This window comes from Hoplias malabaricus, chromosome 7 (assembly GCF_029633855.1).
Source record: "Hoplias malabaricus isolate fHopMal1 chromosome 7, fHopMal1.hap1, whole genome shotgun sequence".
Lineage (NCBI taxonomy): Eukaryota > Metazoa > Chordata > Actinopteri > Characiformes > Erythrinidae > Hoplias > Hoplias malabaricus.
In genome coordinates, this window is record NC_089806.1 from 3285401 (window position 1) to 3429579 (window position 144179).

The 144179-nt window shown below is 41.9% G+C and overlaps 4 protein-coding genes and 1 long non-coding RNA gene across 8 annotated transcripts; all 5 read left to right on the forward strand.

The window, feature by feature from the left end:
- The first annotated feature begins 4824 nt into the window (after window positions 1-4824).
- LOC136701640 (zinc finger protein 300-like) lies at window positions 4825-8003 on the forward strand. 4 transcript variants are annotated; one of them, XR_010803823.1, is made up of 4 exons: window positions 4838-4912; window positions 5316-5364; window positions 6387-6499; window positions 7759-8003. XR_010803823.1 is itself a non-coding variant. In XM_066676277.1 (4 exons), the coding sequence occupies exon 3, from the start codon at window positions 6475-6477 to the stop codon at window positions 7489-7491; it is 1017 nt and encodes a 338-aa protein (XP_066532374.1). In that variant the 5' UTR covers window positions 4838-4912; window positions 5316-5364; window positions 6387-6474; the 3' UTR covers window positions 7492-7552; window positions 7759-8003. The 4 variants fall into 4 exon arrangements, 2 of the variants coding, with proteins under 2 accessions (XP_066532375.1, XP_066532374.1); XM_066676277.1 differs by having other exon boundaries at window positions 6387-7552; XR_010803824.1 differs by lacking the exon at window positions 5316-5364 and having other exon boundaries at window positions 4825-4912.
- Window positions 8004-16250: 8247 nt separating this feature from the next.
- Window positions 16251-20544, forward strand: LOC136701643 (zinc finger protein ZFP2-like). Its single transcript, XM_066676283.1, has 2 exons — window positions 16251-16324; window positions 18626-20544. The coding sequence occupies exon 2, from the start codon at window positions 18729-18731 to the stop codon at window positions 19689-19691; it is 963 nt and encodes a 320-aa protein (XP_066532380.1). The 5' UTR covers window positions 16251-16324; window positions 18626-18728; the 3' UTR covers window positions 19692-20544.
- Window positions 20545-31046: 10502 nt separating this feature from the next.
- On the forward strand, window positions 31047-33502 carry LOC136702304 (zinc finger protein 135-like). Its single transcript, XM_066677309.1, has 2 exons — window positions 31047-31094; window positions 31487-33502. The coding sequence occupies exon 2, from the start codon at window positions 31563-31565 to the stop codon at window positions 32634-32636; it is 1074 nt and encodes a 357-aa protein (XP_066533406.1). The 5' UTR covers window positions 31047-31094; window positions 31487-31562; the 3' UTR covers window positions 32637-33502.
- An 8672-nt stretch (window positions 33503-42174) lies between these two features.
- On the forward strand, window positions 42175-46918 carry LOC136702303 (zinc finger protein 678-like). The gene is made up of 2 exons (XM_066677308.1): window positions 42175-42253; window positions 44618-46918. Exon 2 carries the CDS (start codon window positions 44718-44720, stop codon window positions 46023-46025), a length of 1308 nt encoding a protein of 435 aa, XP_066533405.1. The 5' UTR covers window positions 42175-42253; window positions 44618-44717; the 3' UTR covers window positions 46026-46918.
- Window positions 46919-58706: 11788 nt separating this feature from the next.
- Window positions 58707-112997, forward strand: LOC136701566 (uncharacterized). Its single transcript, XR_010803817.1, has 3 exons — window positions 58707-58771; window positions 59192-59247; window positions 112831-112997. It is a non-coding gene; the product is annotated as an uncharacterized lncRNA (long non-coding RNA).
- Window positions 112998-144179: the final 31182 nt, after the last annotated feature.

Consider the following 144179-nt stretch of genomic DNA (forward strand, 5'->3'; position numbering starts at 1 on the left):
ACAGAGAACTTCACACAATGACCCAATGAGGCTCAAACCCAGGTTCCCGTGACCCCAAAGCTGTTACATGTAGCTATGTAGTCATTAATTAATTACATCTGTAACAGTGAATATATGACTTGCTGTAGGGCATTTCAGCCGTGGATGTTGAGATAGGAGAAAGTGATCAAACTCATGACCCCTGAATGGCCAACTAGATGGCCTATTAGAGATAATGTTTAGGCAGTTTAGGCAGTTACATAATGATAACACAATGCAACAACAGTATTATGCAAAATAAAGTATCAGTGAAGAAACTCATTCCTTTCTAGTTACACGTTAAATGTGTAACATGTGTGTGTGTGTGTTTTCTGCCAAAGATGGGTTAAATGCAGAGGACAGACTTCATTGCCGTGTTTTGCAATGACAAAATAGACAAAAAATGTTGTAAAATGCTCACAAACTTTTGAACAGTCTCAGGGCTGACGCTGAGTGGGTTTTTGGTGTTGTTTTTGCAGATGAGTCCAGTTCCTTGTTATTATCTCATCCCCTGACATTATCAGACATGCTGTGGGTGATTTTACAGGAAAGAGACATGTTCATAAATCACCTGCCGCTGCTGGAAACCTGTTCGGATTATGTTTAGTGGCTATAAATCAACTCCTCTGTCCAGACGCTCTCTATTTAACGGTTCTGCTGCTAGTTTTCGACAGTGATGTATGACTGCAGTTTAGTGAGATATTAAATAACAAGAAAATATTATGCTTTCTCCCACAACACACGCCATCCTTACTTTGCAGCAGTGAACATTAATTACAGCTAGGCTTTTACAGAAGGAGACAAGACAAGACAAGGACACACACACACACACACACAGAGACATACATATATATATATATTATAATACTTAACTTTAGATGGCAGAACATTGCCATGAATATCTGATTGCATTCTGCCCCTGAATCATTAGTGTTGTGGTCAGATTCCTGATGTTAGATAGGGTATTAGATTCGTTAGTTTTGCTGCTCCACAGCCCAGTGCTGGGGGCTTTATGCTACTGCTCCTGAGCCTCAATTTCTCTTCTATGAAGAGTATATAGCAAGTGTTTAGTGTTTAAATGAATTTTTAAGCAAACCTCTGTACAAACCTCTGAAATCCATTCATGAAAATAAATTCACTTCCATATACAAAACTAACTAGTGGTCATTTGACATCTTCTCCTGATCTCAGTGACCTCCCACCACCCGCCAAAGCACAAAAAGCAATAAAGTGGATATGCATCTAACTGTTAAAGTCCAGTTATCTGTGGAAAACTGTCCACTCTAAATGTAAATGAGTAGGTAAAAGCTGATCTTTCAGCTCTGGTGCTGCACTGAAAGCTAAAAACCTGCTGAGGACACTTTGTCTGAGAGAGGGGAGACATCGCTGTCTGCATTTTAAAGGTGTAATCGGTCATTTTTAGCCCTCCTGCCAAAAGCACTGAAAACGATATTTTTAATGTACGTAAACAAAAGTTTAAATGAAGTATTCATTCATTTATTCACTTCTGTAAGTGCTTTATCTTGATCATGGTCACAGTGCAAGGCAGGAACACACACTGGACAGAGCACTACACACACATTCATTTTTTGGGCATATCATTTATTTCAAGAATGCAAATAACAGAATACACACCCCTAAACTTTTCTAATGAATGTATGGAACATACGATTGTTTTCATGTGCTAATTTTGGTCCCATTTTCGCAGTCACCTAAATTTGAGCCATTGGCATTGCTAAGGGTTTAATGGAGACTCTCAGACACAATCTCCCAGCTTTCTCCTGAGGGAAATCACCCACTGATAATCAATACTTTAACAAATTACAGCCTTTGGCTTTAATCATCCAGCCTCAGAATTAAGGAACCGCTTTTAATATGTTTGCTATATATATTGTTTTGGTGGTGCTGCTTTACAGGACCAGAAATCTACCCTCCAGGTAAAGTACTGATTGTCCTGAAAAAAAAAGTAAAAAATTATCAGCTGCATAAACTACTCAACTTCTGAAAAAACATGATGAGAGCAATGGAACGTTGTATAAGTTCACAGGAGTCACCAGCCTGATTCTTAGTTTCCTGTATAAAACATGTGATTATTTTTTTCCCCTGGTAAAAATGTGTTTCCAACTAAGACACCATCTACTAGTGCCCCCCTGAGAGAAATTGTCTTCTGTCACTGATAATCTATATGTCAAAAAATTACAGCCTCCACCTTTAAAGCTCCAACATCTGAAGCATCAGAAAAGTCACAGTCCACTCTCTGTAGATAGTAGTTTATGTGAAATTCCACTGAGAAAAAATAAAGCACTCCCTTCAATTCCTGTTCTTGTGTTCATATCAATAGCTAATTATAATTGCCTTTGTCTTTGTGTTTTGTGTTTAAATGTTTTACTGCCATCATTCAACATTTTATGTGACACTAAAAAAAATACACAGGACTTTTCCTCAGAGCCTGAAGATGTACAGCACAGAAATATGTAACAGTGGTGTTATTTGTGAAGTGAGTTTTACTTCTTTTTACTTTTTTACTTTTTACTGAGATGGCTTCTCAGACAGGGATTAAACCTAGTCCAGTCCTGTACTACACACCATTGTGTATTGTGATTTTCCATTCAAAGGAGGACATGGTCCAGGACTACTCTTAATCCCTGTCTGGGAAACTGAGCCATAATTTCTATTATGTGACACACACCATGGCAGAGCAAATGTTAACATAAACGAATACAAAAAATGCTCAGCTATAAAAGTAAATAAATGCAAATTCCATGCACTAAATATGAATTGGTTTAAAATCACCAAATCCCTGTGTCTTAAACTCTACATAGACAAGTAAACTGAGCCATCTGAGTTGGACCCAGGAGAAAAACTTCCTCAGAATATAGGTTAAATGCCCTGATCCCAGTGTGACTGCTCTGATGTGATAAACATCCCGTGACAACATGGAATTTATCTCTAACAAGTTTATATTTAGTGGATAATCTGCTAAATTCCTGAGGAATTAGGAAGGGTTTAGTGAGAAAGGATCCTTAAGAAATTATAAAAGATAATGATCTTCCCTGATGAGATACTGAGAAGAACGTCATCTCCCTGAGAGGCCTCCTCACAGACAGAAGCAGCACTTTGTTTGCTTGGAGCAGACGGATGACTGAGAGATATGAATGAATAATTAATAATCCTTCTCCGACACACATCTAAGGATGAGACTGAGTCTGAATGTCTCTCTCTATTTGTGATGATAACGAGGCTTGATTGAGCTTTGAAGTGTGAGCGTGTTCCTCTGGCTGATTTGTTCTGAGGAGCTTAATTTATGATGAATACCACAGGTATTTCACAATCAGGGAAAACTGGAGCCTGTTCCTAAAATGTGATGACATGTATAAAAGTTTTTGGCCACCCCTTAGAGTGCTCATTTGTATGATCAAATTTGTATGCAAACTAGTTAGCAATACTGAGTGCTGAGTGATCAGTTATTTTTCCGGTAAGTGACTGCTGATTTTTTATAATGTAACTCATAATAAAGCCTGATTGGTTAGCATTACTGATACAGAGAGCTGATAGATTAGCATGGATTTGTCACTACTAATGATTGCTGTTTGATTAGTAACTATATTCTATGGTAATTTCTATGCTTTCTCCACTTGCTTTTATTCAGCCAAGTACAAATATTTTGGACACTTTTTTTGGCGACAGTAAATAGGACAACTTGTGAGACCTTCATTTTGAGCAGCTTTGTAGAGCTGTTTCTTTCTGGAGCAGTCTGGAGCAGCCTTTGTTAGATTAGTCATCTGACTAACGTTTTCTTGTTCTTGGATTGTACATTTTTTAGAGAGGTAATGTATCAACTGAATAGGAAGTAGCATTTTTACCTTGAATTTTCAGTTTTAAAATATTTGTGAATCTTCACTGACATATAATAGAGAGAATAGAGCCTCTGACATTGTTGCTTCAGGCTCAGCACTGCAGAAACTGCACTATGTAACTTTGATAGGAATTTGTAATACCTCTGCCATTTATTAACTTGACAGTTTTTTTTTCTTCAGAAGAAGAAAATAGTCCTTTAACAAGACATCCATATGACTTACTCATCATTCATAAACAATAACTCCAAATAAAACCAATTTTTTTATCTGTATATTACATTGATATATTTTACTGACAAAATAATTGCTTCTCACTAAGATATTAACAATCACCCACTAAAAAGCCTAACCTTTGTGAACATGTATATATGTAAAGATCTATGTACAGTGCACTAGAGGCTACTGACCAAACACTAGCTTCTACTAATTCTAGTAAAATGCTCATTAAAAAGCCTTTTCCTTTACCACAATGGTGTGAAAAATAGATGGGCTTCTGTGTTTTTAAATGCTCTGAGACACTCTCCAGTGCAGGGAGAAGGGGCATGAATTAGATAAATGTATCAGTCTTTCACAACAGTTAACATTAGTGCTACACTACAAAACCAGACAGTCAGACCCCAAAAATGGTGACAATGACAATGGCAAAAAAGTCACATTCACTGTTTTTTTGATTTTGGGACTATTATTTTATTATACCATAAATTAATTTATTATCTAAAATAATACAAAGTTGTTTCTTGATTGTGAGACTCTTGATTTTTAGAAAGAGTTCTGTGGCTCACATTACTGTGCTGTATCACTTTTCTGAGACTGTTATTTTGACACAGTGACGTGGCTCATCTGGTCCTGTTTCTTTTTTGTGGGGACTTTTATTTTATTTTGTTGTGGTGCTGCAGGCCAATCAGAGCATTGCTGTGTGGAGATACATCCAATGAGAGCGCAGGGGGCAGTGAGTGCTGTGGGAAGGGATTGTGTGTGAGGGAGGAGCAGAAGAAGAGCTGTGAGCTGGAGATAAATCAGGAGGTGTTTTACTGAAGGTAAATATCTGTGGAAGGCTTTTCCACACTGTTTACACTGGGTTTGAACTCACTCTCACAGAAACGGGGGACACATGTTCTCTCTCTGAAAAGGAAGATGGAGAATGGGGGAAATGAGGGAGCTGCTCCACACTCAGCTCAGGAGGCTAATGCTAGTTCTGAGCTGGGACTCTGGGCTGGTTGGGTGTCCTCACACTTTTGACCTCGTTGTGTAAATCTCTGTTTCTGAAAATACACTGGGTTTATGAGGTAAAAAGGTGGTCCTCCACCAACACTGCTCAGACTCGTTGTAAAGAACACAGTTCCACTGCTCCACAGCCCAATGCTGAGGGGTTTACACCTCTCTAGCCCACACTTAGCATTGGGCATGGGGCCCTTATCCTCATGTGTGTCTCCTCCACAGCGTCCCATTGGAGCAGCTGTGCTATGGACACCTGCGGTTCCAGTGTGAGGTATTTAAGTGGGAAACAACAAAATCAGTTTCTGTTTCTCTTGCTCACTTGCTAAAATGGAAAGGGGCAAGGATACTTTATTTTCTACTTTGATACATTAAAATAAGAAAAATGCATTCACTTACTCATATGTTGCATTGATTAATTAAATATGATTATAATTTCCTAGCATTATACCAGTACCTGTAACAATATGAATAATTACCTATTAATTTACAAACACCATACTTTTAAATAGTGTAATAAAAGCTAAAATATGTAAGTTGGTAATTGTCTTGAACCCTTAATTGAAAGGTGACATTCATTATTTTAATCCAAACCTCACCATTTGGGCACCATTTGCTAGGCTTTCTCTCTTTCATTGTGAGGAATGTTTGATGATGATGAGAGTTGAAAAGCATGATGTGAGATGAGGATGTTGCTCTACAGGTGGGTAATATTGACTTATTTTTGCTGTAGATGGAACTGACTCTAAATTCAGGAGAGTGGTAACCACATGAAAGTACACACAACTAAAAAAAACTAAAGTTAAAAGTGAGTTTCTTTGTTTCGAGTTTCGTTATGAGCATAAAAGACTGATCTGGACCACTGAGACTTCCTTTCTTTCTGACATTGCTGTGTTCCTCCATGTCCTCCACTCTTACTTTCCTCTTTTCCTCTTCCCCTTCTTCTCCTGCTGACTATTTTCGGTTAAGTGTTTTATTGCCTTTTATCTTAGCCAACAGTAATCAAATAAACTGAGAACTTGCCTGTTCTGATCAATCTAAAGTGACATGTTAAAATATTCCCAATCTGTACCAGTCCAGCAACAGCAACCTGAGATTTCTGAATTGTTTCACTGATAAGAACTCTTTGTTTTAAGTAGAAGTGTATCTCTACCCCCGACCCCCCACTTTGCTGGGCACTTGAAACACAGTAGTGTCAAAGTCATTTGTAACCTGGTGTAATGTTTTTTCTACATTCCGTCTTTTGTTAAAATTGATATTTACATTTTGTAATTTTTCCTTTTTGTATTCTTCCAGAAATCCCCTTGCAAGTCTTCTGTCAAAGGCATTCCCACATAACCTCTAGTAACACACCAAGAAACCTCACCAAGAAGAATATATCACAATGATGGAATCAGGAGAAATGAAATGTGAGGATATGACGTGTGGAAGCTCTGATTTTACAGAAAAATCATCAAATACTCTCCACAGTCACACATCTGCTGGAAAACCACAGAAAACTACAGACAAACAGAAAAAATACACTTGCTCACTGTGTGGAAAGAGTTTTATCTGTGATAGAAATCTCTTAAGACACCAAGTCGTTCACACAGGAGAGAAACCATATCAGTGCTCCGAGTGTCAGAAATGTTTTACTCGCCTACATCATCTTCAAACACACCAGCGCATTCACACAGGCGAGAGACCGTATTCGTGTTCAGAGTGTGGGAAGAGCTTCAATGAACTGAAATCTGTCAAAATACACCAGCGCATTCACACAGGAGAGAGACCATATCAGTGCTCAGTGTGTGGAAAAGGTTTTACTCAAATGAGTAATCTGAAAATACACCAGCGCACTCACACAGGAGAGAAACCGTATCTGTGTTCAGAGTGTGGGAAGAGTTTTCTTACACAGAGCCATCTCCAAATACACCAGCGCATTCACACAGGAGAGAGGCCATATCAGTGCACAGAGTGTCAGAAAAGTTTTAATCACCTACAACATCTCCAAACCCACCGTCGCATTCACACAGGAGAGAAACCGTATTTTTGTTCAGAGTGTGGGAAGAGTTTTAATGAGCTGGGTTCTGTCAAAATACACCAGCGCATTCACACTGGAGAGAAACCATATCAATGTTCAGAGTGTGGGAAGAGATATACTCAACTGAATAATCTAAAAATACATCAGCGGGTTCACACAGGAGAGAAACCATATCAGTGCTCAGTATGTGGGAAGTGTTGTACTCAACTGAGTTCTCTAAAAAAACACCAGCGCATTCACACAGGAGAGAAACCGTATCAGTGCTCAGAGTGCTTTACTGAACAGAGGACGCTAACAGATACATCAGGGTCAGCAGAAGAAACAGAAGCACTAAACCGAATGTGGAATTACCTTCAGACATCTGGAGTAAAAGATGCATAAGAAATATGTAAAGACTTACTAATGATGTTGTGCGGCTGGCTGGGGAACTTAACTATTTCAGGTTTGACAAAGTGTTTTTAGTGATTAATCACATGTATGTTTCTCTGCTATTAATAAGTTGTAGCACACAAGTGATTTTTTTTTTAACTTAAAGAAACATTATTAATGTTTGGAGATTTGGACACTTCTCTGGTGAAAATGTTAAATTTTCATCAAGGTGTGAAGAATCATTTTGTGACATGGGTTCTTTACTCCTTTTTTTGGCAGATGGACCTGACACCTACTGATGATCGTGATAATTGCAGATGAATTGAAGATTGTGTATATATTTAATGATTGCTTATGAACATAATTACTGAAGATGAATCTGATGATTGCAGAAACATCTAATGAAAATATCTGCATTCCTGTGAACTAGCCCTGAATGTAGTACTATATACTTGTACAGTGATCGGACTGGTAAAGTCATGTTGAACTGTGTTTAAATAACAGTAATATTACAGTACACGAAATTACACAAGTAGAAATTAAAGTATTCAGATACAAGTTTATTTGAATAAAATTAATTTACTGTTTTTTATTTGCTGTTGTGTTTGGTCTTTCTACCACAACATACTTTATGCAGCCTGCAGTTGCTGGAAGGATTGTTTGTTTATATATTTTTTGTGTTATTTGTTTTCCCTGTCATTACTAGGTTTATTGGATATAAAAACAACAATAACAACTTTTTACTAAGTTTATTGCAATGACTTTTATGCTGCCTGACATTTTCTTCTAGAGACTTTTGTTTTAACATAGAAACATAGATCAACACAGAAAATGGTGATGATTATTTTTTTATTACGTTATTAAGTTTTTATGAAGTTATTAGACAATAGGCTTTTTCAGGGTTACCTCTGTCTCTATTTGGTGGTCAGAGTAGCTGGTTGCATTTGGGAGGCAGGGTAGTAAAGAGTTGTCAAAGTGGACTGTAGAATTCACAGTACATTCAGTGTCATTAAAGCCCTATTCAGACAGGATTAGTTTTACGTGTGGACCTGGGGTAAAGTAATTATTACCAAAGTATCTCAGTAGTATTAATCCTGTCCGAATGCACCCTTCAGTCTTTTTCCTGGAGTGAACTCTACAGTTTCAGGAAAGATTCCTGTGCCTTATACCTACTGTAAAAGGAGCAGCAAAAGTAACCCCATGTTATATTAATCCCATCAGAATTTACATGTAGAATATTCCAGGGAAAAGGAGATTTTTGATGGTTTTCTCAAGAGCAAAAGAGCTGGAAGAGATGTCTTAGTGATGGAATATATATTTTAAGTAAAAACTGAGTGGCTGAATGAAGCACCACAATAAAATCCACATAATGACCTTAAGAATCCTCCAGTAAAGAGACGTTTCTGGTGGCTGTAGATTGTTGAGGGCTGGAGAATTTAGGCTGTTCTCAAAACATTTGTAACACTCTAAAAACTCCAGTAGCTCTGATGTGTTCAATCCACACTGTGTAACAGTGATGTGTGAATCGAATAGCCACTCCCATCTGTTATTTACACAGAGATGAAAAAATTACAGTACCACATCTCCCCATATAAAACTTTTCACATCCAAATAGGGCTTAAGAGTTATGTTTATTTTTTGGAACGAAAAGAACTGTAAAAGGTGTCATGCGAGCTTCTAGGTTCTAGGATTAAGCTCTGTGGTCATTACGCCATCTCTGGGCTTGCATAGCTTGTGAAGAGCAACTGCAGCCACCTAGCACTTGTGAGATTATGACAGTGTATGACGTATGATCCGCCTCTGGTACTGATGCAATTCGGACAAAAAAGCTAACCTGCGCCACCCAGAGATGGGTGAACTGCTGGGTTAAGTTGAACAAGCCATTTTTTGATAAAGATGACTGCTGTGATATGTGATCTATTTCTACACACAGTAAATTAATCAGTTTACTGTATTGTGTTATGTACTTGTTATCTGAGTGATTTGGTCCCGTTTGGTGAACATGGCTTCCATTTTGACACACATTACAGGGCTCTTAGAGGTATTTAAAGCCTGAACAGTCTTGTAGGACTTAACCTGTCCCTATGCAGAGTCAGACCGGTCACTTCCTGGCGCTGTGCTGTGAGTCCAGTTTATTGAGTCCACACTAGTGTGTCAGCTTTATCAGTACATTACAATGACATTGTTATAATCTCATAGCGAGTCTGCTTCAGATTTTGGAGCCAGTCTCTTTGGTGCTCTGCATGAGCCAAGAGACAGCTTGATGACATTTATTGAGACTATTTTGACACAGTTTCTGGCCCAGGCTGGGTCTGAATCTGTAGTTGATATGTGCACTAGCTGGGCTTCTCCCATTTTGCTTCAGTCCATTCCACAGGGTCCCCCAGCAGTGTCCTTCTACTCCTTACACATTAATTAGGTGATATCAGCTATGGGAACATCAGCTGGTTAAATCCATAGACTGTATACAAAAGTGGACTGGACGGTTGTGGTTGACAGCTGAATCCAAGACCTGATTTTCCATCTTCTCTGTAGTAGGTGCAGTTTACTGCCGAACAGCTCATGTTATTGTTGGTGTAAAGGATGAGTGCTGCTTACAGCCTCTGGTTGTGTGTGCATAAATGTTGCACAGAAAGCTGTCTATAGTATGTTAATATTTTATGTACTATCTCATGATATTAAGATTAAGATTAAGATTTTTTTGACACATGTTTTGACTGAGATTATAGTGATATATTTTGTGAGACATTTACTTTGAAATAGGTTTGTGGCTCAGCTGGACCTCTTTCTTGTTTCTAGGGTCTTTTATTGTATGTTATTGTCTTGCTGCAGGCCAATCAGAGCATTGCTGTGAGGAGCTGCCGCCAATGTGAGCACAGGGGGTGGTGTTGTGGAAGGGGATTATGTGTGAGGGAGGAGCAGAAGGAGAGCTGTGAGCTGGAGATAAATCAGGAGGTGTTTTACTGAAGGTAAAGATCTGTGTAAGACTTTTCCCACACTGTTTACACTGGGTTTGAACTCACTCTCACAGAAATGGGGGACACGTTCTCACTCTGAAAAGGAAGATGGAGAACGGGGGAAATGTGGGAGCTGCTCCACACTCAGCTCAGGAGGCAGCAGCTAGCTCTGCTCTTAGCTGTGTCCTCTTATTTTTGACCTGGTGCTTATGAGGTAAAATGATGTTCCTGGACCTCCAACACTGCTCAGAATTATTATATATATATGTGTGTGTGTCAGTTGTCAGGAAAGACACTGTCAGTAATAGTATTGACTTAGTATTAATTAGTGGTTCCAGAATAACCCAAATACATGACAACAATTTAAGTACACTTTTCACAAGCGGTAGTAGTAGAACTATAAGGGAAATACGAAAACTAATGTTTTTGAGTATCTGCCCTCATGTAAATATTTACATGATATAATCTTATTACTGTAGGTTGTGGGTGTGTGGGGTGCACTGTTAGGTTCCTGAGCCTCATATTTGTGAGTACAAGGTTGAGTGAAGGATTTTGGCAATGTGCACTTGAGCTCAGCACAGCCTGTGATTTATCACACTACACCAGATGGTTTCCAGCAAACTGAGGCTCAAATCATACATATTTAGATATAAAGTCTCATAGTTACATAGCTGTGTGTATTTTTTTGTTCCTTTATTCTTTAATACCGGGCTTGTGTTTACTTTTCTCCATCCGAGCAGTAATTTGGCACACCATACACATTATAATTTTAAAATACTACCTAAATTTTGACATATCTGCATTTTTAAATACTGTGGTATGTGTTGTTACGGTAATACTGACCAACCCTAGTGTCAAAGTCCTACTTACAACCAGGTTGTGTAGGAGTGTGGGAAGAGGTTTGCTCAGTTGCATTCTCTAAATATACACCAGACCATTCACACAGGAGAGAAACCGCATCAGTGCTCAGAGTGTGGGAAGGGTTTTACTGAACACTGGAGGCTCAAAAAACATCAGCGCCTTCACCCAGAACAGAAGCAGGAGCACTGCACAGAATGTGGGATTACCTTCAGACATGACGAGTTAAAGATTCATAAATGCATTAAGAGAGAGGTGGAAACTTGCTAATGATATTGTGCTTGTGGCTGGGGACTTTATTGTGTTTAGGTTTTGACCAAGTGTTTTTAATGAGCCACAGTAGCTAAATTAATCAACTTATTAAAATGTTCTTGTCTTTTGATTGCAGGACACACCTGTTTTGACAATGACCTTATCAGCTGACTGCATTGTCATATATGATGTTTTGTTTGCTTTCACACATTAAATATATCACCTGTGTAAACTGATGTGTTGTCTGTGGTAAATCCTTTATTTTGACAGTGTGATTGAATGAGCTAGATCAAAGAGAAGAGGAGAAATAGTCACTGGTTTAAATACCAAAGGGAAAACTCTTAAAAAATTCCCTTTTCAACAAAAGAGCTAATCTGCTTGCAGGTTAAACTACAAGCAGAGGAAAGTCAATGACTTTGAGACACTAGAAGGGAAAGACCCTACTAGATGTGGAGATCGGCCCAAGCGCAGTTACAAGATCAAGCTCAAAAATAACATATTTTGCACATTTTTGGCTTTGCCAGATTCCATCAGTGCTTTAAAATTGTTGTAGAAATAAAAATGTGACCTTCAGGTTGTGTACTTTTTAGAGATTGGAGTCTTCTCTCGTGTGACTGGAAATTGCAGAAGACAGCTGTGTGGACAGACTTCCCTATTAGGATTTTGGCTCAATGAACTGTGATGTTTCTTAGGTTTATTTGCTGTGAAGCTATTCATTTTGGGTCAGATAAAATTACATTTAAATATTTGTACTCTTCAGTAAACAGAACTCCAATTTTAACACTGATTACCTTCTTGGTTGTGAGAATTTAAGCACTGAGGGAATAATAATATACAGGGATTAGACAATGAAACTGAAACACTTGTCATTTTAATGAGGGAGATTTCATGGCTAAATTGGAGCAGCCTGGTGGCCAATCTTCATTAATTGCACATTGCACCAGTAAGACCATGTGCATCTAATTGTTCAAACATTGTATCCTGAAGGCGGTGCCATATATCAGGACGACAATGCACCAATACACACAGCAAGACTGGTGACAGATTGGTTTGATGAAGATGAAAGTGAAGTTGAACATCTCCCATGGCCTGCACAGTCACCAGATCTAAATATTATTGAGCCACTTTGGGGTGTTTTGGAGGAGCGAGTCAGGAAACGTTTTCATCCACCAGCATCACATAGTGACCTGGCCATGGCTTAATGGCTTAAATGGCTTAAAATTCCTCTGACCACTGTGCAGGACTTGTATATGTCACTCAAGACCACACCAAGACGGATTGATGCTGTTTTAGCCTGCAAAAGGAGGCCCTACACCATACTAATAAATTATTGTGGTCTAAAACCAGGAGTTTCAGTTTCATTGTCCAACCCCTGTATCTACAAGTTCTTAGTTAACAATTTTATTTTGTAGTGCGATTTGATGAATGTGTATTAATTTCTAATAAGAAATTTGACTTATCTGATCTTTTGATCAAATCTGATATTTGATTTTTAATACCCAGATTATAGCTGATTTTCAGATACATCTGCAAGACACGCCAAGCCAAGATTGGAATTTGAGATAAGCTTTCCAGCAAGCACTGGCCCCAAATTGGTGCCTGAAGGTCTGTGTCAGAGGGTCATAAACTGACACTACTGGCTCTTTTCAGGACAGTTTACAACACAGGGTCAAGAGAAGAATTTTTAGAATGCAAAGAGACACACAGGCTCAACCTTGATGTCTTCTCGCACATTTTAAAAGACTGTTAAACAAAATAATTACACATTTCTTAATTCTTTTGTTTACCTGATGGAACAAGTTGCCTATGTGTACCACTGTGTGAAATGAATTCCCTTTTAGACAAATAAAAATGGGTGGAATTAATTTACATATGTTTTAAATAACCTTTTTATATGAACTTATGTAGGAACCAAGGTAGCCACATACTTTGTGTGATATTTGATTAAGAATTATGTAAAACATCGTTTGTCTAAATGATATTACTTGTGTTAACACAATCTCTTATTTTGCAAAAGTATAATTCAGAATTCTGAGATAGTCATTCAACTGGGACTGCATCTTCAAGTCTTGTCAAATGTCATAAATTGTATGTGATGTCACTACCAAGGTACAGGAAACAGCCAATCAGGAGCAAGAGATGCTCCAATTCTCAACCCCTGAGGACCAATCAGGTATTCAAGGCGGGCTTTCTAAACTCTGGTTAAAAATACCCAGTGGCGCAAAATGACATACCTTTTTTTATTTGGAGACCTCTGAGCCTCAAAGTGATGACAAAAACTTCTGGACCAGCGAAGGAGAAGACGGCCACACGCACCCTCAGAATGACCTTCTGAGAAAAAGAAGTGACATGCTCCCAGCTATCTCCCGACCATCTCCAGAGATACGTAAGGTCACATGGTTTCATTTCTTCATAGCTCAGGAGTGGTGCTGAATACTTGCTGGGATAAACAATAGCCTTTCTAGAATTTAGGGTAATTAACATAGAGTACTTCCCTCATATATTAATCCCCCTGTTCCCATATGTATCGCTGTAATCCATTTCATTATCCATCCATCCATTATCTGTAACCGCTTATCCAATTTAGGGTCGCGGGGGGTCCAGAGCCTACCTGGAATCATTGGGCGCAAGGTGGGAATACACCCTGGAGGGGACGCCAGTCCTTCACAGGGCAACACAGACACACACACATTCACTCACACACTCACACCTACGGACACTTTCGAGTTGCCAATCCACCTGCAACGTGTGTTTTTGGACTGTGGAAGGAAACCGGAGCACCCGGAGGAAACCCACGCGGACACGGGGAGAACACACCATCTCCTCACAGACAGTCACCCGGAGCGGGAATCGAACCCACAACCTCCAGGCCCCTGGAGCTGTGTGACTGCAACACTACCTGCTGCGCCACAGTGCCGCCCCCATTTCATTATATGAATATATAATCAATATTAATAATTTATATTTCAATTAATAAACCAGTTGTGTGATAAAATCAATCCTTGGTTATTTGTGTGTGCACTTTTCTTGTACAGAATTATTGCTTCTAGTTCAGATTAAATTTTGGAGCCAAGAACCTACAGTGGGTCAATGAGCATAATTCATTAATAATAGTTCATTCTAGCTAATTCTGCTGTATAATATGGGAAGATGGCCTACTTGCCCAAGCTAAAATTGGACAGGTAAAGACACTACATATAATTTAATGACTCCCAAACATGGAGCTTAACAAAATGAATTAAATAATTAGTTATTAATCAAACCAAAGTGTCATTTTAAGACAAAAATAAAGAAAAAACATTCATTGAAGGCCTGGTACAATCTATAATTAACCAAATTAACCACTGATGCACTAGTTAAATAGCATTATGCAGCAGAGGAAACCTGATTATTGATGAAGTTCATTCATTCATTCATTATCTGTAACCCTTATCCAGTTCAGGGTCAGTTCGGGGGGAATCTGGAGCCTACCTGGAATCATTGGGCGCAAGGCAGGGACATACCCTGGAGGGGTACCAGTCCTTCACAGGGCTAATCTGTACCTCATCAAAGAAATATGCTGCTATGAGGCAGATAACCCAGACCCCCTTGGTTAAAACTTAGCTGATCATTCTAGTGACGGCCCTGCTGCAGGCCATTTTACTTGAGGATGTAGTAGATCCATGACTGCTAGACCAGCATTTAACTAACCCATTCTGCTATAGAGTCCCAAAAAATCTGACCACTCAGGGTTTTGATGCTAACTGCCCTTTAGGAGAGCTTGTAACTGACAATTGAATAATGTGTTGGTTCTGGTTCTGAGTGACAGATGCTTAAAGGGCATTTCCCACAGTATAAATTAGGCTAAGATCATATATTGATTCTTAAAGCTGCTCATGGATTGGAGATTCCTTATGTGAGCTATGCTGCATTAACTTTTGAAATTTCTGATTAAGGTGTTTGGATTGTTGAATGTTGGAGTGTAGATTTTCAGAGTCAGATCCAGCTGTTACCACACCTGTAGCTGACCAGAAAGCCCAGAAAATGTTGCAATAAACACATGCTATATGCCAACATATCGCTTCCAAGACCAGTGGCTTTGTGGGTTATGTTTTGCTAGTTTGCCAGCTTCCATCTGAGTGAGGTTATGGTGTGGGGTCATTCTGGAGTATAACTTGAATTGTGAGAATATATTTTTGAAGTGAAGCTGCTATTGGGACAGACCACTGTGGGTGTGGCTAGGAATGTCACGCTGATAAGACAAAGACAAATTTCAATTTGTGCGTGTAATGTCCATTTTTTGTAGATTTTCCAGAAATTGGACATGCTGTACAGGCTTCCCAACCTGCAAAAACTAATTTCAGGCAAACCCCTTTCATAGTGTAGTATAGTGCAATATGTTAATATTTTGTGTACTAGCTGAACACATTCAATTATAATAGCACACGTTATAGTGTGTAGTACACAGCTGGGATGCAGTAAGTGGCTGGATCAGATGACAGCATTCTGTACCTTTTGTGTTGAGGTTTCTTTATTTTGCACACTGCATAGATCACTGCTGTGTGGTGTCTCTTTTGTAAGCCTTTTATTTTGATACTGTGTGCCTCAGCTGTTCCTGTTTCTGGTTTGTTTGGACTTTTATTGTATGTTGTGGTGCTGAGGGCCAACCAGAGCACTGCTGTGTGGAGCTGCAGCCAATAAGAGCAGAGGGGGTGGTGCTGTAGGAGGGGACTGTGTGTGAGTGAGGAGCAGAAGGAGAGCTGTGAGCTGTAGATAAATCAGGAGGTGTTTTACTGAAGGTAAAAATCTGTGGAAGATTTTCCACACTGTTTACACTGGTTTTGACTCACTCTCACAGAAACTCTGAAAAGGAAGATGGAGAACGGGGGAAATATGGGAGCTGCTCCACACTCAGCTCAGGAGGCTAATGCTAGCTCTTAGCTGGGACTGTGGGGTGGTCAGGTGTCTTCATACTTTTGACCACTTTGACATGTAAATCTGCCTTCCTGACAAATGTATACCTTCTTTTTCTCCCGCTTATGGTTTAATGTTTCTGGAATGTATGACATTCCATTTTTGTTTTGAACCTTTTCCCAACTTTCTTTGAGAGGCATTAATTCATAAATGATTTTAGATTTAGAACAGAATTAAAGGCAATGTCTATGATTCTGTGGAACTATGGTTCCCTCTGGTTTGCTTAAGTGGAATGGTGTGTTTGAATAAGAAACTGTTGTTTGTACATGGCTAAAGTTGAACCATAGAAGAGTCAGTTCCACCTGAAACAGAGATAAGCCAATATTACCCACCTATGGAGCAGGAATAAAGCAATATCCTCACATTGGTTTATGTCCTATGTGTCAAACTCAAGGCCTGCAGGCCAAATGTGGCCCGCCATGTCATTTGATGTGACCCGAAAGTGCTTAAAAGATCTGACTGCAATCTAGTGGCTTAATGCCATCGCTTCATGGGTGACATAATCGACATGTTGAAATTCAACTTGTTGAAAAAATCACATCGAAAAAGATACACTGTAATCTAGCGGTGGAATGCTGTCACATGGCAGGCAACATAATCGACATGCATTGTGGGAAATTGAGTTTATGGTCAATGCACGCTTTTAGATTTAATTATTAATTATTCCGCGACTAATTCTAAAGCGTGCATTGACCTTAAACTACATTTCCCATAATGTATGGCGATTGTTGCCCACCAAATGACGGCATTCCACCGCTAGATTACAGTGTATCTTCTTTGATGTGATTTTTTTTTCAACAAGTTTAATTAAGAAATAGCTACAAATATAGATCCCAAAATGTCCAGAAAAAGAAAAATTGATGCCGATGGAAGACAGTTTCAAGAGACATGGGAAGGCGAATACATGTTTGTGCTTCAAGGAGAAAAACTGGTATGTCTTTTGTGTTATGAGGTGCTGGCAGTTGTCAAGGAGTACAATTTATGTCGGCACTTTGATACCAAACACGGAGCTAAATTTGCCAAAGTTAGCCTTCAAGAAAAGGAACAAACTGTACAAGAATTAAAAGGAAAACTGCAATCGCAGCAGAATATGTTCACAAGAGCTACGGCCCAAAACGACACAGCTGTGAAAGCTAGCTTTATTGTAGCTAAAGAAATTGCTCGCGCGTCTAAGTTTTTTTCAGAGGGTGAATTTTTGAAGCAGTGTATCCTGATGGTCATAATTTGTGTTTGATGGTATTTTGTTTCATTCAATTGGATAGTTTGATCGTTGATTGATGGAGTAATGAGTTTCTTAATCTGACAAATTGACAGGATTTATGTTGTTAACATAGCAACAAGCAAACATATTTTTATATCTATGCAAATATTTATAAGTTGAATTAGTAATAAATTCAGAGTTATTTAACATTAAGGAGTACTTAGATTTATTCTACATTAGACTTGGTTACATTTAGTAGTTTAGGGAACATTCATTTCCACTCTTTTGCGTAATGCCTGTTTGAATCAGACTGACCAAATGTTGGAAACATCCCCAAACCCTGTTCCGGCAACAGAACCCTATAGTTTCTGGAATATAGTCACCAATGGCAATTTTCCACTGCATAGTATTTACTTTACTTGGTGTCTGCTCCAGAGTTTGTTCCTTCCTTGTTGCAGCGTTCAGCTCTCGCTGGATTCTTTCGTCGGCCACCGATCCAAAGAGCATTTGAACCTCTTCTAAAGACCACAGTGTAATTTTATGAGCTGCTGCTTTTGAGTTGGATAAAAACAAATGTGATCTCTGCTGCAGCTGGAGATTTTACAGATCTAGAGTTGGTGCTGGATGCCTGCGTTGCGTGGTGTAGATTGATAACTCTCTCTGGACTATAAGCGCTCTGCAAGTTCTCTGAGTTTAGTTGAGTAAGTACCATGCAGTATAAAAGTTCACTGTCCACCTGAGGCACAAATGGCTCATCTGCAATCAGGGAAGTGCAACAGACCCATATTAACACTACAAGTACTTTCTGTGCCTTTGCTGGGCACTTGAAACACAATTGTGTCAAAATCATTTTTACAAACAGGTGTAATACCTTGGCCAATTTAAATTGAAATTTAATTTTTATCTTAATTTTTCTTCTTTTCAGAACAGAACAAAACATTCATTTGCAAGACTTCTGTTCCTAATGCTGAAGAAATTTTTACTTTTGCAATCCCATCAGGAAACCTCAACAACAGCAATATATCACAATGATGAAATCAGAAGAGATTAAATGTGAGGATACGACATGTGGTACATCCTCAACAGCTCTCCACAGTAACAGTGGAAAAACACAGAAAACTGCAGACAAACGGACAACTTATGACTGTTCGGTGTGTGGAAAAAGCTTTATCTATAATAGTTATCTTCTAAGACACCAGGTGGTTCACGCAGGAGAGAAACCTTATTGGTGCTCAGAGTGTGGGAAAAGTTTTAAAACAGAGAGACTTCTCCAAATACACCAGCGCATTCACACAGGAGAGACACGGTATTCCTGTCCAGAGTGTGGAAAGAGGTTTTTCCATCACAGTGCTCTGAAAGAACACCAGCACATTCACACCGGAGAGAAGCCATATCTGTGCTCAGAGTGTGGGAGGGGTTTTCTTAAACCAAGCCAACTCCAAATACACCTTCGCATTCACACAGGTGAGAGACCGTATCAGTGCTCAGAGTGTGGGAGGAGTTTTAATCGTCTGCATCATCTTCAAACACATCTTCGCAGTCACACTGGAGAGAAACCGTATCAGTGCTCAGACTGTGGGAAATGTTTTAATCATCTGCATCATCTCCGAGCACACCGTCGCCTTCACACAGGAGAGAGACCGTATTTTTGTTCAGATTGTGGGAAGAGCTTCAATGAACTGACTTCTGTCAAACTACACCAGCACATTCACACAGGAAAGAAACCTTTTCAGTGCTCAGACTGTGGGAAAAAATTTACTCATCCAAGTTCCCTAAAAATACACCAGCGCATTCACACAGGAGAGAAACCATATCAGTGCTCAGACTGTGGAAAGAGTTTTACTCAACTGAATAATCTAAAAAATCACCAGCGAACGCACACTGGAGAGAAACCGTATCAGTGCTCAGAGTGTGGGAAGAGTTGTAATCAGCTGAGTTCTTTAAAAAGACATGAGCGCATTCACACAGGAGAGAAACTGTATCAGTGCTGAGGGTGTGGGGAGAGATTTACTGAAGGTGTTTTTTTTGTTGTTGTTGTTTTTGTGAGCACATTGACTCACAACAGCAACAGGACATTACATTCAGGGGTAGACCTGAGCAAGTAACTGACATATTCTTCCCTGTACTAATGAAATCGATATTTCTTTCAGTCCTGTTTGTCCTGTTTGTTGTTGTTAATTCTGTTAATATCCCCTAATTTGTTTTTATGTACTGTCCTGTTAAAACCACGCTACCATGCTGTAGTCATGTGATTGTTGCCCCATCAATCTGTCACATGGAAGCAACATGGCAGACAGCCTATCCAAGCATTAATGCTTGAGAATATTTACAATGCAAGTCTTGACGACTGAGGGCAACAAACAAAAACTAAATAATTGTTAATTAAACATGTTACTGATTTACAGTTGTATCACCCAGCAATAACACATGGAGTTATAAGACAGAAGTGGAGACTTCCTGATTGTGTCATACAGCTGGCTGGAGAACTTAACTGAATTTCAGATTGAGTTTTTGGAGATTAATATTCATTAATATGGCTGTGTTAGTTACAATATTATAATAACATAATTCTAATTATTTTTACATGAAGCTGCAAAATGTTTGGAAACTTGTAAATATGCTTGGCGGAAATGTTCAATGTTCTTCAACATGTGGAAGAACCTAATATGGAGTTGTTCTTTAGTCGTTTCTTTAAGCAGATAGATTTAATAACTTTGGACCGACCTGGTGATTGTGGATTAATTGAATACTGCATTTATATTCAATGATTGTGGATGAACATAAAAACTGAGGCTGAATCTTCTGATTGTGAAAGATTAAAAAAATTCCCCCTGGTATTTTTGCAATGACTATTAAAAGACTATTGCATTTACATTTATTGTGCTGTATCTGAACATTCCTTCTGGACACCATTACTTTAACATAGTAAAGGAATCATCCTATTACACTGTTTTGTAAAGATTATACTTTTATTTGACAGAGCTGACTGTGCTGTGATAAGATATTTTTTATTGTTTCCCACATTATATGAATCAACTGAGTAAAAAATATTTTTGTTATCCTCTTGTGACACTTTAAATTGGAAACAGTGTTATGTTCTTGTTTTATTATCTACTTTGATTTTGACACTTTTTCACCTGTCTCCAGCTTTTCATAAGTCCATATAAGAAAAAACCAAAAAACCAGCCATGAGGAGGAAATTGCATGTAGAGCTCAGAGATGGATTGTATGAAGGCTACCACAGTGCACAGTGGCATCCATAATTCTAAAATGGATAAAATTTGGAAAAACCAGGACTCTTCTTAGACCTGGCCATGCCACCAAAATAAGTAATCAGTGGAGAAGGGTCTTGGCTAGAGAGGTGACCAGGAATCCAATTGTCAGTCTGGATGAGATCCAAAGGTCCTGTGTGCAGGTGGGACTGGGTCATTATAAATAAAAATCACAAACTGTGGGTCACTTGAAAATAAATTTGAAAAAGATTATTCTATAGTACAGTATAGTATAGTGTGTAGTACACAGTCAGGATCAGATTATTTGCCTTTAGTAAGAATATAATTTTGACACAATGAATGACTCTGTGCTATGTCTTTTATTTTGTCGCCATGGGCATCTCAGCCCGTACTGTTTCTTGTTTCTGGGGGCTTTTAATATATGTTGTGGTGAAGCTACAGCCAATGAGATCTCAGGTAGCGGTGCTATGGGAGGGGACTGTGTGTGAGGGAGGAGCAGAAAGAGAGCTGTGAGCTGGAGATAAATCAGGAGGTGTTTTACTGAAGGTAAAGATCTGTGTAAGACTTTTCCACACTGTTTACACTGGGTTTGAACTCACTCTCGCAGAAATGGGGGACACGTTCAAACTCAGCTCAGGAGATCTTAGCTAGTTTAGGGTCCTCATGGTTTTGACCTTGTTGTGTAAATCTCTGTTCCTGAAAATACACTGGGTTTATGAGGTAAAAAACGTGGAACAAACATTGCTCAGACTCTTTATCCCTCTTGTACCACACTAGCCCCCATTTAGCATTGGACATGGTGCCCTTACCCTCATTGCATTGATTAACTAAATTTAATAATGGTCTTCTTGTAAAATGCCAGTACATTTTAAAATATAAATATACACATTTCCCATTCCCAAATAATATGGGAATCTTTGTAAATTTGCAATAAAAATCTAAATCATGTGATCTATTAATTCACATGAACTTTTCTTTAAAGGGGGGAAAACAGATTTTCAGTGTTTACTAAATATAATTCTGTTTGTTCGATATAAAGATATTTAAGAACTTATGTCTGCAACACACTTAAAACAAACTGGGACAGAGTAATGCTCAACAATCTGTGGTCACTGTTCTCTGATTCTCCTCTTTATGATACACTATGTATTTTAATTAAGAGAATGCCATACTCCTGCAGAATGAGGTCTGGCATTGTCCTGCTGAAACAGACATGAAGTTACTGGGAAAAAGACATATTGTTTGAACTGGTTGAAAATTCTCACACAAATTTGGCATAATGTGATGAACAGCTACCTTTTATTTACTTTCAAAAACTAAGCAATCTTTATTTTCATTATTTTTTTAATTGCTTCTAAACAGTATGATATTTTCTGTCAAGTTTTCACTCAGATTTTGCCCCTTTCCTAACAACTTTATTTTTGGCTCTCATTAATTCCTGCATTGCTATGTAGTAATGAAATATTTCAGTATCAGTTCTAAACATACAAACACCATTACCAAAAATGTAATGAACAGTCAAGCTTCCACAGAGCACCAACAGCTTTTGGGGACTGTGTAGACAAATCATTGCAGGTTTACAAGTTAAATATTTGTCCACTGTCATTCTAAACAATAGAATTCTCAACAGTCTGTGGTTTTTGTCTGATTCTTCTCTTCATTATGTGAAAATAGGAGACAGACCTAGAGCACAGATGTTTCCTTCTCTGCCATCTCCATGTCCACCACTCTTCTTTTCCTCTTCTCATTCTTCCTTTAACTATCTCCTGCTAACTATCCCCAGCTCAGAGTTCCTATCAGTGTTCAGTCCTAGTTTCCAGCTTTTTTTCAATTTGATGTTTACATTTTTACCTTTCTTTTTTTCTCTTCCAGAAAGAAAAATTGTCCTATTTGTGTTTCATTTCCTGCTGCTAGTGTCCAAGAAAGGAAAAGAAGAATTATCACCAAGAGGAATACATTACAATGATGAAATCAGAAGAAATTAAATGTGAGGATACGATGTGTGGAAGTTCCAGTTCTCCAGGAGCATCCTCTACTTCTCTCCACAGTAATGTATCTACTCGAAAAACACAGCAAACTACAGACAAACAGAAAGCATATGACTGTTCACACTGTGGAAAGAGTTTTAATTATCAGAGTAATCTTCACAAATACCGGTTAATTCTAACAGGAGAGAAGTCCTATTCCTGTCCAGAGTGTGACAAATGTTTTTGCCATCTTAGTTCTCTGAAAGATCACCAGATCATTCACACAGGAGAGAAACCATATCAGTGTTCAGAGTGTGGAAAGAGTTTTACTAGACCTTGCCATCAAAGGAGAGAAACCATATCAGTGTCCAGAGTGTGGCAAGAGTTTTTACTCTCATGGATTTCTGAAGCTGCACCAGCACAATCACACAGGAGAGAGGCCATATCAGAGCTCAGAATGTGGGTTTTATTAAACAGAACTATCTCCAAATACACCAGCACATACACTCGCTCTCCTGTGTGAATCAGTGGTCAGTGTGTGGAATTCATTTTAATCAATTACACCATCTCCAAACACAGTGTGTACTAGAACTTGCCATCTCCAAACACACCAGTGCATTCACACAGGAGATAAACCACATTTCTGCTCAGTGTGAGAAGATCTTCAATCATTTGAGTAACCTAAAAACTCACCAGAGCATTCACACAGGAGAGAAACCCTATCAGTGTAGGAGTGTGGGAAGCGTTTTACTGAAGTGAGTCCTCTAAAATAACACAAACACTTTCACACAGGAGAGAAACTGCATCACTGCTTTGAGTCTGGAAAAAGATTTAATAATTTATACAGTCTCCAAAAACACTACCAGGTTCACAGAGGAGAAACACTGTATCAGTTCTCAGAGTGTGGGAAGAGTTTTACTGAACAGAGTAAGATCAAAGGACATCAGTGCATTCTCCCAGAATAGAAGCAGGACCACTGCACAGAGTGTGAGAATACTTTCAGAAAAGTGATGGACTGTGCAGGTGCCATGATGAATGACATGAATCTCTTTTGTGCTGTTCAAACTTTACAGTCTGGAGGAGCTGCACAGAACAATTTCCTTAAAAATTAATATTGTTGAATGGACACAGAGAGAATCTACACTTTTACCCAGAATGGAGATGTATTAGCTTTGCTAAAGTTAGTGATGGTCTAACAAGCTGCACTCAGTTTATTACATATTCTGAATCTTATATAAACCCCACACTGAATGATCACTTGATCAGGAACAACCACTCTGTATCTACACTCCATTGTCCATTTTATGAGCTCCAGTGATTATGCACCATCCAATTCATACCAGCTCTGTGGGGGTCCTGACCATTGAAGAACAGCGTGAAATGGGATAAGAACATATGCAGAGGAAGAGGTGAAGTACAGTCTGTAATTGTAGAACTACTAAGTGCTCCTCATAAAATAAAATGGAAAATGATTGATGCCTCCTTAAAATTATAACCTGACCTTATCAAAAAACTCTGTTACAAACATGGTCAGTTTTACAACCGTTTGTAAGAACATCCAAAATTCAATTATGGCTCGGTTTGTTTCAGACTTTGTTCCTTTTTAAATTGATAACTGTTAACCCAAGTTTAAAGCTGTAAAATGTGACATTTAGAAGTGTGACACTCAGGTCTCAATTTAGACCTAATTATGCAGCCCGGTGTTCTAAATAAACTACCATTACATTCAGACTTATCTCCTCTCATCTTTTTAATGGCAGAAAAAAAATACAACAGGGTGTATGTCCCTATAGCTTTTTCTTGAACACAATGGACCCCTCAGTTTGCTCAATTCTGGACAGTTCATAGTGCCCCGTGTCAGAACCACACAGGGTGGGGCAGATTTCAGTTGCTATACTACTGCTCCTGGAACAACTACCAGGAAACCTCATATTTGCCCATTTACAGAGGGATTTACAAAGCAGGCTGAGTTTGGAGATCAGCTTGTAGGGGAACATAGCATTAAATCAACAAACAGCATTTTGACACCTGTGTTGTGAGTCAAGGCAAAATTGAGTGCTCAGAATTGGCATCCTGTTGTAGTGGTAAACAAGCTGATAATGGTCCATTGTAGTAATCACAGAGTGTGAGAGGTCTATCAAAGCACTTGACTTTGATTGGAGTGAGAGCAAAAGAAGGAAAATCATTCAAGGCCATAGCAGTGGAATACTTCCTCACTGGCATGAATGGGTTTGGTCGTAAAGGCACTCTGTGACCTAGGCATATGCCATATGCCTCTTTCACACATGAACTCTGGAGAATTTCTAGAGAAACTCCAGAGTATTGGGTCCGGAGACATTCCAGAACAGCCATTCACACATGCAGCGCACAGCAGGAGATTTTCTGCATCAGATGTTCGCTTGTAGTGAGAAATGAAGCACATGCTTTAGTCATGATGGTGGAGCCTGTGCAGTGCATATAGGAGAACTCTGGAACATTTCCCTTTCCATTCTCACATGTGCTGACTCTGACCTGGAGTGTGTATCAGGGAGATAGGAGGAAAGTCTGGGCAATGTCAGGAAAGAATGCTGCAGTTGGTTGCGTTCACACACATGCATATGTGAAAGGGGCTACAGATTTAATCTTGATCTTTTACAAGTTAAAACATAATTCAACCATTTACCAAACAGCAAAAATCCACATCCAAAAGTTGCTTCACATCTCTGGAACTCTTTTCCCCCACAAATCCAGCAAACTCTCTGTCCTTTTTCACATCTCAGCTTAAAACTCACCTCTTTTACTTTGCTTTCAGCTTCCTAGTACCCTGAATGTTCACTTTCATGCTGAATGTGTTATGTTCTCTGTCTGTTATGTTTTCATATTAACTTTAACATGGAAGTGTTTTTGGGTTATGAATATTGTTTTTAAATGCAAAATGTTATTATTACCATTACTGTTATTATTATTATTATTATTATTATTATTATTATTATTTTATTTTTTATTATTATTTTTTTTTAATACACATTCCTAGGAAGAAATGTACTGTGACATGTTACAGTGAAACTGTTACAAAAATTGCAAGTATTTGCATTTTGCACTGTTTAAGAATCTTAAGAATGTTCTAAGTAAAGCTTTACAATGAGAAAAGAAGAAAAGGGAGCAAATGACAATAAATTTGAGCAGGCAATTTATTGAAAACAATTATTTTTCTGGAATAGGCTGTTCATCGGCTGATCAAATGTTTCCTTTAAAAGCCAAAATCTGTGGAAAAATTTGGGTTCTGTGTCATTTCCTGTCAAGTATTCACACAGTCAAGACCTCGTGATGGCAAAAGCAAAAAAGCTGACTGACTTTGAACATGGTTGGATTGTTGAGCTGCATAAGCAAGGCCCCTCACACCGTGCCATTGTCAAAGTCTATTTGCATTTAATGAAAGATCCTGAGGTTTATAAAACTAGTAGTAGACCACTAGTAGAGCAGAAGATGACTGGCTGTCAAGACATGGGACAATCTTCGACCCAAATTAAGGCCATTACTGGTGCTGACTGCACCTCAGTAAATGATAATAAACAATAATGTCTTCAAAGTCCACATCTCCTTCAATGTCACAATATTGCCCATTTGGACTTTGCAAGGGAGCACCAAACATGGGACATTGAAAGGAGGAAGAAAGAAAAAATGTAACCTTGACAGTCCTGATGGCTTCCAACGTTACTGGCATGACAAGGAGATCCCACCTGAGATGTTTTCTATGTGGCACAGTGTGAGTGGGGATAGTGCCATCATGATTTAGGGTGTTTTTTCCTTCAATGGAACAATGGAGCTTCAGGTTGTGCATGGGCATTTAACAGCAGCTGGCTATGCAGAGATGTTGCAGTGGTCATCCCTCATGACTGACGGCCCTCACCTGTGTAGTAAGGACTTCTTTCAACAGGATAATGCTGCAGTTCACAATTCCCGCCGGACAAAGGACTTCTTCCAGGAGAATAACATCACACTTTTGTACCATCCTGCATATTTCCTTGATCTAAATCTGATTGAGAGCATTTAAAGATGGATGGCAAGAGAAGTTAACAAAAATGGACATCACTTCTAGACAGTTGATGCCCTTTGTGAGGCCATCTTCAACACTTGGAGTGACATTCCCACTAGCCTCCTGGAAACACTTGCATCAAGTATGCCTAAACAATTGTTTGAAGTGATCAGCAGGAATGGTGAAGCTACTCATTACCGGATCCTTTTTTCAACACTTTGTTTTCCGTTTGGCAGGGTTTTCGGGGTTTTTTAAGGTATGGTCTTAAGAACAAGGCTGTAAGGAACTGGCTAGGGGTTTCGCAGTGTTTAAGTAGCATGGCATGTTGTGTGGGAGGGGTACAGGATTTATCACTCACAAGATTATTTGAAGAATTCAAATGGGCAAAGGTGAGTCGTGAGATGCAGTCGAAAAATACAGTGGTAAAAGCAGCAGCGCCAGTCACTAAAGCAGGAAGGAAGTGGAATCCGAAAGTGGCCGTAGCCAGGAGCTCATTAGAGCTAAGGGATATGATTGGCCAAGTACAATGCAGAAGAGCAGGCCTTGGGTCTGGTGATTTTTGGAAAGTTTTGGAGAGGAAAAGTGTTTCTTTATCACCAGAAAGCAGGCAAATGATTCATTCATTGTCTGTAACCGCTTATCCAATTCAGGGTCGTGGTGAGTCTGGAGCTTACCCGGAATCATTGGGTGCAAGGCAGGAACACACACTGGAGGGGGCGCCAGTCCTTCCCAGGGTGACATACACTCACACATTCACTCACACATATGGACATATTTGAGTCACCAATCCACCTAGCAACATGCGTTTTTGGACTGTGGGAGGAAACCCGAGAACCTGGAGGAAACCCACGCGGACACGGAGAGAACACAGACAACCACCCGGAGCGAGACTTGAACCCACAACCTCCAGGTCCTTGGAGCTGTGTGACTGCAACATTACCTGCTGCACAACCGTGCTGCGCTAAGTCAAATGATGACTAGTTTTATTTATGAGCAGGAAGAGGAGACACAGTGCGCAACAGCATAATATTATTTAAGATAAATACAAAAAAAAAAGGATTTTTAGAAATGATGGCCAACTGAAAAGAATGAAGTTAAAGTATGAGCATGTACAGCACTCAATACTTAGTTGGGGCTCCTTTTGCCTGAATTATTGCAGTAATGCGTGACGTAGTCAATCAGTCTGTGGTACTGCTCAGGTGTTATATGAGAGCCCAGGTTGCTCTGATAGTGGCCTTCAGCTCTTCTGCATTGTTAGATTTTCTATGGGGTTAAGGTCAGGTGAATTCGCTGGCCAATTAAAAACAGGGAGACCATGGTCCTTAAACCAGGTACTGGTAGCTTTGGCACTGTGTGCAGGTGCCAAGTCTTGTTGGAAAATGAAATCTGCATCTCCATAAAGTTGGTCAGCAGCAGGAAGCATGAAGTGCACTAAAACCTCCTGGTAGACGGCTGCGTTGACCTTGGACCTCAGAAAACACAGTGGACCAATACCAGCAGATGACATGGCACCCCAAACCATCACTGACTGTGGAAACTTTACACTGGACCTCAAGCAAAGTGGATTCTGTGCCTGTCCTCTCTTCCTCCAGACTCTGGGACCTTTCCAAAGAAAAAGCAAAATTTACTTTTACTGGCAACAGTCCAGTGTTTTGTGTCTTGAAAGTGAATTTGAATGTGGAATCAAATTCCTTGGAGTTCACATCTCCGCAGACCTCTCTTGGACAGTCAACACCTCTGCACTGGTTAAGAAGGCCCAGGAGCGGCTTCATTTCCTGAGGGTGCTCAGGAAGGAGCAACTACACACACGCCTGCTGGTGACCTTCTACTGCTCCACCATAGAGAGCCTACTGACCTATGCTGTGTCAGTGTGGCACTCCAGCTGCACAGTGGCTGACAGAAAGAGGCTGCAGAGGGTGACCAATATTGCAGGAAGAATCATTGGCTGCTCTCTGCCTTCCATAAACTCCATCTACAATTCTCGCTGTCTCAGTAGGGTCAGGAACATTCTGAAGGATAACACCCATCCTGGCTTCCACCTCCTTAACCTGTTGCCTTCTGGTAGGCGCTACATGTCCATACCGGCCCAAACAAACAGACTCAGGGAGAGCTTCTTTCCCTAAGCCATCACGCTGCTAAATGTGAATCTGCACTAACTGACATTTACAGTGTGTCATCTGGTTTGTCTGTCCTACTTGTCTATAGGGTACTTATATGTTTCTATAGTTTTTATTACATAGTTCTAACTTTTCTATTTAAATATTGCATTGTGGGCACTTTTTTAAGGAGCAGGTTCCAATTTTGTTGTACTATGTATACTGTGTATAATGACAATAAAGGCTTTCTATTCTATTTCAATTTAGCCTAGGTGAGACACTTCTGACCCTGGGACTTGTTCAACAGTAGGTTGACACAAGGAATGCGATGCTGAAACCCATGTCTGTGTGATGGTGGTTCTTGAAGCACTGACTCCAGCTGCAGTCCAGTCTTTTTGAATCTCCCCCATGTTTTTGAATGGGTTTTAATTCACAATCCTCTCCAAGGTGTGGTTATCCCTGTTGCTTGTACACATTTTTCTACCACATCTTTTCCTTCCCTTCACCTCTCTGTTAATGTGCTTAGACACAGAGCTCTGTGAACAGCCAGCCTCTTTAGCAATGACCTTTTGTGTCTTGCCCTGCTTGCGTAAAGTGATAATAGTTGTTTGTGTAGACTGATTGTGTAGACTACATAACTAGACTGAGAGACCATTTAAAGGCCTTTGCAGGTGTTTTGAGTTAATTATCTGATTAGAGTGTGGCACCAGGTGTCTTCAGTATTGAACCTTTTCACAATATTTAAATTTTCTGAGACACTGAATTTGAGGTTTTCATTAGTTGTCAGTTATAATCATCAAATTAAAAGAAATAAACATTTGAAATATATCAGTCTGTGTGAAATGAATGAGTATAATGTACAAGTTTCACTATCTGAATGGAATTATTGAAATAAATCAACTTTTTCATGATATTCTAATTTTATGACCAGCGCTTGTACAGTATCAACATTGATTTACAAGGTTGTAAATGATTTCAGTTCGTGATCAATTTGTATGCTTATTTTGCATTAAATTTTGAGGTCATATTTTTACAGGTCATTTAGGGAATCCAAAGGCATTCATTCATTCATTGTCTGTAACAACTTATCCAGTTCAGGGTCACAGTTGGTTTGGAGCCTACCTGGTGCAGCCTATGATGGCGCAGCAGGTAGCATCACAATCACACAGCCCTAGAGGTTGTGGGTTCAAGTCCTGCTCCGGGTGACAGTCTGTGAGGAGTTTCGTGTGTCTGCTGTGTCCATGTGGGTTTCCTCTGCGTGCTACGGTTTACTCCCACAGTCCAAAAACACATGTTGGTATGTGGATTGGTGTGTGTGTGTTTCCCTGTGAAGGACTGGCACTCCCTCCAGTGTGTATTCCTGCCTTGAGCCCAATGATTCCAGGTAGGCTCTGGACCCACTGTGACCCTAAGCTGGATAAGTGGTTACAGATAATGAATGAGTGTTTAATGTCTTTTTTGTTTAACCTTCATTTTGACAGTGTGTGTGGCTCAGGGAACAATAACAAGTGAGGAAAGAAGTATTTGGGTTTGATGTAGACACCTTCTGTCATATGCTGGGCCTCCAACAACAACACTACAAACCAAGCACCAACAAACACAATCACAGATGCAAAATAAGAAAGAATATTTCAGGGGTTATTTATTGGTTTAAATAATATGAAAAAAATAAAATTATAATATTAATAAAAATGATATTTTTCAAACCAAAAAAATTATAAAAACATTAGTACATGTAATTGTGCTTAGTACAAAATTGTAATACAGAGAATTATCAGATTATTGCATTTTGTCCCTGTTGTTAGTTTTATTTTTGACGTAATGCATGGCTCACATTACTCAGATCACTCTTCATTGTGATACTTTTATTTTGACACAGTGAGTGGCTGAAAGGTCTTGTTTCTATTTGGAGGGGACTTTTATTGTATGTTGTTGTGGTGCTGTGGGCCAATCAGAGCGCTGCTGTGTGGAGCTGCAGCCAGTGTGAGCACAGGGGGCGGTGCTGTGGGCGAGGACTGTGTGTGAGGGAGGAGCAGAAGGAGAGCTGTGAGCTGGAGATAAATGAGGAGGCGTTTTACTGCAGGTAAGGGTCTGTGTAAGACTTTTCCACACTGTTTACACTGGGTTTGAACTCACTCTCACAGAAACGGGGGGCACATGTTCTCTCTCTGAAAAGGAAGATGGAGAATGGGGGAAATGTGGGAGCTGCTCCACACTCAGCTCAGGAGGCTAATGCTAGCTCTTAGCTGGGACTGTGGGGGTGGTTGGGTGTCCTCATACTTTTGACCTCGTTGTGTAAATCTTCAACTTGTGTCCTGACCAACTTATTTTGATACTTGTTCAGACAAATCAATTAAAACACATTGGTGTCAGTGATCATTGCATCCAGATGTAACACCTTTGACAGTTCCCAGCTTTTTGTTTATTTGGTGTATAATCCTTTTGTCTTTCTTTTCATTTACTCTTCTCTTCCAGAAAAGAAAATTCTCCCTGTGTTTTGTCTCCTGCTCCTAGTGTCAAAAAGAAGAAACATCACCAAGAGGTATATATCATGATGATGAAATCAGAAGAGATTAAATGTGAAGATATGAGCTCTGGTTCTTCAGGAACATCCTCTACTGTTCTCCACAGTGACACAGCTGCTGGAAAAACTACAGACAAAGAGAAAATACACAACTGCTCAGACTTTGGAAAGAGTTTTAATTATCAGAGTAATCTTCACAAACACCAGCGAATTCTAACAGGAGAGAAATCCTATTCCTGTCCAGAGTGTGACAAGAGTTTTTGCCATCTTAGTTCTCTGAAAGATCACCAGATCATTCACACAGGAGAGAAACCATATCAGTGCTCAGAGTGTGGAAAGAGTTTTACTAGACCATGCCATCTGCAAACACATCAACGCATTCACACAGGAGAGAAACCATATTCCTGTCCAGAGTGTGGTAAATGTTTTTCCTCTCAGTGGTCTCTGAAAGAACACCAGCGCATTCACACAGGAGAGAAACCATATCAGTGCTCAGAGTGTCGAAAGGGTTTTATTAAAAAAATCCATCTCCAAATACACCAGCGTACTCACACAGGAGAGAGACCGTATCAGTGCTCAGAGTGTGGGAAAAGTTTTAACCATCTACAACATCTCCATAGACATAGTCGAATTCATACAGGAGAAAAACCATATTTTTGTTCCGAATGTGGGAGGAGGTTTAATGAGTTGAGTTCTCTCAAAATACACAAGCGCACTCACACAGGAGAGAAACCCTATCAGTGCTCAGAGTGTGGAAAAAGTTTTGCTCAACTGAGTAATCTAAAAAATCACCAGCGAATTCACACAGGAGAGAAACCTTATTTTTGTTCAGCGTGTGGGAAGAGTTTTACTGAACAGAGTACTTTAAAGAAACACACTCGCACTCACACTGGAGAGAAACCGTATCAGTGTACAGAGTGTGAAAAAAGTTTTAATCATCGACACCATCTCCAAACACACCATCGTATTCACACAGGAGAGAGACCGTATCAGTGCTCAGACTGTGGGAAAAGTTTTACTTGTCTGCATCACGTCCAAAAACACAGTCGCATTCACACAGCAGAGAAATTGAGTGCTGAGAATGATGTACCTGTGGACTAGGCCTGAACGTCGTATTATTTTCTTGCGCAGTGACTGGTAGAGTGGAGTCAACCTCTGGTTGACAGTTGAAATTGTACAAGTAGAAGTAAAAGTAATCAATTACATGTTTATTTAAGTTAAAATAATAATTTATTGTGTTCTACTGTCTTTTGCTTGCTGTTGTGGTTGGTGTCTTTAGCAAAAGTGTTTTGCAGGTCAGATATGTTCGAAGGAAATTTTTTATTTTTTTATTTTTTATTTTTTTTTGTATGAGGACATTTATTCTGCCATCACATAATTTTTTGAGAAATTTTTCTTGCCACATTAGATGAAGCATTCATTTAGTAATTAACTCCTTCATTTGTTCTGCCTCATTGTGGGTCTGGAGCCTACCTGGAATAGCATCCATATATATTGTTTTATTTAGGTGGATTAAAATGTAAGGCAATTTGCAGGGCCACACACACAAGATAAAAATGACAACTTATATTAAACTGTCTCGCTCTCTCCAGAGAATTTCTAGACATTTCCTGCTCCATTCTCACATACACTGACTCTGACTTCACCCTGAGTCTTTACTAGGGCCTGAGGTGGGTAATATCTGGGATGAATGTTGTAGGTGGTTGTGTTCAGGCTCCGGGTAATCTCTGGAATATTTCTGCATTACAGTGCATGATTGAATGGGGCATTAGAGATAAATGGACAGGCCCCAGGAACTTAGAGGAAGTTTATGGCTAGTACAACACCTCAATTTGTTTTAGATTTTGTCCCCCTTCCCATAGATAATGGTGAACCCATGTGTAAATCTGTAAAATCGGATGTTTAGTGTGTGTGATTTTCAGTTCTCACTTCAGATTTAATGCAGGAACCCAAGCATTCAATAAACTACCAAGACCCAGACTGGTGTCCTCTCTTCATTTTGACACCAGAAGAAATAATTACAACAAACTTTACAATTCAATATACATGCAAAGTTAGCTATGTCCTTCACATTGTTACATTTGCACCCAAATGCAACCACTCCTTTTAGGAAATCATTAAGATCTGGTTTTTGACCAATTTTCAATACATCAAATAAGACATTCACTGCAGTGTGCCAGCGCTTCGCAATCTATGAATTCTGTTGTACATCCTGCAGGTATTTATAGCCCAATCCTATGCAGCACTATCTGAGGAAGCCTGAACTTAGCCCTTCTCCACTAAAAGATCTCAGGTTGTTGTACCTCTTTCTTTCAGGATTCTTGGAAACTTGTCTCAATCCAGTGAAGCAGCCAGCATTTCCAACAGTCTTGATGGTAACTTGGAAACAAATGTATTGTTTCAGAAACTACTTTATGATGAAATGTGCTGAATAGTTTTAAAATAAGGTTGTGAACGGAAACGAAACTGATCCCACGTTGGTGTAAACCAGGCATACAACAGTTTATAATATTTTCCGTGATAAGTGTCCATTTGTGTTTATTTAATGTTTATTGCATGGAGGCAGGGAAGCCTCCAGTGTTCATTTGTGTGGTTGGTGAAGTGGCTGGTATGTGGACCAGCACCTCCAAATCTGAGGCCATGATTATCTTCTGGAAACAGATGGTATGCTCCCTTTTGGTAGGGGCTGTGAAGCAACCCCAAATGAATGATTCAATTATTTCAGGATCTTGTTCACAAGAGATGGGATTGTCCGACTTGCTGCTGTATTTGTTGGACATGAGGCGAAGAGAGTTGCTGAGCTGTCAGTTGATTAAAACATAGAGGTGAGTTAGATCAGATGGCCAGGTAGGATGCCGGACAGACTTGACAGGCCCAAATATGTAGTGGGGGTTGCTGGGAAAGTTTGGCAGAGATTTGACTTGATGGAGCCTGAAGACATTAAATCTGATGCTCTGTGCCTTCATTGTTCAAATGACTGAATGGAACTGTGTCCACAAAGAAATCAGTGCCTGTTGTGGTATCAATCACCACTACACTGTGGTGGACACCCCAGGTAGAAAAGAGAGGCTATGAAGCTGAAGCTATCAAGCCTGGCAGGCTTGAGGAACTCTAGAAGCAGCTGACTGGTACCTAAGGACCAAGCAAGTGGCTTGCAGGTGAGGTATTGAAAAATTCAGTGAGTACATGGAAAATGCCTTTTGGTCAGTTGTAAAAAGATTCAGGCAAACTGACATGTGCCTCAGGAGTGGAAAGCAGTTTTCCACCAACACTGTATATAGGTTGGGGGAGGTTAGATGTTGACTTCAACTGGATGTCATTGAGTACTGGAAGCAATATTTAGAGAATTATCTCATTTTTATGGAAGTTTGCTAAACCAGTCTACATCTGCTTTGTGGATTTCGAAAAGTCATTCACCTCTGTCCTTCTGGGTATTCTGTGAGGGGTTCTCTGGAAGTATTAGGTGCTGGGCTCATTGCTGTGAGCTTTCCAGTCGCTGTTATAAACCGAACAGGAACTGGGTCCACATTGCTGGCAGTAAGTCAGACTGGTTTCCACTTGGGATTGGACTCTGTCAGTGCTGCACATTTTCAACAATTCTGCCAAGTGGGAAGTGGCAAGGATGAAAATCAGTATCTCCAAATCTGAGACCATAGTACTCATTCAGGAAATGGTGGATTGTTCTCTCCTAGTTGGATGTGAGCTCCTGCCTCAAGTGGAGGAGTTCAAGTAGCAAGAATAAAAGTCTTACCTGCTTACTTTGTATCATCTGCTACAATTGGTTCATCACTCTCTGTTAGTAGTTAAGCAGAGATGGCTTTTAGTTTATAAAAATTACATAGTGTGCACACTGTCATCTACAAAACAGTAATTAACCTCTGTAATCAACAAAGAATACACACTGTTTGTAAACTATTGTTGTAAAATTTTTGTTAGGTCTGTTCGGTTTTTGTTGCATATAAATATATCCTTATGTAAAACTGTCTAACTATTGATGACTACCAGTGTTGTCCTATCATCAGGTCCCTATGAACACCCCACTAAGTTCACTATTCACTAAATGTCTATCAAAAAAAAAAAAAAGAAAAACAAACAAACAAACAAAAAAAAAACACTATAGCTTGCTGATATGGATCTATATTACGGTCAAACGTTTTGTTCATTTAAAAAAAAAAAATCTGAAACTGAAAATTCAAGACTTGAGATTGAACTTAAAATACAATAATGTATTCAAAATTCAAATAAGTGTAGGATGATTTTTTTTCAGTCTAAATAGAATTTTGATTCAATTATTTTGTTTTTGAATAAATTATTTTAAAATTTCACTTTCCTATTTATTTTGATATTTGAATTCTTATATTTTTCAATTGCAGATTCAAATCTTATATTTTTTAATTTCATATCTATTTTTTGGTCACTTTCAAATCTTTTTGTTTCGTTTCGTATAGTTTTTTTTTTCAGTTACTGATGAACGAGGGGGAGTGCTAATGCCTGCTAACTTTAGCCGGATAAGTGCCTTTTTTAGCGTTGGACCTAGATGCTGGTAATAAGTGCTTTTTTTGTCTGTTCCTGTGGTTATAACAGTAAGAGTACCACTTAAGTTGTAATAACATGGTCCAGTGTGTATTATGAGCAATATATGGGTTTTATTATGTAGTCAACATCAATTTATTACACGCTTTTCCTGGGTGGGGTCCTCCACAGTGCTGGTTGCTTTGCGGATTCCGCAGGCCGAATAAATATGAAGGGGAGAGAGGCTCTGATGATCCTCTCAGCTGTCCTCGCTATACACTGAAGGGTCTTGTAGTCAGAGACTGTGCAGTTCCTAAACCAGGCTATGATGCAACTGCTCAGGATGCTCTCTAGAAGATGGTGTGGATGGGTGGAGGGAGATGGGCTTTTCTCAGCTTGCAGAGAAAGTAGAGAGTTTGTTGGGCTTTCTTGGCTGTAGAGCTGGTGTTCAGGGTCCAGGTGAGATTTTCCAATAAGTGGACACCAAGGAATTTGGTACTTTTAATGAAGAGCACAGAGGACCCATCTATGTTAAGTGGAGAGTGGCTGTTTCGTATTCTCCTGAAGTCAACAACTAATTCTTTGGTCTTGCTCACGTTCAGATGAAGGTTGTTGACTTTACACGAGTCTCCTTTCTATATGCTGACTCATCGTCTCTGCTGTGATGAGACCCAGCATGGTTGTATCATCTGCAAACTTTATAATGTGTTTTCAAATGTATTTTGCCACACAGTCATGAGTCAGTAGAGTGAACAACAGAGGGCTCAAAACACTGCCCTGGGGGGCCCCAGTTTTCAGCATAATGGTGCTAGAGATTGGTGTTCCCAATCCGGACTGACTGGGGCCTCCCAGTCAGCAAGTCCAAGATCCAGTTACAGATGGTACTGTTGAAGCCCAGCAGGCTTAGATTTCTGGTGAGGTTGTGTGGAATAATGGTGTGGAATGCTAAGCTACAGGGTAGTGGTTATGGCATCATCTGTGAAGCAGTTGGGATGATATGCAAATTGCAGGAGGTCCAGTGAAGGGGGCAGCTGAGTTTTGATGTTGACTCATGTCTAACCTCTCAAAGCACTTCATGATGATGGGAGTGAATGCAACGGGTCATTAGTCACTGAGGCAGGACAATGTGTACTTCTTTGGCACAGGAAAGATGGTGGTGGTCTTGAGGCACTTTGGGACAGTGGAGCTGCTCAGGAAGATGTTGTAGATATCCATGAGAACATTCGTCAACTGGTCTGCACATTCCTTGAGCACTCTGCAGGGGATATTGGATGCTGGGGTCAGCCACACAGACATGTGGTCTGAGAACACGAGGTTGGGGTGGGGCTCTGCCCAGTATGCACTGTGGATGTTTGTGTAAACAAGATTTAGCTCGCTTGCTCTTCTCTTTGCAAAGTCCACATGCTGATGGAAGTGATTGGGGCGGCATGGTGGCTTAGTGGTTAGCACATTCGCCTCCCAGCGCTGGGATCTTGGGTTCAAGTCCCATCTGGGTGGAGTTTCCATGTTCTCCCCGTGTCTGCGTGGGTTTCCTCCGGGGTCTCCGGTTTCCTCCCACAGTCCAAAAACATGGAGGGTAGGTGAATTGGCTTCTGTCTAATAACTGTCCTGCTGTGTGAGTGAATGAGTGTGAATGTGTGTGTGCCCAGATATGGATTGGCACTCTGTCCTGGGTGAAACCCTAGTGCCCGATGCAGTCCTCCAGGTGGACGGTCATTCATGGTCGAGAGTATGCTGTGCGCGTTTGGCTGCCGCTTCTCGCCAGTGTGTGTGGATTGAGTGTTCTGCGCGTTCTGAGCAGCGTGGATTGTAAAGCATCCTTGGGTATCTAGAAAGGCGCTATATAAGTGTAACGATAGATAGATAGATTTACACGGTTGAAATCTCCAGGTGTTTCATATAAAGCGTCCTCAGCATTAGTACTAGCGCTGGGTGGAATGTACACTGGGGAGTTCATGTGCTAAATAAAAAGATCTACATTTGAGTGGAGTGGAGAACAGTGCTTAGCAACAACCACAGCCTTGTTACACCATTCCATGTAGATGAAAACGCACCTTCACTGTCTGTCTTCCCGGAGAGAGAGAGAAAGGTGTGCATGTGTGTTTATGAGAGAGAGACAGGAGGGAGTGTGTTAGCAGAAGCCCAGAGAGCCGGTCACATGTTTATGTGTGTGATTGAGTAAGAGAGAAATGGGTATGAGGGTTGATTTCACGACAGCATTGTAAATGTGAACTACACTCAGCAGCAGGTAGGGGGAGCTATGGAGGCAAAAGATCCAAATCTTGCATTGTATTTCTCTAACAATGTGCAAAACAATTTGCTTTCAATAGAAAAAAAAACTTATTTCTCTTTCTTGTATGTGATGTCAGCAACACAGAACAAGCTGGGACAGAGTCATATTTACTGGGTCACATCAGCCTTTTAATTATACTTTTTAATTGGTGTGAATTGAATATAATTGTTGCAAGACCAAGATGAATAGATTAATAACAGGGACACAGCCTCCCTTGCCTGGAGTAAGGTTACTGGGCCCTCACCCTGGAGCCAGGCCTGGGGGAGGGGCTCCTTGGTGGACTTTCACTCATGGGGTCTGGCCGGGCTCAGCCCAAAGGAGTAACATGGGTGCACTCTCCCATGGGCCCACCACCTGTGGGAGAGGTAGTAATCCAGGTCTGGTGCATTGTGGATCGGGTGGCAGCCGGGGTCGGGGGCCCTGGCGTTCTGATCCTCAGTTACTTTAACTGGCTTTTGGAACATGGAACCTTACCTCTCTGGTGGGAAAAGAGCCTGAGCTGGTGTGCGAGGTTGAGAGGTACAGCTAGATATAGTTGGGCTCTCCTCGACACACAGTATGGGCTTATGGGCTCTGAAACCAATCTCCTTGAGAGGGGCTGGATGCTTTTTCACTCTGGAGTTGCCCAGGGTGAGAGGCGTAAGGAAGGAGTGGGCTTACTTATAGCCCCCCAGCTTAGCGCCTGTACATTGGGGTTTACCCCAGTGGACGAGAGGGTAATTTCCCTGCGCCTTCGGGTTTGCGAAAGCGCTCTGACTGTTGTTTGTGCTTATGCACCGACCAGCAGTTCAGAGTACCATGCCTTCTTGGGGACCCTAGAGGGGGTGCTGGAGAGCACTCATTCTGGAGACTCCATTGTTCTGCTGGGGGACTTCAACGCTCACATGGGTAATGACAGTGAGACCTGGAGGGGCGTGATTGGGAGGAACGGCCCCGCTGATCTGAACCTGAGTGGTGTTCAGTGTTTGGATTTCTGTGCCTGTCACAGTTTGTCCATTATGAACACCATGTTCAAGCATAAGGGTGTCCACAAGTACACCTAGCATCAGGATACCCTAGGCCGCATTATCATTGTATCATTGGACCTGCGACCATATGTTCTGGACACTCGGGTGAAGAGAGGTGCTCTTGCTGGACCAGTTTGCAGCTGAGTGTGAAGCAGTAGGGATGAGGATCAGCACCTCCAAGTCCGAGTCCATGGTACTCAGTCGGAAAAAGGTGGAATGCTCTCTCCATGTTGGAAGTAAGATCCTGCCTCAAGTGGACGAGTTTAAATACCTCGGGGTCTTGTTCACGACTGAGGGAAAGATGGAGCAGGAGATTGACAGGCGGATCGGTGCAGTGTCAGCAGTAATGCGGGCTCTGTACCGGTCCGTTGTGGTGAAGAGAGAGCTGAGCATAAAAGCAAAGCACTCGATTTCAATCTACGTCCCAACCCTCACCTATGGTCATGAGCTTTGTGTAGTGACCGAAAGAACGAGATCGCATGTACGAGCGGCTGAAATGAGTTTTCTCCGCAGGGTGTCTGTCTGGACTCTCCCTTAGAGACAGGGTTAAGAGCTCGGACATCCGGGAGAGACTCAGAGTGGAGCCGCTGCTCCTCTACGTCGACAGGAGCCAGTTGAGGTGGTTCGGGCATCTGGTCCGGATGCCTCCTGGACGCCTTCCTGGTGAGGTGTTCCGGGCATGTCCAACGGGGAGGAGGCCCAGGGGCATACCAAGAACATGCTGGAGAGACTACATGTCTTGACTGGCCTGGGAACGGTGGAAGCGGTGGCTGGGGAGAGGGAGGTCTGGGTTTCTTTGCTCTGACTGCTTCCCCCGCGACCCGGATAAGCGATGGATGGATGGATGGATCCCTCTCTGTCTTCACTGGACACTTCAAACACAGTAGTGTCCAAGACATAGTTGCACCTAGGTGTAGCAACTTTGACAGTTTCAAATCTGATGTTTAATATTTTATTCCTTTTTTCTCTTCCAGAAAAGCAGAAAAGAAAATTGTGCCTTTTGTTTGTTGTCTCCTGCTCTTAGTGTCCAAGAACCGGAAAATAGAAACAACACCAAGCAGAATAAATCACAATGAAGGAATCAGGGGAGATTAAATGTAACAATACGACATGTGGAATCTCCAGTTCTCCAGAAACATCTAATGCTTGCCACAGTAACATATCTGCGGGAAAAACATAGAAAACTAAAGACAATTGGAGAACATACCACTGCTCAGAGTGTGGAAAGAGTCATAGTCATCAGAGTGATCTTCACAGACACCAGCGTACTCACACAGGGGAGAAACCGTATGCATGTCCATATTGTGGAAAGGGTTATTGCCATCAGAGTAATCTTCACAGACACCAGCACACTCACACAGGAGAGAACCAGAATGTCCAGAATGTGGCTAGGGTTTTCTCTAGAAAAGTGCTCTGAACATTCACCAACAAATTCACACAGGAGAAAAACCATTTTGGTGTTCAGAGTGTGGGAGGGGTGCAATCATACAGGGGAGAAATTTTCCTGTTCAGAGTGTAGTAAAAAAAATTTCCTGTAACAGTTCTTTAAAAGTTCACAAGTGCCTTCACACAGGTGAGAGACTGTATACGTGCAGAGAATGTGGGAAGAGTTTTATTAAACAGAGCCACCTTCATCGTATTCACAAAGGAGAGAGACCGTATCAATGCTCAGAGTGTGGGAAATGTTTTTTTTTTCACATACACCATCTCCAAGCTCACGATTACATTCACACCGGAGTGAAACAGTATTTTTGTTCAGAATGTGGGAAGAGTTTTGCCAATCTAAGCAATCTCATAACTCACCATCGCACTCACACAGGAGAGAATGTGTGAAGCACATTAAGAGAGAGGTGGAGAGTTCCTGATGAAGTCGTACTACTGGCTGGGGAACTTTACTGGGTTTCAGGTTTGATCCATTTACAGTATATAAACTGGATGCAATGATCCCACTGATTTCAACAGGGAAATGTGGTCAATCTTTTCACTTCCTGATCAACTTCTTTTGGAGTGATTCTCTGTAAAGTGAGAGACTGTGCAGGAGTGATGTTCAAACAACCGTGTGGAGAAGCTGCACAGAACAAAGTCTGTTTATACAATGAAACTCTTCTTCTGGTCCTCATCAAGAATGCCAAATAGAAAAAGAAAAATACAGTGAAGCAAGAAATAAGAATAATACTTTCCACAAATTTTTTTTGAACGGACACAGTGAAGAATTTGCATTTTATTGCCACACATGTCAGTAGCAATTGTATTCAGTGCAACACAATATAATTCAACTCTGTTTTACCAAAATGCACAGAAACATACAGCATAACAATCTTACAGTAACTAATACAAAGTACAATACATTAATATATTATACATTATATACAATGATTAGTAAAAAGGATCGGACCGTTACACAGTATTTTCATCTCTACATTCTTTCAAAGGCTGGAATAACTCTACCCAGGAGAGTTTAATAACTGGTCTCTGGGTGGGACACACCCTGGGTGGGGCAATAATAGTAATAAAAATAATAATAAAACTGATTACGTGTTCTCTGTAGATACGATCATTTCTTCATGAGTATTGTTTATTAACATTCAAGGTTAATAAAGGAAGCATCATTACTTATAAATGACAAAAAAAGGAGTTGTGTTTTTATTATTATATAGCTAAAACGAGCTTCCGTTACTGTGCTGTGTCACCTTTATTTTGACACAGTGAGTGGCTCAGCTTGTTATTTCTGTTTTTTGGGGACTTTTATTGTATGTTATTGTGGTGCTGTGAGCCAGTCAGGGCGCTGTTATGTGGAGCTGCAGCCAATGAGAGCGCAGGGGGCGGTGCTATGGGAGGGGACTGTGTGTGAGTGAAGAAAAGGAGAGCTGTGAGCTGGAGATAAATCAGGAGGTGTTTTGCTGAAGGTAAAGATCTCTGTAAGACTTTTACACACTGTTTACACTGGGTTTGAACTCACTCTCACAGAAACGGGGGACACATGTTCTCTCTCTGAAAAGGAAGATGGAGAATGGGGGAAATGTGGGAGCTGCTCCACACTCGGCTCAGGAGGCTAATGCTAGCTCTTAGCTGGGACTCCGCGGAGGTCTTGCGTCCTCATTCTTTTGACCTCGTTGTGTGAAGCTCTGTTTCTGAAAATACACTGGGGTTATGAGGTAAAAAGGTGGTCCTCCAACAACACTGATCAGACTCATGGTAAAGAAGAAGGTTGAGGTTTTGAAAACGAATTAAAATAAAATTAGAAAGTCTATGTGTAGTTGTGTACTGACATAATTAAGTAACAATAACATCTTACAAACAATACTAGTACATTTCAAAATATGACTTTTTTTCCTATTCAAATTACAAACCTCATTTCCAGGTGAGATAAAATAATTCCTAAAAAATAATTATAAGTCTGAAAACTGATTTGTTAATTCACTAAATGGTTTATTTAACACACAAACCAAAATAAAAGATTTTCAGTGCTCTCTATAATAATCATATCAGGGTAGTCATGAGTGTGAGTGAAAAACTGAGGTAAGATATACATATAGAATTTCTATATAGAAAATCTGAGCTGGTTGCAACAACAGTCTGTGATCGCCACTGTCTGATTCTCCTCTTCGTTATGTGTCAATATCAATAAGAGACACAGGCAGAGCAGTCAAACACACACACCGAGCCTCATTCATGAAACATTTCATAAATACAAGAGCAAACTGCATAATTTACAAGTAAATACACATTCCTGCTACGTTTTCACCAGACTCATGGTCTCTGCCTAATACCAGAATAATTAGTAAAATGTGTGTGTTAGTGAATACCAAATGTTCACAAATTGGGAGGGCGTGCACGTGTCTTTTCAAGTAACATACCATAATCCGCACCCATGAATTTCAAATGAATAACATGGAGAAAGTGCTCGGACTGAGGAATCATGGCAAAACCCTTCAATACCTCTACAGAAAAGAAAAGAGTGCTGAGTGGAAATTAACCAGCATTTAAATAGCATTTTATTTTCATTCTATGTTTGTTGTTCACATACTAGAATTTATAATATTAATATTATTATTATTATTATTATTATAGCGCATTATGCTGTCTAGGGCTGCACAGTGGCGCAGCAGGTAGTGTCGCAGTCACACAGCTCCAGGTGCTTGGAGGTTGTGGGTTCGATTCCTGCTCCGGGTGACTGTCTCTGAGGAGTGTGGTGTGTTCTCTCTGTGTCTGTGTGGGTTTCCTCCGGGTGACTGTCTGTGAGGAGTGTGGTGTGTTCTCTCTGTGTCTGCATGGGTTTCCTCCGGGTGACTGTCTGTGAGGAGTGTGGTGTGTTCTCTCTGTGTCTGTGTGGGTTTCCTCCGGGTGACTGTCTGTGAGGAGTGTGGTGTGTTCTCTCTGTGTCTGTGTGGGTTTCCTCCGGGTGACTGTCTGTGAGGAGCGTGGTGTGTTCTCTCTGTGTCTGCCTGGGTTTTCTCTGGGTGACTGTCTGTGTGGTGTGTTCTCCCTGTTTTCGCGTGGGTTTCCTCCGGGTGCTCCGGTTTCCTCCCACAGTCCAAAAACACACGTTGGTAGGTGGATTGGCGACTCAAAAGTGTCCGTAGGTGTGTGTATGTGTCTGTGTTGCCCCCTCCAGGGTGTATTCCCGCCTTGCGCCCAATGATTCCAGGTAGGCTCTGGACCCACTGCGACCCTGAACTGGATAACCCAGGAGCAACCATTTAGAGGAGTGTGTGTTACAGACCCTAAAAGTTTTATATTACAGTAATCCACATTAAGTGAGTGAATGACCACGAGTAACACCATTTAGCAAACAATTGACCTTTAGCTACAGGAAGTAACTCTGAAAAACAGGCAGTACCAGGAAGAGGACTCTTTAGTGAATCTTTATTATGTTTTGTATTTATTCATTATTTATTTAATTTGTACATTTTTCCTTACTTTTAATGAAAGTTCAGTTATATCAGATGACCCTTTCAGCATCTTTTGGACATTCCACACAAGGTTGTACATTTTGTTCACACCAGCAAACATTTTGAGGCTGTGAACATTTTGATGAATCTGAGTACTTTTGAAAAAAGTGATTCACAAACGATTTATGTGCAGATGTGTTCTGTGCGTGTTCCGTGAACAAGGCCCACTGGGTCCACTCAGTTACAAGTCCTTGCTCTCATGCTGAAATAGACATGGAGTTCCTTGTTGACATTTGACTTTTATATGACTTTTAATTATATATGCAGTATATATTAATGGAAATAAATACATATCTTCATTTTGTTTTTCCCTACTAGAAAATACAGACATCACTTTGCAGGTCCCTGCTCCAAGCCATTCCTACCTAACTTCCACAAACACCTCAGGAAACATCATCATCAAGTGGAATTCATCACAATGATGGAATCAGAGGAGATTAAATGTGAGGATACGGATACGGAATTTGGAAGCTATGATTTTCCAGAAACATCCTCTACTGCTCCCCACACAATCACATCCGCTGCAAAACAAATATCTACAGGCAAATGCAAAAGGCTCATCTGCTCAGAGTGTGGAAAGAGTTTTAGTAATAAGAGTAATTTTGGAAAACACCAGCGTACTCACACAGGGGACAAACCGCATATGTGTGCAGAATGTGGCAAGAGTTTTTACTATCTAAGTGCTCTGAAAGATCACCAGACCACTCACACAGGAGAGAAGCCATATCGGTGCTCAGACTGTGGGAAGGGTTTTAATAGACAGAGTCATTTCGAAATTCACCAGCGCATTCACACTGGAGAGAAACCATATTCCTGTCCAGAGTGTGGGAAAACTTATTGCTATCGCAGTTCTCTGAAAGAACACCTGCGCACTCACACAGGAGAGAAACCATGCAAGTGCTCAGAGTGTGGGAAGAGTTTTCTTAAAGACAGCCATCTCCAAACACACCTTCGCATTCACACAGGGTGGAGACCGTATCAGTGCTCAGAGTGTGGCAAGAGTTTTAATCGTCTGCATCATCTCCAAGCACACGGTCGCATTCACACAGGAGAGAAACCGTATTTCTGTTCGGTGTGTGGGAAGAGCTTTAATGAACAGAATTCTATCAAAATACACCAGCGCACTCACACAGGAGAGAAGCCGTACCAGTGCCCAGAGTGTGGGAAGAGTTTCAATCGCCTGCATCATCTCCAAGCGCACAAACGCATTCACACAGGAGAGAAACCGTATCAGTGCTCAGTGTGTGGAAGAAGATTCAATCGCCCACATCATCTCCAAACACACAAACGCACTCACACGGGAGAGAGACCGTATTTCTGTTCAGTGTGTGGAAAGAGCTTCAACGAACAGAATTCTCTCAAAATACACCTGCGCATTCACACAGGAGAGAAACCGTATCAGTGCTCGGACTGTGGGAAATGTTTTAATCGTCAGCATCATCTGCAAATACACAGACGCGTTCACACAGGAGAGAAACCATATCAGTGCTCAGAGTGTGGGAAGAGTTTTACCGAAGTGAGTTCTCTAAAAAAACACCAGCGCGTTCACACAGGAGAGAAACCGTATCACTGCGTTGTGTGTGGGAAGAGTTTTAACCACCTGCATCATCTCAAAAAACACCAGTGTGTTCATATTGAAGAAAAATCCTATCACTGCTCCGAGTGTGGGAGAAGTTTTACTGAAAAGAGTAAGTTCAGAAAACATCAGTGCATTCACCCAGAATAGAAGCAGGACGAGTGCACAGAGTGTGGGAGTACCTTCAGATATTTAGAGTAAAAGAAGCTTAGAAGCATTAAGAAATAAATGAAAAGTAGCAGATGGTGTGGACCGCAAGCCGTTGGATCTGACTGCGGATGAACTTGGAAATGACCAGTGAACTTGACTGAAGATGAAACATTGTGTATATTTTTTATGATTGTGGATGATTGAGAATGATTCCCATTAATGCAGATGTCTCTGATGATAGCAGATGTGTCCGATGAAAATACCTGTGATCATGTGGACTATGCCTTAATGTTGTACTGTTTTCATGTGTGACCGATTTTCACCAATAACTATACTGACGTAAAACTAATTTAACTGTAAAATATTAATTACACTAGTAGAAGGACACATATTCAGGTACCTGTTTATTTGAGTAAAACTAATAATGTACTGTTTGCTGTTATGTTTAGAGTCTGTAGAGCACCATACTGAGATTTCGTGCAGGCTTGCAAATCCTGGAAAGATGTTTTCAGTTATTTTTAGGTTAATGCCCTTATTCTGTCATGTCTGAACATTTCTTGGGTTTTAATAAAGTAAATTAATCAATAGTGTAACCTTTTTTGTAGCAAAGTTAGTATTTCTTTTGGTTTTCTATGAGGTGTTTGACACATTGAATTGGGAAGCCGTCTAAACTGATCTGTTCTGACTTGTAAAACTTATCTTGACTGTGTCAGTTCTACTCAGATGTTTATATTTTTCAGTTGTGAAGATATTTATTTTGGGTCAGGTGACAATGTAGTCTCTCTGTTGTGATGTTATTTGACACAGATGAGGTCTAGATTTTTGTAGTATTTACGGAACAAGACTTGTTTACCTTATTTTCAGGAACTGAGTGATCTGATTACTAAGTTCTTAGAGTCCACTACTGGTTCACATTACTGTTATTGTGAGGCGTTTTATGCTGCACTCTTGTGCTCATGGGAAGGTTGCATATACCAGGTGGTAAACTGGTATGCACTATTTGGTGACTGACTGTAATGCAAGCAGTTATCATTAGGTGACATTGCATCCTATGTGTATGTAAGTGCAGCCGTGAGAGAGGCACCAAGAATATTCCTAGTAATTTATTATAAATTTTATTTACAGATTTATTATATATAATGTCTTCTCATTTTGATAATTTTGTTATTGCTGGTGTTTTTTTTAACCTGGCCCTGTGAAGGACTGGCACCCCCTCCAGGGTGTATTCCCTCCTTGCGCCCAATGATTCCAGGTAGGCTCTGGACCCACCGCGACCCTGAACTGGATAAGGGTTACAGATAATGAATGAATGAATGAATGAATGAATGAATTTTTTACCTGATAAGGATAAGTGACAAGGATAAGTATGTCAAAGAAACCTGTAATCGGTTTGACTCTGTTGGTCTTTTCATTTCATGTTACAGGGAGTACATAGTGACCATTGGTTATTTTATTTATAATTTATAACCATTTATAATGGTTATTAAATTTTGGAATAACAATGAGAAGCACATAGCTGTTGTTTATCAGGATTTAAGAGCCTTTAAATCTACATATTTAGCTCAGATCCTGCTGTATTAATCAGCTCATCTCAGGTTTATTTGTCATGTCACATCAGCACCAATTCAGGAACATCAATTTCAGACTAAACCAGACCTAGAGAAATGTAACAGTACTATTATTTCTAGCAGGATTGATTACTGTTGTGGGCTCCTATCACGACTATAAAATAAATGCAGCTGTCAGAGTCTTATTAGGAGCAATATAATAAAACGTATCATTTCCAATCTTGAATTCTGTTAAGGAATATTTATAAGGTACTTTTAATTTAGTATTTTCTAATTTGTAAAGCACTTTGAATAACCACAGTGTATGAAAGTGCTATATAAATAAACATGCCTTGACTTCTTGTAGGCGCAAAATGACAGTCTTCCATGGGACAGGCTGATTTTGGCTGCACTAAATTGGTCCTCAAAAATATAAAAACACAGCCTATGCCACAAGTGAAACAAATGAAAAGGGGTAGTGACAAATGCCATTTGAGAAACAGAGACTGACATACAGATCCAGCAGAGCCCTGAAAGTGGATTTGCTTCATCCAATAACAGCAGCTTTTGCATCACCAATTGTACTGGTACACAAAAAGGTCCAGAACTACTGCCTGTGTATGGATTACATGGCCCTAAATGTGCTTACTGAAAAGGCTGCAAATTATTTCCCATGCATTCAAGACACTCTGGAGACCTTGTCCAATGCCAAATGGTTCAGTCCCCTGGACCTAGCATCTGGCTGTAGGCAGGTAGTGCTAAATCTTGGGGCATGAAATTCCATAATTTTTTTGCAGCAGGAAAGGCCTTTTTACATGGAATGTCATGCCGTTTGGACTCTGCAATTTACCTGTGACCTTTCAATATCTTGCGGATCATGAACAGACTTGCTGCACCACCAGAGAGAACTTGCAGTGGTAGAGTTCAGCAGATTTCCCCTTAGGAAGGACATTCCTTGCATGCCTTAATCAGTAAGTCTGCAGTGGCTTGTTAAGATAAAGGAGCCAAAGGGTCAGCTGGCAAGATGGCTTGAAATACTCGCATAGTTAGACTTTAAGGCTTAGTTAACTGGTCAGTCTTACAGTGATGGACATTTTCAAACGTCTTTTTGTATTCTTCATGGAAAAACTACAAATCAAAACTAAATTGTTATTGATTGAATTATGATTAGGCTCTGGACCTACCGCGACCCTGAACTGGATAAGGGTTACAGATGGGGTGGTGCAGCAGGTAGTGTCGCAGTCACACAGCTCCAGGGGCCTGGAGGTTGTGGGTTCGATTCCCGCTCCGGGTGACTGTTTGTGAGGAGTTGGTGTGTTCTCCCTGTGTCTGCGTGGGTGCTCCAGTTTCCTCCCACAGTCCAAAAACACACGTTGGTAGGTAGATTGGTGACACAAAAGTGTCCATATGTGTGTGTGTTGCCCTGTGAAGGACTGGCGCCCCCTCCAGGGTGTGTTCCTGCCTTGCGCCCAGTGATTCCAGGTAGGCTCTGGACCCACCACGACCCTGAACTGGATAAGCGGTTACAGATAATGAATGAATGAATGAATTATGATTTCGCAGCTCTATGAATATGTCGACAATGGTGCATAATTCATGAAAAACATGGGTTAAATAAGATGAATAAAAAATTCATTTGAATGCTAACATCATTAAGTGATGCCTGTTAAATAACAAATGATGATAAAACAAGCAAACAGTTACAATAAAATGTAGTAATACCTTGACATACGAGTTTAATTCATTCTGTGACCAAGCTTGTAACTCAGTTTGCTCATATATCAAATTAAATTTCCCATTAAAGTGTATTAAAATGCTGTTCATATGTTCTAGTCTCCCAAAAACCACACATAATACTTAAACCTCTAAACTCTGAAATCTTATCTGTATAGTTTCCATGTCAGCTTCCTTTAGGACAGAGTCTATTGCAGAACAACGGTTCCTAACCTCATTATCTCAAGTGAAATAATACCAGTAGATGGAAAATCCTGCACCTAATAGCTGAGGTTAAACAAATGTCTCAACACATTCCTTTCCCTCATTCTCTAATGACCCACTACATAACAGCCTCTATCAGGTAGAGGGCTCCATTCATAAATGAATCCCAATTCTCCTTTCATCTTTCTTTTTATCTTGATTCCATTAATTAAAGAGAATTTCAGAAGCATCTTAACTCTTCTGTTCAAGGTTTCAGGATTTGCCATTAATATTTCACTTTTAGTCCAAGAAGTTAAATTCAGGTTTATAAGAAGCTGTGGACAGTTTAACAGTCTCAGTTTTTTTGTTAAAGATGCATAAAAACATGCCAAATGAATGAGTGGTGACGATGGCTCATTAAAATGATAAATGAGATTCTGTGTTTTAGTGACAGAAACAACACCAGCTTAGTGCTGGGAAATAAGATGTGTATTTGTACGGCTGCTAAGTAACAGACATGGCAGTTAATTGGTGATGTCCATTGAGTAGATCAGGATTTCCTAACTAGAGATAAGCTGTGTGATAAAACAGAACCCTTAATTTAGATAGTACTTGTTATGAATCTGTAAAAATCCTAACCTTAAGGCTAAAAATCTGAATTTTCTGCAGTGCTGCCCCCAGATCTACTTCCAGATTATTTGGCACACTTCCTAAAGAACTCTTCATGCGCTCATGGAGATTAGATCAGTTCCTGACTTTGATTAGAAATGGTAATAAAGATAAGTGCGCTACTACATACAAATGTGTGTTTTTAACAGACCTATATTTATCAACTATACATAAGGATCATTTATTGTATCATTGCATTCATTATAATTATAATTACCATGGTGCCTATAATTGGAATATGTCTTCACACATATATTTTTTCCTGCTAATATATTCCTGTAATTCTCCTAACTCTAACCCCAATAGCAGCTGGAAATTATTTGCATTGCTCTGTGCTTCTTCTGAGCAGCGCAACAGGTACCACTGCCCTGTACAATAGAGACTTGGTGTCACTGCTGTTCCCCAGGATCCTCAGTTTTGGACTAAACACTAATTATCTTCATGTTTTCCTGCCAATATCATGTTACAGTTAAAAACTAACCCACAACATTAATTTGTTATTAGTTGGTGCCTACATATACACTACACAAGTTATGAAATGTTGTCTTCACTGTTCTTATCCATACACTAATTATGTTACTGCTGATGATCTCTGCTATGTTCATACTCACAAGTCTTTCTAAAGCAAATAGCATACATCCAATTAATCTAGGTTATAAAGTGTGGATTGAAAGATCCAAACCTGATGTCTTAGTAATCACTGAAGCATGGCTGTGAAAACTTACATAAACCTGAATCCAGTTTATTTTGGCAAGCTACATTGTCTCAAGGTGGCAGTGGCAATTTATGTAAGTGATCACCTTCAGATTCCTTAGAAAAATGAAATAGTGGCACCATACTCAAGATGTACTCATGCTAGATGCTAAAAAGTCAGCTGGTTTAGATGAAGTAGGCCCATTCTTTTTAAAATTAGCTGTTTCCTCTTTACCTGCTCCTATAATAGATTTGTTTAATCTAACAGTACATACAGCTGAAGTACCAGCTGATTGGATTTTAGCCATTTTTCACTTTTTAAAAATGATGACCAAGATGATCCAAAATCTTTGAGCCAATTTCCATCTTGCCTTGCATTTCAAAGATTGTCTAAAAGATTATAAACAAGCAACCATATGATTATCTTGCTAGCAGCAGTATATTATCTGCTGTACAGTCTGGCTTCAGGCTAAGTTATGGTTGCATTGCTGTGGTTTTATAAGTTCCCAATGACATTATGTCAGAGCTAGATGCCAAGAAGCACTGTGCAGTAATATTTAATGACTTAGCAAAAGCCTTTGATTCAGTTGACCACACCATTCTAATAAAAACTTTGGGCAGCACAGGGTTCTCAGATCATTCCAAGCTGTATCCGAATAGTGAATTCCTGGTGGGAATCTGTAAAAACAGACTGTTAAAATTACCAGTGATTTTATGCCAGACCTCCAAAGAGTCAGTAACTGTTTGTGTGATCAGAGCATCCTTCATTGCCAGTTTGAGTTGTATCTTCATTAGTAAGATAATGTGTACTGGGTTTACGTCAGTGGGTATTGGAATTCTGGATACAAACTACAACACACAAGTTTATTGATTAGGACTGTACAAACTCTCATCTACTGTAGATACAAACTTTGATGCAGACACAAAAACCTTCATGATCAGTATGAATGTGAAGTACAGTTACAAATACTTTTTGCACAGATCTAACTCTACCTCAATTCATTCATTCATTCATTCATTATCTGAAACCGCTTATCCAGTTCAGGGTCGCGGTGGGTCCAGAGCCTACCTGGAATCATTGGGCGCAAGGCAGGAATACACCCTGGAGGGGGCGCCAGTCCTTCACAGGGCAAAGCAGACACACACACAGATTCACTCACACACTCACACCTACAGACACTTTTGAGTCGCCAATCCACCTACCAACGTGTGTTTTTGAACTGTGGGAGGAAACCGGAGCACCCGGAGGGAAACCCACGCGGACACGGGGAGAACAAACCAACTCCTCACCCGGAGCAGCAATCGAACCCACAACCTCCAGGCCCCTGGAGCTGTGTGACTGCGACTACCTGCTGCACCACCATGCCGCCCTCTACCTCATTTCCACATGAAAAAATTGTAACAAAGATACAGTTGAGTTCCTGCCAAAAGTAAGTAAAATAAACGACAATAATTGATACATATTTGTTCTGCAACAGGTTGTGTCTCTCTCACACAGCTGCATGGTCCTGAGGTTGTGGCATGGATGAGAATCAGCACTTTCAAAACTATGGCACTTAGTCCGAAAACCATGGTGTGCTCTCTCCAGGTTGGAAGTAAGCTTCTGCCTCAAGTGGAGGAGTTCAGGTTTCTCGAGGTCCTTCTGGAAACACCAGAAGAGGTGGCTATGGAGAGGGAGGTCTGGTTTTTTTTTACTCAAACTGCTGCCCTTGTGACCCAATGGACCGATGTATGTATGTATGTATATATATATATATATATATATATATATATATATATATAGGTAAGGTCAAGTTAATGCAATGATTCAACAAGTTGGCAAGTGTTCAGTAAGGTCATGTACACTCAAAAAAGTACATACACACACATATTGCCAACTTGATGAATCATTGCATTAACTTGACCTTACTGAGATGCTTAATCTTGTTTTCTACAAAGGAAGTAAGGCTATTGGAACAGAGGAAGAGTCAAGTGGAGAAATAGCATGTGAAATGAAATGTATCACTCAGTTATATGTAGAATATCATACAGATAGCAATATAGTTTTTTTCTGTGAAAAATGTTGTAAATCTTGAGACTAGAGCAACAGACAAATTTAGATGTACAGGGTGGGCCATTTATATGGATACACCTTAATAAAATGGGAATGGTTGGTGATATTAACTTCCTGTTTGTGGCACATTAGTATATGGAGGAGGGGGGAAACTTTTCAAGATTGGTGGTGACCATGGTGGCTATTTTGAAGTTGGCCATTTTGGATCCAACTTTTGTTTTTTCAATGGGAAGAGGGTCATGTGACACGTCAAACATATTGGGAATTTCACAAGATAATGTGTGGTGTGCTTGGTTTTAACGTAACTTTATTCTTTCACAAGTTATTTACAAGTTTCTCTTTGTTTACAGCCATTGACATGTCGCAGAGGTTAACACATGAGGAGCGGAGAGAAATTGTGTTGATGTCTGGTGAATGCAGTAACTGGGTCACTGCATCAGATTTCCTGTCGCTTTGCGCTTTACAACATCAGACAAATTAGACTGTTTCTAACGCAACATGCCACTCAACTCCTAGTGCAGGCTGTGGTCATCTCGTGTCTTGACTACTGCAATGCAGTGCTAAAATGAAATAAAGTAAAGTAAAGTAAAGATCTCAATGCAAGACACCCTACGAGACCACCCATCTACCATGCTACAGTTAGCAAACTGCTTGCCAAGTTTCGTGAAACTGTTTTAGTGTTTAGGATTTGCCAAAATGTGGACGCATGAAAACTGTCACTAATGAAGAAACATCAGTGGCTGTCCTAGCTTCATTCAGCAAGAGCCAACAGCGTAGCACTCGTCACATGTCACTGCAGAGTGGCATCAGTCGAACATCCCTTCAGCGGATAGATGATCATCACCTGAAACTACAGATACTGGAAGCCTGTTCTAGCATTTCCCCTGTGGTGTTGCTATCAGTGTGTGAAGAGTGGGAGAAGAGGGTTGCATTGACAATCCAACACAATGGGCAGCACTTTGAACACATTTTATAAGCGGTCAGAAACTTGTAAATAACTCATGAATAAAGTTACGTTAAAACCAAGCACACCATTGTTTTTCTTGTGATATTCCCAATAAGTTTGATGTGTCACATGACCCTCTTCCCATTGAAAAAACAAAAGTTGGATCCAAAATGGCTGACTTCAAAATGGCCACCATGATCACCACCCATCTTGAAAAGTTTTCCCCCTCCCATATACTAATGTGCCACAAACAGGAAGTTAATATCACCAACCATTCCCATTTTATTAAGGTAGATATAAATGGCCCACCCTGTATTGTAAAGTCATTTGTCATTTACTGTTAACGTCAAAACAAACTGAAGTGTACTTGTAACTATCCATCCATCGATTATCTGTAACCGCTTATCCAATTTAGGGTCGCGGGGGGTCCAGAGCCTGGAATCATCGGGCGCAAGGCTGGAATACACCCTGGAGGGGACGCCAGTCCTTCACAGGGCGACACAGACACATTCACTCACACACACTCACAAGTCACCAATCCACCTGCAACGTGTGTTTTTGGACTGTGTGAGGAAACCGGATCACCCGGAGGAAACCCACGCGGACATGGGGAGAACACACCAACTTCTCACAGACAGTCACCCGGAGCTGGAATCTAACCCACAACCTCCAGGCCCTTGGAGCTGTGTGACTGCGACACTACCTGCTGCGCCACCGTGCCGCCCCTACTTGTAACTAACATTATTATAATTGCATGTCCATTTGGATCTGACTTTAAATTAGTTTAGAATATCATCCATCCATCCATTATCTGGAACCGCTTATCCAATTCACGGTCACGGGGGGTCCAGAGCCCACCTGGAATCATCGGGCGCAAGGCGGGAATATACCCTGGAGGGGACGCCAGTCCCTCACAGGGCAACACATACACACACACATTCACACCTACGGACCCTTTCAAGTCGCCAATCCACCTGCAACGTGTGTTTTTGGACTGTGGGAGGAAACCGGAGTTAGAATATCATAATTAAGGCAATTAATAAACCCAATGGTCTTGTCTTGCCAAATTCTGCCCAAAAGAGAAAAAAGCAAGGTCAACAAGATTTCCAGTTTTTGGTGTGTCTACATTCAGGTATTCTGTTTCTAATGCATTATTTTTATAGCAAAAACTGTTGTGGAGAAATACTGCATTACCAACATGCCTGTAACCAAGGTGGTTTGAAGAAGAGGGCTTTCCAAAAAGTGGGAGTAGGCCACAATACCATCTCCAGGACATCACCAGTTGCCGAGCTTGCCTTATCAGCACCTGGTGTCTTTCAGGCTCTTCTCTGGGATTTCTCAAATAGAGAAACAGTCCACATTTGTGGATAGATGTTGAGAATCCACAAATAATTGACTCAAGACAAACATCATTCAGATGAAAGCATGTGGTGAACTGTTACCTTTGACACACTGAGGTGTATTTCAGCAGTAAAAATGTTGGGTTAATAAAATGTGCTCTTTTTTGAGGAATCATATTTTCCAGATTCCCTTAAAATGATTGAAAACATGTTTTGAGAAGTTAATTTTAGGTATATCCCCAGGATTGATAAACAGATTAGAGGTTGGCATGACTTCTGAGTAAATATAATTCAGTTATGGCAGCTGTTCAATGTGAAATTGGTAACTGTGATTCTCCTCCACACACAGGATGCTGGAAAAGACTTAGGTATTATATTTGTAAATAAGTTGAGCTATTTTCTTTGTAAATACTGGAGCTCATCTTTTTTTTCATCATTGCATTGTGTTGAGTAATCTTGGTATGATGGAACATAGGCAGAGCTGAAAAACAAGAAAGCAAAATTTCTGAGGTCCTGTCAAGAAAGGATGAAAAAGATTAGCTTGTGGCTGACGTTAACAGGCTGAAGTCAGAAAACTCTCAGCTGAACTGAGAGCTGAGAAAAGCTAACTTGGTGACTGCTGCACCCAAAATGCCTGACAATTCCACTGCACAGGAGTGACCCTCAAAGGGCTGAGCCAGAAAAAGAAATCCTTTTATCCAATCAAAGAACTTAAACAAGCTGAGGCAGCAAGATCTGAGCATTGGGAACTAACAGCTCAGGTGGCTTATGGTGCTGATGTTGAAAGTGATGCAGAAGATTCAGGTGACGAATCAACTGAAAGAGGATCCAATTCCCAATGCTCTTGCTCAGAGAGTCTCAGTCAAAGTGAAACCAATCAAATCTGACGAGAAGGCTAAACGCCCAGCTCCAATCAACATGAAGCGTGAAAGAGTCACAGATCAATGTGATGAAAGTGGTACCCGTCTACAACTCAAACCTGACCCTGCTGATGAAAACACAAAACAAACAAGGGATAAGGTGATACAACAAGCATCTGAAACACAAGCTCAAAGGCAAAAAAAAAAAAGTGTATTATGAGGCAGGGTACCTCCCACTCCTAATCTGTGGTCAAAATCACTGCCAAATATTTATAAAAGCCCAAGAAAAACATCAGAAAAATTAAAAAGCCTGAAGCATATTTTCATCTGCATACTTATGACGGTCTGATGATCCAGTGGGTGCTGTTGAAAGACAGAGTGGACTAAGTTGTCTGATCAAGTGAAATATGTTGTGTGAATCACTGAGGACTTTGGAAAATATTTAATAAGAAATCCACAACATTTCATCTACTCTGTGTGAATGGTTGGGTTGCTTATCTGAAAGCCTTGGGGAAATAGACTGACTAATTGTGGAGGATGTTGTTTTGTTTTTTAAATTGGAGATTAGAGAACTTTATTGTCATTGTACAAATGTGATAGCAATACAACAAATATGCATTGGCACTCCCAGGCAGGAGAGCTTTCAAAGGAATAGTAATTTAAAAGTAAAATTATAATACTAAGTAGCAGGAATAATAATAGCAGGAATATCTGGCATGTATCTAGCTAATACATGCCTGCTCAGTTTTTAGAACACAGGATTCGTAAGCTCAGCCTATGATATATGGTTTAGAGCTGTTATTATATGTATTTATTCAGATCATATTCTCATTCATTTATTAATTGTCTGTAACCCTTATCCATTTCAGGGTCGCTGTGGGTCAGGAGCCTACATGGAATCACTGGGAGCAAGGCAGGAACACACCCTGAAGTGGGCGCCAGTCCTTCACATGGTGACACATTCACTCACACATACACACACTATTGACACTTTTGAGTCACCAATCCACATGCACTGTAAAACATTTCACCACCTTCAACTCAAAAATGTGAGCTCAATAGCTGCCTTAAACTTTTAAGTTAAATCCAATTAGAATTACTATTTATTTCAACTCATGACTTTAAGTCAAATTTGGCTTTGAATTACTTTCTGCTTTGAATTACTTTCTAAGTCAATTTGACCTTAAACTGCTTGTTGTTTCAACTTAACTACATAGTTTGAAAGTACACATGACTCATTCCAACGTAGGTACTTAAGTTGTGACGACCGGTGTCAAGATGAACGTCCAGCATCATAGTTGCCTTTAATGCGCTTTATTAAAACTCTCTGGAAAGAACATCAGAGAATAAGAACAAGCAACAGGCGGAATTTGGGCATGGCTTGTAAAGAGACTCAGCCAGAAACCCCCCAAAGCTGCAGTGTTTCACTCAGAGGGCTAGGGCTGTGGCAAAACATAATTCTCGCTTCAAAGAAAGACCTAATAGGTCCAAACAACAATAAACAACCTAAAAGCATCCTATATATTACTCCAACTCTCACAACACACAACAAAGAAAATGAAACCTTTCAAAAGTGAAAAAGGTGGTGCATGCTGGGAGCTCTTCCTGAGCATACCAAAGCCTTGCCCATAGCTATAACTCACAGTTTCAAGTTCATTTCACTCTTTCAAATTTCCTCTTCATTGGAGTCATTTAAAATCTTGAGTTGAGAGGCTGATAACTCAGAAAATCCAGTTGAAATCACAAAGCTTCACTTCAGATACAGAGAGAGCACACTAAACTCCTCAGAGAAGGACTTGAACCCACAACTTCCAGTTTGCTAGAGCTGTGTGACTAGACCTGCTGCACCACCGTACTGCCCAAGTCATATATATTCTTGATAATTACTTTTCATTATTTAATAAGGAAAAAGTGGGGATTATTTGAAAGTGATTAATTTCAGCCCAATATTCCACCCAATTTTAATTCTATATTTCATTCAAATTCTGTTATACTGTGTTTTAAACCACTCTCATCTCTTTCAGAGTTGTTTGTCTCTTCAGTGTCTGTTATCACTGGTTTTTGACCTTGATGCTTGGTGGAAGGCTGTTTTATGCAACAACTGAGGGTTATTACACTCACTATAATCTGTGTATGCTCCCACTGTCGGTGAGAGAGAGCAATCAAAAGACTAACATTGTATCTCTGTAAGAATTTGCGATCTCTGTCTTTGAATAAATCCTACTTTCTCCACTCAAAGGTGTGACTCCATCTAATTCATTTTAGATGGTACTTTTATCTGCTATAATGAGCTTACTGCAGAGACCACCTGTAGTGCACAGAGACTAAGGAAAGTCTTATAGCTCTCTCAATGTTACCTGCAGAAAAGGAAAGCGACCTAAGTCCTTAAATTTATTGTAAATCCATTTACCACAAAATAGGCTAGTCCTAAAGGTAATGGCTGCTGTTTTACACTAAATTGCTCTAAATCACATTGTTTAAATCTGTAGAGAAATCATGACTCAGATTTTATTAGCACTCCTGCATGCTGAATGCTTATAGTTTAAACTTGGATTTATCACTGCTACTGAGTGCAGACTGACTAGCACCAATCAGAGCATTGCTGTGTGGAGCTGCAGCCAATGAGAGTACAGGGGTCGGTGCTGTGGGTGGGGACTGTGTGAGTGAGGAGCAGAAGGAGAGCTGTGAGCTGGAGCTAAATCAGGAGGTGTTTTACTGAAGGTAAAGATCTGTGTAAGACTTTTCCACACTGTTTACACTGGGTTTGAACTCACTCTCACAGAAACGGGGGACACATGTTCTCTCTCTGAAAAGGAAGATGGAGAATGGGGGAAATGTAGGAGCTGCTCCACATTCAGCTCAGGAGGCTAATGCTAGCTCTTAGCTGGGACTATTTTGTAAATCTCTTCCTTATATTATTGCTTTTCATTGTGGTAAATGGGGAGAATATTCTGCAGTAAACTCTTTCGTTCCTGTGTTCCTCTGGTGTGAAAAAGGGGAGAGGGCCCTGTAACATCTCATTGATTCTGAACTCTGGCTCTTGTTTGGATGAACAAGAAGAAAGTTAGCCCAATTTTTCTAATAAGATGAATAACTGGTTAAACCTACATTAAACCGTACTGTTCTGTTCTCCTCAAACAGATGGTACTGGACAATCAGAGATTGAGAGTTCATGAGGATCAGAATCCTGCTCCATGGTCAGTGAGTAAACCATAACCTCCTTAGAAGTGGATATAAATGAATAAGTGTTTAATAGGAAATGGAAGTGCCTTCCATACACTGGCAATTCACAATACATTACAGAAAAACTGTAAAGAACAGTAAAAATAATTAAGAATACAATTTAAGAAATGAAAAAGCATTTAATCAAATCTGCACTAAAAGGAAAAATAACATTAACGTAGTTAATAGGGCTTATATTCAATACTTTATTGTTTTCTTCGATTCTTATTTAAATTAGTGGTAATTATTTAAAAACAACATTTTAAATATAAAACCCCTATTATCAAACAAAAGCACAGAGAATGGTTTTCAAGTGTTGTCACTGAGTGTCTTGTTTATATCTTGTAAACATGTTTAAAACTCGAATGCATGCAACACTCTAAAAATGTTGGGATGGAGGCGTGTCTCCCACTGTTCCATGAAATATACTTTTAATGACTCATTGCTACATTTTGTGAGTGGAATTGTTGCTGGTTCTGACACAATGCAAGATTAAAGCTGTTCAACAGTCTGCCTTTGCTGTGGTCTGGTTTTTATTTTTATTACCCCCCCCCCCCCAATTATTTCCCTTGATTACCATAGTATACATGTCTGGACTATAGGCCAGTCAAGCACTCACACACACTCACATTCACACAAGCTGTGTCTATTAAGCTGTGATGTAGCATGTGCTTAATGAAACCTGGTGTTGTTTTGCTGAAATAACGATTTTGCAGAAGACATCACTCTGACAGCATCATATATCTCTAAATTCCTAGTATACACACCTCCACATAAGTAAGAGCTTCACTGGGCAAACAAAGCTGAAACCTGGGCTCTCTTGCTAATGTGTTGTTAGATATTGTGCAATATACAGCTACATTTGTCTTAATTAAATAAGTCTTATTTAACCCACTCCTGGAGCACTTGGAGTTTAGGCGTCTTGCTCAAGGACACATCATCTGTGAATGTTGAGGGAGGCGAAGGTGCTGTACAACCTTCAAACCCAACTGTACTTGTGATAGACAGACAACAGTTTAATAATGAAGTCAAATCAGGTTAATGGTATTTTTGGAACTGTAGTTTTTATCTTGACCAACTGTTGAACAGATTATGGATTAAACTGGGAACCTACCTTTCAGATTAGTCCAAAGTGGACACGTTAGAAACATCCCCAACCTGCCCCAGCCCAGCGAGAGGACCCTGATTCCATTTCCTTTTCCAGAAAAGAAAAACATTTCTCATAGTGTCAAGGAATGCCTGACTTTCACAAACACATCATGGAACATCACAATGTTGAAGTCAGTGGAGGTTACAGTTGAGAACAGAGTGTGTGAAAGCTCCAGTTCTTCAGAATCTGCTCTCCACACAAATACATCTGCAGGGAAATAACAGAAAAATACAGGCAAGCTAAAAGTTGTGGAAAGAATTTAAATGATCAGAGAAACCGTATTCCTGTCCACAATGTGGAAAGAGTTTTACCTACCACAGTTCTGCTGGATCATGTGCCCCTGTTCTGAGTGTGATATGAATTTTATAATCACAAGTGTTTTTCATTCACACAGGAGAGAAAGCTTATCATTGCCCAGAGTGTGGGAAGTGTTTTAAAAAAAAGGCTCATTCACACATGAAAGAGACAGTATCAGTGCTCCACGTGTGGGAAGAGTTTTAAAAAGCGTATTCTTCTCCAGTTACACAGCGCATTCACACGAAAGAAACCACATCAGTGAAGGAGGAGTTTGTCTGAATGGAGGAATCTTTAAAATCATCAGTGTATCCACCCAGAACAGAGGCAGGTGCATTTTTGCTTCTGAGATTTTAAATTTCTGGAGGCCTCTATAGTGGTAATAAATAATTGTACTCAGCAAGTGGAACAACATGTTAAAACATGTTATTCTTTAATGGACCATTGAAGATAAATCTTAAAATCTACAAGACACCTGTGACAGTTGAGTTACTGTTTCAGACGTGTTTCTGTTTTGTAAGACTTGACTAATTTTGGGATATTTTTGAGGATTGATTCTGTTTATTTATTTATTATCTATTCCCGTATATCCAGTTCAAGGCCACAGTGGATCACGCCCCGGAGGGGGCACCAATCCTTCACAGGGAGACACACACACACACACAAAAGCACAAACACTTTTGAGTCACCAATCCACCTACCAACATGTGTTTTTGGACCATGGGAGGAATCCCACGCAGACACAGAGAGAACACACCACACTCCTCACAGACAGTCACCCAGAGGAAACCCACGCAGACACAGAGAGAACACACCACACTCCTCACAGGCAGTCACCCAGAGGAAACCCACGCAGACACAGGGAGAACACACCACACTCCTCACAGACAGTCAACCGGAGGAAACCCACACAGACACAGTGAGAAAACACCACACTCCTCACAGACAGTCACCCAGAGGAAACCCACACAGACACAGAGAGAACACTCAACACTCCTCACAGACAGTCAACCGGAGGAAACCCACACAGACACAGTGAGAAAACACCACACTCCTCACAGACAGTCAACTGGAGGAAACCCACACAGACACAGGGAGAACACACCACACTCCTCACAGATAGTCACCCGGAGGAAACCCACACAGACACAGGGAGAACACACTACACTCCTCACAGACAGTCACCCGGAGGAAACCCACACAGACACAGGGAGAACACACCACACTCCTCACAGACAGTCACCCGGAGGAAACCGACACAGACACAGGGAGAACACACCACACTCTTCACAGACAGTCACCCGGAGGAAACCCACGCAGACACAGGGAGAAAACACCACATTCCTCACAGACAGTCACCCGGAGGAAACCCACGCAGACACAGGGAGACCACACCACACTCCTCACAGACACCTGGAGATGGGCTTGAACCCACAACCTCCAGGACCCTGGAGCTGTGTGAGTGCAACCCTACCTGCTGCCGATTCTGTTTGTTTATTCATTTATTTATTCTGTACGGATATTTATTGAAAATAATATATATTATGAGACTTGAGACATGGCGAATGGAAGGTCATATTTGCCTTTGAATAGTTTACAACCTTTAACTGCAGTCAAAGATAATTCAGTGAAATGTCTTACTCTGCAGGTAAGTTGTGAAAATCTCATGATGTGCCTTATGCCTAAACATGAAACCTGTATTTTTGTGTATGAGCACATCACCTTTAATAAGTTTGACTATTTCCAGTTTACATTAATAACATTACAAAGAGGTGTCTCTTTTAATACTCATTTAATTTCCGAGTTGTCAATTTATACAAATCCTAAATGTGCAGAAAGTAAATTAAAACAAACAAAGTAAAAACAAATGCTTAACTTGTGTTTTAATTTGCGTGTGCGGCTGCAGTTATGAGCTGTGTTCACACATTGTGTCTGTTTTCAATTGAATGCTACATTATGACCACTGCCACCCAGTATTGGTTTTAGGCCTTGTCCCTTGCATACAGAGATTTCTCCAGATTCTCTGTATCTTTTAAAGATATTATATGCTGGATATAATGAAATCCCCATCCTCCTACTTTTTCTGTTGAGAAACATTGTGCCCCCGCAGTCATTCACAGAGTGGTGAAGGCCACCCACCTTCTTTTCTGAAGGTTTAAACCCAATCATGTTACAGACCCATTGCCAAATAACCAAATGTAATCTATTGAGCATTACAAAAGTTGACCAGTCTTTTGCTCTCAGTTCTATTTTTTACTGGTGTCAAATTCAAAATAGCCATTTATTTTCCCCCAAAAAATATCTGTTTCATCATTTGTAATATTTTATTTGTACTCTTTTCAGTTAAAGGGTTGAAATCCTTTTACATTTCTTTGCCTTTTGATTTTATTTAATATTTTGAACCATGTCTCAGCTTTTCTGGAAATGGCATTTTACTGTGCCTCCTGTTTTTTTTTTCTGTTGTGTTTAATCTGTCTGAAACACTGGACTGAAGTATGTTGCAGGCTGCAGATGCCTGAGTGGTAGCTGAAATTCTCTGACCATTCAGTTTCCTTTATTTGAAAAAAACATTGAAAAATATCTGCCTTCTAGACATAAATATTTACATGTTCATATTGAACAATATTCATTACACATTTAAAATCACTGAGCCCCATTCAAGGTGAAAGGTGAGCAGACTTAATTTGTGCCTAAATCGTTTGTAAAACCTTTTTTTTTTTTTTTTTGGGTATATGTCTAGATTTATTTAAATGTTTATCCTCTCAAAATGTTAATAGGTGTGAAAATAATTACACGCTCTTGACGTTGAAAGTTTAAATTAACATGACTACACTTTAATTAAAATGGATGAAAAATTAATTTATATATGAGCCAAACAATCAAATACAAAAATTCAGAATAATATTTTCATCTAAATAAAGTTATGCAATCACTCAGCTAGCAAACAGTTCCTAATACATCCTGTTTCAAACCTGTGACTTCCAGTAGCCTAGGGTTAATTGTTTGCTAAATTATTTTGTTACTCAAGTAGTCAGTTCTTTACTTAGTGTGGATTATTTCAATAGTATAGTGCCTGTACCCACCAGTGTAAATAGCTGATCTTATGGAAAAAAACATTAAAGATTATGGAGACTTTAGGTGACCATAGTGATGCGTTAGCTTTTAATTTTTTTAATAACTTGAAACAAAATAAATGCATTTGAAGAAGCAATTACACAGGTGTTTAACCCTCTGTGAGAAACTACAGAGATTGTCAAATGGCCCAAAGCTCATAGAGGGAAGTTTTGTTAAGTATAAACACCTTTAGCTTTTGTGCATGTTCTCGCTTTGTTTGCAGAGTTGTGCAGGGCAAACCTTCGGGAAAGTATAACTCAGATTTTAGATGTGTAGATTTGTATGTACTTCAGTTTAACTTCAAATTCTGCTCAGAACGGTTGTTTTCTTATGTTTGTCTGAGGAGGTTTTGAAAGCTTTTTTGCTGATTCCTCAGTCCAAGGGCTTTCGTATTTGGTGGTCATTAGAAATTCATGGGCTTGGGTTATGGTAATTTTATGATAATTGTAAAGAAATGTGCACACACTCTCAGTTTGTGAACCACTGGTGTAACACATACACACCTTATACAGGTGGTCATAAAATTGTAATATCATGAAAAAGTTTATTAATTTCAGTAATTCCATTCAAAAAGTGAAACTTGTATATTATACTCATTCATTACACTCAGACTAATACATTTCAAGTGTTCATTTCCTTTAATTTGATGATTATAACCGACAACTAATGAAAACCCCAAATTCAGTATCTCAGAAAATTAGAATATTGTGATAAGGTTCAATATTGAAGACACCTGGTGCCACACTCTAATCAGCTAATTAACTCAAAACACCTGCAAAGGACCTTTAAATGGTCTCTCAGTCTAGTTCTGTAGGCTCCACAATCATGATATGACCATTGACACCTTACACAAGCAGGGCAAGACACACAAGATCATTGCTAAAGAGGCTGGCTGTTCACAGAGCTCTGTGTCCAAGAACATTAATAGAGAGGTGCAGGGAAGGAAAAGATGTGGTAGAAAAAAGTGTACAAGCAATAGGGAAAACCACACCCTGGAGAGGATTGTGAAACAAAACCCATTCAAAAACGTGGGGGAGATTCAAAAAGACTGGACTGCAGCTGGAGTCAGTGTTTCAAGAACCACTACACACAGACTACATACTATACAAGACATGGGTTTCAGCGTCGCATTCCTTGTGTGAAGCCACTGTTGAACAAGAGACAGCGTCAGAAGTGTCTCGCCTGTGATAAGGACTGGACTGGTGTTGAGTGGTCCACAGTTATGTTCTCTGATGAAAATAAATTTTGGTCCCAGAGTCTGAAGGACGAGAGGAGAGGCACAGAATCCACATTGCTTGAGGTCCAGTGTAAAGTGTGCTGGTGTTGCTGGTGTTGGTCCACTGTGTTTTCGGAGGTCCAAGGTCAATGCAGCCGTCTACCAGGAAGTTTTAGAGCACTTCATGCTTCCTGCTGCTGGAGATGCAGATTTAATTTTCCAACAGGATTTAGCACCTGCACACAGTGCCAAAGCTACCAGTACCTGGTTTAATGACCATGGTATCCCTGTTCTTAATTGGTCAGCAAACTCGCCTGACCTTAACCCCACTTCATTAATACTTGTTTACCAGTGGTAGTCTCTCATCATAGAGTTCTTATTAATCATTTCTTTTTAGTTTTCTTCTTTTAGACCTGAGCGCAGACTTTGATACTGTAGACTATCCATTGTTCTGTCCTAGCTGCATGTTTCCTGGACTGGTAGATTATACTTAACCAATAGAAAGCCGTGTCTTACTGTCTTTGGCCACAGCTCCTTTTCCTCCACTGTCACTCAGCTGGTCCCACAAGGGTCAGTGCTTGGAACCTTCTTCATTGTATATATTCTTCAACTTGGTCATATATAGCATAGTGTCAAACTTGTTACGTGGATGATATGCTTAATTTACTAAATTCATTAAAGAGCCACCTCTTAATCATTTAGAAACTTGTTTATCAGAAATCAAAACTTAATGAAACCTAATTTCTTCTAGATTAGGTTTGATTAATTAAAAGAGTGACAAATAGAACTTCTGTTTGTTAGCTCTAATAAAGCCTTAACTATACACCTCTGGGTGTCATCTTTGACCCAACTCCTTTTGCTCAGTGCCCACATTTTCAGTAGATAAAACTTCATTCTTTCATCTCTGATATTTTGCTAAAATCAGATCAACTCTGAGCCTGCTGCTGAAACTCTTATGCAGGTCCACATTTCCAGACTGTTTTTAAATTCTCTTTTAGCTGGTATTAACTCCTCCTACATTTAGAACTTCAGACACTTCAAAACTCTGCCTCTCGACTTCTTGCTTCAGCGTCTACATCGGCTTCATATAAAATATCACGTATGTTGTAGACGGTTTCTTTTTTACTTACAAACCTTTAACAGACTTGCTCCCCCCAGTTTTCTGATCTTAAACCCTATACACCCCCAGCTCTCTCTGTCCTCTCAGATCTTCTACCACTAGGCCACTCTCTATCCCTCCAGTACTGTGCCTGTGTATTTTTTATTGTTATTCCTGTTGTCTGTTATATTCTTACATGTAACAAATTTTGTAAATGTCTTTGAGTCCTTGAAAAGTGCTGTATAAGAATATTGTTGTTGTTATTCTTATTAAATTATAAAATATGTCCTCTTGTTTTCAGAGAGTAAACCGGGCTCTGAGTGGTTTTACATCTTTGATTTGTTTGTGTTCAGTTTAGTTTTCTCTGTATATGGTTCCAATAAATTAAATCTCATAAACACACAGACACACTAGCACTGGCACAGAGGTCTGTTTTCATGCATTATGGGGACATTACATAAATTTCTCTTTGGTTTCTGAGATTTACCATAATATTAATCATAACTAACATTTGCCCTTATCCTAACACTAGCCTCTAAGCACTGATCATAACTACTAGCTTAACCATAACCTCACAATGTGCTATAACCTTGACACACACACTCACACACACACACACACACTCCCAGCATCAACACGTCCATTTAGAGACAGCTCCTTTAAAGGTCCACATCCCTGGATTTATTATTATTCAATAAATTACACAAACACATGGCCTTTATTAGTGTGGCTCATTTTAAAAAGGACAATCAAATGGATCTCTAACCTCTGGCTGAGATAAACATCTCCAGACCCACAGCTGAAATCCAATCAAATCAAATGAAATGAGGAGAAATCCATCTGAACGATGAATATTTCTCCCGAGAAAGTTTTAAAATCCCATAAAGCACAAACACTGCGGATAACGTATTTCCCTCGAGGGCCTTTTCAGGAGAGCAACATAAATAATTTTGATTATGGCCTGGAAAGCTGTTTGTCTGAAGTGGTGGAAGAAACTCGAGGAGAATAATAAGCTGTGTCTCATTTTAAATTCAGAAACATTCACAAAATATGATGGGGCTTTTTATATAGGTTTAAATCAAGGCTCCAAATGTACAGGCCACTTCATGCATCCTTTATTATAAATAATACAATGAAATATTTACACATCTGTACTGGTCAGTGAATTGTTTGTTTTTCCGTGGTAAAATATTTAGATTGTAGACAGACACTGGCCCTTTGTTATTAAACATATGTAATCAATCTGATCGTGAAATGAGCTCAGTTTTTTATTGTTATTTAGTTTTTTTTTTTAATTTATTGTTAGTTTTTGATCAGTTTTAAAGCTGTGTTTATTAAAAGAGAATGTGTGTCTGTGTGAGAGTGACAGGGTGAGTGTGTGAAATTCTCAAAGGGGTGTGAAGGTCTGAGCGACTGGGTGAGTGGTTTGTTGTGTGTGTGTGTGTGTGTGGAATCTTCCACAGGTGTTAGTGGATGACTATGTGAATAACTGAGTGAGTGTGTGTGAAATCGTCTACAGGTGTGTGTGTGTGTCTGTGTGAGAGTGACAGGGTGAGTGTGTGAATCTCTCAAAGGGGTGTGAAGGTCTGAGCGACTGGGTGAGTGGTTTGTTGTGTGTGTGTGTGTGTGTGGAATTTTCCACAGGTGTTAGTGGATGACTATGTGAATGACTGAGTGAATGTGTGAGTGAAATCATCTACAGGTGTGTGTGTGTGTCTGTGTGAGAGTGACAAGGTGAGTGTGTGAAACTCCACAGGGGTGTAAAGGTCTGAGTGACTGGGTGAGTGGTTTGGTGTGTGTGTGTGTGTGTGGAATCCTCCACAGGTGTTAGTGGATGAATATGTGAATGCCTGAGTGAGTGTGTTAGTGAAATCGTCTACAGGTGTGTGAGAGTGACAGGGTGTGTGTGGAATCTTCCACAGGTGTTAGTGGATGACTATGTGAATGACTGAGTGAGTGTGCGATGCTTCGTCCAGGTTTTGTTAGTGGACACACTGAGACTGTGATCAGGATGAAGCGGTTACAGTGAATGAATGAGTGAATGAAGAGTCTGTCCACCTGTTAAAGCTGAGCCTTAAATAATAATGAAATGTAAATGAAATGTAAAATGAAGAGGTTAATTTGAGGGACGTCAGTTCTGAGACAGACTCTAATAAATCTCACAGATCTGGTGTGAGAGCCTCATTATTCTCAGCCTTTTTCAACCTGTTTCTCCATTAAATCCTGATAAATGAATTCTGCTGGTGGCATTTTAAAGTCTATCTGCGCGTCACAGCTCCGAGGAACACATCAGCGTTTCGGTCCAAAATAATTAGACACACGCAGTCAGCGGGAGTGGATATCTCTACTTACATCACTCTGAATTTACTGTGATTTTAGATGGGGATTTTCCTTGGTATCTCTGTAACTCAGTGTGTGAGCTGTGTACACAGCGATGGAGAGTGTTTACACATGGGATGTAACTGAAATTAAAGTAATATATATATATATATATATATATATATATGTATTAATAAAATGAGATCCTTTAACACTAATGACTTTGGAAGATGAAAAAGTGGGAATATAAATTAATCTTTATTTTAAAAACTAATTATGTAAAGTAATTTATACATTGTCCACCTGATATTTAGTTTCATAAAACTGCTGCTAGCTAAAATTTAATTAAAATGATATTGTTATCATAATTGTACACAAATATATAATGTTCTAAATAAACTAATTAACATTCTGATGTTGTTATTTACTTGCGATAGTAGGAGCAGTAGTGATCATTATTTCAGTAATTTACTGTTCATTTAAATCAGCTTTACGTATTTAACAGTGGAAATATGTGGGGGTGTTTCTATGGCAACGCTGGCAGTCCTGCCTAACGGGAGTCAAGTCATATGCAATCTCAGAGGTTTAATGTGCATTTTTGTTTGATCTGTTTGAGAATGTTGAATGTGTGTTTGTTGCGAGAGGCTCTGTCCCCCGGTGTGTCCCCTGCTGTGTCCTGAATGAATCCACGGATGTATCTATTGGAGTCAATTAGAATAAGAGCCTAGTTAGATTTAGCTAATCAGTGTTCATCGTTTACGCGCCATTAAGATGTAGTTTGAATATTACCTCGTGCTGTGTTTTTGTTTTTTTAACTTGGTAGTCATCTGCTTGAATAGAGAGAAATGGAGAAACTGAGTCAGTGCCTCAATCCACAAACCTATAGAATACAGTGTGTGTCTAATTCAGGAGAGAAACAAGACATTAGAGCAAATCTCAATCAGTTCCAGTGTGTACAAACAAGCCCCGCCCACCAGCACAATATTTATATGGGTTTCACTAACTATCACTCTCCCGATCAGGGCTGCAGTGGATTACGATACTACACAGTTAGGTGCAAAGCAGTAACACATCTTTGACAGGTTATCACACATTCACCCAGTCACTCTCATTCACACACACACACACACTCACCCAATCACTTACACACTCACCCAGTCACTCTCACTCACACTCACACCTGTGGACAGTGTCACACACTCACCCAGTCTCTCACACACTCACACCTGTGGACAGTGTCACACACTCACACTTGTGGACAGTGTTACACACACACTCACCCAGTCACTCACACACTCACACCTGTGGACAGTGTTACACACTCACCCAGTCACTCACACACTCACCCAGTCACTCTCACACTCACAAACACCTGTGGACAGTTTCACACACTCACCCAGTCACTCACACATTAGTTTTATATTGTTTTCATTCTTGTGACTGTAGTTTGTTTTTTTTTAGCGGCAGTGAGCAACACACGCACTGAACACCCAGGGAGCAGTTGGGGGTTCGGTGCTGTGCTCCATGGCATATCAGCCGTGGATGTTTAAGGAGGATAAATCACAGTTCCTTCCCTGCCCTGTTCCAACATGTTTGTATTTTTTTTATTCATATCATTAACAGGAAGAATCCTGACATCAGTACGGCTGATAATCTTATTTTACACAGATTTATGCATGTGACCAAATAGCCACAGATCTCACAGGGAAAGATGTTTTCTGATCCTCCTGGGATGCAGTGCTGCATATTTCTGAGTGGAATTGTGTAGAGTTAAAGAGGAGAAAGTGTTAAAAGCTGGAAAACTGAGAGTCAGGAATGTGTGTGGTGGGGTGTGTTTATAAGCTGTGTGTGAGCAGGAGAAATGACCAGCATCACAATAACACAGCCAGAGGAAAGATCCGGAGCTGCATACTGATGACTGGACACGAGGACAGTGTTATGACCGGGACAGCTGAACATGACCGGCAGAACCACAGAGGAACCACTCAGATGCCATAAGGGCAACACTGTACACATGATAATGAAGATCTACAGAACGCTGTTCTGTCCACTGTTCAGCAGCTGACCACATTCCAGCGGCTGCAACACAGAAAAGCGCAGTAGAAGACCGTAATGAAGACAATCATTCACAAATAAACCCAGCAAGGGTCTGTTAGTGTGATTCAGAGAAGGAGAATCTAAGGAGATGATCTACGGTAGATCAGTCTGTACAAGCCCCATAGTCAGGAGGGAATCTGCAGAACAAGAACATCTACAGCCAATCAGACACAAGCTCCCGATTTAGAAACCAGCCACTGACTCCTCCCATAATGTCCAGCCAATCAAACACAAGCTCACAATTTAGGAACCAGCCACTGGCTCCTCCCATAATGTCCAGCCAATCAGACACAAGCTCCAGATTTGGGAACCACTCTCTGACTCCTCTCATAATGTTTAACCAATCAGACACAAGCTCCTAATTAGAAACCACCCACTGACTCCTCCCATAACATCCAGCCAATCCGATACAAGCTCTTTATTTAGAAACCATCCTCTGCCTCCTCCCATAATGTCCAGCCAATCAGAAACAAGCTCCTAATTAGGGAACCACCTCCTGAATCCTCCCATAATGTCCAGCCAATCAGACACAATCCTCAGATTTAGGAACCGGCACGGTGGCTTAGGGGTGAGCACGTCTTGGGTTCAAGTCCCATCTGGGTGGAGTTTCCATGTTCTCCCTGTGTCTGCGTGGGATTCCTCCCACAGTCCAAAAAATGGAGGGTACATGAATTGGCTTCTGTCATAACTGTCCTGGTGTGTGAGTGAATGAGTGTGACCCCAGATATGGATTGGCGCTATGTTTTGGGTGAAATCCTAGTGCCCGATGCAGTCCTCCAGCTGGGCTGTCGTTCCTGGTCGAGAGTACGCTGTGCGCATTTGGCTGCCGCTTCTCACTAGTGTGTGTGTGTGTGTGTGGATTGGGTGAGCGTTCTGAGCAGTGTGGATTGTAAAGCGTCCTTGGGTGTCTAGCAAGGCGCTATATAAGTGTAACGAAAGAAAAAAAGAAAGAAGAAGAAAAAAGAACCACCCACTGACTACTCTCGTAAACATCCGGCCAATCAGACACAAGCTCCCGATTTAGGAACCACCCACTGATGACTCCTCCTTTAACGTCCAGCTTTTTTCACAGTATAACCAATACAGATTGATCCACACAAACCTTTCTGTGGTAATGGATTACAGAGTGTGTGCTTCAGCAGGAACCAGCAGCACCCCCAAGTGTTTAATTCCACTGTGACTTCTGTCTCTCATTGCCAGAGAAACAGGGGATAGACAGTGGGTTTTGTGAGGAATGATGATTGGTCAGAGGTCTGCACCGATTATGTGCATCATGGAAATCATCTAGAATTGATCCAAGTGGGCTGTGCGTTGGTTTGCAGCAGTTTTTATTTTTAGAACCACTCCTGCAGCCCATATGGGATCACACAGAGACCCTTTGGCTGAAAACCCCCGGATTAAAGGACATTAAAAATACATTTCGTTCTGAACTACTGCTGGTTTTGCTGAATGCTGGGGTGTATGTGTGTGTATATATAGACACTGATGGAAGTATTTTCACCGACCACACGAAGCCGTGCAGGACAGAGGTGTTTCTGAAAAGAGAGAGTGAAGAAAAGTCCTCACAAAGGGCAGTACTTTCCTGGAGGAGTGCAGCTTTTAAAACAGACGTTAGAGGAGCTTAAACACCAAACAACATCAAACACAAAAGACAGAGAGAGAAAAGAAGGAAGAGGGAAGTGGAGCCGGCCCACTCAGAGCCTGCAGGACTCCGGGAGCTGAGCGTATCAAAGAACAAAGAGAACAGAGCCCAAACAAACCCAAAGTAAATTCTAAAGACAGGCTGGGGTCCTGAAGTGGAGGACTTCAGAAAAACAGAGACCTAAAAGCAAAACTTTTGAGGCATTAATTTTTTCAAATCTTAGGTTTATTTCCCAAAATCACATTATTTCCTCCTTTTGCATTTTGTCTCTACTCTCCTGGGAAGGCTTTACTGTACATGCAGAAACTCTGCTGTGAGGATCTGATGGCCTTCGCGCTCATCAATATTAGCTAGAGGTCAGGTGCTTGTGTTGGAAGATTAGTTCTGAATTCAACTATATCTCTCTTTCTTTCCAGAGAACACAGTTCCACTCTTCCACACAGTGCTGGGAACTTTACACTTTACAAGCAGTATCATGTAATAGTTTTTAGAAAGCTCCACCGGATGGTAAAGACGGATAACTTTACCTCATACACAGCTCCACCACATGTGCTGGAGAGAGTCTCACAGCACGCAGAAGCACAGAAGACCTCTGCTTTTTTGCCTCAGGGAGTTAAATATTCCACAATGTTGCATAATAAGTAGAAAAATACTGTTATTCTTTGTTAGCCACATTAACATTTTTGTCATAGGATCCAATAGGAAACTTAGCATCAGTCTCTAATGCTTTTCTCTGCTCTAGTGTCTGAATCTGACTGAGTTATTCACACACAGATCACACACACTCTTTAGTAATCGTCTCCTGTGTTGTTGTAGTGTGTAAGAGACTACAGACACAAGACACAAATTCCCTTGTCTCAGTCTTTTTCCCCTGATCCTAAATGGTCTGATCCTGCTGTCCCTGTGCTCTGAGAGTGGAACAGATTCTTGGAGGATTGTCTAAATTATTCCTTTGGTTTGGGTTAGTTCTTATCTGAAAGTGTGAGTGATCAGTGAGTGCTGTTACTGAGCTGCAGCGAAGCCAAGGCTAAATCCCAGATGTGTCCCTACACCCTTTGTAGTGCACAATGTCAGTCATAAAATAACAATGTGCAGTCACATAGTAATTTGTGTGTCGAAAATATTTTCAGTGGGGTATAAGGTTCATGTTTCCCCTGTCAAATGAATGTGTTTTCATGGTAGCTACTCTTATCAAGTTCCATCTTCACTGTCTCCATGACACAAACAATTTCAGCCCTCACTTTATCCATGGTAACAAACCTTAGTAGGCTCTGCCATGCCTTTGTCCATGGTAGCAACTATGAGCAGGCTCTGCCCTCTCTGTCTCCTTAGTAACAACTCTTAACAGGCTCTACCCTCACTGACTCAGTGGTACCAAACTCTTAACAAGCTCCGCCCTCACTGTCTCCAGGGTAGAAACTTATAGCAGGCTCCGACCCCACTTTGTCTCTGTGGTAACAACTTTAACAGGCAGCGCTCTCACTTTTTCCATAGTAAAGACTGTTAGAAAGCTCCACCCTCCATCTCTGCATCGCAGAATCTCTTAATAGGTTCCCCCCTCCGTCTCCATGGTAGCAACTCTTAGCAGGTTCTTCTCTTACTCTCTCAATGGTTATAATGTTAGCTAGCACCTTCCTCACTGTCTCCATGGTTGCAAATCTTAAAAGGCTCTGCCCTCCCTGTATCCATGGTAGCAACACGTTACATGCTCCACCCCTTACCTTTTTAATAGCAACCCTTAGCAGGCTCCATTCTGTTAATCTCTCTTAATGTTAAGTCACTCTTGATATCTCTCCATGGTAACAACTCTTAGCAAACTCCACCCTCCCTATCACCTTCATACCAATTTTTAGCAGGCTCCACCCTCCCTGTTTCCATTATAACCATCTTAAATTCTACAGCAGTTACATTAAATATTTAACAATTTCATCATTTAAGGTGGAACGGAAAATAACTTCTGAAATAAAATTTCTCTCAGTGGGCTCTGCTTAACAAGTAGATTTTAGCTGATGTGCTGCAGATGTTTTTAGTCATTTGCTCTGGTGGGATAAATAAATAAACCTTAAGCAAATGTAACTGAACATTAGGTGTTACAGAGAGTCCCAATCATATAATTAAGGAAGTTAAAGTATTAGAAATTAAGACTTTAGGACATGGGTTTGTAAAACAACAAAACCGCAGTTGTTCTCTCAGTAAAACTTGCCCGTTGTGTTTGGAGAAAAGAAATGTTACATTAATAGCTCACTATTTCTTTGATGGATAGCAAGAGCTTCAGATGCTTGGCCAAAACACAAGCAAGTTATAATCCCTGTGTTCTGAGGGAAAGATCTGAAATATAGACACAGATGGGTTTTTTCCTGCTGGTTGATGATGAACAGAGTGACTCTGAAACTGATCTGCGAGGCCTCTAGGCAGGAAAAAAATGAAACCGCTCTGTTCAGAGATCACTGATGAGATGATGGTGCTGTAAAAAATGTCTTCATTATTTAAAGATTACACATTTTATGTGGAGGTACAGTTTCAGACACGTTTCAAACAGTTCCCTAGGGTTTTTAACAGTGTAGACCTCAGTGAAGTCAGGTCTTAGGATTTACTGTAATCCAGGATCTCAGGGAAACCATGTTGGAGCTCAGACTATATTTCAGCACCGACTTTATTACAAGCAACACATTCAAAGGAAGGTTTTGAAAAGATATGTGCTTCTAAAATGGTAACTTTAAAATATGAAAAAAACTCCCAAAATATTCTGAAATAAAACAACTAGAAACTAAAACAAAAATGTAACAGATGTACACCATTATTACAACAACAACAGTGTACCATTGATTTGAGCACTCACATGTGTTACCATAGCAACCTATTAGAAACTAAATAGAAACACTTTTTGGTACACCATACCCAGTCCCTAACAACACCGCAGCAACCACCTAGCAATCGCCTGCAGTTTTACAGCAACAATTGGACAATATCTTAACAACCACCTGTAATACCACTGCAGCCACTGAGCACATTAGCAGCCATCTACATACACAATAAAAAGGCTTGGAATATCACAACTGTTGTGTCTTCAGTATTGTATCAACTTATATTGTGTTTGGCAGCAAGGAGCAAAGACTTAACAGCAGAGGTCTAAAGCCTAAAGGCCAGGTCAGAAATCTTGGCGTCATCCTGGACTCAGATCTCAACGTTAATGGCCAAATAAAGGCAATAACTAAATCTGCGTTTTATGACTTACAGAACATGTCAAAGTTCAAATTCATGCATTCAACTCTAGCAGGCTGGACTACAACAAAGGTCTTTTAACTGGACTTCCCAAGTCCACAGTTAGCCAGCTGTAGCTTATTCAAAATGCAGCAGCTAGAACTCTTACTAGAACCAAGAGAACTGATGTCAGGACATAACAGAAAGCTGACAGTCGCGGAACACAGTTAACAGTCTGTTTAATGTCGTTATCCAAAAGAGTAATCACAAAGCAGGCAAAGTTCAAAAACAGGAGCAAACAGTACCTCGGAGGATGGACAAAAATCGTAGTCAAAAACAGGCAGAGTTCAAAAACCAGAGAATGCAGACAATACCAATAGGGACAAGACAGGAGACGTAAATCGGGTACACAGGCAGGAAGTAGGCAACAGGAGACCGTCAGACAAAGTACCAGGAAACGCGTTGTATGCATGGGAGAACCAAAACAATACTCGGCAGGGAACAGTTCTCAGAGTGAGGTATATATAGGGAGACAGACAGGTGTGAGTAATTAGAACTCTGGTGAGGGAGACCGGTAGGTAGTCATGTGACTGGCAGGTGCATTCTGGGAATTTGAGTCCTGAGACATAGGCGTGACAGTACCCCCCCCCCCCGAAGACACCGGAGGAGGCCTGGAACGAGGACGACCACGACGACGACCACCCAGCGGAACAGATTCACCGGAACTATGGACTTCTGCACATGCGGAGGACTGAGATTGACGTGGGCCTCTGGATCGAGACCTAGGAAGGGACGGAGCGGGATTAGATACCGATCCTCTCGGGCGACCTCTGGGACGGGGAGCCGGCTTCTCAGGATGACGAGAGTGAAACGCCAACACGAGACCCGGATCATAGATGTCCTTTGCTGGTACCCATGAACGCTCCTCAGGACCGTACCCTTCCCAATCAATAAGATATTGGAGAGTTCCTCCACGTCTTCGAGAATCCAGTACCTCTCGCACAGCGTATGTGGAAGAGTCCCCAACATCCAATGCCGGGGGCGGAACGTCGTCGGGCTGCAACTCATTCAAAGGACCAGAGATCACAGGCTTGAGGAGAGACACATGAAAGGAGTTAGCAATCCGGTATTGTGCAGGTAATTCTAACTTGTAAGTAACATCATTAATTTTATCTGAAATACGAAAAGGACCAATATACTTAGGAAGGAGCTTCCTGCACCTCCCCTCAAACCTGATATCCTTTGTAGCCAACCATACTCTTTCTCCAATCTGGAATAACGGGGAATTTGATCTGTGTCTGTCAGCTTGTTCCTTATACCGGGAAAGGACCTCCGTGATGTGAAGATTAGTTTTCTCCCACACCTCCTCACTGCGTTTCATCCACTCGTCGACTGATGGAATTCCAGATGTAGCTGCAGTCCAGGGTGCCAACGGAGGTTGATAACCTAATATACACTGAAACGGGGTGAGACCAGTAGTCGAGTTGACCAAGGAGTTTTGGGCTATCTCTGCCCATACCAAGTACTGGGACCAGTCTTGTGGATTCTCATGACAATAAATTCGTAAAAACTTTCCCAGCTCCTGATTAACCCGTTCACACTGGCCATTACTCTGGGGATGATATCCAGAGGTAAGGCTAACATTTACCCCTAAATGTTCAAAGAAAGCTTTCCATACATGTGACGTAAACTGAGGACCTCTATCAGATAAAATGTCTTCAGGGATTCCATAATGACGGAATATATGTATATATAAAGCTTTAGCGGTATCTAGGGCCGTGGGTAATGAAGGTACTGGGATGAATTTAACTCCTCTAGAGAACCGATCAATGACTGTAAGAACTGTAGTAAATCCCTCCGACAGAGGTAGGTCAGTGACAAAATCCAGCGCCAAATGCGACCAGGGACGTTCTGGAACGGGTAGAGGCATAAGTTTACCTGCCGGAAGGGTTTTTGGTGTTTTTGCCTGAGCACAAACTGAACAAGATGATACAAATTCATGTACATCCGCTCTTACTGAACCCCACCAATAACGTGCTAGAATAAGCTGTGTAGTACGTCTCTCTCCGGGATGACCAGATGTCAGTGACGAATGAGCCCAGGTAATCAGCCTATTACGGAATTCTGGCGGTACATAAGTTTTGCCTTCCGGGCAAGATTCAGAAACTCCTTTTGACCGATTTTCTTGTGCAATCAGTTCATCTAACTCCCATCTGATAGCTGCCACAGAAACGGAGGAAGGTAGTATAAACTTATTTGATTCTTCACCTTTCTCCTCTGACTCATTCTGATTAAAACGAGAGAGTGCATCTGCTTTAAGGTTACGATTACCAGGCTGAAACGTGATGGTAAACCGGAACCGGGAGAAAAACAGCGACCACCTAGCTTGTCGAGAGTTCATACGTTTTGCAGAACGAATATATTCAAGATTCTTATGGTCAGTTAAGACTGTGAAAGGATGTAGAGAACCTTCTAGCCAGTGTCTCCATTCTTCTAAAGCCAACTTTACCGCTAAAAGTTCTCTATCCCCGATACCATAATTTCGTTCAGCAGGTGATAATTTATGCGAAAAAAAGGCAATGGGGTGTAACTTAGGAAGTTCTCCACTGCGTTGAGATAGTACCGCCCCTACACCCGTCTCTGAAGCGTCTACCTCCACCACAAAGGGGAGTTCAGGGTTAGGATGTTTTAATATGGGAGCGGTAGTGAAGGCTGTCTTAAGACGTTCAAAAGCACTTTGGGCCTGAGCAGACCAACACAAACGATGAGGACTACCCTTTAGTAAAGCAGTAAGTGGGGCTGCAATAGAACTAAAATTTCTAATAAACCGTCTATAGAAATTCGCAAACCCTAAAAAGCGTTGAAGCTCTTTCACGTTAGTTGGGACTGGCCAGTTTACGACCGACTCGACCTTCTGGTCGTCCATGACTATACCAGACACACTGATAACATATCCCAAGAATGAAATGGTTTGTTGATGGAATTCACATTTCTCTCCTTTGACAAAAAGGTTATTCTCCTTTAACCGTTGAAGCACTTGACTGACCTGTTTTACATGAGTTTTCACATCTGGAGAGTATATCAAAATGTCATCAATGTATGCAATTACAAATTTTCCCAACATGTCCCTAAAAATGTCATTAATAAACTCCTGGAACACAGATGGAGCGTTTGCCAACCCATAGCTCATTACCAAATACTCATAATGTCCCTTGGTGGTACTAAAAGCAGTTTTCCACTCGTCACCCTCCTTAATTCGCACTAGATTATATGCACTACGAAGGTCCAACTTAGAGAAGATGGTAGCACCTCTAAGTTGCTCTAATGCGACTGGAATAAGGGGTAGAGGATATACAAATTTCTTGGTGATATCATTCAGAGCACGATAGTCTATACATGGTCTTAATCCACCGTCCTTTTTTTTGACAAAGAAAAAACCCGAAGATATTGGAGACTTTGATGGACGTATAAACCCCTGTGTTAAAGCTTCTTTGACGTATTCCTCCATGACTCTTTCTTCTTCTAAATTCAAAGGATAAATACGTGATTTAGGTAAGGTAGCACCCTCAACAAGTTCTATCGCACAGTCATATGGCCTATGCGGGGGTAGTTTAGTAGCTTTTGTTTTACTGAAAACTTCTAAATATTGGGAATAAACGGGAGGAATTTCTACTGACATGGTTGAATCTGGACTCTCTACTGAAGTGGAATGGATAGAAATGTTTTTAAGGGCTAAACAGTTTGTTTGGCATAAGGATGACCAGGATGTGATTTCGCGTTGGCTCCATGAGATAGCTGGGTTATGAATCTCTAACCACGGTAGTCCTAAGATGATCTGAAAATCCGCCTTGGGTAATACCAGGAACGAAAGCCACTCGTGATGCAAGAAACTTGTCTGGAACCAAACAGGAACTGTCTCTTGTGAGATGAAATCTCCTCCCACGGGAAGGCCATCAAAAGCTCGGACTTGGATCCGTTTGCACAACTGTTTAGTCTTAATTCCCAGCCGGGTAACGAGGGATTGTTGAATGAAGTTTCCTTCAGCTCCAGAATCTATTAGCGCTGAAACGACAAAAGAAGTTCCTTGGCAGTACACTTTGACAGGTATGAGGAAAGATTTTGATATTAACCCTTTTGTGGGTACACTCACCAAGTTAGCACGAAAATTCCTCTCCAGGTTTTGAGTCCGGACTCGTGGAGGTAGGCGTGTACAATCACGACGAATATGATCGGATCCTCCACAGTATAAGCATAGTCCACCGTGGAGACGACGAAGGCGTTCTTCATGAGAAAGTCGCATATTATCACATTGCATAGGATCCGAAGGAGGATTAGGACAGGGAGCTTGACCTTGTACCGGGCGAAATAGAAAACCAGGAGCGGATTGACGCTTGACAACTTCTTGTCTCTTACACGGTGGTCGAGGACGTTTTTGTAGGAGTTGGTCCAGGCGGATGGATAAAGAAATTAACTGATCTAAAGTCAATCCGTCATCTCGACAAGCCAGTTCCGTGAGTATTTCTGGATTTAGACCATTACGAAAAACATTAATGAGCGCAGGTTCATTCCAGCCACTACCAGCAGCAATAGTCCGAAACTCTAACGCATAATCGGCAGCAGTTCGGGCTCCTTGCTTAAGAGTGAGAAGGATCTCACCACAAGAACGTCCCTCATTAGCATGGTCAAACACTTCCCGGAAAGTATTGACAAATTCGGGATAAGTGTTACTGACTATACTGTTCCAAATAGCGGTGGCCCACTCAAGAGCTTTACCAGACAGACGGGAGACCAAAAAGGCGATTTTTGCCTGGTCATTACTGGGAGGAGAATTCTCAAAAAATATAGAACATTGCAATAAAAACCCGCTACATTTGGCCGGATCGCCTTCAAACATCTCCGGTTTACTGACAGGATAACGAGAGTTCAAACTGACAGACGCTACAGGAGGACTGGGATTAGGGCTAGGAGCAGGAATACGCGCTACAAGGGCGTTAACACTCTCCAACACTTGTTTCAACTGGAGCTGTTGACTCTGTTGTTGTTGAGCGAGAGATTCAACAGATTGAGTCACGCTAGTCAACATTTGCTGGTGTTGACCTAGCATCTGGCCCTGACTAGTTATAGCCGTTCTGACGGCATCTGTGTCCGCTGTCTGCATGTTGGCCGAGTATTCTGTCAGGACATAACAGAAAGCTGACAGTCGCGGAACACAGTTAACAGTCTGTTTAATGTCGTTATCCAAAAGAGTAATCACAAAGCAGGCAAAGTTCAAAAACAGGAGCAAACAGTACCTCGGAGGATGGACAAAAATCGTAGTCAAAAACAGGCAGAGTTCAAAAACCAGAGAATGCAGACAATACCAATAGGGACAAGACAGGAGACGTAAATCGGGTACACAGGCAGGAAGTAGGCAACAGGAGACCGTCAGACAAAGTACCAGGAAACGCGTTGTATGCATGGGAGAACCAAAACAATACTCGGCAGGGAACAGTTCTCAGAGTGAGGTATATATAGGGAGACAGACAGGTGTGAGTAATTAGAACTCTGGTGAGGGAGACCGGTAGGTAGTCATGTGACTGGCAGGTGCATTCTGGGAATTTGAGTCCTGAGACATAGGCGTGACAACTGAACACATTGCTTCTGTCCTCAGGTCACTGCACTGGCTCCCAATTAAACACAGGATTTTAAAGTGCTATTAATTGTTTTGCTAGAAGTGTATGAACCCAGTAGGACCCTCCAATCACTCGGGACTGGTCAGCTAGTGGTGACCCGGGGTCAGAACCACACAGGGCAGGCGCCTTTCAGTCACTACGCTGCCTGCACCTGGAACACATCGGATTTGCCCCAAATATTACTACCTTCAAATCTAGACTAAAGACCTTCATGTTCTCCTGTGCATTAGAGTATAGCTGCACTTAGGCTGAATTAAAAATGTAGATCTATTTATTTTATTTTTTAGTACTATTTTAATATCCTTTTTTATTACTCTGTCATATTTTAAGTTTTAAATTTTACTGAATAGCTTTTTAATCATTTTTATTTGTATTATATATTCTGTTTTAATTCTACTTTAATACTTTTTAATTTTAATTGTTTTGATTTTTTTTTACTTTTTAAATTCTACTGTAATTTTTTTGTATTGCTCTGTAAAGCACTTTGAATTGCCGTTGTGTACGAAAGGCGCTCTATAAATAAACTTGCCTTGCCTTTCCTTTGCCTTGGAGAAGTAGGGAAAACTCGGAGCTTAGCTCAGGTGTGTATTCACTAGCATCTCTCTTCGAGGTTGAAGCATCACAAGTAAATACAGTACATAGCAACACCTAGTGGCTTAGAGTATTTTCAGGAGATACTCAATACATGATATATTCCTCCCTCTTAAACAATAAGTGCAACCTTTTTAAAACAGGCAACTGCTCCCAAACCCTCACAATACCCTGGGGAGTATTCTCGTTCTGTAGGGTATGTCACTAAGTAATAACTTAAACGTTCCAGAGGTCTTCGGTTTCTTGCAGGATGACGACGAGTGTCACTCGAAGCAGGAGTGTCTGATGGAATTGAAGTTACTGTCCGAGGGGCTGATGGTGTTTTCTCAATTGTGACAGGCCCTGGGGATGAAGCATTTTGAGCTGGAAACATTTCCAAAGGAAGTGTACATTGGCCTGAAACCACTCATCTCTGACCATGCAGTAAACACTGCCGATAAAGGCTCTACAGGTGCAGTCACTCTTTGTAGTAGCTGGTCACATGTCTTCTCCAAATGACATCCTCTGCAGTTTTTACTGTGTAAGACATCTGTCCTGTCTTTGTGATGACTGTGAATCCACTTTGGTCCACTGTTGTAATTATGGGCCAAAACCTGTTCTCCCGGGTGAAAAACATGAGTTTTTGTTTGAGAAGGCTTGGCTTGATCAGATCAAGACTTATACACAACTCCTCTTTTCCTGAGGAGTGTTGCAGGAGAGACCTAAGTAGTTGAATGTGGCACAATTCTTTAGGACATCAGGATGGTAAGGAGCAGACTGAATGTGCTGTACTCCATTCAATTCCAGAAACTTCTCAAATTCTTGAGAAATGAACTGAACCATTGTCCTTACAAGCTGTTCAGGAAAACCGAAACGACTGAACATCTCACCCAGCTTCTCAGTGGTTTTTTCAGTAGTAGTAGACCTCATCATAAAACCTTCTGCCCACTTACTATGTGCATCAATGGCCACAAAGAACATTCTCTTCTCAAATGGACCAGTGAAATCAATGTGAATTCATTGCCATGGTTCTTCCGGCCAATCCCAATGAGCCTGTTTCTATGTTTTGTCCATCAAGCTCTGGCCCCCAGAAGTAGCTTCTAGCCAGTTCCTTCATGCGAACAATTCCACAATGACCTGAATGTAGCTGTAGTAACACACTTTTTCTCATGATGGTGGAATAATAACCCTCTGCCCCCATAAAAGGCAACCCGCTTGCACTGTAAAGTCATTGCGTCTGAACAGGTATGCATTCAACTCTGTTGAGTTTTCTGGAATTCATCTACTGACCACCATATCCATAACAGTAGACAGCAGCAGATCATTCCTTGTGTGTCGACGTACTTGCGCATTTGACTGGCAGCTAACAATGGATTTCCCACATGTGGCCCAAAAACAGTAGCAAAAGTACAGTGATCTGTCAAAAGAGTGAACTTCCGTACTGGTGAAATTTACGAACACCAAATACAATGCCAAGGGCCTCTCACGTGATCTGGGCATAGTGGTTTTCAGTTTTGTTCAGCTTGTGTGATGCAAACGCAACAGGCTTCTCTTCTCCATTGGGCAGAGATGTAACCAAATGGTAATCGTAGAGATGCAACCAAATATGTCAGAACTTCAGACTATAGCAGAGCTCTCTTTGTTTCAGCACACAGGTTTTTGCTGCTCTTAGCCTGTACTCTTTCAGCCGCTGCCAAGTAGCATCCAAAGTTCTCAAGTGCTCTTCCTCTGTCTTTCCAGTGATCAAAAGGTCGTCCAAATAACACTGAACTCCTACTAAACCATTTAAAATTTGATCCATAGCTCTTTGAAAAAGAAATGTGGCAGATGTGATGCCATATGGCAGACGACGGTAATGATAAAGGCCTTTGTACGTGACTATGGTGAGCAGTTCTCTTGAGCTTTCATCCACGTGCATTTTCAGATAGACTTGGCTAAGGTCACTTTTGCTGGAGTTTTGTCCTCCAGCTAGCTCAGCAAACAAGTCATCAATGTGGGGCAGTGGGTACTGCTCTGCCTCCAACACAGGATTAAGCGTGATTTTGAAATCCCCACATATCCTGATGGGCCCATCTTTTTTATCACAATAGGTGTGGCCCAATTGCTCATGCTGACAGGTTCTAGAATCCCACTTTTGACTAATGATTCTAAATGTTCTTTTACTTTAGGCCTAATTGCATAGTGAAATAGATGCGCTTTCAGAAATTTGGGCTTGGTGTCTGGCTTAGTGTCCAGGTTGTCAGTGATGCTCTCAAGTAAAAAATCAGCGTGTTTGGTCAGAACTAGAGTGTGTCCCAGTTCTTTCTTTAACATCATGTGAATTTCAGGCCAGTCCAGAGTAATTTCATCTAGCCAAGCATGGCCAAGCAGAGATGGGTAGTTCCTCTGCACCACATACAACTGTAGTTCAGCTGTTTAGCTGTCACAGTGACATCGATTAGTCAATGAATGGCGAGACCCAGGATCCTTGTGAACCACCAGCAACAGTCAGTATGTTTAGCCCCGTCTCCCTGTCTGGACTGTCACATTCAATGCCTTGGCTCTGCTGCACCTCGTTCACACAATTCTTTTGTTGGAAAACATCATTTGACCTTTTTTTGTTGTGCATGTAAAAAGAAATGACACGCAAAAATCACAACAAAAAAAGGCCAAATCATGTTTTCCAACAAAAGAATTGTGTGAATGAGAAGCTAACCCCATAGATGTGCTTATTTCAATGCCCTTTTCCAACATGAGTGTAAGTTCTGTTAGGTGCTTCTTGATAGCTCTTTGGAAGGTGTCATTCAGTACAGTGTCAAATTCACAAAGCTCAGCTAGCATTTTTTAAAGCAGCCACAAAATTCACTACTGAATCGCCCTCCTCTTGGCTCCTCTTATGGAATCTAAAATGTTCGGCAATAACTAAGGGCTTTGTTGAAAAATTAGCCAACAGAGTTTCAACCATTGTTTCATATATTTTTTGTTGCCTGACTTGGCCAGTTGCAGCAAATTGAATGTCTTTGGACCCATTACACTCAAAAACCTAGGCACAATTTTGTTACCTTCAATGTCATTTGCCAGAACAAAGTAATCAAATCAATCAGTTTATGAACTCCTGTGGTCTACAGCAGCATCAAAACTGCAAATACTGCCAACAATCCCAGCCAGTTTAGCTCTGTGTGCTTCCATGGTACATAGCAAAACCTAGTAGCTTAGGGTATTTTCAGGAGATATTCAAAACATGGCAACAACATTCACCAGACAAAAACATAGCAACCACCTAGAGTAACATAGCAACCACCTTACAACCAGCTAGCAACACCTCAGCAAGTACCAAGAACACCACACCAGCCACATAGCAACCATTCACAATAACAAAAACAACAACCAAAAAAAAAAAAAAAAACATAACAACCACCAGAAATGCTACAGCAACCACCCAACAAATCCACAGTGATCACTTTGGTGTACCATAGCAACCACATGTAATTAATGTAAATGTAATTAATGTAATGTAAACAGGCATATGCCTAGAAAGTTTTTGCAGGAAATATTAAAAGTAAGCATTATAAAAAATGTGAGTATAAAAGGTTTTGAGACAGGGTGTGATATGTATTACAAATACAAAATAAATAAATAAACACACACTGGATAAAATGTAAGCCTGAAGTAATTAAAGCCTGGCAAATCATTTCATGTTTAATTTCAATAACAATAAGAAAAGACAAATGCTAACTACCAGAATTTCAATAAATGAACCCAAAAGGTTATTGACAAGTCTCAAGAATCAAATGATCTCTCAGCTGTCAAGAGCCCTTCCAAAGGCAAATCAGATTTTCTTTAAGCATCTGCAAACATCTTTAATTCACAGCATCAAAAGGAATTTTTATTTGCAGAGTGTTGTATAAATTTTTCATCTCACTCATCTCACGTTCCAGAGTGTACACGTGCAGCGACATGTAGCTGAACATCAGAGAGAAAGCCTCTGGTGAATTATTCATGAGACATGAGACATGTTGGGTTTTCACGGTGTGTATTATTTAATATCGCTAAGCGCTCAGTCTTGTTTACTTGTAGCTGCAGTTAGCAGAGCTCATCAGGCTGGGAGAAAGGTTACATCAGGCAAATGAGGCTCTGAAATGAGGTCAGGTTTGGGAGTTGGTAGGGGGGGGGGTTGGGTGTTAGTTTTGTCTTGGGTTCATGTTTGATCTGCTTGGACCCTGTGGACATTGAGCAAACTCCTGTCTGTATTTGCACCCAGAGCTCATCAGATAATTTAGTTACGATTCCAATGAGTCCTTTATACACTCCAGCACATAACACTTAATTCTGCCTGCTGCAATTAATCCTCTTAACTCCACTGTCACTCATGGTCATCCTAATCTCCTGACCATTGCGCAGTGATATCTGGGTTGTGGTAAATGAGCTCTAAAGCTGCACAGAAAGATTGACACATGCTTTTTGTGAGATTTTTAGAAACAAATTTCAGAAATCGTTCACTACCCTCTTGAGTTCTGTTCACTATAATAGTGCAATACAGGGATCAGATTTAGCAGTATATTTGCAGTGTGGTGGGGGACCTGTGTATTCTCCAGTTGATAAAATACTGTTTAGTCACCAGCCCTGAAGGGGCATCCAAAACCCTACTATGTGTTACGCTGGTGCGAGTGGATCAGACACAGCAGTGCTGCTGGAGTTTTTAAACCCCTCAGTGTCTGGACTGAGAACAGTCCACCGACCAAAAACATCCAGCCGACAGAGTCCTGTGTCACTGATGAAGGACTAGAGGACGAGCGACACACACTGTGCAGCGACAGATGAGCTACTGTCTCTGACTACAGACCTATACCCCTCATCAGTGGCTCAGTGTTTATACTACTGACTACTGACTGAGACCCTCACCCAGCCCCTCAACCCTGGATCCACCGCAGTCCAGATCAGGATGAAATGTTTACAGAAGATGAAATAATGAATAAATGAATGAGTTTTAGAATAACCCCCTCTGAATCTCCTGAGATATCAGTGAGCAACCACTGAGAAATGAGTGTCCTCTTTTTAGACGTTTAATTTGGTAATTTTGGAAAATTAAAATTCCATGTCTCACCCCGTAAATGTAAATAGAACACAGAGGGATGTGAAAGAGTGAAGCACCTTTCCTCTTTCTTTAAAACGTATAAAGCAGCGCACTCAGAGCTGCACGGCTTTGTTTCAAATTGCAGTGCCGTTGATAAAAGTGACTATACACCACGCTGCACTCTGTAATCATCCTCTCACAGCGGGAGGAGACAGAGAGGCACACAATAATCCTTCATTTCAATCAGAAACCCCCCCAGAGAAGAGCGTTCCTCATCATCAGAGACACAATCACACACACAGAGCGCTAAACTTTTGTCTTTAGCCTCATTAGAGTTCCCTCACGAGCACGGCGCAATCACGTACCTCCTCAATCTCCCATTAAAAACACAGCCAGCGGAACTGAGCCTCTGAAAACGCGTGAAACAAGGGCTTAGCATTTAAATATGAGGCCTCCTGAGGAGCAGCAGGTGATCTGGTGTGAAGTTTGGAATCATTTTGACACTAAAGTCTGAAGATTGCCTCTATTTTCAATGCAATGCAGTAAATGAAGTGTCTTGAAGTTTGTGTCAAGTGGCTTTTGTTGTTCTTCAGAAAACCTGCACACAATAGAACTCTTAGAATAGAATACTTCTCTTCACCTGAGGCCCAACACAACTATGCTATGGGCCACAAATGAATAACACTGTATCATACACCATAGGGGCAAATGTATGTGTTATAAGTGCCCAACCCTCCTTTTTATTGAGCTCGTATGTTTCAGCCATTCTTATTCTGTAAATGTAAACATAAAAAAGAAGAATGAGATGTAAACTTAACAGGTGTAAAACCAGGTGGTTATATGACCTCTGCCGACAAGCACTGACTGCACATTGTAGAGCTAGAGCTGCCCTAGACAACTGTAGTGCAGTAATCATGAAATAGATGTGTCCTGGAGCATACATAGCTCAGTTCACTGAAATTAGCAAAAAATGTTTGTGTTTCACATTTGCAGTTCTCCTTTGACCCACATTTGGCCTGAAATGACAGCATAGACTCTGGCTACCTGAACTCAACCAGAGCTCCACTGTATTTAGGTCAGTTGTCAACATATGGCCAATATCCAGCCCATAAAACACATGTCGTAACCCAAGTCGAGCCCGGGTCACGATATTTGGCCCATAACCAGTCCGTACACAACTACTAGCCAGAGAGACTTCTCCCAAATGCTATGTGGGAGAGATCACACTGTCTGGCTGCAATCACCAGCACTGAACCCAACGTCAGGAGCTTCAGAAAATGGGTTTGGAATTAATGGCAGGTGACCATAGACCTTTGGCCACATAGTATAGTGTTTTAAAATGACACCAACCATCAGTCAACAACCTGGTGCTGCCTGGGTTTCAGAGGTTGCAGTAAAGGCTGACTTGAGGTGAATGTTAACCGACCAGTGCCTAGGTTGGCTAGCATGGTGCTGAGCAATGACGAAGAGGGAGGGCCAGCTTCTCCAGAGAGAGAGAGAGAGAGAGAGCGAGCGAGAGAGGGAGAGAGAGAGAGGAATCTGGATAGTGGTTCATTAATGCCTCCAGTCACTGTGAGGACTGAGGTGTGCTCTCCAGGTGTCTGTTGGCCAGCTTCCTCCAATCGTCAAAACACACATGTTGGTACATGAAAAGTGTGCATTGGTGTGAGTGTGTGTGTGTGTGTGTGTTTGTTGTCTGGTGATGAATTAGTGCCCCATTCCTTGAGTTTCCTGCCTTGTACCCAGTGGTTCTGGGTAGGCTCCGGACCCCTACCACCCCGAACAAGACAAAGCGGTAACAGAACCCAATAACTGAATGAATGAATCTCCTTGTACAATTAGGACAAGTGCAGTGTCCCCCACAGTTTCCTCTACCCCCTCCCAGGGTATCCCCAGGCATTCCTGGTCCAGCTGGGACTGGGTTCTGTGTCTACCTCGCGGCCTCCTCCCAGCTGACTGTGCTTGGTATTCCTAGAAGAGAAAGAGATTAGAAAGAGAGTGCAGTGTGGAGTCAAGTGATCAAAGACATAAGGTATAGCTAGATGCATAAAAGACATGAATTAGGCTCGATGTTGTCATGGTAACAGCAGCATTTGTTTGAAAGGTGAGTGGCTAAGTCTGTTTCCAATCCCAAGAACAGGAAGAATGGACTTCTGTGGAGGACTGATTTGAGAAGTAAATGACGGCACTTCCTTTTGGTCCTCATCAAAGAACCACTAACAATGTCCTTGTTATTTGCATCAGATCAAGATCATGTTCTACCCCACTTTAGGTGTTCTTAGTACTGGAATAAACCTCAAGAAGTGAGTCTTGAGAACATAAGCCCACAAGAACGCACGCAGAGGTACAGCCTGTGCTTTTCTGATTGGTTTGAACTCTTATGAAACGGGTCAGGACTGAATGACCATGGGTAAACTAAGACTTGCAGGCAGCAGAGCTCCAGCTTTGTGGAGGCTGATGGAAGCACACGGAATGCAGGCCTGTGGCCGTGATTATTGGTTAAAGTCCCAGATCTTTATTGTTATTAAGAGCACTAATATTTGCCTTTGGGTTGCCAGTCGCTCTCATTGAAGTATGAGCCCATTAGCAGCGTTTATAATCCAGAGCTGTGATTCGCCTGCAGCTAAACTTCATTAGCTCTTTAATCATGTGCTTTTACACTGTATTCATTATTAATATATCGAAACTCATTTTAGTCAGTGTTTATTATCTTACCTTGTTCAGATCAATGTGTACCCTAATAATAATTTGTTCATAAGACTGTGTGAGTGCATTAATAAGGCATAATGTGACACTATAATATTGGGAATTCACCTGAAACACTCCTTCCAGTGTTTATTATAATGAACCTAACACTTACTGTATGATTCCATTAAGTCAGGGACCATAACACATTATTACATTTTGTCATTGGGGAGGGTGGGGTGTAACACTGCTCTGACTCAGCCCCTTGGACTCAGAGGAGCTGATAAAACTTAGGGAAATTAAAATGTGCGAAAATCCTGCAAAGGTACATTCTATCCAGAAGGACCAGGGTGGCCTTGCCCTTGAGCGAGTGAATGTGGCTCACCCTGCACAGATTGAACATGCAATCACAACCATCATCTCACCAGAGGTAGGATCTGGGATGTATTTGTTTGATTTGTAGAGAATTGGTTCCCAACACTGGGGAATCCTGGCTGTATCCCACCTCTGGTGAACTGGTGGTGGCACGTTCAAGTTCTGCAGAGTGCAGAAGTCCCCACATTTGGGCTTTTAGGTGGTGGGGAGGGGGGTCTGTGGTAGAGCTAACAGAGCTAATAGAGCAGTGGTACGCCTCAGTGTGACAGCATCGTTTGTTGTTCTGATGTACTGTAGTGTTTACAGCGCTCTTTACAAATGGTTTTAATGTGATTTCTTGTTTTATTACGTCTCATGTGGTTAATTAAAATATTATGTGAGCATTAAGTATACAGGCTTTTGTCAGGCATTAAAAAAGATTGTGAACCCATATAACACCTTAACAATGCATTAATAAAACCTCATAGTTTGACAACATAGGAAATGTAATACAGTAAACAATTTACTTAAAGGCCCAATCATCCTTCAGAAAGAGCAGTAACACTGACACCTAGTGGCTTGGATGTATCAGAGATATTGTACTGAACCTACCAACCTGTGAGGCACCTGCTCTACCGAGCATTAACTGGTTCATTCGGGGACGACGGAGTAATTGGCCTCTCATTCGAACTGCATTTTAGAACAAAATTTAGAATTACGAATGTGTGAGTGTGTGTCGCCCTGTGTTGAGCTGGCGCCCCCTCCAGAGTGTGTTCCTGCCTTACGCCCAGTGATTCCAGGTAGGCTACAGACCCACCGCCACCCTGAACTGGATAAGGGTGTTACAGACGATGAATGAATGAGTGATTGCATAAAGAATTAATAAATTATTAATTTAGTAATTCTTTCAACTTTAGCATCAGTTTCACTTGCAGGGTCACACCCTAAACATGATTTTCTCCTGTTTTGATGGAACAAGTGACTGACTGCACCTTTAATTTTACAGTAATCCACATATAACAGTGGTGTATTGGTTTGAATATATTTTTATGCACAGCAGCTGGACATATTAGCCCCATTAGCCTCATTAGCATGTTCTGTAGAAGGTCTCTGGGTCTTCTGGTCTGCTGTTGGTGTCTGGCTCTGGGGAGAATCCTCAGCAGGAGCTCAGAGCTCATTTGCAGTCTCCTAGAAATCCCGAGGGGGTCTTTTAAGCCCTGAGCTCCACGGCTCAGTCAGAAAGAACGGACCCGAGGAATGCTAATGTACAGATGGAGTTCAGTACAGCCGTCCAAATACTAACGGACAACTACACTGTATGTGTTCACTAATTACACCCCAGGAGACAACGCTCCAGTCGAACCCCTCTGAACCCCTCGTCTTCTTCATGAAGACACAGAGCCAGGGACAGTCTGACCTGCTGCTGGTTTATTGCATCATAAACATGATCACATGACCACAGCTAACACATACAGTGACATCATATACACAACAACAATGCAGCCGCAACAACGCTGCGTATGTCCCCCTTGGGCCACGTGAACTCTGAAGTGGTCCTGCGGTCTCTGGTGCCAGGATGTCGGCCGAGTCCCGGGAGCTGCGAGGTGGAGTTGGGGTCTTGTTTTCGGACTTGTTTCTCCAGTTCATCCCATGGACACTGGACCAGACTGAGATCTGGGGAAGTTGTTTCGGAACAGTTCGCTGTGTGGTGGGGGGCATTATCCTGCTGAAAGAGACTTCACACTGCTGTGAAGGCGTGGGCTTGGTTTGGACTCTTTATGGAGATGGCAAGGGCAAGGGCACTGAGACTGGTGTGTGTTCTGACCCCTTCATAAATCACAGCAGCATTAATAGCTTTTTCTAGTTCTTCTGTGGCGTGATGCCGCGTGGCCTCACTTTCGCTCCTGCCACCTTCTACAGTTCTGTGTATCCATCACACAGTCTCCAGACACTGTATGTACCGGCCACGACACACGGGGAACACCCCGAAAGACTTGAGAGACTTGGAGACTGGCCAAAACATTAGGACCATCACATCTGTGTGGTCCTCGTTTCCTAGCGCTGACCACTGACCAACATTACCTTCAAGAACTGGCCATTCACTCACTGCCGGATACACCCTCCTCAACCTCAGCAGGGGGCGCTGTAACAAGATCATTGTCGTTATTCCCTTCACCTGACAGTGGTTTTAATCTTGTGGCTTTAAATTTCCACTGACTACAGATGAAATCCTCCAACACCAGCACCTGCTCTCCTGTGGTTGAAGGCCATCAGATCCTCACAGCAGTGTTCCCAGAAGAGTAGAGCTGAGACTGCCATGAAGAGGAGCACACTCCTGATTACTAAGGACCAGGTGTGTGGGGTTTGTCGCCTGTAGGTGTCACTCTCTGTCCATTAAACGGTCATTTAGTTTACAAACAAACTCCTCAAAGTGTTGTGGCTATTTCTGGAGCTGTCTCTTCAAACCTGGAACAGGGTCAGAGTCAGCGCCCTGCTGCTGGAACGCTGGAACACTGGAACGCTGCATGTGGTCTGACTGCTCAGTGGTGGCTGCTCTAATAATACCCAGTGCTGTGTGTGTGTGTGAGAGACTGTGTTTGGAGATGGTTTTAGCAGGACGCGTCCCTCTGGGAACAGAGCGTCTCGCACTTTAGACACTTCCACAAACCCAGCGCCAGCCGGAGGTCCACTGTCCAGAACACAGCCCCCACTGTACAGGAGGGGGCCAGACACCTTTCTACTCTCTCTCCCTTTAATCATACTCTCTCTGGCTCTCTCTGTCTCTCTCTCTCTCTCTCTCTCTCTCTCTCTCTCTGTCTGTCTCTTTCTGTCTCTCTCTCTGTCTCTTTCTGTCTCTCTCTCTCGCTCACTCTCTCTGTCTTTTTCTCTCTCTCTTTCTGTCTCTCTCTCCCTCTTTCTCTCTCTGTCTCTCTCTATCTCTCTCTCTCTCTCTCTCTCTCTTGCGCTCTCTTTCCCTCTCTCTCTCTCTCTCTCTTGCGCTTTCTCCCCCCCCCCCTCTCTCTCTCTCTCTCTCTCTCTCTCTCACTGCTGATCCGTGCTCTGTGCTTTTCTTCACCACTACAAACACACAGTCCCTCAGTAAATCTCATTAAAGGTGCAATCAGTCACTTTCACCACGAAACCGAAGCCAGCAGTGTTTACAGTAATTATTTATTTATCAGTGATGGACTAGGGCTCTGTCCAGACTGTGACACTGCCTCTGAGCCAGGATTCAGGGTTGGCTTCCAGAAGATTAATGAACGAATGAATACGTGAATGAATGAATATATATTTCAGCATTGTTTTCTATAAACTTCAGCATGAGATGAAGGATCAAGATGCTGCACAGTTCTGAATTAACTTATGCTCCAGAGAGTGGGTCCCCCAGATGTGGACAGCTGTGTTCAGACAGGTTTAGTACAGAGTCTCTGACACAACAGGCCACTGGGGGTCAGTGTTACTGCTGTTTCCCAAACAGAAGAGAAGTCACTGGAGAAAACTGTACCCGAGTGCACCTTTAATTTTCCAGCTTCTCTTTATGGGTCAGAGGTAAAAAGCCTGTACTTTAAAAACATATACATGCAAATCAGCTCCATTCTCATTGGCTCTGGAGGTTTATGTCCTATTTAAAAACCAGTCCAGGCTGAAACCCTCTTTATAACTTCTGTGTAAGTGGGCGGGGCTAAACCGAGGACTGGCAGAACATGGCCAAATGTTTATGGACACAAGCATATGGAACATGGAAGCAGGAACATTGTTGTGAGAATTTGATGGCCTTCAGCCACATAAATATGAGTAAGAGCACGTGCTGATGTTGGAAGATTAGATCTAGATCTCAGATTATCAAAGGGTATTAGCTGGAGATTCATCAGCTCAGAGAACACAGTTCCACTGTTCCCCAGTCCAGTGCTGGGGGCTTTACACCACACCCCCACTCAGCCCAGGGGTGGCATTCGGTGTAGTGACCTTAGGCTCACGTGCAGCTGTTCAAACGTTTGTGAGACTGTCTTTGTGAGAAGAGCGCGGTGTTTCTGGAAGGGAACGGCGTTCTGTGTGCTGGTGCTCCAGCAGATGCTGGTCTTGGCAGACGGTTGGTGTTGAGTGGGCGAGATGAAGCTCAGTGTGCGTCCAGGAACAGAGCCCGATCCAAACTCAAACCAGCACCAGCCCCGCGTATGATCCACGTTCTCCTCTGAAATATGAATTAATGGAAAGCCGGAATGGCAGCTGAACCCCTCAACCTCAATTACACGCTATAACACTTTAATAACAGGTTTATTACACTGTCATAGATGTTAGAAACCTTTGATTCTATGTATTACACTACATTACACTTTACAGCTGGGTTTTCTCTGTGTTATACACTGTAACTTATTTATGATTTAAGGTATGGTAATATGATCAAATGAATGTTTATTATAGGCACAAAAATGTAGCTAATTTATCATTTAAGGTGGACAGCATGTTCTAAAATGCAACTGATTCATAATTTAAGGTGGACCATAGGCACCCGATTGAAACTGAGGCACGATTTAATGTAGAATGAAGACATCAGTATAATTCATTATATAAAGTGAATCAGCAAATGTATAAAACAAAATTCAACTGTGGCACCATTTAAGGTGGAATGAAGGCACCAGAATTGAACCAAGTCTGCATTTAAGGTGGACTGGAGGCCCGGCAATATAAGTGTTGCACCATTAAAAATGGACGGTAGGCATCATTATGTAACTTCTACGCTGTTAAACGTGCACCAAAGCACCACAAATCTAACTAATGCACCTTTTTAAGGTGGACCACTGACACCAGAATATAGCTTATACGCAATTGAAGGTGGACCGGAATTTTCAGAATGTAACTGATACACAGTTTAAGGTGGAGTTGAGAATGTAACTGCTGCTTTAAGGTGGATTTCAGTTACAAGAGTGTAACTAGTAATCCACTCCCCTTTTTAATTTCCATTATATTCCTACACTTCTCCTGTCTCTGACATCACAGCAACTTACTCACTCACTCACTCACTCATTCACTCATTCACTCAGTCCCCAGGACACAGATATCCCTCGATCCATCACTTCATGACTGAGATGAACACCAGCATCTCCCAGACATCCATCAGGATTCCTCGGCTCAGAGCCAGAGCTGCCGAGCTCATCTGCTGCTGGATGTGTTTAACTCTCCTCCAATCAGCCAATAAAACGCTCCGACAGGAAAAACCCAATAAAGACACGCCCCGTGATAGTCATCCGTAATAAAACCCGCCGCTACGCCGTGTAATGGGCCTTAATTGAGCCGCTTTATTGCGTTTTATGAAGAATTCATGCTCCGAACGCTTCCCCGTGATTGATCTGAGCAATAAAAGCCAGAGAAACAGGACGAAGGGGAAATCAACCAGAGGAGGAGGCTGTATTTCACTGATCTGAACCGGGTCTGGACGGGTCGGAGCCTTCAGAGCCGGGGTTAATGGACATAATGAGAAAATAAGCTTCAGATGTGGAGAAGACGCAGGGGAAGTGCTCGGTTCCTGACGGTGGGTTTAGGAAAATTAGAGCATCCGTTTCCAATTACATTAAAGACAGGCACTTCATTCCTGATTCACTGGAAAAAAGCTGTGTTATCCCCTTTCACCCTGTTCTTCAACGCTCAGGACCTCCCTCAGGACCCCCACAGAGCAGGTGTGATGTGGTGGTGGATCATTCTCAGCGCTGCAGTGACACTGACGTGGTGGTGGTGTGTTAGTGTGTGTTGTGCTGGTGTAGAGTGGATCAGACACAGCAGTGCTGCTGGAGTTTTTAAACCCTGTGTCCACTCTCTGTCCACTCTGTGAGACACTCCTCCCTTGTTGGTCCACCTTGTAGATGTAGAGTCAGAGACAGTAGCTCATCTGTCGCTGCACAGTGTGTGTCGCTCGTCCTCTAGTCCTTCATCAGTGACACAGGACGCTGTCGGCTGGATGTTTTTGGTCGGTGGACTGTTCTCAGTCCAGACACTGAGGGGTTTAAAAACTCCAGCAGCACTGCTGTGTTTGATCCACTCTACACCAGCACAACACACACTCACACACCACCACCACGTCAGAGTCACTGCAGCGCTGAGAATGATCCACTGCTCTGTGGGGGTCCTGAGCGCTGAGGAACAGGGAGACAAGGGGCTAATAAAGTATGCAGAGCAACAGATGGACAACAGTTTGTTATTGTGGAACTGCAGAGTGCTCCTGTGTGGTCAGTGGAGCTGAGAGTATGGAGTGTAGAAATGAGGGGTGATTTTAATGTTTTGGCTGTTATGACTTTATTGGTTTAGCTTTTACAGGTTTTTTTTTTTTTTTTTTGTTCTCAGTAACCAGCAGAATGTGTGTGTGTTTGTGTATGTTCTTGTGTGTGTGTGTGTGTGTGTGTGTGTGTGTGAGAGAGAGAGAGAGAGAGAGAGAGAGAGAGAGAGAGAGAGAGAGAGAGAAAGCTGCTCTAATGTGTCTGAAGCCAACAAACTCATCTTCCTAAAATGGGTTGCCAGATCCTCAGCTTTCAGCAAACTGCCAGTCAAACCAGAGCTCTGAAATCTGATGGAATACAGTGTAAGAAAGGTTTCTGATAAAATGGCCATGATGTCCAGGACCAAGGGACTGTGTTGGAACAGAACTGTGTTCTCTGGAGGGATGGAGCCAGGTCTAATAACTCAGGGGTGGGCTGGAGTGGTGTGTTTGATCCAGAACTAATCACGCAACGTCAACCCCTGACCCCAGTGATGTTTATGAGGCTGAATGCCATCAAAATCTCACAGCAGTGTCCAAACAACAGGATGGAGAGGAGAGAGAGAGAGAGAGAGAGAGAGAGAGAGAGAGAGGAACACTGCCAGTGAGTCTGAAATTGGCCAGATGTGTTTTCAGGGACATCCAGCTGTGGACAGTGTAGCACAGCTGGGACTCAAGTCTCCTGCAGCTGCAGTACTCCATGGGTCTGCTCCAGAGAACAGGACGACTTTAGAGGCGCAATCAGTCATTTCTACCATCAACAAACAATATTTTTTTATCCTGTTCATACAGAACCTCCCTGCTGAGTCCACTCTCTGTCCACTCTGTGAGACACTCCTCCCTCGTTGGTCCACCTTGTAGATGTAGAGTCAGAGACAGTAGCTCATCTGTCGCTGCACAGTGTGTGTCGCTCGTCCTCTAGTCCTTCATCAGTGACACAGGACGCTGTCGGCTGGATGTTTTTGGTCGGTGGACTGTTCTCGGTCCAGACACTGAGGGGTTTAAAAACTCCAGCAGCACTGCTGTGTCTGATCCACTCTACACCAGCACAACACACACTAACACACCACCACCACGTCAGTGTCACTGCAGCACTGAGGATGATCCACCAACACATCACACACTGTAAATGTTGATTCTGACTCAAAGCAAATTAGAATATTTGTGTTTATTGAAGGAATAGTGTGCTTTTTAAACTGAACCCTACTTAATTTTTCTAAACTTAGCATACATTATTATTTTCATTCAGTTCAGATCTGGAATTGAACCCAGGTCTCTCACATGGAGCCAATGGTGTTCCCACTGTACCTCTCCAACCACACTGTTCTTAGGAATATTACCAGTGTAACTCTTCAGAGACAGGGCTGTGCTGTTCAGGAGACGGTAACAGCGGATTTAGCTGAAGAGTTGTGCAAAGGCAGCTCTGTAAGTGCAGTGCCTGGTGAGGACAGCCCTGTATCCCCTTCATTTAAGAGAAAAGTACATTTCAGAGAGAAGTTTGAGATCATTAAAGTAGTGGAATACCTTCTTGACTCCAGAGTTAACAGAAGCTTTCAGTGTATTTCAAACATGGCCGCTGGTTTTTGGCGACAGAGATATTGTGGTGAAAGCATTTTCAAAAGCTCATCATTCACAGTGTAAGAGTGTTAGCATGAGTAAGATCTGTTTGATGGACGACGTTACAGGGAAAATCACTTTTCAAACAACAGTTTTAAAATCTCTCTGACTCTTTATGCGGATGATTTTTAAGTGTGAAATCCACTCCCGACTTCAAGAAAACAACCACAAAATAACAGACGCTTGCTTTCTTCTGGCAAATCCTCCCTAAGTATTAAGGTCTTCTTGAACATCTGTGATCAGTAACGCTGCTGATGTGAAGGAATTTGGTTACGAGAAACTTCTGATTTACAGAAAGAGGGAGTTCATAGAGTTTCCAGTTTGAGCAAAAAAATATGTGTAAAACACTTTACAACAAAGGTGCATTCATTTACAATAACACTATGAGCCTCACAAAATAATGATGTCACCATTACTCATTAAGTAATGATAAAAAAACTAGCTTTTACTGGGATTCTTTTTATATTAATATTATAATATTGTATTAAATTGTAATATAATTTTAAACTATTACTTAAATGTACCTTTAGTGTAAGGTGTCACCAAAATATTAAATTCTCTTTCCAGTGTGTGGCAGCTGATGATGTTGGCGTTCATTCAGTACGCGACCTTGTGAGAGTTTTTCAGACTCTCAGACTTTTGCAGATTTTTCTGTTGGGCAACATTTCTGAATACATCTCTGGTGTAAAAAAGCAGGGGGCACTGATGACCAAACTGCAGAATTTCCTCTTTATTTCTACCAACCCGCCCGCAGTCACTCACCATTTGTTTGAAGACATTGTGCCACATGAAATGGCATTGGGCTTTGACCTTTGGGTCAAGAAGTAATACGTATCTTTGGCCGAACGTCAGTGACTAATTGTGTAAACAGCCCACATTCAGCTCTGCTTCATTTCACTGCAAGTAAGAATTCAGGAGGAAATGCCATGAAAGTTGGGAACTTTTAAAACTTCTGCCATTTACCATCAGGTCTAGGATGCCTCTGGATGAGCCAGACTGGCTGCTGATCATGGACTTTTTAGACAGTGTGGAGGTTGTCTTCAGTCCGTAGAGGAATCCATCTGCTGCTTGGATTCCAAAATATCACATCGTCACAGGTTTATTGAAGTCCTTTCTCAGAACAGACCGATTCCCAAGCACCGCTTCCAAAAGCACACCACTTTGATTAAATCTTTTGGATCTAGCAATTTACTTTGAAACAAAGTATATTTTCTTTAAACCAGTTACAAAGCAACAGAAAGTATGTTTTGTGTGTCTCTAGAATACCTTCTGAGTCACTGGATGAATCACATAAAGACATCAAGGACATTGGGTCCAAGCCAGACCTGCGCAGTTGTCAAACTGTGTAAATTGTCATGGACCCAACAGAGCAGTTGGAAGGATCTTGGTTTACAGCTCCACAGCTGGAACAACAGGTTTCTTTAGTTTTAAATTATTCAGGTGATAATTAGTCATTATTCCTTAAGATTCTCAGTTTCAGCTTCGTCCACTGGACACCTCTGGTCATTTCAGCCGGAGGACACTGGAACACTGGGAAGGTAGTAAATGTTTAGAAAAAGTACCTTGTCTATTCATAACCTTTGGTGACGAACAGCATGGAAGGAAAACACCTGGTTACCCCACAGCGACACATCTGGATCAGAGATGTACAGTGATATGGGACTCATTTTGGACAAATACGTCACCATCGGACAAATGTTTGATTTGATCACTATTTAAAACTGATACTTGGAATTTGTACATCAGTGCATCTCTTCTCAATATATCAGTGTTGTAAACAGAGCTGAGTGTCTTTTGATCATGTTGACTATAATAATGCATGTCATATTAATAATCAGTTATTATTATTGTTATGAATGACCAGTCAGTATATAGCTGATACATTCATGTTTTAATGCTACGAGGATAATTTGCTCTTTGGTACTCTTCAGCTTGGTGTGTGTGTGTGTGTGTGTGTGTGTGTGTACTGCTTTGTATATTAAGGTGTAATGTAAAGTTCAGGAAAGCCAGTTTGATTAGTATTAGTAGTAAATTGAGTTAAGGTGAAGTGTAAAGTTCAGGAAAGCCCGTTTGATTAGTATTAGTAGTAGTAATTTGAGTTAAGGTGGAATGTAAAGTTCAGGGATGCCAGTTTGATTAGCATTAGTAGTAAATTGAGTTAAGGTGAAATGTAAAGTTCAGGAAAGACTGTTTGATTAATATTAGTAGTAATTTGAGTTAAGGTGGAATGTAAAGTTCAGGGATGCCAGTTTGATTAGCATTAGTAGTAAATTGAGTTAAGGTGAAATGTAAAGTTCAGGAAAGACTGTTTGATTAGTATTAGTAGTAATTTGAGTTAAGGTGGAATGTAAAGTTCAGGGACGCCAGTTTGATTAGTATTAGTAGTAATTTGAGTTAAGGTGAAATGTAAAGTTCAGGAAAGCCAGTTTGATTAGTATTAGTAGTAATTTGAGTTAAGGTGAAATGTAAAGTTCAGGAAAGCCAGTTTGATTAGTATTAGTAGTAATTTGATTTAAGTTAGTGTATGAAGTCCAAAGAAACTAATTAAGTCCTTATTTTAAAGTTAAAGTTCAAAATGTAACAACTTGTTTAATTTAAGGTGGTACATACATTTTGAGAAGCTAATTTTAGTCTTGTGGTTCTCATTTAAGGTGGAATTTAGGTGGAATTTAAACCTTTTTGAGTCCACATTTAAGGTGAAAAGCAAAAGTAAAAGAAGTATAAGTTTAACCTCATTACATCCACATTTAAGGTGGATTGAAGCATTTGCTGCATTTTTTAAGGGATGATCTTATGGAATTGTATTTCATCATTCTTCAGAGAGGATCCTCTGTCTGTTTCATGGACATTAGGAGTAAATGTAAAGGTCTCTGCAGTTTCAGATCACGCCTTAAAGACTAAAGCCACATAGGAGCGGTGGGTTGAAGGGGTTCGGCGTCCCTTTATAATGACAACGTTTACGGCCGTACAAAGTTGAGGCTAATGAGCCTGATCACTTTCACTGTGGCACTTCTTCCTTACACCAAACACACCAGAGAACACAAAGAGGACGAGCTTTTATTCAGAGACCAGTGCAAGATCAAAGTCAGTGTCTTTCATCTTCACCCGGGGCCTTCAAAGACACACTGACTCCGACTGACTCCAAAGTCACCGGCTCTTCCCTTACAACCTGGAACATTCATAAAGACCCCCAGGATAAAAACCCACACACTCTGTCTCCATACCCCGCCCCACTCTCTCTATGAAATGTCTGCTAGTTAGGGCTGATCACTGTGGTGTTTCTAACCTTGTATAACACATAAATAATCCATCACATTAAAGCCGTCTGGCCCTCCTGGCAAACAAGCCCCGACCTGTCGAGACATGGACTCCACCTCTGAATGTGTTACCAAGACTTCAGCAGCAGATCCTCTGAGTCCTGTGAGCTGAGAGCTGTGTGGTGGAGGTGGGGTTCGGAGGTGTATCAAACTTGTTTTTAGACTTGTTCTCCAGCTCATCCTATCTATCTATTGTTACACTTATATAGCGCCTTTCTAGACACCCAAGGACGCTTTACAATCCACACTGCTCAGAACGCTCAGAACACTCAATCCACACAAACACTGGCGAGAAGCGGCAGCCAAACGCTCACAGCACACTCTCAACCAGGAACGACCGTCCACCTGGAGGACTGCATCGGGCACTAGGGTTTCACCCAGGACAGAGCCCCAATCCATATCTGGGCACACACACATTCACTCACACAGCAGGACAGTTATTAGACAGAAGCCAATTCACCAACTCTCCATGTTTTTGGACTGTGGGAGGAAGCCGGAGCCCCCGGAGGAAACCCACGCAGACACGTGGAGAACATGGAAACTCCACCCAGATGGGACTTGAACCCAAGATCCCAGCGCTGGGAGGCGAACGTGCTCACCACTAAGCCACCGTGCTGCCCAAATGCAATGGTGGAGCTGGAAGAGTCATTTACAGAGTGTTACATCATCTTTGATTGTGTCCTGGGTAAAGACCAGAAAACCAAAAGCACCTGTGGAACTTTTCACTCTGAAATGGGAAAATGGAAAACAGGAACTGACCCGTTATGTAACTTTGCAAACATTTTTGGAAGCAAAAGTGGTTCTTCTGTGGCATTGATCAAAGAACTTTTTGTAGCACATTTATTTTTAAGAGTGGACTTTGAAAGAACTCAACATCGTTTCCACACGTGTATCATATCCCACACTGATCTGACTGTGCTGTAAACAGTGGACAAACCATGACTCTGTCCTGGTTAAAGCAGACATTATCTCTCTGAGCAGAGGTAAAAGTGAGCGTGCCCCAGTTGCCCTGGTCACAGCCCCAGAACTTTGCCAAGATGGAACCGAGCAACCCTGCAGTGCCCCATCTGATGACGTGTCATTGGGTCCTCGACTGGTCCAAATACAGAGGTTGGGGCAGGGGTGGTTTGGTTCACAGGCGAGCCCCAAGGTTCTAAGAAACCTGAATGGTACCAGTTCAAGAACCAGAGTTCACTTTGACGAAAAGGGCTAAGATGGTTCCTGAACGGTGTGGTGGTGGAGCACTGTCCTGCCCTTAGGAAACACCTCTGCTGTGAAGGGGTGGGCTCAGGAGGTGATCCTTGTCAAAGTAAACAGGGTTTCCCAGCAGAACATCACCCACAATGCCCCTGGTGGCCTCTCTCCTCTGGACGGCGCTGCACACACACCCCACCCTCCCCACGATGGACGAAAAAATTGTGATCCATCAGACCACACCCCTTCATCCGCTGCTCCCAGCTCCAGGTCTGATGCCCCTCCTGACCAGTGTGGGCTCATACAGTGGTGGCATGGTCACTCTCACCATTCCTCGACTCCAAACCTGTGTCAGATCAATGACAGTGAAAACGTTTTATTTGGAATTATCTTATAGTCCACACTGATTTATTTTTATTTTTATTTATTATTGTTTCAATGGCAGCCCCATTAATAAAAAAAACACACCTCATTATTCAGGCTTTATTAATCCAGGCTTATTATTAATCACTGTTTATCACTCACCTGTCTCCCGCTAAAGGCCAGGGTATGCTAATATTTATATCATTAATAACAGGCTCCAGATCAGACAGGCTTTAATTACGCTGCGCAGAACTACACAGAGTCAGGAAACACACACAGAGCAGAAGAACATACGCCCACATGTTTCCCCCGAGGAGGCTGTTATCACCAGTGTTATACATCATGTTTACAGATGCCTGTAGGAGGGTTTTGTAAAGTTAGTAGACCGTATCTGCACTCTGGGGTAGATCAGGACGATGGTTTGTTCCTGTAGGAGTTTACAGAGTGGTCTAAAGCTCAGACCCTACCACCAGGAGACCACTGAGACAGTCCCTGGTAAATGCCTCTGTCACCCAAGCACCAGGGTGTGTGTGTGTGTGTGTGTGTGTTTCGCAAGGTTTCATTCTACAGGAAAACTTGGATGTTACTGTATTGCCATATGGACTCGTCCCCTAAATCTGCATTTATAACACCTTTATAACACAGTTATAACTCATTACTATCAAGCAATGTCTCTAATGAATAGGGCTGTGTTTCAGACTCTTGGCTATAACCTCGCAGGACCTCAGCTCTCACCTCCTGAACCCTGACCGGAGCTACTGAGCAGTCCACTGCTCTTCAGTTTGTCTATAAACGTGTTATTCACTTACACACCTGTTATTAAGTCTCTATGCAGGAAGTTTGCAGAGGAAGCTCTGTGTGATGAGTTGGGTTCGATATGAGCCTAACCCGGGCAGACCTCGAGCCTCGTTTCATTTCCTCTCTCTCTCTCTCTCTCCCCTCCACGCTCTCCTCTCCTGAGATCCACGCTCCAGTCTTTTCTACACCTCCGCCGCTCTGTCGCTCCAGTGGAAACTTTCTGAAGCTGTGGTTCCCGAGGGACGGAAAGTGGGTTCAGAGCCAGGAGTTAGTGAACGGGTCCTGGCCTCGATTTAATTACAGCTGCAGCAGCTGCTCCTCGCACGGCCAAAGGGTTCTTCAAAATGAGGGCGGGAGGGGCTGCTGGCGCTGAGTGGAACATTGCTGTGAGGTTTTGATTACAGGCGCATGAACATTACTGAGGGACTGAGGTTGTCTCTCTCTCCATTCCTCCCCACTATTTCCATCTCTATCCCTTTCTCTCTCTTTGTCCTTTCTCCTCCCACTCAGCTGTAAATTATATCTGATGTTAATTACACACAGCTGTTCTTATTAACCTCATCTATTCCTCTGCCTCTGATCATTTCATTTTCATTTCTTATTTATTCATTATTATTTCAGAGCTGTCTTTCAGTGTGAGGCAGAGCTGAGAGACTGAGGCTCATATTGATGCTGCAGTGTGACACCAGTTGTAAAAAGTTTGTGAATTGGCTACAGTATCTCAGGTGGGTCTGGGGCACTGCTAAGTGGAGGGTACTGTATCTCAGGGGGTTGCAAGGGTGTTGTTATTTGGTTCCTAGAGTTTCTCAGGTGGTAACTAGGGTGTAACCTTAAGGTTAGAGAAGTGAGTTTAATGCCACAGGGTCGCTGGTTGGGCACCTAACACCCAGAATGCTCCCTGCTTAGTGTGTGTGTGTGTGTGTCATGGCATCCCATGTTGTTTGTAACTATATGTTTCTATTTCACTGACTGGGTGTTGTCTTATTGTAACTAATTGGTAACTACGGCAACACAATTTCTGCTACATTGCTGACACAGGGTTGGCAGGGTGTAGTTAGAAGTGGGTGATTTACTCTCATGTGCAGCTGCTCCAGAGCATCCAATTAGAGGTTGTGTAGTTCCTTGTGGAGGTTATTCAACTGATCATTGGAATTCTTAGGACATGTCGTTTCTCTCTCACTCTCTCTCTCTCTCTCTCTCACTCACTCTCTCTCTCACACACACACACACACACACACACATTGTTGTGTTTGTTAGACATTCTGTAGCATTGCTCCAGGACCATTTGTTTTTTTCACGGAAAAATCCTCACACAAAATGCCTGAATAAATCAGGGGTTGGTGTATCGGGCAGGGGTTGTTGTATCGGGCAGGGGCTGGTGTATCGGGCAGGGGTTGTTGTATCGGGCAGGGGTTGGTGTATCAGACAGGAGTTGGTGTGTCGGGCAGGGGTTGGTGTATCGTGCAGGGGTTGGTGTATCGGGCAGGGGTTGGTGTGTCGGGTAGGGGTTGGTGTGTCGGGCAGGGGTTGGTGTGATGGTCAGGGGTTGGTGTGTTGGGCAGGGGTTGGTGTGATGGTCAGGGGTTGGTGTGTTGGGCAGGGGTTGGTGTATTGGGCAAGGGTTGGTGTGTTGGGCAGGGGTTGGTGTATCGGGTAAGGGTTGGTGTGTTGGGCAGGGGTTGGTGTATCGGGCAGGGGTTGGTGTGATGGTCAGGGGTTGGTGTGATGGTCAGGGGTTGGTGTATTGGGCAGGGGGTGGTGTATTAGGCCTTCGTTGGGGAAGTATGTGTTTGATGGACATTTTCACACACTCAACTGTGGACAATACTGAGAGAAAAAGTGGACACACTCTTATTTTAGAAATACAGCTGTCACAGACGTACTGTTATTGTTATTGATGTGTCATATTTGACAGCAGTACTCTATGCATCCGCCTTGTTTTGTAAAACAGTAAAATACCACTGATGTTTTGCAGTTTTTTATAAACGATTATCTGCTGTTGACCTTTAGTGACCTCAGAGCATCTGACCACAGAGGTTTAGGTTCTCTCAGAGTTTCCCTCCTCAGAGCCAGAGCCTCACACTGAGCTTTAGAGGAAGTGAGCGGAGCACATTTGGCTTCAGGTTCTCCAACATTTCTGTGGCTCATTTCAGGGTTTGGCTCCAAGGAGATGGAATGATGGGAAATTAGAGCCCTCCTCCTCCCCCTCCCTTTCACCCTCCCACTCCCCCTCCTCCAAAGTGTCTGCAGCCTACAGATCAAGACAGTGGTCATGTGACGATTCACACATTCAGCTGAACTGGCTCCTTCCAGCAGCATCTTTTTACTGATTATTGATTCAAATGAGTCATTTTGATCAGGAGTGAGTCAACTCAAATGATTCCAAATTATATGATTCTTCCTTCTCAGTACTCCGGGCTAGGTTTTAAGGTCTGTTACATGGGTTTAAACTGTGAGGGACTAGGATGTGATATGGAGAATGTGTAGTGAGGAAATCAGTCACATTTTAATATGATGACAATTGGTCTGACACTAGAGGATGCTCTTGAGGAAGTCCAAAATGAAAATTTCAAGACTGTAGTTATAGATTTTTTTACCCAATCTGACTGCAGGTATAGGGCTGCTATGTGTGCAACACAGCTGCTATGTGGCTATGTGTACAACAACAGCTGTGGAGCCATGTGGAAGTTATCTCTGACATTTCTCTGTCTGATTCTCAGGCAGGGTTTGAATGTGTATTTAACACTATAAGTATTTAAACTGTATTTAACACCACGGTATCCCAGGTGATTGCTAGGTTATCACACAAGTTGATGGAGAGTCTGATACTTTCAGTACATCAGGATTCTGCAAGTTGCATTCTGATTGGCTGTCTGCCTTCTTCTACATACCTTGCCAAAATGGCAGAGTGTGATTGGTCCTTACGTGTTTAAGTCAAATTTCTCTTCCTGCAGTAATAGGCGGAATCAGCCTAAAGAGTCTAGCAAAGGGAGACTTGTTTTTTTCTCACTAGTTGCTATGGCATTATTAGTGGGTGCTTGGATGTTGCGAAGTTGCATCTTTAACACAGAAAATATCAACAATATATACGTTTCTCTTTAGCTCTGTTGTAAATGTGTTATATATGATATATGGTTAGTATGATATAAATGAAGCTGTTCATACAAAAATGTTCAATCCACAAAGTGGATTGAAGAGTAGTGTAGCTCCACATGTGTCCTGTGCCATTTTTGTTTGCCATTTTACCCTGGTTTCTACATTCAACACACACACACAAACACACTATTGCATTAGTAGCAGTGAACACACACACACAGAGCAGCTGGCAGCCATCCCCGGTTCCTGGGGAGCAGTTGGGGTTAAGGTTGGAATTGACAAGTAGTTTTCCAGTCCTAAGCCTTAATTTCTAACCATTAGGCCATGGCTGCCCCTACATGAGCCAAACATCACCATGCCCCATGCCGAGAGTCAATAACAGGGGTCTAAAGCCCACCAGTGTTGAGGGGTGGAGCAGAAGAATTGCATTCTCCAAAGGAATGGAGCTCCACCCAATACCTTTGGGTTGGAGGTGGTAGTTGGGGTGGTATTTGTGATCCAGAGCTAATTATCCAACCCCAGAGCCTGACCTCATTAATGTTTATCTGGCGGTATGCCATCAAATCATCACAGCAATGTTTCAGATCAGTGGGGACTGAAGGTGCTTCTCAGAACTAACATGTTGGGTCAAAAGTAAAGGGATGACACGACTGACTGGAAGAAAACAGTACCAATCGTGTCCACTAGGGGCACTATTATTACAGCAGTATTAGATCCTGTCTCCTTGGCTCCAGTCGGTGCAGCTGATGCCAGTGTCGAGGTGCCAGACCATTCATCTGCCACAGCACAGTCCAAAGTGGTGTCCAAACCAGTGTCCAAACCAGCATCCAAACCAGAATGACTCTGTGAGTGCCTGCCCTCTGCTCAGCATCACAGGAGTTCAACACGGGGTTAAACCACTGAAAATCTCTCCATTACAGAAAGCAGCCATTACTCACACACCCCAAAGAGCCCAGCAGCTTCAGACGTGTCCAGATACTAACCACTAGGCCCTCACCCACTCTGGGAATGGAGCAGAACTCAGCTCTGTAACAGACGCCCGAGAGAAACACTGACAACACACTGCTTCAGGAATGCAGCATCGGAGAGAGGATAATGAGAGTAATGACAGAACGGAAAATGATGGAAAAATAAAAGGTTCACATTTACTGATGTTGCTGGGAAACAAAAAGAAGAAGGAATAAAGAAAGAATAAGAAGAAAGAATGGAATGTTTACCCTAAGATTAGAAAATGAGAAAAATGAAAGATGATGAAATAGTATTTTAAAAAAGAAAAATGAAACAAAGAAAGAAAAAATGTAACAATGGAAAAAGTTTAAACAATAACAATAGGAATAAAATGAATAAAAAACAGTGAAAGGAAAAAAGGAAATATAGATAGAATGAAAAAAAGAGAAAGAGCAGAATGTTACAAGAAAGGAACAATAGGAAATAGAACATGGGATTAAAAGAACAAATAGAAATAAATGAAGAACAGAATGTTAGAACCAGGAATTAAAAAAAAATAGAAGCTAGAGAAAAATAGGAAAAACAAACAAAGGCAAAAAGAAAAAAAAAACAGAAAAAAATATGTATAGGAATAAAAAAAGCAAAGTGAATAAAAGGGAGAAAGAAAAAAGGGAAAAGGCAGAATGAAACCAAAATGGAATCAAACTAAAGAAAGAGAGAAAGGCAGAACATTTCCACTTTAACAGTTGTGTTATCACTCAATGCAGACACACACCAGCAGTGTGTACAGAGGTGTTTTCACCTTTATGAATGTTGCGATATTTCAGATGCTGAAATGTTACAGATGTTAAGAGAGCTGAGATTTGTCACGGTGTTCCTCAGGGGTCTTCTCTAGGATCCCTTGAGTTTTCTCTAAGTGCTTCCCTGCTGTGACTGGGCTTCATTAAAGCAGCTGGACGTAGTGAGGAAACCTCAGCCGGAGACACGTCCTTGGTGAAGTAATGTGCCTCTGTCCTTGCCTCTGTGAGACTTCAGCTGAACATTGTTTCCTTTTTCATATGTGTTATCAGGAAGGAATGAGATTTGCTGTGGTGTACCACAAGGATCTGTTATTGGACCACTTCAGTTTTTTGTTACTATTTATTAAACTGTCCATTGATATTGTACTAAATTTGCTGCTGTGGTGACCACTTTTACTGACATTTGAACACTTAGGTGCTGTTAGTTGGCTGTGTGGACAGTGTTGTTATCAGATTTCATTCTTATGGAAATTTGAAAGTAGTCACTGTTGCTTATAAAAAAAACTGAATATGAGAGTGAGTGAGTGACAGGGTGAGTGTGTGTAACGGTCTGCAGTGTCTGGGTGATTTACTGTGTGGTCTGAGATGTGGTCAGTGCTGAGGTCAGCGCCTCTCTCTCTGACTGTGAGGCGTCCTCTCTAATGTCCTTATTGACAGGAAATTGTAACAGTTCCTGAAAAGAAGCTGCTGAGGTCAGGCCCCTCATTTTCAGGAGTTAATAAGAGCTGCCTGCACCCTGCTGGACACCCCAGGGGTCAACACTCCTGGAGTAATTTGTTGATGCTTAAACCCTGATACAGAGCAAGTGGTAGTGAATACGGCTCTGCCCTCAATGCAGTAACAGTCTGGTTTTCTGGGAATGTTTTACACTAAAGTGTGGAGTATTTGATGACATTCAGCCACATGAGCAGCAGTGAGGATCACATACACCACTCCAGCTCATCCCAGAGGACAGAGTGGAGCTCCACCTCTCCAGAGAACACAGTTCCACTGTTCCACAGCCTGATGATGGGGTCTTTATAGCACTACATCCCACATTTGACACTGAGAATGATGACCTGAGGGGCAAATTAGATATTTTTATAGAGGTGATACACAAGGTCCAATGTTGATGACCCATGATTACTGTATACACACTGATCCAATTCCATTATGTCCTGAGAATGTTTCTCTGTACCCGTGGTAAAGCCTTTCTAGAAAAGAGTCTTGATTAATGCCCTTCAGTTCAGAAGAAACACCAGACATTGTGAATAATAATCAAAGCATTATAGTATTTCATCTTAAACAACTCCCAGACCATCCAAACTAGCAACCATTTCAACCATGGCCCACACAACTACATCACTGCAAGCAAGTCTCAAACAACTCCCACATAACTACATCATCCCAAACAACTCCCACACTCCCCACACAACTACATCATCCAAAACAACTCCCACACTCTCCACACAACTACATCATCCCAAACAACTCCCACACAATAACATCATCCCAAACAACTCCCACACTCCCCACACAACTACATCATCCCAAACAACTCCCACACTCTCCACACAACTACATCATCCCAAACAACTCCCACACTCTCCACACAACTACATCATCCCAAACCACTTCCACACAACTACATCATCCCAAAAAACTCCCACACTCCCCACACAACTACATCATCCCAAACAACTCCCACACAACATCATCCCAAACAACTCCCACACAACTACATCATCCCAAACAACTCCCACATTCCCCACACAACTACATCATCCTCACAACTCCCTTTTCAGTGGAACATGTGTTTTAGTGAATACCTAATATTCAGAAATTGGGAGAGTTTTATTTGCAACATCAGTCGTTTACACAGGAGTGTTTTACAGACCCTTAACTCTTTACATTGAAATAATCCACGTTTCTTTGTTGAAATCACACACACTATGGTTTTGCAGGAGCAGATGTAACCTTTATTTGTACAAATATTTAGAGACTATATACATTTATGTGAATCGACATATTTAAATAAAAAAGGGCGATTTATGAACACTTTATTCAGATTTGTTCTGCTCACATTTCATGAAAGGGGCCTAATGAATGCAGCCAATATCACGTCTCATTCTCACATAGAAAAATATTTTTAAAAAATGACCAAAACCATTAAAACTGTACACACGGTGCATATAGGATTACAGCTGCTGGTGCCACCGGTGAACGTTGGTGGGGAAATCAGCCCACTGCCATTATTCCCATTTCCTGTAGTTGCCACCTCACACCCTGCACACGATCCACTGCTCACACGGCAGAGCAGCTTCAGCAACAGACTATTTCCGCTCTGCTGTAGCAGGGAGAGTTAGAGGAGATCAGTTCTACCAACAGCACTCACACTCTACAGCTCCTCTCCACTGTGCCAGGACTTTACTATGCACTGAAGAACTACAGGATCACAGCACACTTTAATATCAGTGTGCACTGTGACTTTAACTGGACTATACATCTGCACATATATAATATGTTTATTAAACTGTTTACCGTGTACAGCCTTGTTTCTACATTGCCACCTTCATAATATGTATGTGACCTAATGCAGTGCCATTATTTTACATTTAAGTTTATTTTACTGCAGTTTTTATAGTATTACTGTAAATATTACTATTCTCACTCTTTACTGTATTTGTTTTTAATGCCATTCATCACTCGTAGCCTTGTATTTGTCAAATCCTTCCTCACTTTTACATCTGTAATGATTCTGTCTGTTTCCTCTTGTATATTCTTTACTGTGCTGCTGTAACACTTGATATTACCCTCTGGGTTCAGTGAAGTGTTGAATCTATCTGCTCTCTTGTTGTAATACAAAGTTGCAGGTCTTGGAAATAACTCCTAATCAGATTTCTGACAGTCTTTGGCACATGAAAGCAATGGAAAACTGCCTGAAAGCGAGAATGAGGGGCAGTTATCAAAAGTATTGGCTGGGTCCTAGAATAAGGCGTGTAAATCTCTTCCTTCCCTTCTGGTGGACTGCGTGTGATGCCATGCCCTGCCTGTGTGTCCTGAGCATCCTTCTGTACAGACATCAGTCTAAATGTCCTTAAGTTATTATCTTTTCTGCAATAACGACAAAAAAAAATCTTCAACATTCTGGAGATTGTCAGAATTAACCAGTGAACAACAACCTCTCCCACTCTTCACAGTTCTTTTATCATAATGCCATAAACCTCCATAGAAAAAGGTACAACCATTTTGTACAATCTATAAACAACACCATGTGGTCCTGGAGCTGAAGATGTGCTTTCCTTCTGCACCATTCTTTAGACCTCGCACTATTTTGGGAGCTATTTCCCACCTGGTGTTCTGCTTGAGAAATAGCCGTCGTGTCTGGACATAAACCCATCTGCTCAAATTTTTGTGTGTTATCAGAACTTATGATGTATAACAGAACACGTCATGGAACACACCATCTGGTATTACTTTATCTCTATAATTAAACAGTGAAATAAAGAAATAATGATCTACGTATTTCTGAGACTAGTGGAGGACCAGCCCATCCAACAGCCCTACACTCTCAGAAATAAAGGAGTAAGGTTCATCACTGTCACTAAAGCTACAAACAGTGTAGTGTATCTTTAAAGGTACAGCAGTGGTGTTAGAGTCCAGTTGTGTCCCCTAATTACATTCTCTTCTCCAGAAGGAGAGGGGGATCCCTGTAATTTTTCATTATACAACTGTGGAGAATAAAATAAACAATAAAAGTCCTGTTGATGAAACGAGGCGAATGACATCAACACAACTTTAACATCTACAGTTAAAACAGAGTAAGGCATGGTTACGTTCCCTAATTAAAGGTACAGATGGTTTTCCCTTGAGGGTATCACCACCGAGACTGTTTTTTCTGCCAATGTTTACGGAACAAACCTTATTGGCCAGTGTTCATTTGTGAGTTTAACTCATTTACTTCCAGCAAAGCTTCTCAACAAAGGGTTAATTCACACCATTTGAGTTGAAATAAACCAGTTAAACTGCTTGCGACCACATGAGAGTTCTATGACGACATTCAGTGCTTAGAGTGTGAATTAAACTACAAGGAACTACGAAAGACAGACACAGGATTTCAGTCGTTGTGTTCTTCAAAGGAAAATCTCACATGAAGCAGAGCACTAATATCATGTGCTTGTGCATCACTTTTGATAAGGTCACTGTGATGTGGTTTTCCTGAGCTTCTGAGACACTTTGACAGATGCTAACAGTGGCTCCTGGTTACAGACCATGGCTCTGTCAGATTAAACCATATTTTAAAACCACTTCAGCCCTGAAAGACTGAAGGAATGACAGAACTGATCCCTTCAGAAACATCCTCCAGCTAGCAAGGGTTTAAACAAAAGTAGAATAAATATCAATTCTATACGATGTAGACCCTGTATGTAGATGTACGTTACATACACTACTGTGTTACTGTGTTGTAAGGAGACTCTGTTTCTCAGACTGTGAAGGTGTTTCCACTGGAGCCGAGCCTGTCTCAGTGAGGACGTGCTCTCCGAGTCTCCCACTCTGTTGTATTTTAATAAATGTTTTGGGGTGTGAGTGGGGGGTGGGGAGCGGTGTAGGTCTCAGAGAGGGAATGGTGTAGGGATTCGTTTCTCTTTGAACCTGAGCTACATCCAGGACACTAGCCTTGGGTGATGATTCTGTTCAGTGTGAACTTCTCATGAATTTTTCATTTCTCACAGTGGCACCTTTGGCCTTCGTCTCCCGGCAAATGTCCCACCGCTGGGCGTAGGACAGATGATGTGATCAGCGTTCCTTTTCAGGGAGAAGACCGAGGTCCCAGCATTTCATTTCAGCATTGTCGCAGAGAACATTATACCAGTGTGTGCCACAAGGAGTCCCCATGAGTTTACAACCCTCAGAACATCAGCTTCCCTGTGAGAGGGGTTTGAAATATTGAAGACACTGTGGGAAAAGGTGAATAACAAGAGCATGCAGTGATACATAAATAATTTCACTGAAGTTTAAATTGAAAATTGAAAAGTATGTCACTTTCCAAAAATAAATAAATAAATTAATTAATAAAATCTGCTTCTTGTAACTTCAGTTCCCAAATGTTCACAGTGAACAATAATAATGTCGGAAAAATATTTATGGCGTCAGTTAAAATTGTTGCAAAAATTTTGGACCAAAAATATTCCACAATTAAAATTTTTGATTTGAAACCTTTGTAGAATTTTTAACCTAAATATACATAGGTTTAAATAAGTGGTGCATATTTGCATTCTGTTGCATCCCAAGTTTTGTGGAAGCTAGGTTTGAATAAGGACACTTTCACAATAGATACAGAGCTCTCAGAAATACACTTGAGACTGGTGATGTCTTACTTGTTATTAGAGGACACAATTAACCCCCTTGTATTAACTAACAATTAACTAACCCTAGCATGCTCCCTTCAGGTAAAGGGTGAGAACCCGCCCCAAGTGAAGGAGTTCAAGTATCTTGGGTTCTTGTTCACGAGTGATGGGATGGTGAGATTGACCGTAGGATAGGTGCAGCGTCTGCAGTAATGCGGTCACTGTACTGCACCGTTGTGGTGAAGAGAGAGCTGAGCCATAAATCAAAGCTCTCAATTTACTGGTCAGTCTATGTCCCCACTCTTACCTATGGTCATGAGCTCTGGGTAAAGACCAAAAGAACAAGATCGCGGATACAAGCGGCTGAAATGAGCTTTCTCCGACGGGTCGCTGGGCGTACTCTCCGTGATCGGGTGAGGAGCTCAGTGACTAGGGAGGAGCTCGGAGTAGATTCGCTGCTCCTTCGCATTGAGAGAAGTCAGTTGAGGTGGTTTGGGCATTTGATCAGGACGCCTCCTGGACGCCTCCCACTGGAGGTATACCAGGCACGTCCAACTGGAAGGAGGCCCCGGGGTAGACCCAGGACACGCTGGAGGGATTATATCTCCCGGCTGTCCTGGGAACGCCTTGGGATCCCCCAGGAGTAATTGGTGGATGTTGCTAGGGACAGAGACGTCTGGGCTTCTTTGCTCGCCCTGTTGCCACCGCGAACCCTGAAATGGAAAAACGGAAAAGAAGATGATGATGATGATGATGATGATGATTAACCCCTTGAACAAGGATAAGTTGAGGGTCACCACTTGTTTGAACCAAAGAGTTCAAGAACAATGTTCCTATATGTGTGATTCCTCATCTTCATCACATCACATTACACTGAAATCCACAACTGAATATATGTGACCTTCTAACCCTCAGACAGCACTGCATTAAGAACTAGCCTGTTTCTCTGTGATATCTAGAATGCTTTGCGTCATGAAACCACGTTTTGGTAAAGTCTAAAATGTGTGACCACACATCAAAGCTGGCTCTTTAAGGATGCTCAGTGGGAATGTGGACCGTGTTAGCACTTCCTGTACTGTAGAGACTGACCTTTCAGACGGGCACCAATTACTTCTTTAATGACATCATTTATGAATCAGTTCATTTAGTGGCCCTGGTTTCACAAGCCATGGAGGTTTTATAGAGTAGGATATAGTTGAGGGGTGCTTTGCTAGAGAGAGTGCTGAGGGAGATAGGCGCTGTACCATTTAAATATATATTTGTTTTCTCTGCTCTGATAATTTTGAGGAAGTCCCCCCTAAGCCACAGAAGCTGCCGTCGCTCCGTGACAAATTCCCCGATAATGATTATGTGAAAGTCAGCAGAGCTGCGAGAGCTGTGTGAAATCCGCTCTGCTTCGATTCCCTCTTTACCTCCACGTTCTTGGTGGAAAATGTTTATATATACTGCAGTGAATAAGAGCAGCAGGACTCTTTGGAGCTTTAAAGAGCCAGGGATTGGTGAGAAATGTTAGAAATACACCAGAAATACTCAGAACTACTGCCCCGAGGGAAAAGGCAAATATAACCCCATTAAACTAAGGAGTGTTCACTACACTGTGGCTGTCCCACACTTTTAAGGACAGCAATCATTAACTTTTTAAAGGAGCGAGAATTACGCAATTATCCAGAGTTCAGAGGGATAATATACTCTGACTAAGACAGCCAAAACAGCTCGGCTGGAAATCGTGTCTGACGGATTAGGGACGTCTGGCAGAAACAAGGTTTGAAGTTAGATGCTGTAAAGCTGGTTTTATATTTCTTACTTATTACATCAAGTTTCTTTTACAGTCACATAATTCTGTATATTATCAGGAGTCTGGCACAAACCCAGAAGTCACACAGCTCCAGGGGCCTGGAGGTTGTGGGTTTGATTCCCGCTCCGAGTGACTGTCTGTGAGGAGTGTGGTGTGTTCTCCCTGTGTCTGCGTGGGTTTCCTCCGGGTGACTGTCTGTGAGGAGTGTGGTGTGTTCTCTCTGTGTCTGCGTGGGTTTCCTCCGGGTGACTGTCTATGAGGAGTGTGGTGTGTTCTCCCTGTGTCTGCGTGGGTTTCCTCCGGGTAACTGTCTGTGAGGAGTGTGGTGTGTTCTCCCTGTGTCTACGTTGGTTTCCTCTGGGTGACTGACTGTGAGGAGTGTGGTGTGTTCTCCCTGTGTCTGCGTGGGTTTCCTCCGGGTGACTGTCTGTGAGGAGTGTGGTGTGTTCTCCCTGTGTCTACGTTGGTTTCCTCTGGGTGACTGTCTGTGAGGAGTGTGGTGTGTTCTCCCTGTGTCTGCGTGGGTTTCCTCCGGGTGACTGTCTGTGAGGAGTGTGGTGTGTTCTCCCTGTGTCTACGTTGGTTTCCTCTGGGTGACTGACTGTGAGGAGTGTGGTGTGTTCTCCCTGTGTCTGCGTGGGTTTCCTCCGGGTGACTGTCTGTGAGGAGTGTGGTGTGTTCTCTCTGTGTCTGCGTGGGTTTTCTCCGGTTGACTGCCTGTGAGGAGTGTGGTGTGTTCTCCCTGTGTCTGCGTGGGTTTCCTCCGGGTGACTGTCTGTGAGGAGTGTGGTGTATTCTCCCTGTGTCTGCGTGGGTTTCCTCCGGGTGACTGTCTGTGAGGAGTGTGGTGTGTTCTCCCTGTGTCTACGTTGGTTTCCTCTGGGTGACTGACTGTGAGGAGTGTGGTGTGTTCTCCCTGTGTCTGCGTGGGTTTCCTCCGGGTGACTGCCTGTGAGGAGTGTGGTGTGTTCTCCCTGTGTCTGCGTGGGTTTCCTCCGGGTGACTGTCTGTGAGGAATGTGGCGTGTTCTCCCTGTGTCTGCGTGGGTTTCCTCCGGGTGACTGTCTGTGAGGAGTGTGGTGTGTTCTCCCTGTGTCTGCGTTGGTTTCCTCCGGGTGCTCTGGTTTTCTCCCACAGTCCAAAAACACATGTTGGTAGGTGGATTGGCGACTCAGAAAAGTGTGTGTCTGTGTTGCCCTGTGAAGGACTGGTGCCCCCTCCAGTGTGTATTCCCACCTTGTGCCCAATGATTCCGGGTAGGCTCTGGACCCACCGGGACCCTGAACTGGATAAGTGGTTACAGATAATGAATGAATGGTCAGCTGGGTCTATGTGTTAAGCCTTGGTCCCATATACAGACATCCTCCAGTGTCAGAGATAGGGCCACATTGGGTTAAACATAAAGTTGCTATGGGCTGCCCACTTAAAAACACAACATCATTCTATATTAAGACAACCCACTATAACCACATGTTAGTCTCTTATAAATGTTACTGGGCTACCCACATCGACCTAATATCCATGGGTTACAGTCAGGTGATTTTTTTGGTGCGGGTGTCATATTGTGGCGTGAGTGTCTGGTTTCAGAGCGCAGCACTAATGTAAACAAATGGGAAACATGGACAACTTTATCTCAAACACAGAGGTCTCACAGCATTCACAGATGCCCACTGCCTCTTTGTGTCAGGGGTAAAAGTTCCTACTGTGTTGTATAATGAGGAGAAATAAACTGTTACCCACCGTTAGCCATATTAGCATTTTCATCATAGGATCTAATGGAAAACTGTTAACGTCAGACTCTACTGTGTTTCTCTGCTCTTGTGTCTGAATCTGAGTGAGTTGTTCACACACAGATCATATAAAAGCTTCAGTAATCATCTTATTTCACTCCTGTGTTGTTTTAGTGTGTGTAGTGTCTCTTGTTTCCAAGATCATAGTGGAAGTGAAGCTTGATAATAAGAGCAGCTTGCATCAGATGAAGAATTAAACTACTCTGCCATCCCTGTATAAATCAGACTATGCTCCACAGAGTGGGTCCCCCACACAGCGGCGGCCATTTTAAAAACAAATTTAAACTTCTGATAAATCCAGGCCACTAGGTGTCAGTATAATGACTGGTTTATAACATGAAGGAGAAACTCACTGGTGAAAATGGCTACTTTCTGCTTTAATATAAAATGCGACCTGAAATGAATAGTAAGCATTTGAGTTTCAAAATAAAAGTCTTGGCAGTTTTGTTCATGTACCAGATTCTTAAACCTTCGAACAAAAATGCCAGACAGTACCTGTACAGAGTGATGCTTCCTGTTTATCTCAGTGGAAAAAAGAGTAAACAACCACAAAACCCCTGTAAATTCAGCTCAGCGTGTCCTGGTTTTCCATCCTCAGTAAATTATTCTGCTGTTTGCATGTCAATGGCTCTGTGTAGCTTCCCACTGTGGGCAGCTGCGGGTCAGAGTGGTTTCTGCTGACACACACACTTCACTTCATGTCTGTACAATTCGTCCTGAGGTTTTGTTATTATTCACTTCATTCTGCCACAAGAAATGGGCCAAGAACTCTGGCTGCTGTCATTCTCCTGTCTTTCCTTTCCATGTCTGGGTCATTGTCCAACAGCACGGAGCAGTTAAGCGCTGCATTAGCCCGTTTAACCCTGGTCAGGTATCTCCTGGTGTGGTAAACGTTTGTGTAATGTTTGGTCCTGCGATTAAACACCAGGACAATTCATTGACCCAAGAATATACATCCAAGGGAACAAAGAGGTGATATTTGGCTGAAATATTTGGCAACCTGGCAAAAACGCTCAACCCTGGCACTAATGGATTTCGCTCAGCTGCAGCCAAACCAATGTCCTGGTACTGGGTTTGTTTTCTATTTTCTACTCTGTGTTTCTGAGAGAGAGAGAGAGAGAGAGAGCGAGAGAGAGAGAGAGAGAGAGAGATAGATTTGCTTCAGTTTTAAATCACGTTTACTGAAGTGATGAATTCCAATTAGTCACATTTCTTCATGGAGGATGCGACAAGTAATGAGTGTTCAATATGTTGTTCTTTCTTGATTGGTTTTCTTGATGTTGCCTCACACGATGTGTTTTTAGATTTTTCCATTCCATCTTAAATGGTGCAGTAATTAAATTATGGCCCATTGATTTAAATTTTATATTCCACCTTAAAGATTGCAGTTATGTTGCATACATTTCGCATTTGAACTAATTTGTAATCACGCAGCAGATATGTTTTGAGCAATGTTCTAGAAATTCTTATTGCACTTAATTGCAAGTTCCATTTTGTTGTTTTTATGAGAATCACAGCAGTGTCTTTCTGAGGTGTGTGTTTTACAGTGTAACAGCTGCCTTGTTTAAGGTAATGGATAAACTACAGTGTGTAATTAGAATAAAACCATAACAACCTTGTGAAGGACTGGCGCCCCCTCCAGGGTGTATTCCCACCTTGTGCCCAATGATTCCAGGTAGGCTCTGGACCCACCACGACCCTGAACTGGATAAGGGTTACAGATAACGAAAGAACGAATAAAACCATAACATTTATTGTTGTAGGGCGGGTGGACTTGTTTTTCTGAGCCTGGAAAGTAATACTTTATAAATATTGTGTTATTTGAAATGGAATGTCTTTATTTTGGAAAAAGAAAACATTTTATGAGACGTATATCAATCAATTTACTTTAATAATATTTTACAATGTTTATAAAATAACACCTTATTACAGTTTCTTAACCCTTTGACTGTTCCTTTCAAAAGGTGCAGCTGTTTCGTTTGAACTCTGTATTTAGCCAGAATCTGGGCAATGGCTATCAGGCTAATGCCTTTCACATTGTGAAATACCGGGTTATTTTCTATTATTTTGGTCTGATATACTCTTTGTCTCAAACGTCATGCTCCTGGTCTTCACTCAGGAGGTTTCCCCATCCCCCAGAGGGAGGACGACACTGCTTCTTTTATGGTGCAAGAACAAAAATACAACATATGTATTAGTTGTGGGACTGGTGGCCTGCGGTTACTATAAGATACAGCACCCGTAACAGTAGGAATATACGTGTAAAATATACTGTTACCTGTCAGTTTGTTTAAAAGTCCGATAATGGAAGCCACAGTCGACCATCTGAGGTTAGGCTGCACTCTTTCTCCAGCCTCTCTCAGTAATAGACCATGGTTTATAACATGGTCTCAGATGGAGGCTGTAATTTCATCAGTGACAGTAGCTCTTACCCTTTGTTGAACACCACCACACATTCTCACTCCTCTCCCTCTGCCTTGCCCTGGTCCAACTATTCCTCTTCCTTGTCCAGACATGAGCTTTCTTTCCTCTGTCACAGTCAAACTCAGTCCAAACCAGCCCCATGTCACTGCCAGCGCCTGGCTGTGTCTCCAACCGGGACTGGACTCAGCTGGGCTTGGTTTATTACCGCATTTTATTACAATGATCTGGATGTTGCAGAACTATGCATTTTGTTCTATTTTTAAGGTTTTTCACATTAAGTTGTTGCCATGCTGTGGGCAAGCATTTGTAAACAAGACAAGAAAGATCCATGCATTTGGGTTTGGGAAAGTATGAATGTACAAGTAACTGTACCGTTTTAAAAACATGTTAAAACACTGCATCTTCTGTGAAAACAACAGGAATTGTGTTAATGGTGTAGCTCACAACTGACGGATGCTGTGCTAATTGTGTTTAGAGTTTTGAAAATGTGACACAGACTGGACAAAGTGATGTTAGTGATTGTAAAACAGTGAAAGGGCTGTTTACAACTCAGCTGTCATTTGTCTGTGGCTCTGTTCATACAAATCTGTCCCTGGTAAAACTGCCAAAAGTCACATGGTTTCACAGGAGTTTTAGAAGGTCAGAGTCATTGGGAGAGGTAAAAAAAGGAGAACTTCAGTTTGGTTTTCACTGGGCTGAGGCTCTTTATCCAGTAAATGCTGCTGTTTGCTGAGCCCTGTTCTTCACCGCTGTCTGCTGTCTCCAATAATCATGGCTGGAGCTGCTGGTCACTGGAGCCAGACCCTTCGCTGCTGTTTCCGCTGTGTCCTGCCTGCGTTCACCGCTCTGGAGGTGGGACTGTTGACCTCAGGGTTGGGGCCGGTTTGGTTCTGTGTATCACAGCTGTTTTCTCCTTTAGCTGCCGTCCCTTACCACTGCACACTGTGGTTCTGTTCTCTGTACTTTGGCTTGTTCCTGTTTGTCTTTTCTATTCTTTGGTCTCTCAGTACGGTCGACGTATACGTTTAATTTATTATTGTTATTATGACTGTTATTATTATATGCTGTATCTTTAATGCATCTAACAGCTTCAGAGTCAGACAGAAGACAGAAAGAAAGAGAGTGATACAGAGATAAGAAGAGAGAACTAGAAGTACAGAAGAGAGAGAGTGTTCTGCAGTCTTTAGGAGTCCTATTTTCTGCTCCACTGAGCCTGCGGCCTCCAGTAAACCGAACACCAAAATTTAGCAGAGCACAGTGTGTTTATTATTTATTTACTCTCTCTCTCTTTCACACACACAACACCCTGGAGCGAGCGAGAGAGAGAGAGAGAGAGAGAGAGAAGAGAGGGAGAGGGAGAGAGAAGAGAGGGAGAGAAGAGAGAGTTAGAGAGAGAGAGAGAGAGAGAGAGAGAGAGAGAGAGAGAGAGAGAGGCTCCTTTTTATCCGTGACCAGTGACCTGTCACTGTTTATAATAATAATGTTTATAATCACCCTGTTGTATGGAGCCCTGCCGGTGACATCTTTTCATAATAAAATTACAGCGTGTGAACAGCTCAGCAGGGAAACGTCTAAGGCTCCGTTCACATTTAAACATGTGATTAATGTGATTTTACTGTCATTGTACAATGAAAAATTTTTCCTCCACATTTAACCCATTCATGGCAGTCATCCCACACACACACACACACGTGCACTGGGGGCACTGAACACACACCCAAAGTGATGAGCAGCCTCAGACTCATTTGTGAAGTGACTCAAATCAGATTTTTTTGCCACAATGGGACGCAGATCTGATTTCTTCCGAGGCCGTGTGGACAAGTCAAATCAGAATTGAGTGGCCATCGTATGCGGTCCTAGATCAGATCCAGATACAGGAACCTTTGTGGGCAGGCAGATGTGAACGGTCAGTGTCTGTACACATGCGCTTAGTGCTGTAGTCATCATCCAGTGCCGGCAGCGCAGGGCAACTCTAAAGTCTCTGCACTCGACGTCAGAAGTGGAGCAGACTCAGAACACCTCGTTTTCAGACGTAGGCTGATCTCAGTAAACTGCCTGGCTGTGTTTGTTTCACAGTATAGGCCAGGCTTTATAGAGCAATCCGAACGCTTTATGCATCTTAATGAATATTTTCATAAAGATTATGAACAGGATTTGGAGGAAGGGTTTCTTCATGAACTCCCCAGTGAAGTTTAATGAGTGAGTAATAAACTCAGAGCTAAAGAGACGAAAGAGGGAGTGAGACTTTAAAGAGGGAGTGATGATTTATTTATAATTTATTTTTTCTGTAACTGTTCTGCTGTGTTGTGTCCAGCCTCTTGGCCGGCGCTCTGACCATCTGATGTTTTTCTATAGTCAGACACTCGTCTGTTTCCTGTTTTAAAGATTCACTGCTGTACATTCTGTCCATTAAACTCACGCCAGATTCACATTCTTCAAAAACTGACTGAATAAATAAACATTTAGACGTTCCTGTTCCTGTTTAAACTTTTTAATATCTTACCTAAACATCTCTGGAGTTCCACATTAATATTTCAGTAGTGTCTCTGTAATAGTTCTGTTATTCTTCCTTCATATCTCTGTAGTTCCACATTAACATCTCTGTTGTGTCTCCTTAATATCTCTGTAGTTCTACTTTAATATCTCTGTTGTGTCTCTTTACTATCACTGTATGCCACCTTAACATCTCTGCTGTGTCTCCTTCCTATCTCTGTAGTTCCACATTAACATCTCTGTTGTGTCTCCTTAATATCTCTGTAGTTCCACCTTAACAACTCTGCTGTGTCTCCTTAATAACTCTCGTGTCTCTTTACTATCTCTGTTGCTCTACCTTAATATCCCTGTTGTGTCTCTTTAATATCTCTGTTGTCTCCTTCATATCTATGTAGTTCCACATTAACATCTCTGCTGTGTCTCCTTCATATCTCTGTAGTTCCACCTTAACATCTCTGCTGTGTCTCTTTCATTTCTCTGTAGTTCCACCTTAACATCTCTGCTGTGCCTCCTTAATATCTGTCATGTCTCTTTACTATCTCTGTTGCTCCACCTTAATATCCCTGTTGTGTCTCTTTAATATCTGTTGTCTCCTTCATATCTATGTAGTTCCACCTTAAAATCTCTGCTGTGTCTCCTTCATATCTCTGTAGTTCCACCTTAACATCTCTGCTGTGTCTACATAATATATCCTTAGCTCCACTTAAGATCTCAATAGTTTCTCCTTAGGCCCATATTGATATTTCTGTAGAGTAAGGAGCACAAATAAGCAGTTATTTCTAAATGAATCACTGTATTGTTCACTTCCTCAATGAACTGGACTACAGCCAGGCTCCTCTCTCATTGGTCAGGACTTTAATAGCTGAACTTTAGGCCTTACCCTTTAGATTAACTATGGAATCCATTAGGAAACGACAGAAGAATTACACTCTGACTTACAATGAGTGGAATCAAACATTACTTTAGAACAGTCTGGAGGTTCTAGATACATGACAGAGTGCTCTAGTACCACAGAGCTGAGTTGGAGTCGTGTTTGTGGAGCACCTTACATCACTGATGGTTATGTAACCTAATGTGATCAAATCCTCACCACAATGTTACAAAGTCTCCACCACAATGAGGACCAAACTCTTACATCTTTCTGTTACTTTTATTCACACAGTGTCACGTTTACTTTATTTAATGAGCTGATGAAGGTCAGTTTCCAAGCCTAATGACCCCCACACCCCACCACAAACACAGTGACCAAGCTGTTAATGTTGTGCACAAACTGAACCTGAGTTCCTTAAGCCAATGACAACAGCTCATCATTATGAAGATTCTGGACGAACAGCTTGTATCTCCAAAAAGTGAATTTATCAGGTTTTACCAGTTAATTCCAAATCTATTTGAATTATCCCGCCCCAATAAAAAATTAAAAATAAAAACAATTTTAAATAATTTTATATATTATATTGTATTATAGTAATAAAATGATATATTACATTATTACATATATGTGATAAAAAGAGAAGACAAATGTGCAACAAACTCTGTCTCTCCAAAACTTAAAAATGGGGAGGATGTATAAATCTCACTGTAAATGTAACGTAGCAGTATTTAGTTCTAGATCTAGTTCATTTCCATTGACCATATTCTGTAAGTGATTGGAAATCATAGTTAAAAATGCAGCACTGGTCCACACTTAACGACTTGTGCTGCTCACAGGCTAAAGCCATTTATTCCTATGTACATCTACAGCACCAAAATACTGACACACACCAGCTACAGCTGTTTACTCCTACATACAGTTACAGCACCAAAATCCTGACACACACCAGCTACAGCCGTTTACTCCTACATACAGTTACAGCTCCGAAATACTGACACACACCAACTACAGCCATTTACTCCTACATACAGTTACAGCACCAAAATACTGACACACACCAGCTACAGCCGTTTACTCCTACATACAGTTACAGCACCAAAATCCTGACACACACCAGCTACAGCCGTTTACTCCTACATACAGTTACAGCACCGAAATACTGACACACACCAACTACAGCCGTTTACTCCTACATACAGTTACAGCACCGAAATACTGACACACACCAGCTACAGCTTTTTACTCCTACATACAGTTATAGCACCAAAATACTAACACACACCAGCTACAGCTGTTTACTCCTACATACAGCTACAGCACCAAAATACTGACACAGAATAGCTACAGCCGTTTACTCCTACATACAGTTACAGCATAGAAATAGTGACACACACACCAGCTACAGCTATTTACCCGTACATAGTTACAGCACAAAAATACTGATGGGCATCAGCTACAGCTATCCTGCATGCAGTTACAGCACTGATATACTGATGCGTACCAGCTACGGTCATTTATTTCAACATCCAGTTAAACTAGAAACATTAAGAGAAACTCAAGTCCCTGCATCTCTCCATTTCTGAAGTGAGTTCATGCTCACTTTTCTTTTCCAAAGATTTTGAAATAAATTTGACTGATGCCCACAGAGTGGGGTCTGGATAGTACCAGTCAATCTAGCTGAACAGTCCAATCTGACAGGCTAACGCCAGAGAAAAGAAAGTTTCACTTTGATATATTGTTATTTTTAATCAGGATACACATTTGAGCTATTTGAGTTTCCACATCTCTGTGTTTCTACCAAACATATGCAAAATGTTCCTTCTGTTTCATCAAGAATAACAGTCTAAATTACATAGCAAAATTCCTGAAACTAAGTCCGGTAGAATCGGGCTAATCTCATTCCTAGAAGCTCCCCCTTATCTCGCCTGTAGAGTGGGTGGAATGATGTTGCATTGCCCGGTAAGGCTCAAGCACCACGTCTGGATAGAATCAGGTTTTTGCAGCAGGAGATTAGGTAAGTCTGATCCGAGTGGGGAAACATACTTCAAAACCTGCTGGATAACGCTCAGACAAACAAGAAGCACATGTTGTATTCGGCCTGCACACTTCTCAGTTCTCATGTAATCAAGGATGGATTCTCTTGATGATGCACACTCTTAAAACTAAAAGGTGCTACAAAAGGTTCCTTGAGCAGTGCCATAGAAGAACCACTTTTGTTTAATAGAGACCCATGTTTATGGAAGAGATCTGATGTAAACTTTCTTCAACAATTTAAAAGTGATCAAATGATGCATTGATCAAAGAAACCTTGGTAGCACCTTTATTTTTAAGAGTTTAGTAGACACCCTCAAACGCCTTCACGCAGAACATGCTTTTACAGTTCAGCCAGCTTTGGCTCTGGATTGTTGACTGCTCTGTGAAATCTGTCCATGTGCATTTTATATAAAGATTTTGGCAAGATTGTAAAACTAACAATACAAGTGTTGTTTTGACAAACATTACAGTATTCTTCAGTCTGAGAATGAGACAAAACCATTTAGATCACAGACAAATGAATGTTAGGTGTTTTCCTTCAGGTCCTCTGCACTTCTGTGAGTAAATGCTCCTTCTTTCATCTCTGTGGTAGATAACAGAGCAGAGTCTGTCATCTTTTTTGAGCTAAGGTTTCGGAGGGAGATTATAACTGAAGCTGTAGATCTCCATCATTGACATCTCACTCTCTTTAATCATCCATGCCTCTCTTCTCTCTCTCTCTCTCTCTCTCTCTCTCTCTCTCTCTCATATAACTGAGTCTTGGGTGTCTATGTCCCTGTTTACGGTTCACTGGTTGTCCTTCCTTGGAATAATTTAAGTTGGTACTGCCCACTGCACCCTGGGAACGCCACACAAGACCTGAGTATTGGACATCAACATCAAGAACAAACTGTTCACTGACTGCCTGATACAGCCTTACTCCTCGACAGGGAGTGTGTGTGTGTGTGTGTGTGTGGGAGTCCTCTTTTCCCTGTAGCTGTAGTGTGGTTTTAAATAGGAGGAATTGAGGTGAAGGCTGTTGACACCTGGTCATTTGTAAAAGCTTTTCCAGGGCTGTAAGTGCTCTTACACAACACATATGTTTATTTCCCTGAGGAACGTCCAGGTCAGAACCTTTTACAGCTGTGTTCACACTGAACAATCCTGGTTCAGGGGGCTTCATCAAATCTCACCAATCAATTAGAAATAGTGTGCCATATTTTTATTTTAGCTGTGTTTGAGATGTTGGAGTTTTCAGAGAGTGGCAAATAAATGAAAAGCATTACGTGACCTAATTCCCTGCCAAAACATATCCTTTAAATTGAAGCAATTATAATGAAGAAGACAATGAAAAAATACTCTGGGCTCTTTAAATTTGCAAAACACAAGATAAAATGTCAGGGTTGTTTTTTCTCCTTTCAGAAATGTAATTAAGAATACAAAATTGTGATGAGATTAAAGTTGGCGTTCACAATTGTACTAAAAAACAACCCTTTCTATAAAATTCAGAAGAAGTTTCCTCACCATTCGTGCTGTGTTACTGTAAATGTATGACTTTCTCTCTCTCTGCTCACGGCAGAGGCATCTGGAGTTGTTTAGACAAAGGAGAGAGACTCCAAAGTCTGAAAATCATGAACCGAGATGAGGATGTTGCTCTATTCCTGCTCCATAGGAGGGTAATATTGACTTATTTTTGCTGTCTCTTATCACTTAGTGTGGAAATGTCTCACTGCATCATCAAAAGTGCTAGAAAACTAAACAAGGCAAGTTACAAATGAGTTTCTGTGTTAGTTCAAAAACGAGTTACACTTCAGCCGGGGTACAATCAACAGTTGTTTTTTTTTCCCTCAAATACACTGTTCCAAATTGAAAAAACACAGAGCTTAGAGCTGCATAATATTGACATTCCCTTTAAGGCCTGCCTCATCACTAAATCTGTATTGGACAGTACTTCTGTTAATATTTTACATGTAAAGGTGTTTAATCATAATATATTAATAATAGACGTACCTGTGCTTTATGTGCTCTCAGGAAGTGTTTCTAAAAGAAATGGGGTCCAATCAACTTCCCTTTTGATAGAAGCTGAAGGCCCCTTTGTTAAATAAAAGAGCTTGGTTTAATGTAGTACCTGTAGAGTAAGTAAAAAAAGGATAAACATGAATAGAAAATAAATGTACTTACCTGTAAGATGAATCCAGACGTAAAGAACATGTCCATGAGTGTTAAGTTTGTTTGAGGTTTTATGTATTTGTCAGTGGCGGATGCTGGTCATCAAGGAGGGAAAGCTCAATTTCGGCCTACATCATAAAATGTGTCGGTTTATTTATACGTAAATTCTACCATCCGTTCCTTTTTAAGAAAATGATCTGTGACCCTGTCGTACCAACAAGGCGTCTTTTCCAGGGACTTGACTAGTGTCCTCTCAATGGCCAACAGAGCTAGGCTGCTTAAACGGCCTTGGCCCATGTGAAGTGTGTCCGCCTGTGCTCCCACGGATCTTACACCAAAGGGTCGCTGATTCGCTCATTTCACTGTCAATCAAAAAGGGATTCAGCCTCAGACGGATCATCCAATCATCATGCAGAAGCTGAGCGTCCGAGCCAGCCGAGGCCCGCCCACTGCCCCATAGACCCCCAGAGACGCTGAGCGTCCAATGGGCGGGACAAAGCCCAGCATTTATCCAATGACTCGTCTCGTTTCGCAGCACTTCGCTGCTTCACTATTGAACTCTGTGGACGCTCAGCGTCCTCACTGTTTAAAGCACTGTGAAGCTGCGGGAATGATTGAGAGGAAAGCCGCGTCTTTACCAGTGATAAGAAGCTGATTCTGAACAAAAGTTGAGCGTGTTGTAGTGCATATTTATTCAATGACATGTACAGTATGTACAGTATATATTTGATCACTTATTTTTTTTACATTTTAGGGGAAGCTGAGTTTCCCTTGCAGTCTTATAGCAATCGCCACTCATATTTATGTGTGTGTATGTGAGCTGATGTGCCGCATAGTAGTCCGAATGACTTGGCCCAGGTTAATTGGGGGTGGGGCTAAATACTATAAGTAGCGTGAGTAGAGTTAGTTAAGAGGAGAGAGGCTATGATAAAGCATTTGGTTTCATTTCATGGGTGTAGTACTGTGTTACACCTTAAAATGAACAGTAGCATAAAATGTAATTAGACATTTCAAATAAAACAAATCAGCACCGTGTGTACTAGTCGTAAACTAAACTCCTGGGAAACAGAGGTGTTTGAAGGTGTTTAATGGCTTTATCCTAAAGTTGTAGAAGTTGTCTTATGATAAACTGTAAATCACCTCAAACTCAAGAACAAAGTCCAGTGCTGGTCATTCACACTGAGGGCACCCCAGCTCCATCATAATCATCAAAACTGACCTGCAGTCACAAGTGGTGTCGAAGGTTTAAAAGATGTTTTGATAAATTAATACACACCACATTTACACATGCACCAATGGATCCATTAAAAACACACAGGGTACATCCACTACGTAGAGTGTCATTAATAGTTTTCAAGACCTGTACCTTTGACATGACCTGTCTCCTTACTGCGTCATCTCTTCCACCCATCATCACAGCAGCTGTGTAGTGAATCATTATTACATTTCCATCAGATGGAGGTAGTATTCAGTCATCGGCGAAAGTGTTAATAACGAATGAATAAGTACAATAGATACAATAAATACATCGTGCCAAACACAGTGAGTACATAACGACACAAATACATAACGAACGAACAAGTCAGTTCTTTATGGATATCTTCATATTATTAGTATTCAATTAAACATACCTCGCCATCCGTGTGGACACGCGTCCTGAAGTCAGGGAACTCTCAAAACCGTGTGGCTGGACGTCTCCGTCAATAAGACAGCTCCTACAGCCTCATGGCCTTCACTGTCTTCTGGATCCTGAAGAGTCACAGCCTCTGAGTGTTTTCTCTGCTTTAGAGATGTTGTGTCTCACTCGAACCAGAGGGCCCTGTAGTTTTCTCTCTTGGGTGGTAAGGTGTGTTTAGTGGACCACTGCAGTACTTTGACTTCACCGAGGTGTCAGTAACTCTCTGTCCACTGCTCTGTGCCTTTCCCTTTGTTTCCTGCAGTAAGTGTCTCAGAGGTAAATCTCTGTCTGTGTGGGATGGTGCATTCCTGTATGATTCTTTCACTGAGGAGTGAAGACTGCAGATCAAATCAGCCGGCCTCGTTCTTCTTTTCCTTTTAGGAGTTCTTTATAATACCACACCAACATTCTGACTGTCGCTCATTCTCTTGTGTGTCCTTCAGTTTGTTTTCAGATGCAAAGTGCACGATGTCACTGAGCAGAATGTCACCGACAGTGCCCTCACACCTTTAGATGTCATCTTCCTCCAAAGAGCTGTGACAGCCTCCTGCTGGACATCTTTAAATTCTCTGGTAAACTGAGAGCAGTAGATAACAGTGTTGAACGTCTTGTAGATTTCTTCGTCTTCTGCTCAGCATCGGAGGAGATTTTCATGATGTACAGGGGTTGGACAATGAAACTGAAACCCCTGTCATTGTAGTGTGGGAGGTGTCAGGGCTAAATTGGAGCAGCCTGGTGGACAATCTTCATTAACTCCACACTGCACCAGTAAGACCATGTGCATCCAATGGTTCAAACACTGTGTCCTGAAGGCGGTGCCGTGTATCAGGACGACAACGCACCAATACACACAGCGAGACTGGTGAAAGACTGGTTTGATGAAAATGAAAGTGAAGTTGAACATCTCCCATGGCCTGCACAGTCACCAGATCTAAATATTATTGAGCCACTTTGGGGTGTTTTGGAGGAGCGAGTCAGGAAACGTTTTCCTCCACCAGCATCACGTAGAGACCTGGCCACTATCCTGCAAGAAGAATGGCTTCAAATCCCTCTGACCACTGTGCAGGACTTGTGTATGTCATTCCCAAGACCAACTGACGCTGTATCGGCCGCAAAAGGAGGCCCTACACCGTACTAATAAATTACTGTGGTCTAAAACCAGGTGTTTCACTTTCATTGTCCGACCCCTGTAGTTGTGTATCTGCTCCATGTCTGATTTTACAGCACATTTTGTGGATGATAACATCATATGAATTCACAACTCAGGAACAGTACGTGGAGGCAGCTGTGGTTTAATGGTTAGAGACCAGGCTTTGTACTGGAAGGTTGCTGATTCGATCCCCAGGACAGTGGCTGAAATGTGCGGACGACACATTTCGTTGTATGTTGTAAAATGACAAATAATTGCACATTACACTGCTTTAAGAAGAAGAACAAACACCTTTATTGATCACTTGGGGAAATCGCTTCTCTGCATTTGCCTCATCTGTGGCAGTGAACACACAAACACACACTAGTTCTTCACACTAGGGGCAGTGAGCACACACACAACCGGAGCAAGGGGCTGCGACCACCTCGGCACCCGGGGAGTCGATAAAAACCTGTATCTAACTAAACACCAGTTTTACTGCAGTTCCCCACCACCAGGGGGAGTAAAGCAGCTGTGCCCTTGATGCCCTTTGTCAGCCCTTTGCTCATTTGTGCCTGTGTCTTCAGTGCCACTGATGTATTAAACACAGAGACTAAATTTCCCCAAGGGGATTCAAAAACTAGCACTCATTTTTATTCAAACAAATAAACAAATAAATAAATAAATAAATAAATAAGGGTCTAATTAGGAGTGCCGCTCACCCAGCGGAGACAACGCCAGCGCTTTTCAGTTCAGGATCTAACACACAAACTGAACAAAGCAAAACAAAGGAAAGTTCGGAGCAACGCAGAGAAATGAAAGGCCGCCTTTTATTTCCATACCACCTCATTTGCATATAAAAGAGAATAGGCCAATCACACGCCATGCGGCGGCGGGGATGGGACAGCGGCGAGGAAACGGCAGCGTGGGATCAGAGAGGAACAGCGGCTCAGAGGAGAGGACACTGCTGGGAACGAGCTCCGGAATGAGCAGCTGCACATGAGCACAAGGTCACACTTAACCGAGGGTCTGACAGCCCCCCAGCACTGCTCTGAGGAACAGGGGAACTGTGTTCTTACTGTGTTCTCTGGAGAGACAGAGCTCCACCCAGAGCCTCTGGCATTAGTCAGCATCAAATCCTCACAGCAATGTTCCAGTTCCAGATTTCACTGATGACTGAGTGAATGGGTGAGTGAGTGAGGCACAAGAATGTATCTGCTTTACTATTTAAGGTGGTCCAGAGGCACAAAACTATTACTGCTGCAACATTTAAGGTGGACTGTAGTCACCAGTAATTACTTCTGTATTTAAGGTGGACGGAAGGCACCACAATGTATCTGTCTCTGTATTAATGGTGGACTGTTAGCAACAGAAGATATCTATGTCTGTATTTAAGGTGGACAGAGGGTGCGGAAGGTATCTGCTGTACCATTTAAGGTGGACAAGAGGCAAAAGAACGTACCTGCTGTGCCATTTAAGGTGGACAAGAGGCAAAAGAATGTACCTGCTGTGCCATTTAAGGTATACAAGATGCAAAAGAACGTACCTGTTGTGCCATTTAAGGTGGACAGAGGGTGCGGAATGTATCTGCTGTACCATTTAAGGTGGACAAGAGGCAAAAGAACGTACCTGCTGTGCTATTTAAGGTGGACAAGAGCCAAAAGAATGTACCTGCTGTGCCATTTAAGGTGAACAAGAGGCAAAAGAACGTACCTGCTGTACCATTTAAGGTGGACAAGAGGCAAAAGAATGTACCTGCTGTGCCATTTAAGGTGGATAAGAGGCAAAAGAACGTATCTGCTGTGCCATTTAAGGTGGAATGTAGGCGCAAGTAAGTGCACCTAAAGTGGACCAGAGACTCCAGAATGTACCTGTTTACATATTTAAGGTGCACCCTAGGGACCAGAAGGTAAAAACATCCATATTTAAGGTGGACCAGAGACACCAGAAAAAAATAACTACATCCATATTTAAGGTGGACTGTAGGCACCAAAATGTGTCTACGTCTGTATTAAATGTGGACAGGAGGCCCAAGAATACAACTACTGCAGTATTTAAGATGGCCCACAACTGCTGCACCACTTAAGTTGGATATAATGTAACTGCTTCCATATTTAAGGTGGACTGGATCAACCTAAATGTATCTGCTTTACAATTTAAGGTGGACAACAGGCACCTGAATGAATCTGAGTTAGTATTTAAGGTGAACCTGAACCAGAAGCCGCACCGGACTGTATCTACTGCACCATTTAAAGTGAGTCGTAACTTAGCAACAGGTGCTCAGTGCAGGGACACAGAAACTGTGGATAGACATGGTGCTGTCATAAATATGAGGACGGTGGACTGTTCCCCAGCCCCTCGGAGAGAGAGGAGATGACAGAGGAGTCCCGCCGCTCCTGCTGAAGCTTTATTATCAGTTTAATTATTTATGGTGTTGTCGCTGTTGTGACGGATGTCCACGGCTCTCGTGCTGAATCAAAGTCTCTGCACCAGGAGGAGGACTGAAATAATGACTACAGCACACCACAGAGCATACGAAGCCCAGCCCGAGATGAGTCCGAGCGCTGGTCATTTAGAGCAGAAAGAGAAGAGACGCTGAATATATTCCCTGACCTTGAAGCAGAGCATCAGCAAAGAGACCAACATCCAATCCTCAAGTTTTACTGTAAGCCTTTCTCACATCAGATCCATCAGCTGCCGAGATGAGATGGTATTATCTCTGAAATAAGGTTAGGAGATGGAGCCTAACACACACACACACACACACACAATGAGAGACAGATAGAAAATACAGAATCAAACAAGAGAATGGAGGTTACAGAATATCACAGTTTCTGATTCCATCTCTCTCTCTCTCTCCCTCTCTCTCTGTCTCTTCCCCCCCTCTCTCTCTATTTCTCACTCTCTCTGTCTCTTCCCCCCTCTCTCTCTCTCTATCTCTCCCACCCCCCCCTCTCTCTCTCTGTCTCTTCCCCCTCTCTCTCTCTGTCTCTCCCACCCCCCCCCCCCTCTCTCTCTCCCTCCCTCTCGCTCTCTCAGAATCAGAAGGTGATTAGTTCTCAGTGGAATTTCTCCCACTTCACAGAAGCATCTCCTCTCCTTTACACTTGATACTAGAACACTGCTGTTAATATTTGATGGCATTCCTCCACCTGCTCATTACTAAGGGCAGCTGCTGGTGTGGAGTGATCAGATCTGTGTCACAGCCCCCACTCCCCCTCTCTCCACAGCCCTGGGCTGCAGGGATTTACACTGCTGTGGCCCTCGCTTGGCACTGCACCTACTGTCAGCTGCAACCTTCTCTGACACACTGCCCCACAGACAAACAGGACGCTCCAGAGCAGCGGCACATGAGCCTCAGTCCATTACACTCAATGCCAAGTGTGGGCTGGAGGGGTTTAAATCTGGGATGGAAAACTGGAGCACAGTATGGACAATTACATGGGCATCCAGCTCCGAGCAGGAACTCCTTATATGGATGCAACACTCACTACAGCACCATGACACTCCTACAGAGGGACAATATAATGTAAGAAATATTGAATACTAAAAAAGAAAGAAGAATCTGCAGAGAGAGAGAGAGAGGAAACGGTCCAGCCAAGTAGAACAACTCTGTAATTATCAACATTAATTATTAATCATAGAAAAATAAATAAATAAATAAATAATAAGACTGCAGCTGAAATAATTTTTACACAACACACTGACTACAAAGAGAGGGATGGAGAGATAGAGAGAGATCGGTAGATAAATACATAGAGAGGGAAGAGCAGGAAACAGTGGGAGAGTAAAGTGATGGGAGAGACAGAGAAAAGAGAACGATGGAATATGACATGAGAGAGCAATGACATGTAATAAAGGAGAGAGAGAGAGAGAATTAAAAGAAAAAAGGAAGAGAAATAAATTGCATTCGAACACAGCTTTAGCATCACAATCATTACTGATCCATGACAGAGAGAGAGAGATAGGGTGTGTGTGTGTGTTGGGGGATAAGAACCAAGAGAGGGGAGATGTAGAGCGGGGGGTAATGAAGAGAAGAGGCGGGGGTGGGGGGGTAGTGATGAGTAGAGTAAAGGAGATGAGAGAGAGAGAGAGAGAGAGAGAAAGAGAGAGAAAGAGAGAGTGAGAGAGAGAAGTACAGAGAGAGAGAGAGAGGGAGAGAGAAGGAGAGAAGGACAGAGAGAGAGAGAGAGAAGGACAGAGAGAGAGTGAGAGAGAGAGAAACGCTGTGTTCTCAGCAGAGGTCAGTGTGTGAATGACCACAGCGTCTTTATAAAACACTCAGCTCTGATCACATCACATCAGTCCTGGACTTTTATTGTGTGTTAATAACTGTCTAAAAAAAATAAAGAGCAGCTTCTTCTCTTTACGTCTAATATGAAAGAGCACACACTCCCTCCTGCTCTGAGGGGCTTTCTCTCCTCGTCCAGGGGTCCCTCAGCCCCCAAACGCTATGATTCTCACATTTCTCTCTTTTATTCAAATAAATGAAAGCATCTTCACTGAATTAGTGACAAACGAGTAACTATCAAATGATGATAAATAAAGTTAAAAACATTAAAGCTGTAAAAATCTAATGATAAATACAGTATAAATGTAAATATAAATGAATAATACATAAATAAAAACTATAATCTGAGGAAAATCTAAAATGCTAATCGAGGACAGTTGTATTCCATTCATTAGCGACATTAGCTCGTACAGCGGACCTTTAACTCTACACAGAGGAAGTGTTTGGACGCTCTGCTGCAGCTCCTCTGTGGTGTATCCCACTTCTGAGACTCTCACACTTCACAACTTCCCAGAACTGGATCAAAATCCGATCTGAGCTGTTTTTAACGCTGTCAGTCTCTCTCTCTTTTAGCCGTAGCCACCCGTTATTTGTTTCCCCCGTGGAGAATGGATGCCACATCATTAAGTATTCATTCTGTTTTTCTGTCTCCGCTGCATGAAAAAGTGCAGGGAGTAAAAATCAAAATGAAGCGCTCCCCTGCTGCGGAGCCTCATGTTTTATGTAGAGCTCTGTGGCGTCCACTGCACATTGTTTTCTCCCAGGGACGGGGAATGTGTTTCTCTAGGCTGGAGGACACTGTACTGTACACTGACCACTGAGTGCAGTCTCTACAGAGGAGCACTGTCCAGCATCAGGGGGACGCTCCGGAGCAGCTGCTCATGAGTAAATTCCAGCCTGGTGACGGATATTCAGACCTGTTTTACTACAAAGACATTCCCATGATTCAACCATTCATTCATTCATCTATTGTCTGTAACTCAGGCATGAACACACCCTGGAGGGGGCGCCAGTCCTTCACAGGGTGACACACACTCACACATTCACTCACACCTACGGACACTTTTGAGTCGCCAATCCACCTACCAACGCAAGGTGGGAACACACCCTGGAGGGGGTGCCAGTCCTTCGCACTGATGATTTATACAATGTGTAATAAATATAATTACCACTTGGAAAAATGTGTATGGGGATTTTATATATAAATCTCTGGCAACCCAGTGTGAAAATACAGCCTTAAAACTAGCCCTTACACTAGCACTAACCCTCACTAAACTCCAAGGGATTAGAAACACTTAAACAGCTAAATAAAAACATTAGTCCTGTGAAGGACTGGCGCCCCCTCCAGGGTGTGTTCCCGCCTTGCGCCCAATGATTCCAGGTAGGCTCTGGACCCACCGCGACCCTGAATTGGATAAGGGTTACAGATAATGAATGAATTAATGAATGAATGAATGAATAAAAACATTAAAGAGATTGGGAGTATATCGAGTGAAACAGCACCCCCAGTGGACAGAGTATAAACACAACTCTGATATCAGCACTGAGCCAAACTGACCATGAACACCTCGTCCAGTCCTGCTGGACGTCTGCCAGGGATTCCACAACCTGGTTGTCTGGGCGGCCCCCCACTTCTGAGAGGGAAGAGTGTGTCTGTCTGTGTGTGTGTCTGTCTGTGTGTGTGTGTGTGTGTGAGAGAGAGAGAGAGAGAATCGAAGACGGAGGATTAGACTTGGATCTCAGGTCAGACTCCAGCTGTCTCCACAGCAGTGCTCAGCTCCGGTTTGAAGAGATCTGAGTTTTCCACAGAGATACACACACACACACACACACACACACACACACACACACACACACACCACTGAGAGAGGACAGACCCCAGGGGGCTCACTTCCACAAAATGTCCTCAGCTTCAGATTCTTCACAAGTTTGGAGCCGTTTCGTATCGAACCGTTCAGTTTAATACTCCTCCATTAAAACGATCTTCACGATCTAATAACAGTCGTTTTTAATTCATGCGGAAAACCATGTCAGATGTGTTTATTAACCACTGCTGTCCCCTTAATTACCATCATACGCTTTAACAAACCAGTGTTTACAAACTACATTAGAGAAGATCCACACACTGTGAAAATCCAACTCATTCCTAACACTGAGAAATGACTGATTAAAGCAACACTTTAAAGCGTCCCCTACAGTCGCAGAGAGGAATTTTTTATTACAGCACTGTCCTGAAATCAAGCAGGAGGGTAAGCTTCCTACCCTCATCCCTCTGTTACATAGTGCAGTTTCTGTAGTGCTGAGCCTGGAGTATCAACAGTAGAGGCTCTGTTCTCCCAGTTACAGCTCAGTGGAGCGTCACGATGATGTGAAGCGTACGTTTTAAGGTAAAAATACAACGTAGTGCTGCTGTAAACTGTTTAAAATATTAAAAATAAATAGATAAAAAGTGAAAGCACACCCCTAAGAACTAGACATTCTTAATGTGTTTGGTTCTAGATAAACCCATCTATCGCCAGAACGGGAACCACACTCCTCTGAACGTTAGGAAGGGGACGGATTCCGTTGTCTGTTCACTATAAAGACTGCAGTGAGTGTAAAGGGCAGGCTGTCAGATGATTTCAGATCACAGAGAGAATGGAGATATGAGAAGCGGGTTCTGTGAAGAACGATCCGCCGAAATGTTTTTATGGAAGAGGCTGGCTGTAAATAAACCTGCAGTGTTCTTCTAATCGAGGGAAATAAATAATGAAGAGGGTGACCGCAGCTCGGTGGGTTTCCTGCGATTCCCCCCAAAGGCTGAGATTGATCGAGTGTCCGAGCGGCTGCGGCTGCGGCTCCCGAGCGAGTGACTGGAAGAGAGGCCTGCAGAGCAGGGAGCAGGGCTTTTATTGATCATAAGACAGCGTCCGGTTAATTCCGGTGGAGGTGTGGGTTGCTCCTGATCAATAACGGCCGACTGCATCTTTATTCTTCTGTGTAAGAGATTACTGTCGGAGAAACTCTGCAATTAAAGCAGTAAAGATCGGCTGTAATCGATACAGCAGGGGTTCTCAGACCTCTCAGGCACAGACAGTAGTGTATGGCAACAGAACCGAGCCAAAATTATGATTAACCCTTTAGTAACCGGTACTGGAGTCTCCTGGCTGCAACCGATAAACACACACATAACCACTTCTATTCTTCTCTTCAATGCTCAGGAGCCCCACAAGACCCTCACAGACCAGAGAGTCACCAACACCTCCACCAGTGTGCAGCCTCCAGCTGGAACTGCACCAGTCTCCTCACCACCACCACCTTTTAGGACAAGAGGAGATGAGAGGGAGGGACTGCACCGGTTTATTGAAGATGGGAAGATGTTTAGCCAGACCTCAGGGTCACACCAGTCAGGACGCTCACCAGTCAGTCATGACTTTAAGTCATATCCGAAGAACAGTGACGTTTATTCAGTATAGTGTCCCGTGCATTGCACCCAGGCTTTGGGATCCACACAGACCACAGGGACAGTGCCACCTGCTGACCCCACTAACACCACCTCAATTATCCCAGGAGGAGATCTCCTGTTCAAGTCCTGGCCCAGACCTGCTAAGTGTGTTCTGGTGTGCAGGTGGCTGATACAAAGGAGTCTAGGGCTCAGGGAAAGTCAGGGTCAGAATACAAGCAAAGGTTGTAAAATCAATACTACGACAAAGCACAAAACAGACATTGTGAATAGAGTGAGGATAGATCCTCAGGGTCTCACCAGCCACAGCACGGTTTAAAGGGAGGCCAGAGAGAACGAAAACATGGAGGAGGAGTCTGGATCCTGGAGTGGAAGGTATGAAAACATGGAACCGAAAAGATCTGGAGTCCAAAGTAAAAGGGAGTCAAAGGAGTCGGGTCCTGGAGAGGAAGGGGTGAAAATCATGGAGCAAAATGAGTCTAAAACCTGCTTTTCTCTAGATGGTGAGACTCCTATCGGAGACCACTCCCAGGTCTCGGTTGTGGACGCAGCTCTTTGGCTCTCTACACTCTCGTGAAATCACTGTGGTGTAACTGGTCAGTAAAGCCACTGTCTGAACGCTGTGTCGCTGGTGAAGGTTAATAACTCTGCTGACCCTCGCTGGAACACAAAGTAAGAGCTGTGTTGAACTCAGACTCGGGGCCTTTTGTCTGGAAAAGCTTTTGGTAATGAATGTCATATTACCAACAAAGAGCCTGTGCTCTTTCCCCCATTGTCTCGGGGTCGATGTGCTTCTATAGCAGCTGCTGACCTTCCGCTGCGAGTAAATGACGGCCGAACACTTTGTCCAGTCTGTTAAAGCTGATGTGCGGTTCAGCTTTCTCCGTTGTTTGAGCGTAGAAGTTGACGTGGTTATGAAAAGAGCATTCAGCAGAAAGAGCCCTGTACATAATGACCCTGTGTTTATTACAGAGCCATGTTCAAACACAGAGGTCAAGCAGCAGCAGGAGTAGCACATGTTCACAGTAACAGCTAATGACCTCATCCTCATCTCAGACTGAGCTCTACAGCTTTGATAAACTAATGTTTAGTGCTCAGACGTTGGTCTCTGCTCTCCAAGATCCTGGAAACACAGGGGGCTGAATCTGAGGCACATGCACAGAAGTTTTACTCAAAGTGGGCAGTACTTGTTTCACAGTATTTACCCCCTTCAAGTGCTTTTTTTTCCAGTGTAGGAGACATGTCATGTCGCTGAAGGGGATCTTGGCGTCTCTCACTGGTATAAAAGTTAAGAAGGATGGATGTGATCAGCTGTGGAGAGTCCTGCAAACCACGGGACCCCAGCTCTTGTGTGGAGCGGCCAACGTGGGGCCAGAAGAATTATTGCTACTCTTGCTACTAACCTCATGAGTCCTCCTGTCTGATATTTCTGGTGTTGGTACGCAGCAATGGCTACAAAAAAGGGAAACAAAGTGAACAGACTGAACATGAATGCACTATTCCAGCCAGAGCAACAGGTGGGGCTACTGCTTTTGCACAGTACGCTGTAACGGGAAGAACAGACCTGACACTGTCCCTCCCTCTCCATCCCTGGCTTCAGTATCTCAGGCTCTGGCACACACTCCCTCCATGGTTGCCTCCAGGGCTCTGTCTCTGTTGCTGGCTCATGAGGTCTTTTTCTCCATGACTGAGCCATCTGGAGGTGTTTGGACTGTGGAGGGAACTCCACAAATTGAAAGCCATGAAAAGGATTGAGGATGTTGCTCTATTTCTTCTCCATGTGGTTGTGGTTAACACAGACTTATTGTTGCTGCTTCTGGTGCATGATTTAAGGTGGAACAGACTCACACTTCCACAGACAGCATGCCGAAAGTGCTACAAAACTGAATAGTTTGAGTTACAAATGAGTTTATGTGGTAAATTAAACTCAAACATATTGTTTCACATTAAAAGATCCACCAGGTTTAGTTACATAAGGTGGAAATGACTGCAAATTCCGGAGACCGTAGCTAACTTTGCATGAAAGTAAACCCAGACCAAAAGTGCTACAAAACTAAACATCTAGAGTTATAAACATAATTCTGTGGTCATTCAAACAGTGAATAGAACCGTACACACAAGTTACACTTGAGTTACAGTCGACTTCTTATTCAAGCAGATATTCCACCTTAAAAGCAAACCCCAGCCTTGCACAGCTTCAGAGGGCACAGCATATGAATTAACACAGTTTTAGATCTCACCCTTTACTTTCTAGTTTGTGCTGCTACTTCTGTTCTTCTGCTTAAGCTCAGTCTAGAACCTGATCTTTATTACAGTCTGTAACACTTAATGGAGGATGAGTCTAGGATGCTGTCAAGGTCTTACACCAGGGAAGGACTTCTCCAAGAACCGTGAAAAACCTTGGTAATGTGTCCACCTGCTCTGTATGTCAATAATCTGCTCACCGCAGCTTGTGGGGAAAGGTTTAGTGCAGTGACCACCTCATCGACCAATGAAATCACTCCTGTCCCTTCCCCTAAAGCAGCTCTGAGTTACTGCAGAGAAACTTCACACCTCTCAACCGTGGAGCAGCTCGAAAGGTTTTTAATGAGAATGAAGTGGACCAGAGCTAACTTTCCCAGCTCTGTCCAGCTCTCTGAGCTTCTGGAGGACTCCCAACAGGAGAACGGGACACAAATGAGGCTCTGATTAAATTAATGCCGCAGGGCTTTCACCTCCTTTTTTACAGAGCAGAAACCAAACCTGCACCGCAGTGCGGGCACTCAAGACCTAGACACATAACACACTCACCCTGTCACTCCTTCACTCACACAGTCACTCATTCACTCACACACTTACCCAGTCATTCACAAACTCACCTAATCACTCCTACACTCACCCAGTCACTAACATTCTCACCCAGTCACTCATTCACTCACACACTTACCCAGTCATTCACAAACTTGCCTAGTCACTCCCACTCTCACCCAGTCGCTCATTCACTCACACACTTACCCAGTCATTCACAAACTCACCCAGTCACTCATACACTCACCCAGTTACTCAGTCACTACCCAGTCATTCAAAAACTCACCCAGTCATTCACTCTCACCTAGTCAGCTCACACTCTTACCCAGTCATTCACAAATTCAGCCATTCACACACTGACAGTCACAACTACACTTACCCAGTTATTCACACACTCACCCAGTCACAACTACACTTACCCAGTTATTCACACACTCACCCAGTCACAACTACACTTACCCAGTTATTCACACACTCACCCAGTCTCACCTACACTTACCCAGTTATTCACACACTCACCCAGTCACAACTACACTTACCCAGTTATTCACACACTCACCCAGTCACACCTACACTTACCCAGTTATTCACACACTCACCCAGTCACACCTACACTTACCCAATTATTCACACACTCACCCAGTCACACCTACACTTACCCAGTTATTCACACACTCACCCAGTCACAACTACACTTACCCAGTTATTCACACACTCACCCAGTCACACCTACACTTATTAACACACTCACCCAGTCACACCTACACTTATTCACACACTCACCCAGTCTCACCTACACTTACCCAGTTATTCACACACTCACCCAGTCACACCTACACTTACCCAGTTATTCACACACTCTCCCAGTCACACCTACACTTATTCACACACTCACCCAGTCACACCTACATGTACCCAGTTCTTCACACACTCACCCAGTCACAACAACACTTACCCAGTTATTCACACACTCACCCAGTCACACCTACACTTACCCAGTTATTCATACACTCACCCAGTCTCACCTACACTTACCCAGTTATTCACACACTCACCCAGTCACACCTACACTTACCCAGTTATTCATACACTCACCCAGTCACACCTACACTTACCCAGTTATTCACACACTCACCCAGTCACACCTACACTTACCCAGTTATTCACACACTCACCCAGTCACACCTACACTTACCCAGTTATTCATACACTCATCCAGTCACACCTACACTTACCCAGTTATTCACACACTCACCCAGTCACACCTACACTTACCCAGTTATTCACACACTCACCCAGTCACACCTACACTTACCCAGTTATTCACACACTCACCCAGTCACACCTACACTTACCCAGTTATTCACACACTCACCCAGTCACACCTACACTTACCCAGTTATTCACACACTCACCCAGTCACTCACGCACAATGAAAATATTATGAACTCATAATTGATTTTTAAAATGAGTTAACATTTTTGAAAATATATGTATTATTGTCAGAAAAAAAATCTAAATACAGCATAATTAATTACAAATCAATTCTGTGACGAGTCCACAATGAATGTGTTTTAGCTAATAAAATACTCACACACAGTCACTCACTCTGTGTGACTGACATTATGTGTTTGGTCCAGAACTTCTTAATGTAAAATAATTTAAATTAAATTAATGCCGCAGGGCTTTCACCTCCTTTTTTACAGAGCAGAAACCAAACCTGCACCGCAGTGCGGGCACTCAAGACCTAGACACATAACACACTCACCCTGTCACTCCTTCACTCACACAGTCACTCATTCACTCACACACTTACCCAGTCATTCACAAACTCACCTAATCACTCCTACACTCACCCAGTCACTAACATTCTCACCCAGTCACTCATTCACTCACACACTTACCCAGTCATTCACAAACTTGCCTAGTCACTCCCACTCTCACCCAGTCGCTCATTCACTCACACACTTACCCAGTCATTCACAAACTCACCCAGTCACTCATACACTCACCCAGTTACTCAGTCACTACCCAGTCATTCAAAAACTCACCCAGTCATTCACTCTCACCTAGTCAGCTCACACTCTTACCCAGTCATTCACAAATTCAGCCATTCACACACTGACAGTCACAACTACACTTACCCAGTTATTCACACACTCACCCAGTCACAACTACACTTACCCAGTTATTCACACACTCACCCAGTCACAACTACACTTACCCAGTTATTCACACACTCACCCAGTCTCACCTACACTTACCCAGTTATTCACACACTCACCCAGTCACAACTACACTTACCCAGTTATTCACACACTCACCCAGTCACACCTACACTTACCCAGTTATTCACACACTCACCCAGTCACACCTACACTTACCCAATTATTCACACACTCACCCAGTCACACCTACACTTACCCAGTTATTCACACACTCACCCAGTCACAACTACACTTACCCAGTTATTCACACACTCACCCAGTCACACCTACACTTATTAACACATTCACCCAGTCACACCTACACTTATTCACACACTCACCCAGTCTCACCTACACTTATTCACACACTCACCCAGTCTCACCTACACTTACCCAGTTATTCACACACTCACCCAGTCACACCTACACTTACCCAGTTATTCACACACTCTCCCAGTCACACCTACACTTATTCACACACTCACCCAGTCACACCTACATGTACCCAGTTCTTCACACACTCACCCAGTCACAACAACACTTACCCAGTTATTCACACACTCACCCAGTCACACCTACACTTACCCAGTTATTCATACACTCACCCAGTCTCACCTACACTTACCCAGTTATTCACACACTCACCCAGTCACACCTACACTTACCCAGTTATTCATACACTCACCCAGTCACACCTACACTTACCCAGTTATTCACACACTCACCCAGTCACACCTACACTTACCCAGTTATTCACACACTCACCCAGTCACACCTACACTTACCCAGTTATTCATACACTCATCCAGTCACACCTACACTTACCCAGTTATTCACACACTCACCCAGTCACACCTACACTTACCCAGTTATTCACACACTCACCCAGTCACACCTACACTTACCCAGTTATTCACACACTCACCCAGTCACACCTACACTTACCCAGTTATTCACACACTCACCCAGTCACACCTACACTTACCCAGTTATTCACACACTCACCCAGTCACTCACGCACAATGAAAATATTATGAACTCATAATTGATTTTTAAAATGAGTTAACATTTTTGAAAATATATGTATTATTGTCAGAAAAAAAATCTAAATACAGCATAATTAATTACAAATCAATTCTGTGACGAGTCCACAATGAATGTGTTTTAGCTAATAAAATACTCACACACAGTCACTCACTCTGTGTGACTGACATTATGTGTTTGGTCCAGAACTTCTTAATGTAAAATAATTTTTAAATGAGTATAAAGTCATTTACACTGCATCATTATTTATAAATATTGGGTCCCTCTGGTATTAAAGTAATCATATTAATATTCTGATTATTCTCCTGTATGCACTGTGCCCTCAGACTGACGCAGGGTAAACACATGGTTAGTCAGTGTTTGGATCTCTGACCTGTGACTGTGTCCTGGAGAAATGTTTGGGTTTGGGTTGAGAAACAGTTTAATCGCTTTAGTGTTCCCCAGAGAGAGGATCATTCCTGAATCACACTGAGCTCAAACATAGCAGCAATCTCACACTCAAGGACATCCTGCAGCAAATAAAACTCTCACACACACACACTCAGAGAACACACACCTCACTCTTTACACACTCACAATAAAGTCCTGTACAGGTACATGT

Bases quoted from the DNA above. Each gene is read 5' to 3' on its own strand.
- LOC136702303 (XM_066677308.1), top strand. From the start codon at position 44,718: ATGATGGAATCAGAGGAGATTAAATGTGAGGATACGGATACGGAATTT.
- LOC136702304 (XM_066677309.1), top strand. From the start codon at position 31,563: ATGATGATGAAATCAGAAGAGATTAAATGTGAAGATATGAGCTCTGGT.
- LOC136701643 (XM_066676283.1), top strand. From the start codon at position 18,729: ATGATGAAATCAGAAGAGATTAAATGTGAGGATACGACATGTGGTACA.
- LOC136701640 (XM_066676278.1), top strand. From the start codon at position 6,475: ATGATGGAATCAGGAGAAATGAAATGTGAGGATATGACGTGTGGAAGC.